Below are 141887 nucleotides of genomic sequence, written 5' to 3'. Positions count from 1 at the left end.
AGTCCACATGCCGCATTCTGGATTTTAACAGCCCAGATGCCGCATTCTGGATTTTAACAGTACAATGTTTACACTTTGCATAAACAATCCTTTTTCCATCAACATCATTTGTATCCTGGTTGAAGTACTTCCAAATGGGCCCTTTTGGTCAAACCGTCTTGATAGAAGCTTTGTTGACAATTTCAAACTGAAATATTTTAAAAAAAACTTTAAAATAACTAAAAAATTGATTTTTTTCTCAGAGCTTAGACGTTCACATATATTAAAATTTAAAAAGTCAAAGAGTACCAAGTTACCAACTCTTTCTCAAAAAATTGAAATCTTTTAAAAGATTCGTATTAAAGTACAAATATCGTTGGAAATACAAAAATATTCGTAAATTACTTTTTGCAATTCCAATTTTATAAATGTCAAATACAACCCCTAGAACATTACTTTATAATTTTAACTTACTTTTCATTGTATTATCCTAAACATTTTTATTCACTTATAAGATGCAATCTGTAATTGGCTTCTACAAACATGTCCTGAAATTCATTTGGGATTATTTGTAAACGGTCCGTCCACAATGTTAATTGAAGAAACTCATTATCATTCCACAAATAATCTATTAGATTACTGATAATAAGTTCTATTAACACAGCTTCACTAGGGTAAAGTGTCAACAAATGCAATCGATATTCTGACAAAATTAATACAGCCTCTCCACGCAATTGTCCCCTATTTTGTGGAGTTATTATAATATCACTAAAACGACTGTTTGACATTTTAATCTTTTAATTTTTAAACTATTAAAAAAAACCACTTTTTTCAAAGATCTTAACACAACAAAATTTTTAAAAAAACTGAGACCCTTGCAAATTGCAACTTACTGCACATTTACCCCCTCCCCCTCTCCCCCAAATCAATTCATATACTTAAGTCTACCAAATAATTCCCATTAAATTAATCTTTTTTCGACAAATAAGCAACAAATTTTTTTGAAAACTTAAGTACATATCATTAAACAAACACATGAAATTCATAAATCATTGTTTTCCCATTATATTATCGTTATCTCTCGATTTGTCTCGAAACGTATCGAAGTCAATCGATTACTCGATTGATTTCGAGAATATAACTCAGCATGTCTCAAATCTGCTTTTCGATACTGAGAACATAATCCGCCATAAATCGAATCTTTCGATTCGATTAAATACTCGATTGAATCGAGATAATCGATACAGTTTCGATAAAATCATCTTTGAGAAGCAGACCTTTAGCACGGTCGTTTGTAAGAGGAAAGTTATTATACGCATGCGCAGTAGAGTCAAAAATAATTTAAAATTTTAAAAATGGCTACGGATGCAACGTTTTTTAAAAAATTTATCATTGACAACGAGTAACTTGTTTAATTTTAGATAAATAAAAAGGCTTTTAATAACTATCGCCTGTACTAAGAAATATTTTAAATAAAATACAAAATCTCTGAATGTGAATAAAATCTATTTTCAGGTAAAGCTACTTTTACTGTTTTTGTTTATAACCTTTAAACCTTTTTTAAAAAAAATTTGAGCGTTGAAATTTTTAAAGTTTTATTTATTCAACAAGATGAACCTTTTACTTTTTTTGCACTTTTTGCTTATATGAGGATTCAATTTCTTTTGAAGGGTTAAAATAAAATCTTAATTGTTAACTTTTGGTAACGAGTTGCTACGGTACTCCTTTCCGATGTACATAAATAAATATATATATATATATATATATATATATATATATATATATATATATAAGATATCATATTATAAATGTATATATGTATATGTAAATACGATATATTATATTATATATATAATATATTATATTATATATATATAATATATTATATATATATCATACATATATAATATATATATATATATATATATATATATATATATATATATATATATATATATATATATATATATATATATATAAAGAAAAATAGAGAAAGAGATTTCGAAAAGACTTTAAATATATAGGAATTGGTTGATAAATATGAATGAATTACTAGGATTTGTAAAAAAAAAAAATTATATAATTGTATTTATATACCATTTTTTAAATAGTCTAATATTAGATAAATTGGAACTTCACAACAAAAATGTTAAACTCCTTTGCAGAGTTTGTGGACAGTTTCTTGGTAAAAAGCATTATTTTATAGAAGAAATTCTTAAAGTAAAATTAGAGAAGCTGTTTCTTGTTGAAATGACAGATTTGGAATTTGTCCATCCTCCAAAAATGTGTAAAAAATGTTATTGTACAATAAACAATGAGCTTTCAAGAAAAACATCAACTGCCGTTTGTCTCTGTACTAAATGGAAACCTATTCTAACACGCTTTCTACTTCCATCATTTAGTTTCTAGGCATAAATAAATAAAAATTCAATTTTATACTAATTTAATACATCAACATTTATGCGGATATTGCAAAATCTTATTTTCTATCATTAGAACAATCAAACTACCCTATAACTTTCAGATATTTACAGTTGTCATTTGCATTACACTGGGTGACATTAACCAGGGTGAAGTCGTCATATAGTGGGCTAAAAACATTTTTTGAGCGTCACTCAAAAAAGGTTTGAACGTTTAAGGTTCCGAAACAAGAAAGAATCCAAAAATGATAATTTAAAATCAGTGGATGTTTAGGTAAAATACCTTAACCAATATACTGCTATGCAAACGGTTACAGAATTTAAAAAAATAAGGATTTTACCTGCTCCTAACTACTATAAAATGCGGGTTCTGGCTTATTTTCATTTTCCATCTCCGTTATGATTTTTTTTGATAATCGCGGGGTGAAAATTTTCTGGTTTAAAATAAAAAAAATCGGTCAACAAAAAACATTTTTTTCATGACGTGATAAACACGCGTAATGAAAAAATTTAATTTTTGCAAAGGTGTTTAAATCTTGAGAATTAGGCGTAATAATAGGCTTGCCCGAGAAGAAGGTTAAAGCTTCCGGATTGACCGACTTGCGCGTCGCCGGAGTTAAGAGTGACGAGGAGCCTTCTTCCGGCTGCGACGCTGGGCATGGAGTCTGCATTTGCAAAATTTCTGTAAAAGGAGATGGTTGTGGTGGATCCGATGGTGGAGCTGGATTGTAACAGCAGTCCAGTCGATGTGTTGTTGAACGAGGATACGTTTGATCCGTTCCAAGAAGACAAATAAAAATCTTCCAATCCAGACGAGGAAAAGATGCATTTGCTGTTACCGTCATATCTAGAAAGCTGAGAGAGATTTTGTTGATTTCTTCCGTGTAAACGTCGTGCAAATGGGATCGGATAACGTTCATTTTGTTTACTTTTTCTTTTTTGGTTTCGAGGCATTTTTTGTAATCGTCGTGGGTAATTTATTTTTTGACGACCTTTGTTGTCACACCTTTGCATTTTTTGCATTTTTTCTCTTGGTTTTCTTGATGTATTTTGTAAGAGTACAATTTTGACCGAAGACCGACAAACTCTTCAATCTGTTTTCCTCCGGTTTCGTCTTTGAACATCCCAATGACCTTTTCGTTTAAGCCAACTTTGAACCCAACGCTTTGAATGGCTGGATGGCTTTTGCTAAAATCGCTCGTGTCGAATTTTTTTTCCACATCGTCTGCATTGTCTTTGTAAAAATCGTCCGTTTTTATTTCGTAAACCAGCGAATCCGTGTCTGTCATCAACAGCTTTTCTTTGCTTGGATATTTTTTTCCGATGTAATCGTAGTGGAACTCGAACATTAAGGTTTCGCTCAAATCCAAAATGGACATGCCCAAATAAATTGGTTTGTTGTAAAAAATTTTTGTCCTTTTCATGTGAACGGCAATCAAGTTTTCATCGAAAATCGTGTGCCTGTCGTAATTTGGTTTTGCTGATAATTTTGTTGCCTTTTCCTTTTCTGTCACCAGTCTCACGTCCACTCTTTTTTCAATGTTCTCCATTGTTTTTCCAAACACCGAGTTGTTCATCAGCTTGAAAAATTCTTTCTCAAATTCGCTAGTGGCTTTTGTTCTCAATTCTGTGTTGAGGTCAATGTACGGTTTCATCCAATCACGTTGCTCAAATTTTATTCCTCTGTGCACCTTTGAAATTTTCATTCCCAATCGTTCGTACAATTTCAGGTTTTCGCAGTGAAGGACATAATTTTTTTTGTCGTTTAAATTTGGAGCGAGCTTATCCACTTTTCCAATTTTCATTCTCTCGGGGGCCAACGGATAATCGTTGTGTTCATCGTGAAGGCTTTCAGGATAATCCAAATCAACCTCCAAAATGCAAGGAACAGATCTCCAATCGGACAGTTCGTCTTCTGTCATCTATTCGAAACCGTGAGTGGGAAGGGGTTCGCACATGGCCCATCCGTACAGGTTGTTGGCGTCCAAGTATTGAATGAATTTTGATGGTTGGCTTGGATCGTATGAGTCGCCCATGTATTTGTTGTTTGATTTTCCATGCCGGTTGGAGATCATGCTGATCCCTCCACGAGCTCCTTTTTGGATCATTCGAAGCATGTCGGGGTCGCTCAACAATTCCAATTTTATTTTTGTCAGTTTCAAACAAGCGTCCCATGCCAACCCGGGAGATGTGTAATACCAAGCGGGATCGAGCTTGTAATTTTTAATGCAAACGTCCCTTTTTTTTCGGACTTGGAGTTTTTTTTCTGTTTTCGAGTTTTTCTGAACCTAAAATGTCAATCCTTATTCCATTTTCCACTTTTCCATCTCGACGCTCCAAATATCTCCAGCCATGCCCCGTCTTTTTTATCGCTTTGTAAAGGGATCCGTATTCAACCACCTCCCCTGTTTCAACGTTGGTCGTTTTCACAGACACAGGTTTTTTTCGAATCGAACCAAGCCTCTCGTATTTTGGGTCGATCGGTTTTTTCGCATTTTCCGTTTGCGTTTTTATTTCTTTTTTTGGTCGACCCACCGACTTGCATTCTTTTGCACCTTCCAAAAGCGAATCTTTGCTTACGAGATTGTTCTCAACCGCAATCATCATCAAGGTCAACAAATTGTTTGATGTTTTTGTGACACCATTTTCTCTCAGCAAATTTTTCAGATAATTTTTTGTTAGTCTCATGTTTTATTTTTAAAATGAAAAAAATTTTTTAAATCAATTTTTGTCAAGAATCTCATGACACTTAATAAACAGCGTTCATGTTGGTTCCGTCTGAAACATATTGGATCAATTTGTCGGAAATGATCACTGCGAAAATAACGGTGCTTTCGGGTACTGCCGTTCGGAACTTTTGGTTGACAACCAATTCGGAGCTTTTGGTTGACAACCAATTCGGAACTTTTGGTTGACAACCAACTCAAAAACGATTGATCCTGAAGAATTTAAATCGAGATTCGTTGGAAGGTATTTGGAAAAATCAACTTTTTCAATGCCGGTGTCGTAGACAGGCTTTTCGTCAATTATTAATCTGTCGGTGTTTATCATTTTTTAAAATGAGAAAATAATTTTTTATGTCATTTTTGATTCGTCAAAAAAAATCACTCAATCAAAAGCCCGCTCCCCATTTTGACCAGATCTTGGATTCTGGAAGCGTTCTTTTTTGTCATTTTCTTTTTTACTTGAATGGACGAGCCAAACATTTTTTTATGCAGTTCTTCCATCGGATTAATAGATTCATATTGCTTTGCCGCTTCGTTCAAAATCGTGCTGGCCGATTGGTTTGGATTCACCGTCCCCGTCTTGGGGTAAACTTTTTCAATCGCTTTTTTCCCTTTGTCGATGGCAACGTCTCTGGCGGTTGATATGGCAGAAGAGGCCAATTCTTTTCCGGCAGATCTGGCGGCGGTGATCGCTTCTCTTCCAATTTCGCTTGCTGCTGCTTTCCTCAATAAATGAAGAGATGACTTTGATGCGTTTGAAGCTATCATTCTCCTCAAAAAATTTTTAAACGTGTGAACGATCCCTCCTTCTCCGACAACGTTCTTTTTTAAATATCTTCTGTTGTTCACAAAGAGCATTTTAAAAATGAGAAAAAATTTTTTTAAATTCGTGTTTCACGACTCGATGTATTTTTGAATCGATCGGTATTCCTCTTTGTTTATTTCCCCCTGCCTCAAAAGCTCGTCACAAATGGCCACAGCTTCGTTTCTCGATGCAATATTTCCAGCATGACCCGCGGCGATGCTCAAACTAAGCCTTTGAACAAGCGCATTTGGATCGCTCGGGAGAATGATTACTCCGCGACCTTTTGTTCCCTTCGTTTTTGGGTAATTTTTTTCCCAAAATTTTGAAACAATATTCTCCCACTTTTTACTTCTCGAAGCTTTTGGTATGGTTGGTTTCCCTTCTCTCTCAATTGCATGCGTTTCGACCAGTATTTTTTCATAATTTTTCAAGTCCTCGTTTGTTACCTTTGTCATATCAGGTCTGGATCTTGTGATCAGCTCCCAAAAACCTAAAGTACCCTCATACTTTTCTCCATCAATAATGATGTCGTTATTTTCGATAAATATTTCTTTGTCTCCAATAAACATTTTTCCACGTTCTTTTGCGTGGATTCCAAACACTCTGTCTGCAACAGCTGCTTTGGCTGCGTATTTTGACAAATAATCCAAAGCAGTATTTCTAACATTCATTTTTTCAGCACTTTTTAAACTTTCAAAAGACGTCTCGCTTTCTGGGTAAGCCAAAGCCAGTGGAGTGTTTCCATCCTCTTTGTATCACTTTTTCGTTTTTCACTTTTTCGTTGCTCTCGATCAACGGTTGAAAAAACTTTGACAGATCAGTCTGATAATTTGCATTTGAAACGTCCCGGTTAAGGCTCTCATTGTAAAGCTTCTCCCTGTTGGCCATGTAATTTTTCACAATCTCATCTCTCTTTTTTGGGTCATGTATTTTAAAGAACTCCATTTTTTAAAATACGGAGAAAAAAACTTAAACAAAAACGAGTTTGCGTTTGCGTTTGCGCTCATTTTCCTTTTTTGTAAAGGTTGTTAAATGCTTGAATGGCTTCTTCTCTTCCTTTTTGAATCAACGACTCTTTGGTCAATTCGTCAATGCTGTTTTTTGCTTTTGTTCGGATTTTTTCGGTCATGGTTTTAAATTTTTGAAGCTCGCCGAGGATTAGTTCGTATTCGGAATCGCTCACAAATCCGTCCATGAGCGATTTTGAAATTCGACCGCTAACCGTGTTCAATTTTGACTCGGAAAGAACCTTTAATTTTTCGTGCTTTTCAGCCTTTATCATCATTTTTTTGTTTTGATGGTTTCCAAAAATGGACAAAGCACCCATTCCAACCGCAATCCCCTCGTACGCAATAGAAACTGGGGTGGCAACGATGGTTGACAAAAGTGCAATACCTGTAATCCCCAAACCAATGCACACCGTTTGCAACCCATCGTCTACGAAACGAATAATTTTTGACACTCGATGATACTTTTTGCTCAAAGCCATTCTTTTCACTTTTTCATCCTCCATTTCTTTTTGGATCTCTCCTATTTTTTGAAGGCGGTAAACGTGTCCACCATCGGTTGGTGCTGTTGGAAGAACTGGATAAATTTTTCCAGTGTTTTTTATTATCTCCATCTTTTTAACAAAGGCAGATTTTTTATATTCGAATCGATGTGATTTATTTTGCAAAGCATTTCGCCTTTTTTGACAATGACGTCATTAACACTGTTGTTGGTTATATCCAAAACGATGTCTTCCACAGGCTCAGAAAAAATGGCATCGTTTTTGTTAAAGTTTAATTTTTCGCTGATCGATTGCATCAAATTGACGACTGCAATGCCTCTGAATAGATTAAGTCCAACGGACAACGATATTGTTGTATTAGAAAGAGCAGCAAATTTTATGTCTTTTTGAGCAAAAATCTCGTGTTGCGCATTTATGTTAAAACAGTTTGGGTGATCCAATTTTTTTTTGTCACAATAATATTTTGCGATGTCTTTTTTTGCAGGTTTTTGATTGTCTCCACCAAATTTTCCAGCTCTTTGATCCTTTCCACCAAGTTTTCCAAATTTTTGGTTCGATCCGACTCTTTGAATCTCTCCAACTCTTTTATCCTCTCATCCATGTGTCCCAAATACATTTTCGAGATCTCCAAACTCGAATCGACGTGTTTTTTTGCCGATGAAACGTTTTTAAAAAACTTGTGAGGGGCATGCATTTTTTAATATGAAAAGAAAATGTTTTAACTCATTTTATTTTCATTTTTTCGTGTTTTCACATTTCTTCGCCTGATTTAGACTCATTCATAATAGCAAAGTGCAACGGCGTCCAGTTTTTTTCATCTCGCGCGTTTATATCGTCTCCCTTTTCCAACAAAAACCGGACAGTTTTAAGATGACCGTTTTGGGATGCTAAGTGCAGCGGTGTTTGTTTTTTTTCATCTCGCGCGTTGACATCGGCTCCGTTTTGCAACAACAAATAAGCAACTTCACGGTGACCGTTTTGAGATGCCAAGTGTAATGGGGTTTGATTGTCTTTGTCTCGCGCGTCGACATTAGCCCCGTTTTGCAACAACAAAAATCCAACATTTCGGTGACCGTTTTGAGATGCATAGTGAAGAGGTGTCATTTCTTTTTCAACTTTCGCGTTGACATCGGCTCCGTATACAAGTTCCATCTTTTTTATATGAAAAGAAAATTTTTTTAACTCATTTTATTTTTCATTTTTTTCGTGTTTTCACATTTCTTCGTCAGATTCCATTTCCCCAAAATCCAAATCACCACTCATGATGCTTTGAACAGAAGGCGCGTTTTTTGCGATGACCACTTCAGGAATCCTAACCTGAATGGACTGGATCTGCGCTCTAACAAAAACACCTTCAATTTTCAAAGAGGCAACGGCGTAACACTTTTGTCGAACATATCCCAAAGGATCTGTATTTAGCAGCTTTTTGTTCTCCTTTTTGAAAAACAAAGAAGAAACCTCAATGTTTTTTTCGCTTTTTTGATATTTTTTCAGTCACCTCGATAAAATTTTGATATTTTTTCAGTCACCTCGATAAACTTTTTTTCTTTTTCACTCATTCCATTTTTTTCATTGAAACCGAGAAAGGACATGGAATATCCCTCCAGCTTGTTCGTTCCAAAACTGCAGTTCTCAAACACACCCAGAGAAAACAAAACGGGTGTTCTTAAAATAAAAGAGCCTTTTCCAGAGGGGTACTCAAAAAAAAGCGGAATCTTTTGGAACTGAATTGGTTTGGTTGCGGAATAAATCTCTCCAACCGATAATTTGCTCTCGTCAAAATTTTCAATCGTCACGAAATTCATCTTTTTTATATGAAAAGAAAATTTTTTTAACTCATTTTTTCAAACGCATCAATTCATTATTGTCCACCCATGAGTTGAACGAGTTTGAATATCCTTTCCATTTGACCAGTGATTTGCTTTTTGTTCTGCGGACTATTTTTTCAATCCTGAATATGCTCCGATCCGTCTTTTGCATCTCCTGCTCTTAAAAAGTGCCTTGAATGTCTTCACCTTTGGCGTCAGCGATTATATACGTGGGTGGATCCGTTCGCTGAATTTTTGACACGGTAAAAACCTCCTCGGTCCATCTCGGCGTGTACCCTTTTTCAAAATTGGTCTTCTTTTTTGTGATCCTCACTTTGTCACCCATTAAAAATTTTGGTTCTGGTCTTTCTTTTTGCATCTTTCCATTCAGGTTCATTCAGACAATACTTTTATTTTTTTCCTCGCTGGCTTCAATTGGAGTCATTTTTATGGATCAGTGCTTTGTGCTGTTGTAATTTTTCACCATTTCATCCAAAACATCAATGTATTTATTGGTGCTGTTGGCTGAAAAATATTTAAACATTTTTTCTTTCATCGTTCTGTTCCATCGCTCGACAACACAGCTTTTTTCCTCGTTTTCAGTGGAATATAATTGAACACCCAGCGATCTCACGTGCTTGTTGTAAAACTCTTTTCCTTTGTCCACCCACATTTTGGCACACTTTCTTTCACCAAAAATTTTTTTCAACGCTTCAGCCACTTCAAGTCCCGTTTTGTTTTTCAACGGAACGATCCAACCATACTTTGAAAACACGTCGATCACCATGAGCAAATATTTTACACCCTTGTTGAATTTTGAAAACGATTGCATGTCAACCAAATCGACAGCCCATATTTCATCGATGTCGTTCACAAACACTTTTCTTTTTTTAAAATGACGAATGACCGGTTTGTGAAGCTCCTCTGCAAGCTGATCCGTCCATTTTAAACTTGAAAAAAACTTTTTTTTTTTTTTTGCAGAAATACCCAATCCGAATTTGGCTTTGATGATGGGCTCGATAAGCTTTCTTTCGTATATTTCTTTTTGAGTGGGGTTTGGAATGGAGTTCATTTCTTCAAGCATCATTTGATCTGCCAAATTTCTGCTTTGAACGTCGTTTAAATATTTATAGGCCAAATCGTGGTGGTACGCTGCATTGTCCACTCGGTCCACCGGTTTGCTCCACTCTTGGTACATGTCGGTGGATGTGAGCCTTTTGTCCAGGTTTGTGCCAGGCCCTGCAAAATTCATTCCTGGAATATGCATTTCTCCTGGAAATTTTGCCCACGGAAGCTTTATTTTTTTTGAATAATTGTTGATCGATTCGACCAAGTCGCCCCCTTTTGCTATCGAAGAAACAAACGTGCATTTGGTCGTTCCACAAGAGTCGCAAGTCCCTTTTATCATTTTTCTGTTGTTTTTTGAGATTTCGTATCTCAGATGCATCGTTTCTGTTTTCCTTTTGCATTTGACACAGTACATTTTTTTATTTTAAATAATTATTTTTAAATTAAAAAAATGGACGTAACCGATTTGTCATGGAATATTGGAAAAAACAAAAGGAACAACAACGATCTTTTACCAAGAAGCATTCGAGGAATCATCGTTGGAAAGTCCGGTTGCGGAAAAACAACCTTGCTTCTCAATTTACTGCTCAAACCTGGATGGTTGGATTATAACCACTTACAGGTCTTTGTCAAATCTCTTTTTCAACCCGAGTACAAAATACTAGAAAGCTCGTTCAAAAAAAAATTGTCAAAAAAGAAAATCATCAAATTGTTCAATGTACAAAACGAAATTGAAAAATTAAATCTAAACCCTGAATGCGTCATCGACGATCTTTCAAAAAATAAAAAATTTAAAAACGAGGACATTGAGTGTCAATTTTTTGAAACTGCTGACGATGTGCCTGAACCCGAAGATCTCGATTCAACAAAAAACAATTTAATGATCTTTGACGATTTGCAATTAACCAAACAAAACAAGTGCGAAAAATATTACATCCGAGGAAGACACTCCAACGTCGACTGCTTTTACCTCGCTCAAAATTATTTTATGCTACCTCGACAAACCATCCGAGAAAACACCAATTTTATTTGCCTGTTTCCTCAAGACTCAAAAAATATTGACCACATCTATCGAGACCACGTTTCGAGCGACATGAAAAAAGAAGAGTTCAAAAAATTTTGCAGACATTGCTGGTCTGAACCTCACGGATTTGCCGGTATCGATTTGTCGTCAAAAAAATACGATGGAAAATATCGAAGCGGATTAAACAATTTTTATTTTCCAATAGAAGCCATTTAAAAATTTTTTTCACCCATTTAAAAAAATGTCAGGCATAATCATCGATGTGGATGGAACATCAAACATAATAGTAACAGATTTTTTGGACAAAATCGTTTTTGAAAAAGAAAAAAAGTATGAGATGGCTTTTCTCGGTCTTGAGACATACAACAGCTTTCCAAACATCACCAGCAAAAACAATTCTTTCCGGTACAGCATGACCAACGGTACCAATTGGGAAAACGACGTCATTCCAGAAGGAAGCTACGACATTATCGACATAAACAATTATTTGCAAAAAGTCGTCTCAAACACAATCAAAAATTACGCGTCTCAAAGCGCAAGCTATGTCACCGCAAATAAAATCAGCTACTCACCAAAAAACATCAAGATTGGATCCAATTCAAACACTTTAAAATCAACCATCAAGCTTGGATTAAACTATTTGATGGATTTGAACGTGGAAAACAGCATCGCCTCGCTTTTGGGTTTTACAAAAAGACAATTGGACTCCAATTTCGAATACGAGTCCGACGACATTGTCAGAATTACGAACGTCAACACGATCAGAATCGTCAACAACGTTATCGGGTCGGCATACATCAACGGCTCGCAATTAAATTGCATCTACTCCTTTTACCCCTCTGTGGGTCCTGGTATTAAAATCATCGAAAGACCCACCTATTTGGTTTACCTCCCTGTCAAAGTACCAGAAATTTCCACGATGATCACACGCGTTGTCGATCAAAACGGTAATCTAATCGACTTTCGCGGCGAGGACATCACGATCCGTTATCACATTCAAGAAGTGAAATAAATATTTTTTCCCGCATTTTAAAAATGAGCAGTTACATTCCTGTCAAATTAAATGTGTCCCAGGGACAGATCGATAAAATAAAAAAATCAATCATTGAAGGAAAACCCGCGAGCATCCGTATTTCAAAAGATAATCTTCACGGAAACGACGTTTTACTTTTAACAGAAAGCCAACATCGAAAAATTGTGGACGCACTCAATCGAGGAGTTGGAGTCACCATAAAAATGAGCAAAACTCAATTGGAACACAACGCAAAAGTTGAAGGAGGATTTCTTGGTGCTCTTTTACATTTATTGGGAAGGGTTGCAGCTAAAGCCGTCCCAGTTTTTGGTAAGGCCGCTTTAGGCGGGGTTGCCTCTTCTCTTGGATCCAATATGATCGACAAAATTTTAGGAAATGGAATAAAATCAGAAGGAGGGTTTCTTCCTTTTATTTTACCTTTATTGGGAGCTCTTGCACCCACTTTGATCGAAAAAATTGTTGGAAATGGTATTGCTTACCTCAAAAACAATGGAAAAGGAATGAAAATTGCCACATACAAAGGAGACGGACTGTTTTTAACACCTTGGGTCACAGGAAGCTCACTCAAAGATGGATTATACTTCAAAAGAGACAGAAAATATGTCCCCATCCTATCTTGATTGCTTCTCAGACCCATTCTCAAGAATCCTTTTTAAAAAAATTTTTTTGAGTTAAATAATTTTTTCTTGACATAATAAAATGAACGGAAAAACAAGGATCTTGCGAAATGAGGACGAAAAAATTAAAAGCATAAAAACACTTGACCCCATTGAATATTTAAAGAGCAAAGGAGTAGGATGGCGTGAAATTGAAATTTACAAATCAATTCTCGAACAAGAACTTGAACAAAAACAAGAACAAAAACAAGAACAAATAAAAAAAGAAATTTTTCGCGCAAGATTCAAACACCTTTGCAAAAATTAAATTTTTTCATTACGCGTGTTAATCACGTCATGAAAAAAATGTTTTTTGTTGACCGATTTTTTTAATTTTAAACCAGAAAATTTTCACCCCGCGATTATCAAAAAAAATCATAACGGAGATGGAAAATGAAAATGAGCCAGAACCCGCATTTTATAATAGTCTCCTACCGGAGCTCTCTTTCTATATGTTATAAATGTTACAAACATACAAATAAAGCTAGACCTCAGTTTACATTATTATAATCTGAATATAATTTGTTAATTAATATTTTTGTGAAGAATAAGGCCACTGCCTCAAATATATATATATATATATATATATATATATATATATATATATATATATATATATATATATATATATATATATATATATATATATATATATATATATATATATATATATATATATCTATATATATTACATTGTTCACCTCCCCAAGGCCGAGGGGGTTACTACAGTCGAGGAGGCTACTCTTTTTTGTGTTTTTTATTTTTTGTTCTTATTCGTGGTACAACCCCCTCTCAACTCTTTAACTCCGAAACACGAACCTTGACAAGCAAGGCCACTGCGCGGAGAAACTAAGTTGATATATATATTTAACTAATATCTTTTTAACGCATTAAATAAATTTATTCCTTCTAACTTTTAAAGGTCACATTTCTAAATACTACTCGAATTTTCTTTCAAAATGTCAATTTTCATATTATATCTAAATAAAAACACAAACAAGTTTTGAACTTAAAGCATAACTTTGATAAATTATTTAATTTTTCGATATAAAGCTATAAAGTTTGTAATATTAGTAATAATGCAATAGAGACAAACTGAAGAAAAAGCAACATTTGTATAATTTAAAAAATATAAATTTATTTTATGCATCAAATAAATATCAATCAACACGAAATAAAAGATCAAAATACAATTCAAATGAAAATATAAATATCTTTTATGCATTAAATACATTTTTCATTCCTTCAATCTTTTTGTAAAAAGTATTCTAAATATATTCATATTGATTTAAACAGTCTCAAGCAAAAAAGCATTTAAAAAATAAAAAATTTAAACACCAAACACAAAAAATAATTATATCGAGTTCCAAGAAAAAGTCTTTCTGCTTTAGTTTACTTTTCCCTTCTTTACAACAGGTAAGTTTCCTCTTCAAGACGCGAATATGGTTGGAATATTAAAAAAAAGTATACTATAATATTTTTTTGTTTTGAATCAATTTTTATCATAATTTATCAATTTTGAATTAATATGTACAAAACCAGACTGATGATTCAATCGGTAGAATCAAAATTATAGCACTCAATCGATAAAATCAAAAACATAACCAATGAAATTGCTTCGATGCAGGCAATACAGTTGATTTATTAGACGTTATTGACTAAATCGAAAGCCTGGAATAATAACATTCAAAACTTTGATCATACATAAGAGTGTACATAAATATATAATGTATGTATGTGTATGTATATATATTAGGACCTTGCGAATTGCTTCAATTCGATTCGCAAATCAAGTGTCGCCTTGATTCGAGTCGAAAAAAAAAAAATTTAAGTTTTTTTTAATCATATTTTATTTTGCGAATGTTGCTGTTTTTTTAGATTTCTAAAGCTGAAATGTAATTGAAATGGGTTTTTTATCCCGGGTGGAGTAAGAGTAAATGAAAACAGTTCGAATATCACTTTTAAACAAACGTCGAAAATATAATCTGGGCAAAAAGAATTTGTTCAAAGAAATATTTTTATCTTTTTGGAAAAAAAAAGCTTAACAAAACAAAAAATGTCAATGCAGGGCCCTAACATATATATATATATATATATATATATATATATATATATATATATATATATATATATATATATATATATATATATATATATATATATATATATATATATATATATATATATATTAGGGTAATAGCTATTATCATTATTTTTCGTTACGAAACTAAAACCCTTTACATTAGAGGAACAATTGTAGGTAGATGACAGTAGCAACATCAGTTTTTAAAAAAATTGAAAAAAGTTCCCTCATCTTTTTATTTTTTTTTTTTGTGCGCACATCGCAGTTTGACTATCGGTTTCAATTTCACACTGACTTTTTATATGACGTTCTAAACTGCTTTTAAGCACATTCCAGCCAGCTGTTTCCATTTGTTTATAAACTAGACATTTACAGATGGTTGTTAGTTTAGTAGTTTGTTAATAGATGTTGTTTATTATCTTTGTTTTGAATATATTCACTTACACACTTCACACGGTGTTTTGCTATACGGTGTGAAGTGTGAACTCGTTTGAATATTTTTGTTTTCAGTGCAAGATTGTCAATAAAATGTCTTATAGAAATTCCAGCAACAGTGTAAAGTCAAACAGGTATACTTGGATGAAGAATCTGTCCTCTTTTTCTAAACAGAAAAAAGATCCAAGTATTCCATCTGTTGAAAAGCTAACCAATCTCACACAGATGCCGACAAACCGTCAAATTCTTGGAAACTTTATTTTCTGTTCAACAGCAAAAAATGGCGACTGAATCGAATCAAAATTATGATTACGGATATAGAATTGCTCTGGAGGGAAATTCTAGACTTTCCACTATTATCCAGCGCACTCATCAGAAAGAAGCTCAATAGTCTGATTGATCTATATGACAAAAACAAAAAGAAACCGTCTGATAAATTCACTGCAACACTTTCTCAGTTATTTGATGTCACTAACGTTAATTGAGAATGGAAAAGCACGGAGGATAAAGAGCTCTACCAGAGGCAAGTTGAGAGTGGAGGAAAGATTGGTTATTCAATGATCAAACAAGCCCCTTTGGAATCAATCCACCCAAGAAAACGAATCCGACTATCAACAACTCAACCTCAAGCCAGCTCTTCTTAACCCCAACCCACACAAACACATGAAAGTGAGTCAGAATCTTCGGATTCTGAAACCTCTGATTCTTCACCCGAGTCGCCAACCTCTTCTTCCACGTCATCTTCTCCTGAATGCAAACCAAAATACCAAAGATCAAGCACTACAACAGCGGGTTTACTAGTACTGAAAAACAACATTTCTACACATAAAGCACATGACGTTCTTGCAACCATTGCTGAACATGGTCATGATGTGCCGGTTCCAAGTCAGGCGGGTGTCTGTAAACGAGTAATCTCTCACATAAGTTGTTCAAAAACTTCAAAGCAATGATCCCTATTGTCTCCAGTTTGATGGTAAAAGAATGCAAGGGGAAGAGTATCAAGTTGTTTTGCTGAAAAATTTGACAACCGAAATCAAACTCGGTATTCTTAAATGTGAGAGTGGTTCTGCCGCGGCCATTCACAAGGAACTTCATCAGCTAATTGATGAATACGATGCTTGGGAAAATATTCGCATGATAATCTGCGACACGACCGCAGTAAATACTGGTCGTTTGCACGGGATTGTAAAGCTCATACAGGATGATGTCTTGAGCAAGGGGTTTCAGAAGCCACAATATATTGGCTGTCAGCACCATGTGCTCGACCTCCTTCTGAAGCATGTCATGGATTTTCTTATTCAAGAGCCAACACCCAAACCAGAACTCAACCATTCCTTCATTAACAAATTAACAGAAAACTATGTCTCACTTCAGGCTGATTACCACCTCGTTGCTACAGATGATGTTAAAACAGGCGAGAACCCTGGATGGCGAGATGATTTTAAGTTCTTATTTGAACTATGTCAGTCATATCGTCATTACAAAACAACTTCACGTTGGCCTATAATCAGCTGGAAGAAACTCCCAAATTTACACCAGGCAAGGTGGAACTCACGTGCGATATATGCTGTTATAGCATTATTTCTGATACCAGAGTGGCGCAATATCCTCACTCCAGCATGCGACTTCATCTGCTACGAATGGGCAAATGCTTGGTTCCATTTGCAACACTACAATGAAGCGTCCTTCAATGAACTGTTTCCCTCACTCATGAAGATAAAATGCAAGAAAGCAGTTAAGTGTTTGGAGACGCATTGGTCAGTCGAAGAGTCATTAATTGACATTCCCAGATCTAACCAAATTGCTGAACGTGCTGTAAAACTGATGGAGGAACTTCATGCAAAAATAAGAAAAATTGAATTTTTGAACCTGAAGTTCATAACAAAAACTATTTTTTAAACATTTCGGACAAATTGCTTGCTGTTCTGTATCTTATTTGTTAATAAAAGTTGCTTAGTTATTACTAATACTCTTTTGAATAAAGCAAAAAACACATGTCGTTTTTTTTAAAAAAAATTATTTAGTCGCTTTTTTCTTCCGAAGAGGGGGGGGGGGGGGAACTTTTTTAAAAAAAATCAAAAATGCAATTTATATTCTTTAATTACTCATAAACTTTCCTCGATTGCAAGTGGTTTAATAAAAAAAAGGTTTTCTTTTTATCATACTAATATATATATATATATATATATATATATACATATATATATATATATATATATATATATATATATATATATATATATATATATATATATATATATATATATATATATGAAGGGTGCAAGGGAAAAACAGGGAATGTCAATTTTTCGAAATTTTGAGATAGCCCTGCCAGCCCATTTTGCATTTCGATAGCTAGCTTCTGTCAAAGTACTGAAGTGAAAAAACAAGTATAGTCAGGTAAAAATAGCCTATTAAAAATACCCCTGCTACAGAAAAACAGGGAATGTCAGTCCTCTGCAACATAAAAACAAGGATAGTCAAATTGCCGCTTCACTAGAAACCTATGTGTTTGCCGTATTTTTGTCACCTGACGGCAATGTAAACACACATCCTGAGGTCACTAAAAAACCAAGAAAACGGCCAATAAATGGAAGAAAAAAAGAAAAGGCAAAAAAAAAAAAGAACTTTTCAAGCCACTTAATGGGAGAAGCTTGCAACTGTGCAAGGTTACAATGCTTTGAAAACATCAGTCTGCAAGCAAGGCAGACAATTTTGTACAGGTTTAATGGGCTGGGTACAAAAGACGAACAGGACGCCATGATAGCTGCAGCCATAATTCCAAAAACAGTGAGACAAAGACGACCTAGGAAAGAGGAGAATGAGGCCGACCTGCACAGTTACTCATATCATTTGCTGATTCCTGATGGAGATTTATGCTCAAGAATGCAGATTTGCTTCAAGGCACTCTTGTCAATATTTGGAGTGACAAAATCCAGACTTGAGAGAATTCAGAAAACATTGACATCATCAGGTGAGTAAATCTAGATCTTTTAGTTGTATTTTTATGCTTAATCTTCAAAATTAGCTGTAATTTCTTTTTTAGAAGTGTAGAATAACATCTTTATATCTGAAATCTATTTCACAGGTTTACCACCCGCTGACAAGAGAGGCAAGTACAATAACAGACCAAAATCTTTCACGGAGGAGAAAGTAACCTCCATCATAAATCACATACGTTCATTTCGAGGACGACAGTCTCACTATACTTTGAAGGATACAAAAAAACTGCACCTCCCAGAGGAGCTGAATTTGACCAAAATGCATGCTATGTGCCTGACAGCTCATCCAGGGGAAGCATGTTCAAGAGAAAGTTACAGGTATCTGATTTCTATGTAGTACTGCTAGTTAAAAAAAAACTTTCCTCTTCTGGCTTTTTATATAATTTAACTTAAGATTATTATTTTTCAAAAATTTGTTAGAATTTTTTTTTAAGCTATGCTCAGAGTGGATAATTAAGTAAAATAAAGATTTAATGAATTTTTTATATTTTGTCAACTTTTTATTTTGTGGCTCGTTGACTGTTAAAATTTTGTAACCTTATACAAAAAATAATATAAAATTATGTCTCATCCTACTTTAAGCTAGGTTCTCTGCTCTTTCTTTATTGCTCAGCCACCTGTTCTGCCTCAGTTATGACCTTATCGTGTTTAGTGGGTGAGAAACTCTTAACTTAACAAATATAATAAACAACAAAGTTAATAATGTATTTTTTCTGTTACAAACAAGCGCATCTTTTTTGATAAATTCAACATTGGATTTGGGTATCCACGCAAGGATACTTGCTCGACCTGCGACCATTTTAAAATAGAAGTTGCCAAAGATCACTCGGAGGATCAAGAGGAGTTGATGCGACTGACAACAGAAAATGAGCTACATTTGAGGAAGGGTGAAGTTTTTTATGATCGAAAAACTGCTGCATGGCGGAAAGCCCAGATACTTCCAGATTTTGCTGCAGTTGCGTTTGATTTCTGGAAATATCTACCAACGCCTAATATAACAACGAACGATGTTTACTACATGCGGCAATTATCAACGTATACTTTTAATGTACACAATTTAGGGAGTGGTGATGTCAACCTTTTCTCCTACTATGAAACTGTGGGGAGAAAAGGCTCTAATGATGTGGCTTCTATACTACTTTATTTTTTCACAGAGCTGCTACCTGCTAAAGTTACAAAGCTGGAACTGTTCTGTGATTCGTGCCCTGGTCAAAACAAAAACTGGACCATCATATGATTCCTGCATTTCATGGATCACCATAAAAGACGTTTCACCAATGTGAAACTCACCTTTCCTATTCGTGGACATTCCTTCATGGAGTGCGACAGGGACATGGCTGTCATCAATCAAAAACTACCAGTGAACACGCCAGAGGAATGGTACCAGCATTTCAGGGAAACAAGAAAAAACCCATCCCCTTTCAAGGTTGCCAGAGTAACCAACACTATGCTACTGAATGTGGAAAATCACATTTCCAACTTTTATTTAGCATCTTGTCCAGTCAAGACACAACCTCTGCGTGAATTGATCTTCTCACAAGACCACCCTTGTCTGATGCAGTTTCGTGAAAGCTGGAATGGATTATTTACCACAGCTGTCATGTCAAAGAATTTGGTAAAAGAAGAACTTTACAGGCAGCCCTTCAACCATCCAACAGGTTACCTATGCTTATTTCAGCCGCTAAGTTCAAAGACCTGCAAAAATTAAAGCATTTTTGCCCACAGAAGGCACAAAATTTCTATAGCAGTCTTCCACATCATGGACAATCAACCGCCAACAATGATGAGATTGATGCCTCTGACATTGACGATGAAGAGGAAGATTAATTATGAATAGCTGCTGCCCTCTTTCCTTATCCTTGCTGCCCTTTTTCCTTGTATTTTTTCTTTTATAATTGTAGCTCTTAAATGTAGCATACTTGTTATTTCTGACAATGTTGCATGTTTGGTTAAGTTTCTTTGTCATTTATGAGTGTCCACACTAGATGCTTTAGTCTTATTAGAGAAGAAAATTTTGTGCAACGCAAAAACAGGGAATGTCATTTTTGGACATGGGTGAGATAACGCTCTCTAAAATCCAAACAATACATTAAAAACTTTTTATATAAACTTATTTCAAACCTTGTCTGGATACTGATTACGGACAAACAAAAAAAAACTACTGCACGCTTCACTGACAGGTAGCAGAAGTCTTAAAAACTTGATTTTTAGTTTTCTCAGTTTGCGAAAAATTGACATTCCCTGTTTTTCCCTTGCACCCTTCACATATATATATATATATATATATATATATATATATATATATATATATATATATATATATATATATATATATATATATATATTATGTATACAAGTTATGTATATATACATAATATATATGTATTTTATGTATATAAATTATGTATATAAGTTATATACATTTTCCATTGAATGATGTAATATCATGTACAATGTTCATTGTTTATTATAAAAATCTAAACCTCATTTATCTATTTAATCATCAATCATCATCCAGTGCTAGGAACTGCGACTTTTCTTGAGAACAAGATGATAATTTCCGCTGATCTGGAACTTTTTTTCGCGAACTTTCCACTCCTTGGAGTACATCTTGAAACCTTTCTTCGTCCATTGTTATACCCAAGAAATCATGACATAGCTTTACTCCTCTTTCAGCAGCTTCGTTGACTACTTGAAGACTTTGAACAATTGTCTTCAGTTCAAGAAAGTCGTCCAGTTTTGTCCATTCATTGGCGGGTGTTTGAAGAAACTCATAGGGAGCATTCACAATATGGAAAAACCTCATTGATCCAGGGCCAATCAAATCACTCAGTGACTTAATCTCCTCTGAAATTGGTTTAAGGTTAGGCTTTCCAAAGGATGCTCCAACACGGTCTGTATTACTTCTAGCACTTTCAAACTGGAGGAGCCGGAGCCTCATACTCTCTTTGTCTTTGTCAGATACCATTTGTGAGAAAAGAGCCAATGGAACAAGCTCTTCATTCATATACCAACTATGTCTGCTAAGAGCTTTTATTCCCTTGCCAGCAATTATAGAATCATGGTATGCAAACTGTTTCAGTTTCTTGACTAAAATCAAATCGTTGACTGGGGCATCAGCTGCAAGTGGGCAATTTATCCACCATTGCACGTAGACACTTACAGCAAACACACAGAAACGCTCTAATTTCTTGATTTGATTTTTGGTTGCAACTTCTGAATTGGGAAACTGCTCAATTATCTTTCCGGACAATAATACTATTTTCATAGTGTACAGAAGTTTTGCCATCCATCTTGCTTTGTGCAAAGCTCCAGGGTGCTTCATGCTAAACTTCTGAGGTTCGGATCTTTTTGTAACTAATAACAGGCTGAGTTCAATAAGTTCTTGGTAATCCCCTCGAGTGAAATCTAATGCTAGGAATTGACGGAAGCAATTTGTTAAGCTTTCTTGTTCCTTTTCAGTTGCTCTAGAAAGTTCAGGATAGTAAAAATTTGCTTTATTAACTGGTGGAAGTTGTAAGTAGTGGCTCTTGAATCTGCAACAATTTATAATCATTATCACTAATTAAAGCAGGTCTATTTATTCAAATAAAAAAATCTTTTTTTACAATGATGTTGTTAAAGCATTAGGCTTACCTTTTAAAAAGTTGAATGTTTGGACCAGATGAAGCCTCTATATTTAATGAATCCCAACAGTCGCTAAGCATGACTTCTCCTACATGCCTGCGGCATGCAAACCACAACAAAGGGCGGTCTAGTTCTTTCTGCAGGCAGACACATGGTGCAGTATGCTGTCCTGTGATGTAAAGAGTGAATTAATTAATTCTTTAATAAAACTATACCTAATAGCCTTACAGTTAGTCCATTACTAAAACCTCCACAGTATTTGTAATCCTAGAGTTTAACAAAAATGATTTGTTGATTTGAAATTTAATAGATTATTAACATTTCACAAAATTTAATAAATAATTGCTATGTTAAAGCCTAACCTGTATTTGAGGATGTTGTGTCGAAGACCATACCTATTATGTTTTTGTCGCATTTCCAATCTACAAGCAGATTTTTTGTTGCAACAGAGACAACGTTACCATGTTTCAGATCAGCTTTTGTGGTTGAACTTGGAAGGGCTGGCACACCAAGAAGTTTAGTTCCATTTACCTTCGATACTAAAACAGGTAGACGATCATCGGTGTCTTTGTAGTCCAGGGAAGCCATTAGTTTTCCGTCCCAATGTACCACCATTTTTGGAGATGGATTCCATTTGTCTTTTATTTGTTGGCTGATATGGGGCATTACTGATGTTCGATATCAATGGGCTGAACTGGAACTTAGATTTATTTTTGAAACATCTCCTCTGCAGACAGATATCATCAAATGTACGAATGATCTTAGTATTACTAATGTTATTCCTCACACTCCAGGCAATAACTTTTAAATTCTTGAGAATATCATGTGGGACAAATATGTGTTCACCAGATTTGATTTGCCTTTTGTGTCGCCGTTCAATTTCAGAGCAGGCCGAGCTGGGTCCAGCAGTCCCCCCAACCAAATCATCACAAGAACTACTGGTTAATTCAAACTCATCAGTTTCTTTGAACATTATCGAATGGTCTCTTTTGGGAAAAGCTTTATCATAGGTTCTTTTCTGCGTTTTCTCAACAACTTTTGAATGGTCTTTGTCAATTCCTGAATAAGATGCTTTCCTATCAGTTATCATGATTTGCATGAAAGCAATGTGTGCATCGATGGATTCTTTTTCCTTTGTTGTTTTATGCCGTTTTTGAACTTCCATATCTTGGAGAACAGGTTTCTTATAAAATTTCATGGCAGCATCTAATGTTGACATAAATTTCTTGATTCTTGGGTTATCCAAATGTCTTCGATATTCATCGTATTTCATTAACTTCATAAATTCATTATATTCTTCTTTAATTATTTTGCCAATGTTGTTTCTTCCACTTAATGGAGGGATATTTGACTTCAAATAATACTTCAGGACATTATCAGTTGTAAGAGATAATGCATCATTAAAGTTTAAACCCTTAAGGTTTGCAAGCAGGCAAAGAATTACTTGCTTCTTTGTTGGTAGTTTATGTCCCTTGATTTCCTTGTCGTTGATACCAGGAGTGGTCCATAATATCATTTTTATATATCGATCATTATGTCTAGTTTCCATTATGATACATTTATATTATACATTAATCATTAGTAATCTGAAAAATAATCAAAGTTAGTTAAGTAACAATACTAAACAAAGATAAAAAAAACACTCATAAGATATTATTACGAAAAATGTATATTTTTCACAGTATCAAACTTTATGTCGCTTGTGCTAACTCATATGTGATCAGATTGCAGAAAAAAATTAATAGCCATTGTTTTTAGGCCCAAACGCCTTACCAAAAACTTGAACAGCTATCCACGATCAAATATTGAGTTTTGTTGGGTGGCTGGGACGCCCTAATATATATATATATATATATATATATATATATATATATATATATATATATATATATATATATATATATATATATATATATATATATATATATATATATATATATATATATATATATATATATATATAGTCACATCGGAAAAGAGTGCCATAGCAACAGGTTACAAAAGTTTAATGATTAAGATTATTTTTTAACCCTGCAAAAAAAATTGAATCCTCATATAAGCAAAAAATACAAAAAAGATTTAAGGTTCATCTTGCTGAATAAATAAAAATTTAAAATTTTCTATGCTCAAATATATTTTAAAAAAGGCCTAAAAATTGTAAACAAAAACACTAAAGTTGCTTTCGCTGAAAGTAGATATTATTCACATTCAGAGGTCTTGTATTTTATTTGAAAAATTTTTTCGTACAGCTGCAAGTTATTTTCAAAATAATTTCATGAAAAAACTAGTTAAAAACCTATTTAATTATCTAAAATTAAACAAGTTACTCGTTGTCAATGATAAGTTTTTAAAAACGTTGCATCAGTAGCCATTTTTAAAATTTTAAATTATTTTTAGCTCTACTGCGCTTGCGTATAATAACTTTCCATTTATTACTAAAGTCTAAACGACCGTGTTAGAGGATAGACGTTAAAAAAGTAGCCGTAATATGACGCATGCGTAGATAGCTCGCTTGTCTACTTTTTTAACGAGCTACTTATTTAACGTGACACCGGAATTATAAATATAATTCCGGCCGGAATGAGAACTCCTTTTTTACAAATTTTACAGAAGACACAAAAAACTAATAATAAATATAATTCATCCACAAATATGATTTTTTAAAATTGAGTATCATTAATAAGTGTAATTACTAATAACTAATACACAAGTTTTGCATAGAGCTGCGCATTAAGAAAACTAATCAATTTAGTGAAAACCTCAAAAATGAAAAAATCGGACTTAGGAGGTTTAGATAGTAAGCCGACAATATGTTATTTTTTACATCCAAGATTAAAATGGAAGCATGCTTATCTTAGCTATATAATATATATTCAACCTACCAACCTATTTCATAAATTTTATTCTTTCTTTACTTAAATGTTTTTTTTTTTTGTTTTTTTTTTTTATATTGTGTGTTGTAAATTTTTAACTGTATAATTTTTTTAAACTGCATTAGGCCACTATGAATTGCAATGTTGTTTCCCGTCCCCGCCCGCCTCATATTTTAAAATAAAACGATTTTGTCCATTATTTGTTTTTTGCGTATTCTTTTCAATTGTTAAAAAACTTAAAAAGTAAAAGTTGAAATGAGCGGTATGGCAAAATATGAAAATACTCTTGTGAATTGCTGCATACATGACTCCAACTTTGGAAAAATAATTGTGTGCTAGAAAATATTTTGTGTAGACGATGAAGAATTAATTGTTCAAGGGTTGTATGATATAGTTTTAAGCTCTTCCAATGAAACTAATCTTCATTTATCCGACCATTTTCTGGAAAAGTGAAATATCTTCAGAAAACCTCTGTGGATGGTTTCATTAAGTCAATTTTAATAGTGAGAATTTATATATATATATATATATATATATATATATATATATATGAGACCGTCAGCTTCAAAACCGCCCCTTTGACATTTTTTTCGATTTTGAATGAAGCACGCCAAATGCTTTGTAATGGCTCGCACTATATTGAAAAATTAAAAAAATGATGCAAAACCTGTTCAATCCTATAGTTTTTACTATGTAAAATTCAGCAAATGGTGCAAAACCGGCTCTTTTTTTTTGCGCAGCTGCTTCAAAACCAGTTTATTATTTCAGCCAATAGGAAAGCACTTATCATACCACGTGATCACAACAGCTGATATTGAAAATACTTTCGTTTTTAATGCTTTTATCCTCTGGAAATTGCAAATTCTTCGTGATTTGTCTTGTAAGTAATAGAAAAAGTAGAAAATATTTATGAAATATTAACTAAACATTTACAGACTTTTTGCGATGGAAAACGATCGAAAAGTAAAAAAAACAAGCAGACTGCAGTCACGCAAACGCGTGGCAGACCCCGAAAACACAAAACGAGCAAGGGAGAAGAAAGCTAGGTATGCATTACTGATGAAGTATTATTTTTAATTATGTTTATTAACTTTTAACTTCTATTTTTCTGCAGGTATTCAAAGAAGAGTCCAAAAATCCCTTCATGCAAGCACAAATTGGGTGCTTTCCAATGTCACTGCCTGTCACAGAGTGATGTCATCACTTTCAATGAGCGATTTTATCAAACAAGTAAGAAAATGGACCAGGACAACTTCATTTTGAAGCATTGTTCATCCCTACAGCCGAAACGTGTTAAAGGTGAATCAAATAGGAAAAGAAAATTTACTGTAAAATATTTTGTTACAAAGGCTGTCTCTTCCTCTATAAGAGTACCATTTTGTAGGAAAACATTTTTAGAAATATTAGGCATAAAAAACCATAGACTGCTTGGAGTTATCAGTAGATATCACAAATCTGGTACTTCAGCCAAAGAAAGTAGAGGTGGAGACAGGAAAGCAGAGAAGTTTGTTGAGAAAAAAGAGAAAGTAAATAAATTCATAGAATCATTTCAAGTTAGTGAAAAGCACTACTGAAGGTCACACTCAAAATGTAGGCAGTACTTACCAGCTGAACTCTCAACTGCTGCAATGTGGAGGATGTATAACAAAAAGTGTGATAGCCAATTAAAAGTTACCAAATGGTTTTTTACTAATATATTCAATACGGAGTATAATCTAGGTTTTGGGACCCCTAGAGTTGACACCTGCTCTGCATGTTCTGAACTTAAAACTAGAATCAAAAATACAAAAGATCTCCAAACCAGAGAAAAAATAGTTGTAAAATTAAACATCCATTGCCAAAGAGCTGATGCTTATTTTGACAAGCTGAGGGAAGAAAGTGAAGACCTTGTTACCCTCTCATTTGATTGTGAGAAGAACCAAGTCTTACCTAACTATCAGATCAAGCTGCATATTATAGGAGGCAGCTCAACTTTTATAATTTTACATTTGTAAAAGGGAGCTCTCATAATACACTTAACAAAGAAAATATTGATTCTCACTATTGGATAGAGGGCGAGCAATCTAAGGGATCAAATGAAATTGGATCTGCTCTTTATTTTTCTCTGAATAATTTAAGCATGTCTAGCAACATAAAGAGTCAGATTGTACTGTGATGGATGCCCTGGGCAAAATAAGAATACAGTAATGATTGGTATGATCAGTTATTGGCTCCACAATAAAGCTCATCCTCATATTCAAACAGTGGAACTGGATTTCCCAGTGACAGGTCACTCCTTTATCCCACCAGATAGGGTGTTTGGCACCATTGAAAAGGTCATCAATAAGAAGGAGATCATTGTTAGCCCAAAAGAGTATGTGGAGGTCATTGAAAAACATTCTGCAGTTTTCCACTTAGGAGAAGATTATGAAATTTTTGATTGGAAAAGTTATTTGAAAACAGTTCTAAGAAATAATGTTTCTTGGCATTTCAAAATAGCTAGTTGTAAAAGAATCATTGTGTTAAAAAGACCAAGAATTATTGAGGTGAGAGGTGAACCTTTTTATACAGTAGAAGTTAATGCTTTTAAGTCATTGACCAAGAAAGGTAAAAATTTTAATTCAATTAATTTACCAATCATTCATTCACAAATTAAAATTAACCCGAAGAAAATAAAGGATGTAGAAAAGTTATTGAACTCTCATTATGGTGTTGATTGGAGACAAGATCAAAATCTTGAGTTTTACAATAAAATCATACCTAATGAGGAAATAGATGGCATTGACTCTGATCAGGACAGTGAATCAGAAGAAAATAATGAGCTGTGCTGTGGTGAAGAAGGATCATCTGATGTTGATGATGCTGATGTTAGGATTTAGTAATTTAAATTTAGTGAACTTGAAACTATTTTATTGTAAAGAATTTCTTATTATGACATTGACTTGCCTTTTTAATGTGTTTTTTAAGGTGCATATAAAAAAAAGAAAGCTACATAATTTTTGTCTTGCTAATTATTACATATGTAAATTTAATCTTATAAATGTTGTTCACACATGTATTTGTGGCCTATACATGTCCAGCAGAAATTTTATGTACACCATAAATTTATTTAATAACACCATATTGCAAGAACCATTATAAATTTCTCATTAAAAATTTTTTCCGTGTTTTGTTGCTTCTACTATAAAACCCAGGTAGCTAAACTTATATGACATGTGATGCAGGTATTTCTTCAATTTTTATGACCACTAATAATTAGTTACGTTATTGCATTTTAATAGAAATTTAATGCATGGCAAAAATTATTTCGAAATATATTTAACTTTTTAAAAAACATTAGCGGGCTATCCTGCTAAAAAAAGGGGGGAGAGAGTTTTCTAAAATTGTCCATAGATGGCGTAAATATACTGAAAAGCGTGTGAAATCGCGGTGGACTTTAAATAACCATGGGTTCCAACGAAATTAATCACAAAACAATTAAAATTTTATTAAAATATGCAGTGGCTGGATCAAAACCGGCTCTTTTTTGAAAAAAATGCCCTTTAATTAAATATTTCTATTCAATGATTATCACAATTACTGATATTCACATAGAAAACCATTCATTAGTGACTAAACATGAGGTGTATATGTTTTTTTTAATTTTTTTATTTGCACAAAAAAAAAAGTGTATCCTGTAAAATTTGCTTTAGTGCAAAGGGCCGGTTTTGAAGCTGATGGTCTCATATATATATATATATATATATATATATATATATATATATATATATATATATATATATATATATATATATATATATATATATATATATATATATATATATATATACATATATATATATATATATATATATATTATATAAGCGCTACTCGACTTTCGCACCCCTCTTTTTTTATGATTTATTCTGATAGAGAATTTTATGCTGATTAAGAATCGTATAAAACCATAGGTATCAAAATCAACGGAAAGTGCTCTTAACTGAAGTTGAAAGTACAAAAATATACGACAAATCCCTTATATTCGCCATCTTGAATAAACTAACTTAACGGCTTATTTTGTTTTCTAAAGCAAAACTTTGCTAACCTGGTTTTTACTAAAAAAAAGTGTTTTTTTTTGACACGAATGCTCTTTCGAGTGTAATCAGACAGACAGGCGAGCTATAAAACATGTTACTCTTGTGAAACATGATTCCTTCTTGTGAATTTTAATTTTATAACAGAATTTTAAACTACTTTTTCAGTAAAAATTTTTACCTAATATATATCCCGGGGAGCGCCGGATACTAATCAGCCAGTTATTGTTTAAAAAGGTATTTGAAAAGAATTTTCATCAAGTAGTAAAAATGGAATTCCTAAATAATCTTTGCAAAAATGTTTTAAATTAACTTGTGTGGCTATGAAAATAGCCATTTTTGGAATACAAGATCCTTGGCATGAACTATAAATGTATGTTACGTTCGATGCACACAAAAAGCTATAAATGGTAGCAGTCAAACAGGATATGTTGTAACAACCTGATCCCAAAAGTCAAAAAACCGATGTTCGGGAAACCTCTGCATCCACATAAATTCTGATAAATAATCAACTACCGTTTCGCGGTAAGTTGGCTCCATCATTGATTTAAACTTAGATTTGGCTCTACACCACATAGCTTCCACGTGATTTTTTGCCACGCCTGTCTGCGGATTTACAAAATTGAGGGTATGGTTAACGGTTTCATGTAAATATTCAGGAGCTTGCATATCATTATATGCTCTCCATATGTCACTCCAGACAATAGAACCAGGAAGTATCCATTGATGTATGATTTGAATCAATTTTGCAGCATCGCAATTTTGGACAGGAACTAAAGAGCTTTTCTTTGTTGCAGGTTCATACCCACCAAATATTCACTGCTGCGGGATTATTCTACCAACATGATATTTTGTTTGACAGAAAACAGATTCATCTACTTCAGCAATAAACCCTGGATCGCCAATTGGATCAGGGTTATTTAGGAAATATGAGACGCAAATATCTCTGCAAAATTGATTCCAATCAATAATGGTGTCATCGCTTCCAATATTTAGTTCTTGCCTTATATCGCTAATTGATAATCCCCGACTCTAACCGCACTTCTACTCCAAACGTATGTTTAGCCTATAACTTGCCACAAGTGTAGATGGGATTTCTCAAAGAAGCTGCCTTTTTTATACTAAAGGTTCTTTTGCAACGCTTAACTGGACATCTCCAAATGACTTGATCTATTGATCTATTATGTACTTGTTGTGTGCAGGGCACGTTACATACACTACAATTCATACTTTCAGCGAGTAAACCATAAGTTCTGCACCAACGAATTGTAGCTTCTAAATTGTATTTGAATTTTGCTCCTATTTCTGTTAAGGAAAGAGAGTCAAAATCGTTTATTGTTGGTCTTCGAAAGGCCATGATATTAATGTAAAGGAATTTACAAGAAATCTATTTATGAAACATTCCTTTTTATACGACAGGCACGATGAAAATAAATTTTTACGGGGGGTTTAACTAAAAGTATGAGAAAAAAAAGTCAACAGTTTTAAATATAAATATTTTTAATATAAACAATTTAATAATATCAAATTTATTTTAGTATATAAAAAATAAAATATTTTAATAACTTCTTTGATAAAAATTACAAAAGATATTTTAGACAACAAAGTAATGATCCCAGTTAAAGCAAATTTGAGTGATAATTTAAACATGAATGAATTCTCAAAACGCTCCATAATTTGAAATCTTTGTAACAAAATTTAAAAAAAGTTGCTGGTACTTTAAAATGATAGCTTTTAAAACAAAATGTCACTTTAAAAGATGGCGAATATAAGGGATTTGTCGTATATTTTTGTACTTTCAACTTCAGATAAGAGCATTTTCCATTGATTTTGAGACCTATATTTTTATACGATTCTTAATCAGCATAAAGTTCTCTATCAGAATCAATCATAAAAAAAAAAAAAAAAAAAAAGGGGGGGGGGGAAGGTGCGAAAGTCGAATAGCGCCAAAAAAATGTAACTTGCTTAACTTTTTCTCTATAAGAATGAAAGTGAAACAGCTCGTTGCTCATATTGGGTCATTTTGTAAAATTTTACATAAATAAAACAATTTTGAATGAAAGTGAAAGCAATGTTACAAATGCAAATAAAAATGCTTTTGATGTGATGATTGAAGCTCAAAAAAGTCTTTTAAACAAAAACAGTTTCAGAACTCAAAAATCCACACAATAAAAAAGATAAGTTATTTAATTCATTAACAAAATTTATTAAAAAGAGTGAATTTAAATGGACATTTTCAGAAATAAGTTCAAGTATTGGTTTTAACACAATAAATATTTTAACAGATGTATTATGGTATATTGATGGGCATTATGAAAAGTTTGCTGAGCGATATTGTGGAATACCAAAAGTATTTTATTAATTTACTAATTATAATAAACCCGAAAGATATAAACGTAGAAAGAGACAAGTATTATCACTCTCTGTAGATATTTTAAATTCACATTCTCAAAGATTGTTTGGTATCTTCAATCTGGTTTTTGGAATCATCCAAAATGGAAACCTTTTAAGCAAGAAATTGAGATGCTGACTCTAGGGCTTCAAAAATACTGCAATGTTATAAAATCCAAAAGAAGCCAAGTTCTTATAAATCATCATACAAATGAACAAGTCCGTTGTATAAGCAACTCGCTTAATATATTGTACATTCCAGCATGACACACACCATCTGAAGATATCACTGATCTGTCAGATATAATAAACAGTGGAGATCTTCCATCAAATGATCGTTGTTGAAGATATGAGTATATAGAAGAAGTAAAAAAAGGACTAAAAGTACTTACTATATTAGTAACTTATTCTCCAGGAAGTAACTTATGTAACCTATAGTGGATTTGGCATACATCTGCTATAGATATTAATTCTGCTCTTCATTCTAGCCAACCCTTAATTGAAACAATTAAACTACAAATTCCCAAATATAACTTAAGAGTTATGAGAAAGGCTGCTTTTGAAAAATATGGTCTAATTACTCCCTCTGTTAAGAAAAGTATTTTAAGACATATATACAAAGATCTAGCTGGTGATGTTTCAGCTGCTGACACATTATCCCAAGCCGAAATTGATAATCGAGTAGATATATTTTTTGAACTTGAAGATCCTGATCTGATATACAATTTTCGTGAACTTTATGCTGGTAGACATACAAAGTTTGATACTTTTTGGGCTAAAGCAAAAGAATTTCTTGAAGAAGACATCGGGACTGCTGAAGATGATAGGCGACATTCATAAGTTGTGCATTTAGCAAAAGCAGTTTCAGTTAGAGATTTCCGAAATCAAGTTGCAGCCAAACTATCTGATGATACCCCTATTCCAACTAAATCATATATCCAATTGCAGTTTATGCCAGCTAAATAAAAAAAAAAAATTCACTGAGGAACACAAGGATTTCGAATGTGAATTTTGAGCCTTCTTCTCCAATTAGACATGCAGTTGAGTTTGAAAAATTTATATTCGAGACTGCTAAAATAAAGTCGGTTTTGTTTATCTATTCTGATGGTGGTCCTGACCACAGTGTGACCTACATGACTGTTAAATTATCTATGACTTCTCTTTTTTTATATCTTGATCTTGACTATTTGTGTGATGATCGCACTGCTCCTTATCATTCATATAGAAATCCTACTGAATGAGTGATGTCAATCTTGAATATGGGTCTACAATCAGTTGGTGTTGCACGTGATAGAATGGTTGACAGTAGCGAAGAAGCTATAAAAAGCTGTAATAATGTTGCAAAATTGAGAATAATTGGAGAAAAGCAATATCTTCGCGAACATATATTGGACTCAATAGAGCCTGTAAAAGTACTTCTGAGTAAACTAACTGAAAGATTACAGCTAAAAGACAAGAAATTTAATGTTATGCAGTCAGCTTCTGAAGAACTTCAAAATGAAGTGTAGAGTTGTTTGAATAGATTAGATTCTGAGTTTAATCTAAGCTATAGTAAAAAAATTGGTCTGAATTTTTTAACACCAATTTTAAAACAATTTTTAAGTCATTGTTGCTGTCAATGTCACTATTTCTTTGAAGTGAAAAAGTGCGGTAATCCAGAATGTAAAATCTGTGGCAGGTTGAGGCTGTCTACTGAAGAATTCTCTAAGATCAAATTATTTCCAGACCATATGACGAAAGATGATGCTCATTTCAAATCTTTTGAGGATATTCATGGGACAGAAACTTCTGAGAATGATAGACCTTCACTCAAGAAAGGTAAAGGCAGTTCTCTTCCTCTCTATGCCAGTGTACAACATGCCAAGAATAGTGGCATTATGCTGTGTTGTAATGAGTGTGGTATGTGGAGAATAATCTACGCTTCACGAAAACTTAAAACAGATGAGAAGCAACTGCTTGAATATTCTCTAGATGGTCTTTGTTTTTCTTGTGGTTTCTTACTGCAGGATGCTGAATTGCCTGAAAGTTTGCAAGATGTGGTGTTTGTTCGATCACTGAATTGTGGTGAACCAGTTGAACCTTTGTACTACTCAGCTAACAATATTGACATTTGTGTTTATTGTTCAGTAGAACTACCAATAGAAACACACAAAAAAAGACTATTTTCCACAATGTTAAAGTTATAGTCAAAGAAATTATGAAATGAAAGAAATTTTTTGTAAAATATTGAAGAAAACTCATAATTCAAAAGGATGTGGTGTAAGATCAAAGCCTAGGACCTAATTTTTGAAGTTAAGGCAAGGCCAAGGACTAACAACTCTGAAAAAAAATAAGAACAAAAAAAAGTAAAAAAATACGCAGTAATAGTCCGAATGACAAGTCCCGTCACCTCTTCATGGTGCACGTTATAATAAAATAAAAACAACGTTATTGTATACAAATTAGTCTTGCAAATTTTTGCGAAGCATATACGGCCTAGATCAATACGCATTACTTAGTCGACCTAGATTATTCTAGGTCGAGTACGTAACACGATCAAAATATCTATATAGGCTCATCAGGTCTATTTGAATTCTTATTCTTTACTGCTTGTTATACCTGATGAGCTTTACTGCTTGTCACACCTTACTCAACCTAGATTATTCTAGGTCTAGGACGTAACACGATCAAAACATCTATATAGGCTAATCAGGTCTTACCCAGTGGGCATCGACGTCATTCTCACGTCGGTTCGATGTTAGTTTTAGGTTAGCGACGTCGCCAACGTAAAGTCAACATCGCAACAACGTGAGAATGACGTCGAAAACTAACATCGAGTTGAGATGTTAAATCAACGTCAAAACGACGTAAAACTAGTGGTTTTATCCAACGTTGATTTTTAATTTGAATAAGACATCGCACAGACGTCGTCACAGATGCCCACTGGGAAATTTCAGCAATTTTTCTATCAAACATTTAGTGATATATCATTAAAATTGTCACGCGTAGGGTTAGGACTATTGTAATTGTAAGGAAAACAATAACAGTAACAATAATTATTGTTATTGTATTAACTTAATTTCGAAACAATAACAATACTTGTGATTTACAACTATTTTAATTCTGTAATACAATAACAATAAATGTTGTATTGCAATTAATCTTTATAAAACAATAACAATATTTGAAAAAAAAGTGTATTGTAATGACCCACTACAATAACAATAAATATTGTATTGTAATTCGTCTTTGTAATACAATAACAATATATTGTTATTGTAATAAAAAAAATTATTTTATTGTCAAAATTTAATAAATGTTTTAATAGTCCAGTTGCCGACTATATACCCTTGTACCCTTGAAATAGGGTACAACTAATATTTAATGATTGATTCTATTTTACTGAAACATAATGGGAGGGGGAAGGGGTGTCAGAATGGTAAATTGGGCAACTTTAAATAGTAAGGCTATCATCAGACAAGCAATATTTTGCGGCCATTTAGAACTTAGAAATACATAACAAGATAGGTAAATAGATATGCGAAATCTAAATATGATCTGAAGGTGATCAAGATTAATACCGATTGCGTATTATATTATATTTTGAAGATCAACACCGCATTTGCTACTTTTTAATCAACATATATAAAATAATGTTTTTACCCTATTTATACAATTTTAATGGGTTAAAAATAGATAACTTGATTTTTTAATGATCATTATAAATGTGCTATATATGGCACACTCATGGTAATTTGTCAGCACAACCACGCATAATTATAGGATCGGCATGTCCAAGTTACAAAAATAATTTTAACTTAAATTTCTTCTAAACAAAATATGTAAAAAATAAAATTTGCAATATATTTCAAATCCGTAAATAAAAAATAGCAAAAATAATAGCAAGTTCGTCAGAGATGAATATAAATACGTTCAAATACGTTAGCTTTTCTACTTTAATGTAAAGTAATACACTACAATAGTTATTGTAATTATATTTCATTAAAATAATGCAATACAATAGTTCTTGAATTTTATTGTATTGTTAGAAAAAAAACAATACAATACTTATTGCAATTGTTTTTCATCACAGCAATAAAATACCAAAATGAAATTTTTTTATTGTTTCTGTAATATTACAATACCATATTATTGTATTGTAATGTGTAGTTGTACTTAATTTTTACAATTACAATTACAATAGTCCTAACCCTAGTCACGCGTTGATATTCGAGTTAACTCAACTACAGGTAGGTACACCTTAAAAAAACAAACACCTTAAGATGTTTTCTTTTTAAGGTGTTTAAAGGTTTTTTTTAAGGTTTTTAAATATGTAAAAAATGTAGTTTTTAATTAAAAACTACAAAGTCATATTTTATGTTCTTGTCAAGCACTGTGTGAGCTTTAGCGCATAATATTATTTGTTTTGAGACTCCATATAAATACTCTCTCCAAAAAAATATAAGTTCGAAAATTTTAATATTTCAAAAATGCGATAAAAACAATTTAAAGACATTTAAAGAAACAATTTATATAACTATACTGTTGCTTCAAATATATATATATATATATATATATATATATATATATATATATATATATATATATATATATATATATATATATATATATATATATATATATATATATATATATTTAATATCACCCTTCCACACACCAGGTTCAAGTTTTTTTGAGTTTGTTAAAATCACATTTAATAAGTTTTTCAGCCAACGAATCTAAAAGGATTCAAAATGTTTTTGCTAGTACAGTTTTTTTGCCCCCGCCTTTGAATTTGGTTTTCCAACAACAAAAGGTTTTTTTCTCACTTTTATAATAAATTTTGGTTTCCACATTTATAAAATTACTAATATTTTTAACTATTAAATTCATATGGTATAAAACAATTTTGTGCATAATTAAAAATTAGTAATACTCCTACTAAATAAAAATATAATGCCTTATAGTTAGAGTGCCTTATATGTTAAAGTAATTATAAATTTTAATTAATAGTAGTCCCTCTAATTACATTATATTCGAATTTACCATAGAGGTTGTAATTTGTAAGGATTTATTTTGTAGTTTTTAAGGGTTTTTATGGGGTTGTTTATGTCTTTTTTTTAATAATAAGTTTACAATAATGGGTGTACCAATACTATGGCCTGAAAACAAAATGTTTACAAAATTTTGAGTGAATCTGATTAACTGCTCTAAAATTATAAGCAAAAAACCTGGTTGCTGTATTTAAGGGGTAATATCCAAAAAAGGTGACTTTTCTTTAAATCACAAAACTTTACTAAAAAGCATAGATTAAAAGATAAGGCCAAGGAAGACATTCATATTGAGTAGTTTTTAAGTATAGAAAGTTTCAGCACTTCAGAAGTTTCCAATCTTCAGTTATAGGATGCCACTTTTTTTTTGTAGTTTTTAGGGTGTACCTACATGTACTAAAAAATGAACTCTTATTTAAAACGTTGGAGAAAAAATAACAAAGATATTAATAAGTTGCTGATGAAAGAGCTCGATATTGACGACACAGTTAGATTTTTAACAGAAAGCAATGGTAATGGTAAGGTTGAAAAAGAAAACAACGAGTTGAATCTTATAGATGATGGTTATGATGGTAACATTAACTCTGACTATGCATCAGATTCATTTTCAACTTACCAAACTGCAAGTAGAGACGTTTCAGTGCTTGGTAATGCTGTATCAGGCAATGAATCATGTCAAATAACATCATCTTTACTTGTTAATAAATCTGATGTGCTAGTTAGCGATCTAGCAGCATGGGCTACACGTAATAGATGTACAAGGAAGGCTGTCAATGAACTGTTAAGTATTTTGAATAAAAATGGTTTATCTTCTCTCCCAAAAGACTGTAAAACACTTCTAAAAACCCCTAAATATATAAATATAAAAGAGCTGTGTGGTGGTGAATATATTTACTTTGGCATTAAAAAAGGAATAAAGTAAATTTTAAAGGATTCTCAAAAAATTGTTGAAAAAATTGAGATGCTAATAAATGTTGATGGATTGCCTTTATGTAAGAGTACCAGCACACAATTTTGGCCAATTTTAGCAAGGTTTTCAGAGTTACAGCCATTTATTGTATGTCTATTTTGTGGTAAAAAGAAACCAGATAATTTATTTGATTATTTGAATGAATTTTTAACTGAGTTTAGATTGCTTAAATTTAGTGGGATTGAACATAATGGAAAAGTTCTACCTGTTTCAATTAAAGCATTTGTTTGTGATGCGCCTGCACGTTCTTTTTTAAAGAATATTAAAGGTCACGGAGGATATCATTCATGTGAGCGATGTTTAGTTGAAGGAGAATATGATGGAAGGGTTGTTTTTACTGAAGTTGATTGTCAAATGCGAAGTGATGAACAATTTAAAGAATATATTTATTTAAATCATTCATTAGGAACAAATAATGTTTGCTGTGAGCCTCATCAATTAGGAAGGACTCCCTTAGTAGATTATGGAATATTGTGTGTAAAGGAGTTTGTTATTGACTATATGCATTGTGTTTGTCTTGGTGTTATGAAGCGCCTAATAAAATATTGGTTTGAAGGCCCACGTATTTGTCGCCTATCATGTCAGCAAAAAAAGCAAATGTCCGATAAATTGGCTTTTTATCATAACAAAATGCCCAGTGAGTTCGCTCGACAACCACGTTCCCTTGATGAATTTAAGCGTTTTAAAGCAACTGAGTTTCGACAATTCTTGTTGTACACTGGAACAATAATTTTAAAAAATATTTTGTCAAAAGAGGTATACCAGAACTTCTTGTGTTTAAGCATTGCAGCATCCTTAATGAACAACTCAAATGTTTTGAAACGACAACATTACTTGGATTATGCAAAAAAGTTAATGGCTTTTTTTGTATCAAATCTTCAAGGCCTTTATGGGCCACAATTTTATTCTTATAACTTTCATGCTTTGCTTCATTTACATAAAGATGTTTTGTATCAAAACTGTAGCCTTCATGATCTTTCAAGTTTTCCTTTTGAGAATTTTCTTCAAATTGTTAAAAAATTTGTAAAAAGTGAAAATAAACCTCTCATCCAATTAGCAAAACGCCTGAGTGAGTTGAAAAGCAGCAATGTTTGTTATGGCACTAAGACTCTCTCAGATAAAATTGTACCAAATGATCGTGATGGATGGTTCATTTTAAAATCACTTGAAATTGTGCGTATTATTGAAATAGTTTCAGAATCACAGTTTGATTGCAATGTTATTCCTTTTTGTGCCATTGATAACCTTTTTACCATCCCTTGTAACTCATCAGATTTTGGAATATACAAAATTTTCAAAGTTCAATAAAATGTAAAGAAAATACATAACTTTATCTGATATTTGCTACAAATTAGTTTGTCTGGAACAAGATGATGATTTTATATTAATTGAAGTTAATCATGAATTATTATATTAATATTTTTGAATTAGAGTTATTTTTTCCATTGCAAAATTTATTAACTTGTTGATTTCCTATTATTTTATTTAAACTTGTTGTTTCAATGTGATAATGAATTTTTGTATTGTTAAGTTTAACGTTTATAACTCATAAAGGATTAAGGATTTAAAATATAGTGTTATTGACTATTTAAAAAAAAGTATATAATGAATATTAAATTTAAATAATTTAAAAATAGTCAATAGTAGTAAAATATTTTTTTATAATTCATAAAAATTTACCTACTATGACGCATGAGATCCTTTTTGTAGTAGCTAACATATCATAAACATGAATAAAATGTCGGAAGAGCCATTTTGTTGGGCTATTTGGAATGAAGATGAAGATGAAGATACCTCAGGTGTTATCCCATCTAATTGGGTAGTTGCTGGAAGCCATATTTTTTGGCCACCTAACAATTTTCTGCAAGTGAAACATGCATTTTATGGACGAAGGGAGCCTGATCACTCATGGAAAAAATTTCCACTAATTAAAATTAAGGTTTTTGGTAAGCATTTTTAAACAAAATGTCAACTATCATATTTGCAAAACATTTTCTTTATGTTTTTAAATTTTAATTTAGGAACATATGAGTTTTGCAACGAATTATGCAATACGCAAGTTGATTGGTTCTCCACAGATAATGAAAAAGTCTCACCAATAAAGAAAAAAATAATTAAAAAAACAAGTAATAATTGCTTTTAAATATGTTATGATGTTTTATAGAATCAATAAAACAAAACAATATGGAAATTAATTTGTAATTATCCAATATAATTTTTGCTTAGCAAAAAACTAACTCTGTGTTAGATATTTTGTGTTAAATAATTATTAAAAAAAATTGGGTTATAACAAATTAATTTAAATAGTATTTTGCTATAAATTGTAGATAACAGTCAAAATGTTGAAGAGTTTCCTACACCACCATCGCGAATATATGTTCAACAAGGTATATGCAAATTTGTAATCTGTTTAATTTTTATAATTTTAAAAAATTATTTTCCCCTTGAAATTAGAAGGCAGCTTAACTGTTTTTTTTGTAGTCATTAGGGAGTTAATTAATGTATTGAGTCTTTTCTGAAAGTTTGTATGCTTAACTAGATATTTTCCATAATTTTTTTTTTTTTTAAACAACTTTAAAATTTAAAGAAAGTTTTTAAAAGTGAATAATTCTAAACCAAAACCTTTTTTTACGACAAAATCACTCAGAAGATGGCGATGCTCATCTTACCCATAAGTGGAATTTTATATTGAATTTATATATTCTTTTTCTTCTAGATTAACTTTAGAAAAGTTATTGAATTTTGAGAATCAGACATCAAGTGTGAAAAAGAATGAAATGTCATCAAATTTCAATGAAAAAGTATAGCTAGCTATAAGTTATTTTTCTATTTTATTTAAATATTTTTTGATCAATCATCATGAAATAATTATGATTGACAATGATGAATATATAGATGAGTATATCATTGTCTTACTTATCTAGTTAAAAAATTTAAAGAGAGTGTTTTCACCCAGCAATGAAACTGAAAAACAAGTAATGACCTTTTAAAAGTTATTAATTTTGTAAAGTTACACTGTTATATAATTTTTATTTTATGTTAGGTTATGTAATGATCTATTTTTTTGTATTTTTTTTTTTTAATAATATTAATTTTTATAAATTTAATAATAATTTTTACTAGAATTTATGTAAGTTAAAGAAAATCAATGATGAAGAGGTATGTTTCATTGTCAGCTATCATCCAAACTACAAACAATAATCAATAAATATTATTTATTTTACAAGAGAATATCTTAAGGTAAAGCATACAACTTTATTTATTATTTACTTTTGATTTATTTTCTCAGGTTGATTTTCAAGAGACCTCTGGTAGTTCACAAGTTCAAAACAATTCTGAGGTACGGTACATAAACACTGATTATACTAAGTAAGTTATTTTTCTCTCTGTAAGTTTTAAATCCATGTTTCCACACTTGCGTGGTTTGGATGGTTCTCCATAGTGACATATCAATGCCATTATGAAAGAGTTGAAGCAATTTTTTACAACCGGATGCCCTTCCTGATGTTAACATGTGGCAGGTTGTGCTGGATACCAATAGCAGGATAACCTGACCTGACGGAGTCTACATGCAGTCTTCTCCGTTTGAAATTCTACTTTTATATGTTTTTGTATATATAAAATATAATTCACGGTATAATAGTGTTAGTATAATTCATTAATTAATTGATTTAAAAAAATCATTTAGGAAGAGCATTTTACTAAAAGTCAATATAGTAGAAAAGATGCAGCTACATTGCCAGTTAAAGGGTTTCCGTTAACTGACTCAGGTATTTTTGTTCAATTTAAATTTGTTTACTTATTGTATTTTTGAATAATGTCGTGGTTTTGTGATGAATTATTTGCTTATTAAAGCTGGTTTGTTTTTTTTAACATTTTTTTTACATAGTAATCGAACAACGTTTAATAATATTAAAATTATGATTTTTTATGCAGAATTTCAAGCTAAAGTAATGAAATACTTGATCAAACAAGATCAAAGACTTGAAAATATTGAGAAAACTTTATTAAATTTAACATCTTCAGTTGGAGTAGCTAGAGAAATATCCCCAATAAGCAGTTTAGAAGAGTTGCATAATTTAGAGGAAAAAATAGTAAATGAAGAAGAGTTCAACAAACTGGTTAATAAATTTTTATTTCTTTTTTCAATGTCAATTTTATTTATGTCATATTATTTATGTCATATGTCAGTTTATGTCATTTATATACGTAGGTTTTTTCCTCAAAACGATTAAAGTGATTTTAAAAATATTATTGTGTCTATGAAATACTCTGCTGACCAAAACATAATTCCATTAATGATCAGGTCTCAGAATAATTTTGATTCACAGAATCAATTTTTTTTTTTATGTTAATTATAAGCTTTTTTTTGATCAGCATCTATAAATGTTGTATAAATTTTGATTAAAAATTTGGGTTTTGATAGATATATTAATTAATAAGCACTTGAATAGGTTTAAAATAGGATCGATTTGATTAAAACACTTTCTCAATATATTTTACTCAAGTTCTAATTTTCCTTCATGAGCAAAATCAATCTAAAGAAAATGGTGTCTTTTATATATTATATTGAGGTGGTCTGATTCTATCAATTCAAAATAATATGTAGAAATTTTTCTGTATTATATATTGTTTTTTTAATTTTAATGTATATCTTTAAGGTTATGACATAAAAATATTTTATCTTGTGATTAAATTTTATTCCATTTTCTAATTTTATCAGGTTTTATCTCTCGCTTCTGCTGGGGGTAAAGATATTAAAGATGTTGTCAAAAACATAATGGAAAGGTTCTCAATATATTGATGATATATTAGCTATAGCCCTTACCCTGTGGGCATGTGTATTTAAGAAGTTCTAAGAACGATACATGTCCACTGGGTATAGTGAATATTGTGTACTTTATAGCAAATAATCTTCTTAGATAAAATAGCTAAGTTTGAACACTTGTTCTTATCATATCATCCAACATATAAGTTTATATTAAAGTTTTTCACTTGGAGTTTAACACTTCTTCGGAATCGATCTCTTTAAATAAAACAATAGTAATATAAATATTTTGTTTTAGCGTCGCTACGTACGATGTGTTCGCCAAGTTCAATTTTAAAGGATCAAATCGCCTTGAAAATAATAAAGACTCAAGACCAAAAAAACAAGCTTTTAAAAATCTTAATATATGCAAAGTTGTGTGCTGTACGTTTTATAAATTACTTCAGTTTTTAGAAGCTTGACTTTTATTACTATGTATCTTATTACTATGTTTATTTTTCCACTTACTTTTTTTTTACATTTATTTCCATTTTTAAATATAATAATAATATAAAATATGAGTTAGGTTAAAATAGTAGCTTTTAATGCCTTTTTTTGTTGTTGTTATAGAAATAATTATTCAAATTGTTATGAAAGTTATTATTTGAATAGTTGATACGTTTAATTTTTCAGTCATTTTTCATATTTCAGGTGCAGCAATGAAGGATAGAAGATTTAACAGAGAAGACGTTTTAAATTGCGTCAAAGATATTTTGCGATACGCTCCAGACAAGGCCACAGGCGGAAGACGGTCTTCAACATAAAAAATTTGTATAATATAAAGGAAATATATAAAGTAAATAACTTGTAAATTATGTTTTATATTTTAATGCCGTAATTATATTTTGAAATTCTATTTTATTCTTTGTTTTAATGAAGGATGTAGTCTATATTTAAACATTAATAACCGACGATGTACATCGTCTTAGGTTTACACGTGTGAACCTAAGTCGGAGTTTGAGATGCAAGATTAGATTTAGATAAATTTTACTTCCATTTAAAACTCGAAACTTGAAATATAACATGTTATATTTTAAGTTTCGAGTTTTAAATGGTAGTAAAATTTATCTAAATTTTAAATTTATCTAAAACCGACGTAAATTAAGCAATGTTCAATAAAATATTTTATTGAACATCGCTTGATTTACGTCAGCTTAATGTCATATTCAAACGTTAATCCGATTTTCAATTTCCAACATAGAGGCGACATACGAAATTTGTCATTTCTTAAATTAGGACTTTCTTAAAGCATAGGACTTTGCTAGATCACACCACGGTAATTTGTTCCTAGAAAAATTTGGAATAAAACGGACTTTTGCTCCTCCAAAGTTAATCAAAGAATAATGAACTTTATTGCGATGGACGATCAACCTTTTTCTGTAGTTGAAGATCAGGGGTTCATTGAACTGATTGCTCACTTGCAACCACAATTCCTAATTCCAAGTAGAAAGTTTTTTACGGAAAGAATGCTACCAGCATCATACGAAAAAATAAAAACTGTAGTATTTAATGACATTTCTGCAGCTGATCATATTTCAGTTACAATAGATATTTGGACAAATACCATAATGATGCATTTATATCATTGACTGCGCATTGGATCACAGATAACTTTATTAGAAAGGATTGTGTTCTACACTGTAAGCAATTTCTAGGGTCCCACACTGGAATAAATATTTCAAATTTATTTGATGTGATGCTTGTTGATTGGGATATTTCCAAAAATAAATACATATAGTCCTTCAATGCAGTGGTTATAACATGCAACTTGGAGTTGACATGACAGAGTCATCAGGAATAGTACATATTTAATTTTGGATTGAATTGAGACTCTCAAAAGATCTATACAACTTTACACAGCAGACCATCCTCATTCAATAAATTTAACTTTAATTTCAAGTGAATGGGAGTTAATTGAAAATGTATTGGGACTTTTACAACCATTTTTTATGATTACTGATACAGTCAGTAAATCAAAATCAATGTTGTCATCAGTAATTAGCCATATTTGTGTACTACATAATTTTCTTGGAAGCCTTGCAGATGGATTTAAGAGTCCAATCAATGAAGATGCTAAAAGAGTCTATTGAAAAAAGATTTATGAGTAATGTTTCATTAAAAGATCACTTCAATGTACTAATGAGTAAAGTACATGTTTTGTCCACAACTGTTGATCCAAGGTATAAACTGTCACTTTTCCCTGAGGAGTGAAAAAATTTGGCTAAAATTTGGCTTTTGTCCGAGATAACGGATCAAATAAATTCACAAAAAGAGACTAATATGGATAATATGTCAGAAACAGATTTATCTTCGTCCGATAGTTCTAATTCCTCAACAACCAATAAAGGTTGTCAGCCATATAAATCAGCTTTATATGGATCAAATTTAAGAATGACTATCGTAAATAGTTTCCTTAATTGCTATGAGCTATAAGAAGAAAGAAAAAGTAATCCTAAAAGAAAAAAGCAAAGAAAAAGTATAGGAATAACAGATAAAGAGATAGATTATTTTATGTCTGGAAAAGGAGTAGGTAAATTAGAAAATGAAGAAGCAATTTAAAAATTGTGGAGCAATAATAAGGATTACTATCCTCATATATGCTGTATAGCAAGAAAACTTTTATCAGCCCCTGCTTCATATATCTATTCAGCGAGACTACTCTCAGAGGCAGGTAACATTTATGAGGAAAAAAGAGCTAGTTTGTTGCCGAAAACTGGAGAGCAGCTCTTATTTTGGCACCACAATATTACTAAATTTCCAGAAATCCTTACTTGATTATTTTTAATTCTTCATTAATGATTACAAATAAAATTTCATTGTGTTCATTTATAAATTTGTAATATTTACCCAGGTTTAACTATTGTTATTTATTTCCCTGATAAAAATGGTTTGTTTGTACCTAGTATTGCCCCAAATTTTCTTTTATTGAATTAAACAAAAATTGGTTTGTAGGCAAAAGAACTCCGTCAAAAACAGCTGATATTTTATACCGAAAAAATTATTAGTCATTAGCATTTTAATACTCCCTCTGTCCGGAAAAATGGTAAACATTTTAGCGATTTTTGTTGTCAGGAAATATGGTATACATTTGCGAAAAAAATAAAATAAATCAAAAAATGTACATGATAAGTATATTATATTAACTTTATTTAACTAAAATGTTTCAAATTGCTATAATATATTTTATAGCAATTTCCTCCACCTTCAAATTGCTATAATATATTTTATAGCAATTTTCCTCCACCTTCAAATTGCTATAATATATTTTATAGCAGTTTCCTCCACCTTTTCTTTACTTAAATGAGGTATTTTATAGCATTTTCCTCTCACCATTGCAAGCATGTATGGAGTTAACATAATTAACTCCATACATGCTTGCAATGTTGTAAAAACGTTATCGAGAGTATTTGCTTCTAATTGATGAAATTCATCTTGAAGACAATTTATTAATTCATCAATTGTGTTTGGCGAAGCTTCATGTTGCAGCGACTGTATGGAGTTGAAAAAACCTAAATCGAGAACATTTAAATCAGGGCTTTTGCTGGTTGCGCCTTAAACTTGATATTCCAGTCATCAGCAGAACCAAAAGCGACAATATCTGCATCATTATCAGAAAAATGGGGTGTCGCATTGTCTTGTTGTACGTATGTTGTTTTCTTTTTGTGTGCTGGTGGAAATTTAGATTTAATTGCGGGAATTACATTCTCCGTGATCATATTTTTGCAATGTGCTGCTGTAACAGATTCCAAATTTTTTGTTATTATTGTCCCTTTAACCCTGTTCTTAGAATTCCTTTGAGCTGGTTCCTGATAAACAAATGGTCATATTCCAATTTTTCCATCAAAATAATGCTTACGATGTGCATCAAAGCGTGGTCCAGCTACTGCAGCCATGAACATTACTTTCGTAATAAATCTTTTACTTTTGCAGTTTCTCTCCGGTTCTTCTTCGTTTAACATTAAGTAATAAGAGCGCTTAACTTTAGTTAGATAAAACCACTTTTCATCAATGTGAACGTAATCGTACAAACCATCAAAAAGCAAATCTCCATTATTAGCAAGACTTACTTCAGACAAGCAAAACTCCAATCTGTCCATTTTATTTTTATCTGTTAAAGTTGGTTTAACTGTAGAAGATATTCTCTTGATATACTTTCCCGACTTGAATATATTAAACAAAGTTGATTTTGGAATACCAATTGCGAAGGAAAGACTGCGAAGCGTTCCTCGGCGATTTAATGGTGTATTCTTTATTTGCGCTAAATTGTTGGAATAGTCTTTAGGTTATCTTCCGCATCTTTCTTTCTTTTTTGAAGAAACATCGGCACATATTTTACCTTCTCTGTATTGAGTTTGTGCTGCATGCCAAATTCTACTAACGGTTAGCCTGGAAACTCGAAACGCAGTAGCAACTTCATTGATTGCACCGTGTTTTAGCTTATTCTCCTTAATCTATTGTAATAATTTTTCTAATATACCTTGACGTTGTTCTTTGGTTAATTTTTATATATTGAATCCCTTCTTTCTAAGTTTAACAAATTTCCTTCAGAATTTTCCATACTCGTCTTGCAGCGGTATTTATTTTATTTGTCTCAAGAAACACTAATGTTTGAGCGTTAAGTTTTGAATTAAGAATGATATTGCTTACGTCAAATATTTCAGGTTACACTGTCATGAGTATTTACTATAACAATGTAATGACAGTTGCCAATATATTTTTATAATCACGATAATCTACGATTTTTGTTGAAATGTATACCATATTTCCGGACGGAGCCCAGTGGGCAAAACGACGTCCGTGGGACGTCCGCAAGAGGTCCATTTCGGTCCTTGGGACGTCTCACGGGATGACTTAAGGACGTCCTCCAGACGTACCAAATCAAGCGCTTTTCGTCCGTCCAACGGGGATCTAAAGAGACGTCCGTAGGACAACCTTGAAAGACGTCTATAGCACGTCCTACGGACGTTTTCTACAAGTCCTTGAACCCTATTCAGGCAGTTAAAAATACGTCTTCGGCACGTCTTAAAATCATTTTAAACATTAGTTGATTCCGAACATTTAATTTACTCTTAAGATTAAGACTTGCAACTATAGCCCTCATAACCCATGCAAGTGCTACTTTTATAAAAACATACATTATCTAGTGCTAAATACTATAATTATATATAACCTTACAAGACAAAATAATAGTATAACTATGCATTTATACAAAACATTTATTCTTATAAAGAAGAGCTGTTTTGAAATCTGTTGGTTGTGTATACATGCGCTAGAATAAGAAAAATTAAAAAACGGTTTACGATTTTAAAAAATGTATTTACAAAATGAAAAATTATGTAACTACAGGATTTCTCATTGCTTTATTTCGAATCGCTCGTTTTAAAATATCATCAATGTGATAATCTAATCGATCTTTATGATAGTCTTCCTTGCTGCTGTTAAGTAGTGAACCTACAACACAAAACAATAAAAATAAATAGTCACAAGAAAGCCACTAAATCACAAATTTTAATACTAACATTTATTTGTGTTTTACATAAATGAAAATATAATTAGCCTTCAAAATGTGCAAAAAAATGATTTTAAATAGATTTTAAATTGATTAAACACGCCTTTTGATATATCGCTGATATTGCGCTATGATGAATATAACATTTTTAAAAATAGAAGCATAATGGAAAAATTGGCCTTAAATCAAAATGCTTGTTACAAAACTATTTAAAAAATTTAATTTAAACAACTTTCACACAATAAATTTATTACATTCATATATCTGTCAAACACGAATAGTTAAGTGTCTTTGAAAAAAACTGCTTGTTCTTTAAACCATACAGACTAAAGCCATTCTGTATTTCCCGTGACATCATTCCATCTAGAGCAAGCCTTACTGCCGCTCTTGCATCTTTTCCTCCAATTTCTTTTATATGTTTTTTCTAAAGAAATTAGCCAAATCAGAAATATAAAAAACTTGATTAAAAACATTAAATGTAAAAATAACGAAGAAAGAAATTAAATCAAAAATTTTAATAAATTTTTTTGTTTTTAAGCTATTCATGCAAAATAAAAAATTTTTTTTTTGAAAATAATTCATTTAATTTTAATACTTTGAAACGAAATTCTTAATTTATTATAATCTTAAACTATTAATTGAACAAATATAAAAATTTGTAAATCTGCAAGTGTTTAAAATAATTGTAACTGTTGGTAAGAATTGAAAACAACCTTCTTTTGAAAATATGCATTGTCTTTTAGTTTACTCTCTTCTGCCTCAAATTCTGCAATGCTTTGGAGCACTTCTAGACTGCCTGAATCATTATTTACTGTTATATCATTATCTCAAAGCAATCCTAGTGTTTCAGATATGTTTTTTTAATTTTCTTCTAATTTTGCTAGCCGCATAAGCACAGTGTATTGAAATTCTATAAGGAAATAGCCTTGGATTACCAAAATAATTTAATACTTAAGTTATAAGCTATGAGGCATCATGATAGGGTAGAAAAAATCCAGAGGGCTATTGAATCTATAATTGGTTTGGGGACCGACTGGATGTGGCTGCAAGACATTGATATATAAATCAATTGAATTTAATTTCTCAGTATTTATTATATTTTTCCATGCCATCTAAACCCCAACCCCAGACAATATCTTATTCTACATCATGTCTAATATCCACCTGAGGGTAAATAAATATTACATAGAACAATAGAAAAAAATACTTTAAAGTGCTTACGTTTGGCAGACATCTCCTTAAAAGAGGTTCCACCATCAGTATATGTTTTAAATTTCCCACATGTATTTTTTGTTGATATTATTGGACTTACCGAAAAAGATACTCTTGTCGGTGATGGACATATTGCAAAAAACTTTTTAGAATCAGTTCCTAAAAAAAATGTTAAAATGTTTATATATTGGAACAAGTTAAGGAAATAAAACTTTATATCAAAAACAAAATTTTAAAAAGTTCATTAAAAATAAAGTTAATACTAAGTGACATTCACCCGAACAAAGAAATCTGGTTGGGTTAGAGGAAAAAAAATTTTAACATAACACGTGCCTCTGTTGGTTACTATTAACAAAAAATTAATTTCTCAAATGGTGGGAGATATCTTTACAAGCAGCTAAAGATAGCAAATAGTTTGCTTAATGTAATTAAGACATTCACTAAAATAATTTTTCACCTTTTGAGCTACTTGTTGGTGTATGGAAGTTGGAAGTTTCCAGTTGTGGAAATTGAGATAAGGTATCTTCTTCTGAAATTAGGGCCATTGACCGCTTGCGTTTTTTAACTGGACTTGCAACACATTTATCTATTTAAAAATATTAAGTGTTTTTTTATAAAAAAAAAAAAAAAAACTCAAAAAAAGCATTATAAAAGTAAACTAAATAAATTCAATAATTTTTTGCATTATATTTTATTATTATAACAAAATTAAAAACAAAACCCTCTGGAAACAAAATTATTAACACTTGGTCTTATGCAGCGGCCATGTTCATTCGGGTTTAAGAGTTAAAATGTTTAGAAACGGTTGTAACCACAATTATAAAAAGTTTAACAAAATGCCTATTTGACGGTAGTAACCTCCTCAGCCTTAAGGTTACAAATTTCATAAAAATAAACAAACAATAATAGTTTCTACATGTCCGATAGAGTAGGGCAGTAATTATGTTTTTGCCAACATTTCAGAAAAATTATAATGAAATATTGATAATAATTTATCAGCATATTTGGATAACACGAAAATTATTATGAACTTTTAATTAATAAAACAAATTAACAAACCATTTTTTTCTTCCACTTCTGAATCACTTTTTTCAGAGTCAACTTCTGTATCATTCTCTGGAGTTGACAAAAAACTTATCATATCTTGCGCTACTAATTTGAACCCAGATTCCAATTAAACTTTCACTATCACCAAATTTGTCCAGTCGCTCTCAGGAGTAGACCATCGAGAAATATAGAAACTTAACAATTTGTGTTTTGGTGGCCAGTAGATAATCATATTTTCTATATCCACCCAAGGACATGGTGCAACAGTTTTCACTTCTTGGTTGTTTTCAATAATAACTACAGCTGACCATAGTTGACTGAAAGATATTTTGGTAAAAAAATAAAACAAAAATATTCATATTTTGCTAAGAACATGTTTATCATTGTTTCATATAATACACAGAGAAAAATATTCTATTATAAAATATTCCATGAAGCTTATGAACAAAATAAAAAGGAATTGCATGAACTCAGCCTTACTTTTGAAAGTCTTAAAACCAAAGAAATTGATGGTCGAACACTTGTAGCTGAACTGACTTCAGTATAAACTAAACATACTAATGATAAAAAAGAATAGTCTAATAGGTAATATATTCACATTAATTTTGTTATTATCAAAAACAGAATAACTTCTAAGTAACTTTCTTAAAACTATCAAAAAGTATTTGATATAAGTTATAAATAGTTTAGTCGTATATTTATTTGTCCTAAATTATAATAAATATTAAAAATATTTGCTTAAAACTCTAACTTGCAAGGCAGTTCCTGCATGCAATTTATAACTATTATAAGCAAAATATTTAAATTATTGTTTTAAGTTTGAATAAAACCAATAGAAAAGTAGTCTTATAAATACTGATGTTAGATGCATAATTATTATATAAACAATGATTTCAATATTTTTTAAAAAACTTTGTTTATAACATTATTCAAAAAAAAAGTTTAAAGGCAGCATTCACACTCATACCACAAGTTTGAATTGCAAGCTATGTTGGGGCATTAGGTTGTCAAATAATATTTGGGCATGGGTTAAATAGCACCTATCACTGGAAATGCACTCCATATTTCCTCACCATTCTTTGAAATCATAAACGTTTTATCTAAAATTTGATTATTATAAACACTTTCTTACTCTTCATCTTCATTATCGTCATCATACATCGATATTACTTGAAGATATTTCATTTAAACCAAAAATAATATTATTAGCTTCAAGTGCAGCATTCTTCTTTGGTCAAGTCATTATTATATTGTATAATCTCAACTCATTTTAATATATACAATCTAAAAGTTTTACATTTAATAAGTAAAATTGTGCAATAAATGTAATAAAATGTTAGTAGTAGGAAAATTAGAGTTCTGGCGCATTGATACTTTTTCCATACTTAAACGTGCTAAGTTTTTGATTCGTGCTAATTTTTGATATTCGTGTCACCTTTTAGAGAGTTAGGAGTTCTGACGCATTGATGTACATTTCCCTCTTATTTTAAAGCAACGACTAAGTTTTTCAATAATTAGAAAGTGGGTGTAAAAGTCTATCCAAGTTTTTTAAATAGGTGAGAGCAAATTTCATCATGCAGCTTTTTTTTATCAATCGTTTTTAGAAAAGAAAAGTTTTCAATTTTGCATGGATGATTTCTGTTTCTTAAAAGTTGAAACAAAATATACTGCGCGTTAATGAAGCTTTTTCTTTTAATTCCTTTCGACTTGTCTCTTCCGTAATAAGTGTCATAGAAAGAAGAGAATTCTATATAGTCATTGATGAGCTGTTCTTCCAAGTATTCAACGTCATCTATTCTTTTTCCAGTCAGCACGAAATTAATGTAGTTAGCATTTTCATAGTGATTGTTAAACCCAAGTTGCTTTAAGAAGATGAGTATATGTTCTTTGGTAATTTTGGAATATTTGATGCTTTTTTTATTGGAGTTGACGAGAAGGTTTAAAGCTTGAAATTTGCTTTTTAGTTTCTCAAAGATCTCCTTTTGAACTTTGCATTTTTGTTTTCCGTTGTATTGTTTGATGTATTCTTGGAAGTGGATTATTCTTGACGAGCTTGTTTTGTTTGTGTTGAAGTGATAGCAACCTATTTTAATGACAGGAACATTTTATGCAAATTTTTTACCGCACTCATCCATTTCAAACTTGTTGAGGTCTTCATTTGAGCAGTATTTGCATTTGTACAAGTAGATTGGTTTTTGCTCAATTTTAATATGAGTCCACTTTTTAGAGTCGACAAGTTTTGATGCTGTTTGAAATTATTGTCTTTGAATGTCTTCTTTTTCGACGTTAAATTTTTTAATTTCTTTAAAGGGAAGTTTTGTTTGTAAAATGTCTTCATACCTTTGAACAAGATGAATGGTTTTTGCAATAAAGAAAGCTTTTCAGTTTTTACTTTTTTAAAGTTTTCCGTGTCTTTTGCAGCTTCAATGTCAAACTGCCTTAAAATTTTTTCGTTTAGTGAAGTGATATTCATGTTTATTAATTGCTTTATAATGATCATAAGCTACTATATAAAAGTCTACAGATCAGATGAATCCTTGTCACCCGGACCGAAAAACTTCCAGTAGTTGGTCAAGTTAAATCTGTTTTTGTAATGTCCAATAGCCAGCGTGCTAATACCATCTTCCAAAATTTTTCTTTTATCATCTTCCGTGTAAATATCATGCTTATGAGATGGGATACTGTTCATTTTTGCAAACTTTTCTTTTTTATTCATGAAGCAGTCTTTGTAGTCTTGATGTTCTATCTGTTTATCAACAACGCTTTTCTTTACCCCTTTGGACTTTTTGTGTTCTTTTTCTTCAAGGATCTTGTAAGAGTAGAGCTTAGGTCGAAGTCCAACAAACTCTTCAATTAGCTTTCCTCCTGTTTCATCTTTAAACATGCCAATGACCTTTTCGTTAACGCCAACTTTGAACCCAACGTTTTGAACGGCTGGATGGTTTTTATTAAAGTCGCTTGTGTCAAACCTGCTTTCAACATCTCCAGCAATATCTTTATAAAAATCTTCAGCTTCGATTTCGTAAATGAGCGAGTCCGTGTCAGTCATAAGCAGCTTTGCGCGGTCATTATATTTTGGTTTGATATAGTCGTAATGGTATTCGAACATTAGAGTTTTGCTTAAATCCAAGATGCACATTCCTAAATAAATGAGTTTGTTCTAAACAAGTTTTGTTTTCCTCATGTGCACGGCAATCAGATTTTCATCAAAAATGGTTCGACTTTTGAAATTAGGCTTTTTAGACAATTTATTAGCTTCTTCTTCTTTAGTGACCAGTCTAACGTCTACATGATTTTCAATATTCTCCATGGTTTTTCCAAAGACGGAGTTGTTCATGAGCTTAAAAAAATCTTTTTCAAAGTCGTTTGTGGCATTTGTTCTTAAATCGGTATTACGATCAATGTATTGTTTCATCAAAGGTCTTTCTTCAAATTTAATGCCTCGATTAATTTTTGTAATAACCATTCCTAATCGTTCGTACAGTTTTAAGTTTACATGATGTATGACGTAATTCTTTTTATTGTTTAAATTCGGAACAAGCTTGTCGACTTTGTTGAGAGTCATTCTTTCAGGAGCCAAAGGGTAATTATTGCGTTCGTCGTGAAGATGATCAGGGTAGTCCAAATCGACTTCTAAAATACATGGCATGGATTTCCAATTTAAAAGTTCATCTTCAGTCATCGATTCAAATCCGTGAGTAGGAAGAGGTTTGCTCATCGCCCATCCGTAAAGATTGTTAGCGTCTAAATATTGGGTGAATTTAGGTGGTTTGTTAGGATCATACGAATCCCCCATATGTTTATTGTTTGAAGTTTCATGTCGGTTTGAAATCATGCTGATTCCACCGCGTATTCCTTTTTGAACCATGAGAAGCATATCAGGATCGCTTAGAAGTTCCAACTTTATTTCAGTCATTTTTAAGCAAGCGTCCCAGGCCAAACCTGGAGAGGTATAATACCAATCAGGGTCTAGTCCATAGTTTTTCATGCATACGTCCCTGAAATTTTCAAAGACATCCTCTAGTTTTAAGACGTCAGACACATTGTACAAATCGTGATAATCTTTAAACGTCTTACATCCAAACTCAGTCCAAACGGTTTGAGCATGCGTATAGTCATCGTCTTCTATTTCTTTATCGTTGAGATTCGAGAAAAACTCTTTTTTCGGAGGCAATTGCGTTTCAGAAAACTTTTTAATCGAGTCTACCCAATCGTAAGGGTAAACGCCTTTTTTTCTCAATAATTCAAACTATTTTCCAGACAAATACTTAGCCACGTTTTTGCATTGATCGTTGGTTAGATTTTTAGCTAAACTGTCCAAACTGGAGCCCATGAACCTGAAGCTGTCAATGAACATTAATTCTCTCCATACGTATAGCGTTTTTCCTTCTTTACTAAATTCATCGACTTTGATTTCTTTTGAAAAGCTAATGTATTTTTCTTCGTTGTTGGGGATACATTTTAGTTTTCCAGCTAATTTTTTAATAAACAAGTGGCTGTCGTAACCAGACAAATTATGAAAGACCGGGATGAATATGGGAATTTGATAATCCAAGGTGCATATTTTATGAGCAGCTCCACGGCACTTTCCAGTCAAATGACAGTGGTCTAAGACTTTATCGCCATCGAGATCTTTTTCGCTTTGGGTTGCAGCTTTAAAACGATTCTTATTTTCATAAGTCATGACAGGCTTTCTTTTGTGTTTATCTAACTTGTGTTTATTGTAAATATTTTGGGTGTCTCTATTGAGCCAGTCTATAAATTTTTGAGCCTCGTCGTCATCATCGCTTTCTGCTGTGTATGCAACAGTCTTTTCTTTGTAACCTTCAGGACCTTTGATATAATAACAGAAGGAGCTTGGAGTGTGTTTTTGGTATTGCCTCGTGTAAGACTCACCGTCGGGATATTTATTTTCATCGTTAATGGGTTTGATGAACTTTCAAAGTCAGCATACACCACAAACGGAACTCTCATGGACCTGTTTTTGTTTTGAAACTGAATGGTGGTTCCTTTTTCAGGGAGTTCAATTCTTACCGAACTATGATAAATGCAGTAGTCCCAATGTTTAAGAAGCGATTCTTTGGAGTTGAAACCTTGCAAGCAATTTCTGCAATAATGTTTTTTACCATGATGTGCTGATGTGGAAGAAGATAACAATGGACTTAAATTTTTGATGAGACAATAATGATTAGTTTCATCGTTTGAAATGAGTAACAAATCAATAGCATGCTTTCGATCAAAATATTTGGATATTCGTAAAGTGTAAGGTTTTTTGTTTTCATACCCAAAAACGTTGACGCTAATGTCTGGATTGTTTTTCTCAACTTTGTTGATTTGATTAAGCTTGACAGGAAAATCAATTCTTTCCCATTTTAATTCTTCCGATTTTAGAATCAAGTCTTCGTTAATTCTTTCATTATGTCTATTCTTTAGACTCAACGCCCTAGTGACACACCATTTAAAGCATTTATTTTCTTTGTTTTCCATATTAACAACAGCCTTTTTGTTTTTTACGTCAATGGGCTCGATGTAGGAAGAAGCGGTGAGAGGAGTGTAGTTAATCATGTTAACATCTATTTTTAAAATTTTGGAAACTTTCCAATTGGATCCCTCCTTGCTGTAATTGACCACGTTTTCAAGAATGCTTTCTTCTCATGTTTTATAGCTTTCTCTTTTATCTGTCGATTCAATAACAACTTCGTATTTAGACGGGAAGGACACAGTGCGAAGAGTTTCTTGTCCAGTGACAATGTTCACACGCGTCATTTTGCATGTTAAAACAAGGTTCGTTTTTGTGTTTATTTCTATGATTTTGATCACAGCATCTTTAACCATGTTTAAAAAGGCGGAAGGGTCTTGATGATTTCCAGAAGGGCTGCAAGAAAATTGTTTGGTGATATAATTTAGTGCATGATCAGTCAATTCAAACTTTATTTGTGGTTTGCTGAATAAGATCGATTTGAGAGACTTTATTCTTTTTTCGATTCCATTTCTTACATCACTTACTGTTTTCTTCACCGCCTCTGGAACGTAAGGATCAATGGACGCAAGCACGTGGTTGAAACTGTTAGTAACCACATTTCCGATAGCTGTTGTAAACCTTGAAAACAAACCAGGAGTAGTCACAGGAGTTGAATTGACAATAGGCTCGTTAAGGATGTGATTTAAAGCGATGACAGGTCTTTGAATATTAGGATTTTGTAAGTGAGCTGGTTTTGGAGCAATAGGAGGCTTTAACATATCAGACCTCACAACAACAGGCCTTGGTGGAATAATGGATGGTTTCGGAGTAATTGCAGGCTTAGTATCAGGTCCAACAACAAACCTTACAGAAGACCTTGGTGTAGGAGTTGGTTTAACAGAAATTTTTATGGACGGTCTCGGAGCTGGCACTACTCTCACAACAGTAGGTCTTGCATCAGTCTTTCGACGAGGAGCAGGTTCAAACCCAATGATGGGTCTTGTATTTTTTATAGCTTCAATAAGCTCAGCTTTTCGCATTCTTGAGAAACCTTTGATGCCACGGTCTTTAGCGGATTCCCGCAATTCTCTAACTTTCATTTTGTTCATTTTTAATAAAGGAAATATTTTTCTTAACCTAAATTCAATTTTCAATTCTTTTAACGGTAAAAATTAAAAATTCAACGCATGTACGTATTTTAAGTGCTATAACATGTTCAGTGACTTCTCTTATTACTTTACGTTCTCTTGAACTTTTATGATTATTAATTGAATGATGAAAAGAAATAATTAGTTTTATTATTTCTACTACTTCTTCAAATGGAGCAACTTCAACCATTTCTTTGAAAATGGTTCGATATTGTTTTAAAGTTTTCTAACGTTGTTTAGTAATTTAATCAAGCTTTTAGATTTTACTGTAGTTGAATCAGGTTTACCATCAAGAGCAATCAAAAGATCATCTTTTTGCATCGTGTAATAATATTCCACTTTTTATTCTATAGACTCATTTGGATACATTTTTAACAGATGACTACTGATTGAAAATGTTACAATTTGCTCGTTTTCCATCTTTTTAATACTGAAATATTTTATTTATCTCAAATTCAATTTTTTTCAATTCATCGAAAAGATGTTAACCACCATGATGATTTACAAGATTTCAAAAGACTTTTCAATTTTCCGAAAAGAATTGAAAAATTTTTCAAGCAGCAGGAGCGCAAACTCTCTTTTTTTCCGATTTAAAAATTTTAAGCAATGTTTCAACCTTTAATCTATGTCTTTGTTCCTCATACTCTTCCAACTCGCTTTCCAATCTTCTTTCTTCTTCCAACTCTCTTAATCTTTCTTTCAAATCTTCACAATACACAATTTCTTCTCTCACTCTTTCTTCCAAATCACTTTCTTCTCTTAATTTTTCTTCCAAATCTTTAAGTCTCTCACTTTCTTCTCTCACTATTTCCTCCCAATTACCATTCCTTAATTTTATCAACATTTCTTCACAACCTTCAAATTTACCTTTTTTTTTCTTATAAATAAAAGAGGACTGTACCGTCCGTGGTCGGTACAAATTTAATCAGGAATGGCTTAAAAAATTCGTGGGAATCTAACTAATGCCATAGACTGTTTTAGCTTTTAAAACGGACTAATAACAACAGAATCTTTAAAAGATTTTTCTTTTTTTTCCAACGTCACCTTTAAATGCAAAAATCTCTAGAACAGTTAGTCTATTAAAAAACCTTAGAAAGTTAAAAGCGTAGAACTCTAAATTCTGAGCAATTTGATTTTTTTAAGCTTTTTGATTGGACAAACGGTTCTTGAGTTATTAATTTTTTTAAAGAAATGTTCACGGAGATTTTTCAAAATGGCTCCCTCCCAGGCATCAGCTGAATTTCGCCGGCCAAGTCCAATTCGAGTCCTCGGCAACCGGACAACTAATTTTAAAATGGCTGAAGAGTTTATTGTCGAAATAAAAATTAAAATGTCTTTTCTTTCTTCTTTCTTTGGAATAGTTATGCATTGAACAAAAGGCAGTTGGATTGTCCCTGCTTTAAACAAATCAGCCCACGAGAGGCTGTATAAACTTTGCAAAAATAAACAAGTAAAACTAGCCTAATCCGGACCAGTAAATACGACGATCCAGGGGCAGTCAGCTGCAATGAGGAAGCATTTAAATTAAGTTGTTTGTCCAGTGGTGTGTTTGGCGAGTGGACAATAAAACTATTCTGTTCAAATACCAAAGAAGTTTTTTATTTCAGGAGTTTTTTTTCAGGATAAGCAATCATGGAGTTGTTTGAGGAAGGTAAATTTTTTCTTTCTTTTTTTTTCTTTTGAGTTCGGCCGCGTCCTAATGTTTTAAAAAATCCAGGGGCTAATTGTAGCTAACCTCTTGCCGGTTATGTAAAATCTAATAGGCTCTCTGGCTCACTTCCCTAATCTTCTTGAACCTAATGAATGTTTAGCTCACCCTTGCTCATCAGATTTGAAAGGCTAACTTGAACCTGTGACTTATTTTCAGCCAACATAAAGTGTGAAAATATGTGAAACTGCAAAATCAAATAGATTTTTTGGGCTCACTATTTGGTAACTAAACTTTGAATCTATTACTTTGTATAAAAGGGATTTTCCCTGGGATTTTTGTGCCTTGGTGTTGTTTTCTTGCAGCGAATGCAACGTTTCAGTTCTACATTTTCTCTTCTCCTAAAATAACTCTCTCTTTACAAACAGTTTTCTTTCAATTTATACTATACAAAGAACCTCAAATACGCTCATAAAACGAACCGCTTAAACTATATTTACAACATATCAAAGAAACTACGTCAATCAAATCCGCCGTAAATACTTTCTTCACGCAATTCAATTACAATTGGTTGAGTATAAGATCTTGAATTTATCTATTTTTCTTTTGCTCTTTTCAAGCCTTCATGGATCTGCTTGCTGGAATAAAGTTAATGCTTTAACTTGGTCTTGCATGATTTGAACAGGCTTTGTTTGATTTTGTACATTATCTGCCCCATGCAGAGAAACTATTATTTGGTCATATTTTTATTTCAGCCAGTTGGAGTGGATAGTTATCAATTTAATTTTAAATCATAGCTTAACATTTTGAGAATAAGTGGTTGACCCATGATGTTTGAGCACAATATTTTCTATAACTATGTCCCTTTCACTGAAAGTCCTTGGATTGCAACAGCCTATGTTAGCACATTGTTTGACCTATAAAGTTGAAATGATTTCTTAAGTCAGCTTATCAATCTGACATGACAAAATTAGGCAAGGTGAAAAAATAAACGGCAATAATTTGGTTTGTTTTTCTCTTTTGCTTCAGTTTTTTAGTAATTATTGACTGAAAAGGATTATGAAGCCATAGAATAACTTTAAAACTTACTTATACTTATTTATTAAAAAAGGATGGCCCAAGAAGAGGAAAGGGAATCGATTCAAGGAAAGGAAGGCGAGAAACTCCTGGTCAGCGCAATGAAAGGCTGTTGAGAGAAAGGGAACAGCGAGCGCAACAGAGAAAACTTCAAACTGCGGCTGCAAGAAAGGCATTACTTGCACAGCGCAGGGCAAGAGAGCTTGAGGTAAGATTGTCTCAGACTGAAATTGAAAGAGAGGCTTCAAATAATGTGCGCAGAGAAAGACGTCTTCAATTAACTCAATCCCAAACTGAGAAAGAAAGATTATCCTCCAAAGCACAGCGCAGAGCAAGAGAGCTTGAAATTTGAGTGTTCAGACTGAAATTGAAAGAGAGGCCTCAAATAATGTGCGTAGAGAAAGAGAGATAGAGATGAGACAATTGCAGACTCTTGATGAAAGAGAAACTTTTCTCGCTGAACAGAGGCAAAGAATAGAGCAGTTCAGATCATCAACCAGGGCCAGACGGTCTGTTGAAATTGATGGCTTTATGTATGATCCTACAATTGATTATAGCACATTTTCTTTGATCGGTAAAATGGATAAGATTTGTAAGTTCTGTAGAGCAAGAACGTTTAAGGGTGAGCGCCCTGGACTATGTTGCAACAGTGGGAAGGTGAAATTAGCTCCTTTGGCACCACCACCTCCTGAACGTTTACGTCTCACCCATGGTGAAACTCCCCAGTCGAGGAATTTTTCGAAAAACATGAGAAAATATAATTCTTGCTTTCAAATGACCTCATTTGGTGCGACAAAAAGTGCTGATCACTCTGGATTTCAGTCCACCTTTACAGTCCAGGGCCAAGTGTACCATCTGGCAGGGTCGCTTTTACCAATAGAGGGAAAGGCACCGCAATTCTTACAATTGTACTTTGTAGGAGATGCTGCCTGTCAGAGGTGTTCATATTTGTCAGGTACAAATCGTGAAATTGTTAAAAATCTGCAACGAATGCTTCACGAGTGCAATTCATTGGTGCATACTTTTGAGGTAGCTCTTTCTAGAATGCCTTCTGATGAGTATAAGGTTGTTATCAAGGCTGATAGGCGGCCCCCCGGTGAGCATGAGAGACGTTACAATGCTCCACAAGTTGATGAGGTTGCAGTTGTGATTTCTGGCCAAGAGACTGGAACACGTGACATTGTTATTCACAAAAGAAATGCGGGAGTCCAGCGTATCATTGAAACACATCGCTGGTATGATGCTTTGCAGTATCCTCTTCTATTTCCCTACGAAAAAGATGGATACAATTTTGCTCTCAGACAGGTAAATCCAATTAGTGGTGAAGCAACTTCTAAGAAAGTGTCTGCCATAGACTTCTATGCATATCGTTTGATGGTTCGAGATGAAGAGCAGAACTACCTGCTTAATTGTCGCAACCTGCTCCAGCAATTTGTGGTTGATATGTGTGCAAAAATACAGAGTGAGAGACTGTTATATATATGCATAAATCAAAAACAATTGAGGGCTGAAGACTATATACACCTTAGGGATGCTATTGCTTCGGATGGTAGTGTGACAAATGTGGGCTCTTTGGTCATTCTGCCATCTTCATTTACTGGCAGTCCTCGCCACATGCATGAGTACTCTCAGGATGCATTGACCTATGTGCGTGATTTTGGAAGGCCAGACTTATTTGTTACTTTCACGTGTAACCCAGCGTGGTTAGAAATTCGCGAGCTCTTGGCAAATGGTCAAGAGGCTAGCCACCGTCATGATTTGATTGCCAGAGTGTTTGAGCAGAAGCAAATAAAGTTTAGAGAGGCTTTTGAAAGACTGTGTTTGTTTGGAGAGGTTCAAGGATGGGTGAACACAATTGAGTGGCAAAAGCGTGGTCTCCCCCACTCTCACAATTTAGTTTGGCTAAAATCAAAAATTAACCCTTCTCAGATTGACAGTGTGATATCTGCAAAACTGCCTAACCCTGAAGTGGACCCAAATTTGTTTGCAATTATAACTAAGAATATGATTCATAGGCCCTGTTGCCGCCACAATCTCCAAGCCCCATGTATGCAGGATGGCAAGTGCACAAAAAAGTATCCACGTAACTTATTATGTGAGACTCAAATTGGTACAGATGGCTATCCATTGTATAGATGTCGTGCTCCATTAGATGGTGGCTTTACAGCCAAAGTAAGATTGCGGGGAAGCGTGGAAATGGAAGTTGACAACAGTTGGGTTGTTCCCTACTCCCCTGTGCTTTCTAAAATGTTTAATGCACACGTTAATGTTGAGTTTTGTAGTAGTGTAAAGTCTATCAAATATATCTGCAAGTATGTGAATAAAGGAAGTGACATGGCTGTTTTTGGCGTTGTTGGCTCAAGAGCCAATGACGAGGTGAGTAACTACGAATTTGGGAGATATTTGAGTAGCAATGAATCATTCTGGAGGATATTTGGTTACTCCATACATCATCGTTCTGTTACTGTGATGCACCTTCAAGTGCACCTGGAAAATGGCCAAAGGGTGTACTTCACGGAGCAGAATGCTGCCGAAATATCAGCTAATCCACGTGACACAACTCTGACGGCATTTTTCAAGCTTTGTACAGTTAATGAACTTGCAAGGAACTTGCTTTATGTGCAAGTTCCCAAGTATTTTACCTGGAATGCAAATAAAAAATGTTGGTCAAGGAGAAAAGCAGGCAAGAGTGTATGTGATGAACCCCAAAAACAGGTAATGGTATTTCTTGCGATTACTGCTACACAAGGTGCGAGGCCCAAGGTCTTTTGATGAGGTGAAAACTGTTGAAAATCGCGTGTGTGAAACCTTTTGTGAGGCATGTCAAATGTTGGGACTCCTGGAGGGGGACAACCATTGGGATGAGTGCTTGAATGAGGCTAAACAAATATCTTTACCCTCACAAATGCGAGACTTATTTGTAATTATAATTAGCACATGTGACCCTTCAAATCCGGTAGAATTGTGGAACAATTACAATGAAGCATTGAGTGAGGATATTCCTGCAAGGGTTAGGCGAGAAAATCCAAACCTTGAAAATGAATATTCTGAAGATGTATTTAATAAGGCCTTGATTTTGATCGAAGATAAATGTGAGTCCATGAATAACAGCACATTGCAGCAATTAGGCTTACCTTCTCCAGCCTGCAACCAAGGTGCTGTGCTTCACAGTGACTACCTTAGGGAAATTAATTACAATGCAGAAGATTTGCAAGCATATGTTGCTGAAAAAAGGCTTCTACTCAATCATGATCGAAGACACGCTTATGCATCAATAATGGATGCATTAGGAAATGAGGATGATCCATAATATTTCTACAGGCTCCAGGAGGTACAGGCAAGACATTCCTGACCAACCTAACATTGGCTGAAGTAAGATCTAGGGGAGAGATAGCTGTCGCTGTAGCTTCTTCTGGTATTGCTGCAACCTTGATGGATGGCGGAAGGACAGCACATTCTGCATTTAAACTTCCACTAGACAATCCTACTTGCAGTATATCAAGGAATAGCGGTAGGGGTCAAACCCTTTGAGATTGTAAGTTGATTGTTTGGGATGAGTGCACCATGGCACACCATAAATCTATCGAAGCCCTAAATACCACTCTAAAAGATCTCAGAAAAAATGACATACTTATGGGGGGCACTTTACTTCTACTCTGTGGGGATTTCCGGCAAACCTTACCAGTCATCCCAATGTCCACACCTGCAGATGAAGTCAATGCATCTCTGAAAATGTCACATTTGTGGAAACACGCAAGGACATTGACCCTGACTCAAAACATGCGAGTGAGCTTGGGAAGTGACAGTAATCTTGACAATTTTCTAAATGTTCTTTTGGAAATTGGTGATGGCAGGTTTCCTCAAAATGTCAACAATGAAATTCAATTGATTCATGAGCTGTGCAATTTGGTACAGTCAGTTGAGGGCCTTATCAATATTGTGTATCCAAGTGTGGAAATGAACTATCAAAACTTAAGTTGGTTGACATAAAGAGCAATTCTTGCTGCCAAAAATGATGATGTTCATGATATAAATACTAAGATTTTATCGATGTTGCCAGGTGAACCCAACTTATATGAGTCAATTGATGCTGTTGTTGAGGAATCTGATGCAGTTCATTTTCCTGTTGAGGTGTTAAATGCCCAAAATCCTCTTGGTATGCCACCTCACTCACATTATTTAAAGGTAGGATCACCTATTATACTGTTGAGAAATTTGAACCCTCCCAAACTGTTCAATGGAACTAGACTGTGTGTGAAAAGAATGCTACTCAGCACCATTGAGGCAACAATTCTGACTGGAAAGGACGCTGGTGAAAGCGTTATTCCCAGGATTCCCTGAGTAGCTTCCAATTTTGAATTCCCATTCAAAAGACTTCAGTTCCCTCTTAGACTAGCATTTTCCATAACAGTCAACAAGTCTCAGGGACAATCCATCAAATACTGTGGTGTTGATTTAAGGTATCCATGTTTTTCATATGGTCAATTTTATGTTGCCTGCTGTAGAGTTGGCTCTTCTAGGAATCTTTTTATTTTGGCCCCTGAAGGATTTTCAAAAAATATTGTTTACAGACAAGTTCTGGATTAAATCTCATTTCATAATTTTTAAATGAACACTGATATTTCCATGTCTATGTAAGTTTCTCTAGCTAGGTTTCTCAACAGCCTTTCATTTCAAAGACCAGGAGTTTTGCAAGACAGGTATGTAAAAACTAACAGGAAATTTTTCATTTCTTTTTAGGTTTCTCTTTCTGTGTCTAAGTCCTTGACTGTAAGTCTTGAGACAAAAAGACTGGTCTGTATGTGGAAGTGCCTCCACGTGGAACAGACTGGAAACCACTTATGTGGGCTAAACTTCCACACTTTGAATTATTCCCCCCTTTATCTGATTTGGTCAATGGTATTCTGCACAACATAGTTGACTCAGGATCAGAAAAAAAAACTGCAGAATACTGCTTCAAAATCATCAATGAAGCTATAGTTAGTATAAAAAATGATTATAATAAGTTTTTATTTGCTGTCTGCACTGACAAAGAAGGTAAGATGAAGAAAATTAAAGAGCTGAGCAAACAAGAGTATCCTGATATGTTGTAATGCACACTATATGAATTTGTTACAGAAAGACATTTGCAATTCTTTTTCAACAATTCTAAAACAGGTTGTGGAAGTTCAGAAATATTTTAGAAATGTGCATATGGCCCATGGTTTGTTAAAGGAAAAAGGTGGATGCATGCCTAAGCTGCCAAATGAAACATGCTGGAACTCTTAAGTTGCCTGCATTGAGACATACCAGAAAAATTATAACTTCTACGTGGAGATCTATGGAGAGAAGATGGAAGATTTTCCAGCCAATATTGGAAGAATAATTGAGAATATAGCCATCAAACGTGAGGCAAGTAGTCTTCTTAGTGAAATGAAAAAATTGGGGTTCGCCTTATACAAGATGCAGAGTGATTCTTGTCATCTCCCTGACGCAGTTCATATCTGGTATTCATTGATAATAGATGAAGAGCTATCCATATACAATAATGCAATAAAGAAGAGATTTGAAGATGCTGTACAACCCTTCATATTTTGGCCTATATAACTGACCATCGCTATGTAGATGATTACAAAAGCTTCATTGATAATGATAATGAAAACATTGCAGAACAATATTTAGAGGACAGGAACCCTGATTTCTTGGGTTTACTATACAAGTTTAACTTGAAGGATAAAGAGCTGTTCCCCAAGCAAATGTTCTCAGAATCACTGAAGGTTATCTCTCCATCAGAATGATGGAACATCATGAAAGGAAAGGTTACTAGATCTCAAATCATGGATAAAGAGGTTTCTGCCAATTTCTGCAGCTTTCTAGCTTCTCTACACTCCTGTCCTGCTAGCTCAGCCTCAATTGAGAGATGGTTTTAAACCTTTGGATTTGTCTGGTCGAAGATCATGAATCGTCTTAGTGCAGATAAGGCAATGAAACTTGTGAAGATTTGCAAATAATTTTACAATAGCTCAGCAGCTGACGGCAGTTCCTGTGATGATATCGAATCTGATCAGTAAGTAGGTAAGTTGTAGGAAAAATCGTTTTTAACTTCAGAATAACCATCTAAATTCTGAAAAAAATTCTATTTCTATTATTTAAGTGTAATTTATATTTGTTTTAGTTTATTCTTGATGTTCCCAGAGGAAGTGTTTAACTGGAAATCTGTCAAAAACATCTAAAAAGCTGACAAGAATTGAAAAATATTGTAATAATCAATTAAAGTAAAATTATGTAAAGAGAATTTTATTTACAGTTCTTCAATTTATTAAATTTTCCTTGTAAAACCTCTTTTCCATAAATAAATATAACTATTACCATGTGTTTTTAATTATTATTTTGAAAAAATTAAATCTATAAAAATAGTTTGAAGGTATTATGTCTTTCATTTTCTAAGCAAAAAAAGCTATTTTTTAAAAAACCCAAAAAAAACCAAAAAAACCCAATAAAACCCAAAAAAACCCAGTAGGCTGGGTTTTTTTAAAAAAACCCGGGTTTTTTTTTAACCCTGTATGGAACCCATATTTTAGCCTTATTCTTTTGTCTAAATAATGACTTGCTTGCGCGAGTTAAAAGTACCACTTTGTTTGTAAAGTGCTTATGAGAAGTTTGTTAAAAGTTATGAATTTTTTTTAGGCATTCTTTAATTTTAGGCTCGTAGCTATCTTTTGGTAATAATAAAATATTATTTAAGTTCAAAATGTGCAAAAATAGCGTTTTAAGTACTTCATTTTTATGTAATTTTTTTAAACAATGCACTTATTGTGTAGGTATTCACCTAGATACACCTTAGATTTTTTTTTTTATGGAATGGATCATGATTATAGATAGTTAAACTTTTTTTTTTTTTGCACATTTTGAGCGTTTTTTTGTGTAATAGAGGCAAATGTGTCAATTACATCAATATAAACCACGTAACGAAACCAGGGGCCTATCCTATAAAGCCGAAAAATGCGTAAATTACGCAAAAAAAGCAGCTTTTTTCTTACGCAAAAAAAGTTTCCGTGAGCTGCAATCCTAAAAACAAAATTACGCAGAATTTTTGAGTAAATTACTTAAAATTTCTCACGCAAATAAATCTGCTGCAAATTCTAACTTTGGTGTAATAATGCAAAATTTTAATCAAAGAATGATTTTTTAAAGTGATGTTTTCAAAGGTTCGTGATTTTTTCTTTAAACCACAGATGTCTACTTTTGTAAACAAGAAGTTTTTGTCTACGAAAAACGTACAGTTACATAATTTCACTGAATATTAAGTGTTTCAACAATATTTTTGACATTTTTCTAAAAGTAAGCATTGGGTGAGAAACATTAACTTTAAAATATTTAAAAATCCATTAACTTGAAGTAGAAACATTTATTAAAATAGTAAGTTAATAGTAGAGCAAACTCACGATTGATTGCAATATAAGACATGAAAGGCCTAACAACAGGCGCCCGTTACTCTACAAAACAAAGGGTTAAAAGCTGTTGTATTTACAAAAATAAATCAAATATTACAAAGACTTTTTTTGTTTTCTGTATGGAAATTTAGATTGTGATGTAATAAGTAGGGAAATAGCATTTACTGGAAAAATAGTTTTATTGCTTCATTTTAGATAACTTAAGCAATTTAATAATCTTACTAATATTAGTTACAATCTTTCAAATTTAAAAATAAATTGCATTACTTCCAAATTGGAAAAAAACAGCAAAAATAAAATTGATACTATCATAAGTATAGAATAAACCATGTTTCAACCTGGCATTTAAAAAAATCAAATTTTTAAAGTTTGTCATTTAGCAAAAGCACAGTCTCATCCACTAATGGTGGATATTTGATAAACTAGCAAATTTTAATGCAAACACACTAAATTTTATCTATGTTTATATGTACTTACCTGATTAAATCTTCATCATTGTAACAGATCTGAAATTTCTGTAAAGTTCAATAAATATTTAACATTCTAAAAATGGCAGCTTATTCATCAGATGAAGACTTAGAAATGGGAATGTTTGAGGATTTAGGATTACAAGAGCGACAGCCTCATTAGTTCAATGAAAGAAAATTTGATGAAAATATTGACGACAAGACTTTTCGTGAACGTTACAGAGTTCCTCGACAAGTTGTAAATTTACTGGTGGAAGAACTGAATGATCATTTAAAGCCTAAAACTGGTCGAAACAAGAGCCTGTCAGCCAGAGATCAAATCAAAGTTTTTCTACATTTTTTTGGGACCAATGCATTCTATCATGTTGTCCGAGATTGTCACAAGATTAGTACTGACACTGTATTTAGGTAAAATGTATTTTACAGTTATTTTTATATACTAAAATTTATGTAATAAAATTATGTTTAAAAATTCAATTTTTAAAAAGACATTTTGGTTTGATATTATTGATTTTGTATAATAACTTTTATAGAGTGGTAAGACTTACTGGCAGCCATCATGATGGCTTGATAAGATAATAACTCATTAACAAGCCAATATTTACTTGGTAAAATCTGTGCAGACAATTTTTTTATCAACTTATAATTGAACCATGTATCAAGTGTAATTTTTGATAAACTTTTTCTGATATACAAATAATTTCATCTTTTCCAGGATTGTGCACAAGGTTAGTGATGCAATCTTTAACTTGAGAGAAAAATACATTAATTGGCCTGAAAATTTTTCTGGACTTGCACAGAAATTTTTTGAGATTGCAAGGATGCCAAGTGTGTGTGTTTGTGTTGATGGCACTCATGTGCTGGTAAATCCTACAAGTGCTGATGAAGCCTCTTTTGTGAACATGCACCATACGCACAGCCTAAATGTCATGGCAGTTTGTAGACCAGAACTTCAGTTCTTTTTTGTTTCATCCAAGGCACCAGAACGTTGGCATGATTCAAGAGTAAGTATGGGTCTATTTACATGGATGTAGCGTTGCCTACTTGCTTTAAGTTGTAATATCCTGCATTTTGAAAGTCAAAAAATTTCTTTAATTTGTTAAATCAGAATAAATTTGTTTTGGCAAAAAATGACACATAAACTTAATCTAATCTTACCTTGTAGCAAAGTATGTTTTTATAAGTTATAAAATAATTTTGAATGCTCATATCTCTGACGATTTTGCAGCTACAGAGGTCCAACTTACCATTTTGGAAAGTTTAAAGCTTGCTGATTCCAAATGTCTGGCATGATATAGGTTCTGCCTTCCTTTTGGAGTGATGGCGCCAAATGTATCTCCAAAATATAGGCCCAATTTAAACCATGTCTGACATATTTGAAGGCTTTAAGTTTTCCAAAATGGTATGTTGGACCGCAAAATTCGCAAAGCTATGAGCTTTGAAGTTGACAAGATCTTTTTTGATTTGACATTTAGACAAATTTTATTAATCTGTATTTCATTTGTTCAGTTTCATTTATTTTGTTCCGCTTCATTTAAAGGAAGAAACAAAATATAAAAAATAGAAAATGTTAGTTTTTGTTGACTTTGTTGAAAATATTAAAACATTTTTAAATGAAATGATTTTAATTCAAAATTTGAAATAGTTCAGCTCCAATAGGCATCCATCTTTCTACAAAAGATTGGGTTGAAAACTAGAGTGTAATAACTTTTTTTATTCATCTTTAAAAATACGTCAGCTTTCAATCCCTTTGTTTTGTAGAGTGACTGATACTTATTAAAGTACATAGATATATGAAATCCGAAACTCTTCAGTAAACCTATATTTTGAGAAATTGGGTATCCAGTTGTTTTATAACTCTGTTTTACTCCAATACAGCCATTAAAAGTGTTTTACAATTTTTACACCATTTAGCATAATGAAAGTGGTTGTTACTAAGGATCCCAATACAAACTTGGTGAGGTTTTAGTCAAGGTTTCACTTTAGGGTTGACATAAATTTAATTTTTTTTTTCAAATAATAATATAAGTTGTTCCAATTTTCTACAGAGTAATTTACAGGAATATTTGAAGTAATGTTAATGTTTTAGGTACTTCGAGAATCCACACTTTGGAAGGTCTTTGAATCTGGTGAGTGGCCTTTCCCAGATTGTGTGATTTTAGGGGACAGTGCCTATCCTAATACTGATTGGCTAGTTTCTCCTTTATCTGGTGCAGTAAATGGACCTCAATCAAGATATAACCAAGCTCACATTTCCACAAGAAATTGTATTGAACGAGCATTTGGAGTTGTTAAGCAACGTTTCTATGCATTGAGCACTGGATTTCGTGTTAAAAATATGGACTTTGCTGCAAAACTTGTTCAGTGTGCATTTGTTGCAGTTAATGATTGAGAAAAACAAGAATTAAAAGAGGAATAAAATAAGTATTCAATGACAATTATTTGAACTTCAATGAGATCATAATTGAACAAAATTAACTTGAACAAAATTACATTCAAACTTATAGTGTAAAAATTCTCAAAATGAAGCGAACCGTTAGCATACTGCCCCCTCCTCCTCCTCCTCCTCCTCCTCCTCCTCCTCCTTGAGGCAAAAATTTGTAAATGATCAAGATTGTAAGAACCCTTAAACGTTTTTTTAGGATGTTTAACATGAGGTGCATTCATATAAACAAAATGGTCAGAAAAGGTAAGTGCCATTTTACTTCTGTTCAAAAAAAAAATTTTATTTTATCTCATTACGATAAAAAAAACTAATGAGCAAATTTGTCATCGATCGAAATTTGTTTGTCATCTTCATGGATAAAATTTAGTTTTAATCAATAAAAATTGAGCATTATAAATCACTGAGTACACGAACTTTTCTAGCTCTAAATGTAAGAAATGCAGACCCATTTTTTGGTACACAACGTTAGCAAAGAATATAATATATATATAATATAAACATAAAACCTCTGCTTTCGTACGAAAATCTCTAAAACAATGATATGAAATTTGTTTACAAAACAGATTAAAAAAACACTTTTCTCCGAGGTATATTTCTTCACTGTGAGCCATAGAGATCGCCAGGTTTTATGTCGTGTCACTCAGCCAAAGCCTATTTTTTTAGTTTAGTATTAGTTTATATTGATCATTAAAAATGTTTTTTAAATCAAAATCGCGTGTTAACATGGTAAAAATGATAATTAAAAGCCTTGAATAAATGCTTAAAAAAGTTACTAAAAAATTTAAAAAAAGTTTACAATAACTTTTTCTATAGATTGCATTTTAAGTTACATTTTTCTCAAAATTACATATTTTTTATAAAACCATGTCATTTGAAACAAGACACCCGTGTTATATTTTGGATTTAATTAATGTTTTTAATCATTAGCTTGCAGCAGCCATTTTCATTTATTTAATTTTATTTAATAAACAAAAATGGCTGTTGCTAGCTCATCGACTGCTGTCTTTGAACGAAATGACTTTTGCTGCTGTAAATTCAACAATAGAAGATCTGATGAAGCTGTATATATATCCTTGGTATTCCCTTGAAATTTGTAATTACCCAACTGTAGTTTGCTCTAGTTGTAGAAGAAACCTTTACTAGATGAAGTCGGGAAATACACCCAGAGGCTTGTGGAGAGAGAGAGTATCAAAGATAATTCTCATATTTAAAAAATAAAAATATTTTTTAAACTCATTAATTTTTTAAAATGTTATTATAAAGTAAGCCTATTAATCTCTAAAAAGTTTCATGTTTTATTTAAAAAACCATACTACTATTTATATTAAATCATTCATTGTAATGAAGCATTTATCTTTATATAACTATGTATTTAAATACCACTTTTAAAGGTTGAGTGGAAAATGCTGACCAGGAATTCAGCTTCAATGCTCCAAAGTAGTGAAACAGAACCAATCATATCTTCTTCACCAGATAACTTAAAGCTCTGTGGAAAATGTTTCTCAATGTTATCACCTGGACACACCTTCAACTGTTCTTCTTCAGTTGCTGTAACAAACTTGATCTCTCTTGCCAAGAGTTTGGGAAGCATTCAAGCTGAACAAGTTGCTTCAGGCTTATTAAAAGTTAAGATGAAAGCTGACTGCATTCCAAAAGGAGCAACTTTTTCTTTATCAACTCGTGGAAACCCATTGGTTGTAACTGTTGGATGTCCTGCCAACAAGGCAAATCGAAGAATAGTAAAACAAGTATCTTTACAGGTTATAAAAGAACTTCAAGTAATATTGGAACTTTCTATTAACGACACCGAACAGTTAATATCTTCTCTTCGGAAAGGATTAGGGAATAAGACTGCTGTAGAACCTAATATTTTTGGCAAATTGAATGATCTTGAGAAATCCATATCACATCTTTTTAATGTAGAAAAGGTAATTTATTAGTGTTAATCACAAAAGTGCACTTTCAGAATGTTCTAACATTTTGTATGAATATGTTTTATATGTAAAGAGAAAGAGATCCTCCACCATGAACTTGTGATGGCTACACATACAAATATTGTAACTATATAATGTGTAACCATTATAAGTTAAATAATTTTTTTTGTAAAGTTAAGTGCAGCTAACATTAAATTGACTTATATATAAATTAGAAATTATTGTTATCTTTTTTGTGTTTTATACATTTAATTCTTTTGTGTTAAAGCTTTAATCCCTAAATTTTCCCAATCTGGAGATGCTTCAACGATTCGTTGAATGTGAAGGCTTATTTTTTAGTGTATAAATAAATAATAACATTATTTAAATATTTTTACAGATAGGTTTCCAAGACAGTGAAGATGAAAATGTTTTAAAGGATCTTGTGTATGTTCAACAGACATCTTTCATACTGGATTTGATAAATCAACGTGCTCTAGACCTTCATTCAGCATTTGTACGAATTTCTATGGATGGTGGAGGATCTTTTTTGAAAGTTATAATTAATGTCTTTGATGCAAATGAAAGAACAAAGTATGCAATTTACATAAATAGTGGTGTTCAGCGATGTCTAATTCTTGCAATAGTTGAAGATATTTCTGATACAAACCATAACTTAAGAATAAAATTAGAAAAACTCAACTTGCAAGATGTCAAGTTTTTTTGCAGCATTTGATTTAAAGTGTGCCAATGCTGTGTTTGGTCTGTCAGGCCATGCAGGAAAAAGAGCTTGCCTGAGGTGTGAAGGGTTGAGAAATGAAGAATGTGGAAAGCTAAGAACTCTTGGGAGTCTAGATTATTGGTTTGAAAAATATGTTGTCGAAAATAACTCCAAGAAATCTAACATGCAACATTATATGAATGTCATATATCCAAGGATTCTCTACAAAGAGCAGAATCCAGATACTCTAATCCAGCATTTAGTACCACCTCCTGAATTGCATCTTTTGATTGGAGTTGTATCTACTTTAGGATGTCTGCTTACGGGTACCTGGCATGAATTTAATGACTGGCTGAAAACTAAAAATGTTCTTCAGAGAGGGTACCAAGGTAGAGGTTGGGATGGAAATAATTCCAACAAGATCTTGAAAAACCTGGATGAACTTGATAAAGTTGTTACATCTCAGGTTCCTCAACTTAGATTTATAGTTCAGTGCATGAAAGACTTTCAAAAAGTAAAGGATTCTTGTTTTGGTCGAACTCTTGAGTCAGATTATAAGTTAGCATTTGCTCATTTAAAAAACTTCTTCCTATCTACCCAAGATCTTCCACACGTTCTACGGAAAAAAGTTTCAGTAAGTTGGAAATTTTACATTTTGCTGTGTCATGTTCAGCCCTTTGTTGAATACCATAACTGTGGCCTATCCAAGTTTGCTGAACAGTGTGGAGAAGCTATTCATTCTAAATTTAAGCCTACATGGAGTAAATTTAAACGTAAAGAAGAGCATACTCGACATGGAGAGCAACTACTATCCTCTGTAGTTGATTTTAATGGAAGAAGAATTTAACATTAACTTTGATATGCAGCCCTAGAAACAAAAAAAAGTCAGCAAGTCCAGGATAGTGACTATAATCCTGTCAAAACGGCTATTTTCATAGCCACAAAATTTGTTTGAATATATTACAAATGGCTTGTTTTGTAATATCTCAAGAGCTCTAATTCACAAGAACAACTTTCATTTAATGCATGTATGTTTTTATAGTGTGCCACAAGATTCAGCGAAAAGTTAGGGGAGCGGAGAAAAAAAAAAAATCAATTTGCTCCAATTACATGTTTGTAAAGCTTTTTCAAATCCAATTGAAAAGGTTGCTAATAGTAATACCTACAATAGAATCTTGAAATAGTTTAGGAATCAACAAATGATTTTGATGGAAGAAGTGTTTAATTTGGTTATAATAGTTATACGTGATAAATATATGTAGAAACTTAAAAATTGATTTTTCCAACCTTAACACGTAAACCAGATTTTAAAAATATTTTTAATTAACCATATACGTTAATACTAAACTAATAAAAAAGGTTTTGGTTTAGTGACACGACATAAAACCTGGCGGTCTCTCTGGCTCACAGTGTCTTGTTTACTTTTTGTGTGCCGAAAAAGCTAAAATTTCTCTTTTTACACAAAAGTTACTCATTTCGCGGCGAATTAGAAAAATCCGCAAATATGCATTTTTTATAGGATTTTAGTTTTGAAAATTGCGTAATTACGCAAAATATTAACTTAAGCAAAAATTGTTCGTATTTACTAATTTTTTTGCGTTCTGCGTAACAAGCTTTATAGGATAGGCATCAAATTAATCAAATTGACGTTTTATTCCATTGCATTTTTGAGCATGCTTTGGTAATTGTTTTTTAAGTTAATCGTAAAACTTTTTTATATGATTTCGGTTTAGAGTAATAACATTATATTTTTAAAAAAAAGAAAACTTGTAGCTGTTAGAATATGCATATTCTAAAAATTAGTCCGCATTTTTTTTCATTTACCAAAAAGTTGAATTAGGCCAAACCAGGCTGCACCTCTATTTCGGAGCTAAATGAAATGAAATTTTGTATTTAATTAAAAAAAAGAATAAACCTACAATTTGATTTCTTTTATGGTTGTTTTTGTAAATAAAATGTAGGGTAATTTTACATTTTAAATCTTTGATATTTTTCTATGAATCACTGCTCCTAAAATAAGCAAGGGTCCTTCTTTGATTCAAAGGTTCTTTTAAAATATTTGTTAAACGACCTATCCTCAAAATTTGAAATAAATTTGATGTGCGCATATTAAATATAGGTTTCCTCAAGCACCCAAGCCATTTTTGTGAATTTGAAAATTTGAAGCGTTGTTACCCTGAGTTCGCATATATAAAATTTCCGGATCACATGGTAGATTTATTAAATTCCGATTGAAGCAACACTTATTTTCTTATTTCGCTTTAAAACGTTGTACAGATTATTAAATTTTGTTTTATTAAATATACAAGGTCAACTGTTTAGCCTATTATTTTGATTTTAGTATACTTTTTATTAGATTTTTCATATTGAATATATTTGCTCTAAGTTGTTAAAAGAAAATTAAAAGGTAAAGAAATAATTTTTACATTTTAGGCTAAAACCATTTTTAAAAAATTTTAAATTTATTAGTTTTAATATTAAAGATTTTTTTATATTCTTTAGTGATTCACAAATCTCAAAATCCCAAAAAAAAAATTATTATTTTTGATCATCTTCAGTCTTTGTATGGTGATGTAACTTTTAATTTACTGACAACATGCCTCAAAGGACATGTTATTTTTGTATATTACAAAAATAAGTTAACTATTGTTAGTGAAACATTTAGTTGTGAAACAAAAAAAATCAATTTAACATTTAATAAACAACAGTGTTATTAAATTCAAAAAGAACATCTTAAGGGATATGTCAATGTTTGAAAAAATTTGCTCAGAGGTTTTCTTTAGGACGATAGTTCCCGAAGCTATTAATGACTTTTTATTAGCATCTGTTCCAGCATTTGTTGAACTTTGTCAACCAACTAAATATCTAGTAAATAAAAATTTGATAAATCTTTGTTTCAGAGGTTGTGCCAATCGAAGTTCAAGTTGAAGATCCAAGAGGAGCCTTTGTGACACCACAAAAAGCTAAATTAAAACGTCGTCTTACTTTATTATCACAATCACGTACTGATGAAAGAAAAAAATATAGGGAAGTAATTTTTAACACAAAGAGCAAACTTAAACAAATGCCTATTGAAACAAGACTTTTGAAGAAAAAAATATCATTATTTGTAATCTTAGAAAAAAATTAAAATCTATTAAAGTTGAAGCAGTTCAACAAAACTGCAAAAGGCTGTTGTTATTATTAAAAAGACAGAAACAAAAATATCAGCGACTTAAAAAGCAAAACTTTGTAATTCTGCAACTTAAAGAAAAACTTGTTATAAATTCCCAAGTAATTAAATCACTTGAACATCAAAATTTTCTTCTTGAAGAGAAGATTCATAGTTTAGAATGCAATTTAATGGTTTCAAAGAAAAACAAAAAAGGATATAATACAGAACTACGAACACTTGTTTTTGATGCTGTGACTAACCAAGTATCTCCAAATTGCATTTCTTCTTTAATTTAAAGTTTTACCGAACTAGGTGATATCACTGACCTCCAAACAGCAGTAATTGCTATATCTGAAAAGAATTTAACACATGGATTTGATGGTACAACTAAGGAAGGTGTACATGCCAGCTGTATCCACCTTACTACTAAAACCGGTCGTCAAGTTGTAGTACTAGATGAGTTAATTGGTGGCACATCAGAGGACTATGAGCAGCATATATGTCAATCCATTGACAACTTAGCCAAAACTTATGCCTCTTTTCATTTAAAAGATTTTCAAGAATGTCGTCAAACTATAATTGGCAGCATCTCTAATACAATTTCCGATCAGGCTGTTACAAAACATGCTACAATAAAAAGTTAAATCTGGCATGGAATAAAACCTTCAATGAGTTAAATTGTCATCTTCATCCTCTAGAAACATTTTCCAGTAGCTGTAGATCTGCACTAAAAGTAATAGAAACAGAAAAAGGAAAACTGTTTGGTAGCGACTGCATGGCCGGAAATATTGTTGTGCAACTAAATAAACTTCTACATGGATGGAAAAGGCGATCCTAAAGGATTTGTTTTATTTTTAATAAAAGAAGAACTTCTTAAAGTTTTACTTCCTAGATACAGAGGAAATCGTTTGAATATTTTTTTCATATTTGTGGAATATTAATTCAACATTACGACATTTTTAAAACATTTTTGACATCAGGTACTATTTCATGTGTTCGATTACAAGCCAGTTTATCTGTTGGCTTTGCAAACAGTATTGCTAAACGAGAACTTTGTGCTGCTGGATTATTAGGAAAATTTATAACTACCCAGTTAACCATCCCAACTGAGTCCCAGCTGGGATTGACGGGGATTGAGCTGGGATTACTGGGATTGGGTTCCGGCGGGGGTTTGTTCTGGGTGCCAGATGGGTCCCATACGGTGTGAAAATAACGCCGTAAATAAAATCTGGGTTTTTACTGGGACTGGCATGGGACTTCGTAAATGATTTACGGCTGGTTTGAAGTTAGGACGCGTGGTTTAATGGTAGCGTGTATTTTCTAATCAAAGCATATTTTTTGGCATCGTTTTTATTAAAAAATTTTATTGAAATAAAACTGCAAAATTCTTTTAAAATGTAACGCGGCTTGATTTAGATTGAATATAAACTTGCATTTGGAGTAAATATACACAGGAACTTCATTTGGTTTTTTTTTATTGTATTTTTGTAAAAAATATTTACATATCAGTTTTAATTCTATATAAAAAATTCTATAAAAGTATGAATATGTTAAAATCAATATTTAGTCATCCATTTAAAAAATGATTTCACAATTAAAAAAAAAAAAAAATTTGACATGCTCTCAAATTTCTTAGATGCCCTGCATATAAGAAATTTTAGATAAAGATTTTAGACTGAAATTCAGACAGAATTTCATAGCCATTAATAAGTTTGAGAGTATGTCAACGTTTACTTTTTTACAGATTTGTAAAATGTTTTATCAAACTGAAGTCATGTTTTTTATTTTTAATGCTATAGACAAATGTGGAAATTTTTTCAAATTAGTTTATATGGTTTGGTGTGCTTACAGTTATGGCTTAGTCACTAAGTCATTACACATTAACTCACTAAGTTAGTGTGTTTTGTTTTAAGTTATCTTTTTCAAGCAAATCTCAATGTTACTGTGCAAAACATCGTAAGGTTTTACTAATTAAACTGCCATGTATAAACTTTAAATATTATCTATAAATACATAAATGTTTTACATTTTCTATAAGTTATATAGTTGATAATATATTACTTATATTATAAATACTGTAACTGATATTATAAGTTATAATATCAGTTACAGTATTTATAATATAAGTAATATATTCTATATAAGGTTTTTTATGAAAAAATGTTTAAATTATTTATATTGTGAATTATTTGTAAATAATAGTAAGTAATAGCAAAAATTATTAGGTGTTTTAACCTTTTACTTTATTTGCCTATAATAATAAAAAATTATTACAATTTGTTTAGATATATTTATTTTTTAATACATTTTTACAAACTTTTAAAATAAGATATAAATTTAGAATATAAATTCATATAATGGATAGTTTATTGCCTTTTTCATATAATTATCGCACTAAGCGTAGAAAAATAAACACTGCTGTATCTAAACTGCTATGATCATGAATATAGCTGCAATGTATCAGTAAGTATTTGTAACTCAATGATCATGAATATAGCTGCAATGTATCAGTAAGTATTTGTAACACACATGAAATTATTACAACAACTACAGATTTTACAAACCATCAAAACAATTTTATGCATGAATTTGCACCATTGAATAAAAGCATGAATGTAATGACTCAGTTCCATGCAAGTGCAATAAACACAGTAAATAGCTGTTGTTCAGACAAAAATGAATGTTGTGCTTGTGTATCAGATACAACTGATGAAGATTATAGTGATAGTGATTTAACTTTTTTTTCTGAAAGTAATGACTCCAATTTAACTAGTTTCAATGAAAACTTAGCAAGTTGGGCAGTTTCTTTTAATATTTCACAAAATGCTACTACACATTTACTGCAGATTTTGAAACCACTTGTTTCAAGCGTACCAAAAAATGCCAGGAGTCTTCATCATGCTCAAAGAAAAATTGATATAAAAAATGTTGCAGGAGGTGAATACTTTTATTTTTGGTATTAAATATTGGTTATCAAAGTTTTTTAAATCCAGAATTAAAGGAACTTAAGTTGCATATTAACATTCATGGCATACCAATTTTTAAAAGTTCTAATTCATGTATTTGGCCAATTCTTGGAATGTTTAAAGAAATTTCAGATAATGTTTTCCCAATTGCCATATTTTGCAGTAATAGTAAACCTAATCCAGTAACTGATTATTTGAAAGAATTTGTTGCAGAAATGAAATATCTAGAAAAGTCACCATTTGAGGATAGCAAAGGTCATAAATTTATTATAAAACTAGATGCAGTAATATGTGATGCCCCTGCAAGAGCATTTTTAAAGTGTATTAAATCTCATACTGCATATCATAGCTTTGAGCGATGTTTACAAAAAGGTCAATGGTTTGGAAAGATTTTTCTTCCTAACTTATCAGCTCCACTTAGAACTGATGAAAGTTTTCATATGCAAGCAGATAAAAAGCATCACATTGATAACATGATATCTCCATTTTTAGATTTATCATTTGGAATGGTTTCATCTTTTCCACTTGATTATATGCATTTAGTATGCTTAGGAGTAGTTAGGAGATTGATTAATCAATGGGTGCATGGGAGTAAAAAAAATCAAAGTTTAACAAAAACATCATTAACAACATTATCAGAAAAACTAGTTTTATTTAAACAGCATGTACCAAAAGAATTTTCACGCAAACCTCGCTCATTATGGGAATTTAAACACTGGAAAGCTACTGAATTACGTCAGTTTTTGTTATACACTGGTCCGGTAGTTTTAAAAGGTACATTGCCAAATGATGTTTATTTAAACTTCTTGGATTTATCTGTTGCTGTACGTATTCTTTTAAGTTCATCGCTTTGTGAAAATTATCTTGACTACGTTAAAAAGTTGCTAACATATTTTGTTGCTACATTTTGTAAATTGTATGGTAAAGATCATTGCGTTTATAATATTCACTCTTTAATTCATTTGCCCGATGATGTTAATCGTTATGGTGCTCTGGATAAATTCTCTTCTTTTCCATATGAAAGTTATCTTGGAAGATTTAAAAAACTTGTGCGGCGACCTCAGTTTTTGTGTTTTCAAATTGTGAGAAATATTTTTGAAGGACATTTGAATTCCACAAATTAAGTTTGTAATAATAAAAAAAGTGTTTTTAAAGAGCTTCACACTAAAGGTCCAGTTCCTATATCATATCGTCACTGTTTGCAATTTAAACAGTATAAATATGCTAAGTTTTTTGCTTCAATTAAGGATTGTTTTAAAGTAAACGGTCAAGTTGGTGTTATAAGAAATTTTTTACAAGTTCCAAATAGCAAATGCAATGAAGTTTATATTGTTTTTCAAAAGTATGAACTTTTACAACCATTTTTTAAAAATCCAATGAACTCTGACTTACTTTCAATTTTTTTTGTAGAGAAGGTATCATGTTTTAATAAAATATTCTCGATTGTAGATTTAGATTGTAAATATGTAAAGTTACCATTTAAAAATGGATTTGTAATTATGCCTCAGATGTATCTGTACTAACTCTTTACTTGCCTTTTTTTATATATTATTATTGCATTCTACTGTATCTTTTTTTTTTGTTAAATATTTTAAATTTACTACATTCCTTGTATAACATACTTTAATATAAAGGCATATGTTAGGGTAAATACTGTAGTAAAAATTATTTGAGTCGTAATTACTCAAATAATTTTTACTACAGTATTTACCCTAATAATAATTACATACTTATTAAAAATATGCCATCGTATTGTTGGTTGAGTGTGATGCCTATTTTATTAGATTAAAATGTCTTATGCAATAGTTTCATTTGATGAGAGTAATGAAACAGATTTTCTTCCATTAAACTGGATTGCTGATGGTACCTTACTGAGTGATATTCCTATGCGAATTAAAAAGCATCATTTAGTCAAGTTTTACTGGCCTCCTCTAAAAAATCCAGAAAGTGTTTCTAAGGCAAAAAGTCGATATTTAGAGGCAGAGTTAAATTGGCCAACTTATACCGCACGAACTTTGGCTGCTGCTGGTAACTTTTTTTTATAATTATATAAACTTTTATTTTGCATGACTTATACATATGATTAAAAAATGTATTGTGATATAAATTATTTTTCAAGTTATTTGTATTTAAATTCTAATCATGTCATTTCACATTTAAACTGATGAAACAAATCTATGAAAGTCATTCCTAGTCATAGACAAACATTAATATTAAAAAATAATGTTGTATTAGATTCACTTCAGAAGACTTGTCAGAAAGCAATATTGGCTGAAGACACTTCGAACCTCGAAGTTAAAAATAACAGAAAGCAAAGAAGGTGAGTTCCATAATATTTTGTGAGTCTAGAAAAACTGTATGAAATGATTTTGAAGAATATAGCAATTATAAATCTTTATATATACAGAATATATGTTTTATATATACAATATATTTATATATATGCTATTTTTTATACTTTATATATATATGACTATATGTTTATATATCCAGCAGTGTCTATGTACACTTTGCTTTTCTACTCAAAGAATTTATTAATTTCTTTAAATAATTTATAAAATATTTAGAATAAATATTATACAAGCTGATAAAAGCGATACAAGCGAAGTTGACTCTGATTGCAGTGAAGAGTTTATTGAACAGTAATCTTTTGTATTAGCGATGTTATTGTTAGTATTAATATATAAATATATATATTAATACTAACAATATATATATATATATATATATATATATATATATATATATATATATATATATATATATATATATATATATATATATATATATATATATATATATATATATATATATATATATATATATATATCTTTCTTTTTTTTTTTTAATAGGAACAAGAAAGTTATTCCAGTGCACTAAAAATTTAAACATGTAGAAAAACCTACTTTTTTACCCAAACCAGAATGTTCATCTCCAATTCATATTATACCAAAGCCAGCTCCTCCTTCATTTTTATCAGTAAAACATTCTGATATATTGTGGGTTAGCATTGGTTTTTTCAAACCAACAGGTCATGAATTATTTATTTTTTTGTTATCTAAATTTATTTAGTAATTAAACTTATATCTATTAAGTGTACTTCAAGCTATTGTCTAAAATTTAAAAAAAAAAATTTTCTAGGTAGTGTGAAAGTCAAGGCAACTACTCAAGATGCAAATAAAAAGCAAGTTGAGGCAGAACTTTCAAAGTGGTTTTCTAATTTACGGGACCGTGGTAGTGATTGTCGAAAAAAGGGAAATAATAGATTAAAAGATGTCACCGGATAGTTCTTTGCCGAATATTTTGGAAAATAAAATTTTTATTTAAAATTATTTTGATTTTTAAATTTGTTGTTTATTTTTAGTTTATAAAATTAGTGTAAAAGTGGAAGAAAGCACTAAAGAAGCGAAGCGATAAACTTTATAGCAGAATTTTTGTCATGCGACTATGGTGGCGATATGAGAGAACTACTGTGGCAGAATATTACTATAGTAGAACAGTTTTACTTCAAATCATTGTGTAATAACAGTTTTTTGTTGCATAAAAATATCATGAAATTCAAATCTGTTTTTTCAATTGATTCGTAAAGATTAAGTTAGACCTAATACATTTTATTGCCCTGACAGCGAATTTAATATAAATAACCTTTACTTTTTAATTTTATATAAAAAATGCGTCACTTTTTAATCAAAATATTGTCACATTTCGCAGATTCGAGATACAGAAAATCTGCGAAAAACAAACTATAAAAAAACGAGAAAACCCGCGGTAAATGAAAAAGTGTCTGGGTTCGATATGGGATTTCCCGTCAAAAATCCAGACTAATCCCAGATGGGACCCAGTCGGATCCCACTGACAGAATCAATATGGGACCCATGTGGGATACCCAGATGGGTCCCAGTATTTTCCCCAGTTGGTTCCCATCTGGGACCCAGTTGAAATGGTTAACTGGGTAGTCCTTGGATCAAAAAATTTTATGTTTCAGCCGAAAAACAATTCTCTCATTTGGTATTGTAATTCTCATTCTGGTATTGTTATTATTAAAAGAGTCCTTGATACGGTTGACCAATGTCAACCGCATCAAGGACTCTTTTAATAATAACAATACCAGAATGAGAATTAAAAAATCCGTTAAAAATCTTATCAAGATCACAAAATTTTTTTGATGAAGAGTTTGATAAAAAAGATCTTATCTGGGAGGCTCTAATTGAATTCTGCCCTATTAGGGATTGTAATCACGCACACTTTTCAATCCCGCGGGATCCGCGCGAAATTTTTTAATTTTTGTGCGGATCCCGCGGGATCCCGCGCGGGATTAGTAGGTTTCTTATGCACTTTACAAAAGGCAAAATGACAATTTTATTTTTCTTTCAAGTATTTCAGAAAAAATATACTCAACTTATTAAATTGATAAGATAAGGTAAATAAAGCCAAAAAACGCAATTCATTTGTAAATCAATATAATTCTATAGGACATCTATAAGCTTTACGCAGAACGTCTATTAGCTTTATTTTTTTTTTAAATATCAAAATGAGAAAATCATTGTAAGAAATGCGCTTTTAAGAAACAGACCCTGCTTAAGGTATCATCACTTAATCTATTCCTCAAAGGACTGCATATGTAACCAGCACCTGAAAAAGCTCGCTCGGCCTCTACGTTTGTTGGTGGTATGGTCATCAAGTAACTATGCGCTATATCTAGAAACTTGCCTCTTACTCCATTACTTTCATAGGCAGGCATATCCGGCTTCAATAATTTATCAAAGTCTAAAGAATCTAAATTTGGTCTTTCCTTTACATTTTCTGTCCAGCTGTTCTTGTCTTTCTGTGTTTGATTTTCCAATTCTTTTTTCAGCGATAGAATTGTAGGAGTAAGTATTTCGCAATTGTTAATAAAATCTACAGCTTCTTTTTCTTCGAGTTCATTTTCTTCGTCGGATTTTGTAAGTAAACTAGTAGTTCATTTAAATTCTTATTAAGACGTTGTGTAAACCTCTCACAAAGTGCCGCGGCTAAATCTATGCTCAAAATTGATGATTGCTTTTACAATTTATCTAGCATAAATTGAATTGTTGTTTCCGCCGTGACAAGGTTCGATTCTCTCCTGCATAAAAGTTCGAGACCAAGTTTTAGTGGTGCCAGGCAAATAATTAAGCAATTGATTTGGGACCCAACATCAAATAAGGTTTTTTCAATACACACTTTTAGTCTATGAAATCTTTCTAACATATCGAACATACTGTCCCACCTGGTTTTACAATCAAGAATCAACTGAAGCTTTTTCCCGTGTTCTTGTAGGATATACTTCTGTAAATATGTATCCTTTTTGACAGGAGAGTTTTTAAATATTTTTACAACCTTTGTCACTTTTTTCATGAGATCTTTGTAATTACTAACCAATTCAGCAGATGGTCGGTCCAAAATCATTGTCAAACCATATTCTTTATTTATAACTTCATCATCCTCAGTTTTACCATATTCATCTGCTTCTTCACAATTTTCATATGTAATAAACGATACTTCGACTTCTCCGCTGTTTTTCTTGTATAAGATATCAATAACTGCAAGTTGTATTCCATGAGCATAACATAGCTGTTGATAGCAAGACATCATTTTACCGACTTTTACCATCACACTTGCTCCATCACTGGCCATGGCAATAATGTCTTTTTGGAGAACAACATCGAAGCTATTTAGCCTTTCTGAAACTAACTTGACGCAATATTCTGCATTACACGATCCATGGATTCGAATCAATCCAAGATTAAAGTGTTTCGCCTCCATATGTAAATTTAAGTTTAAGTATCTCAGACTATTTTGTGATGTCCATTCGTCAAACGTTATTGAAAACTTTTGATTTTGCTTTCTTAGTGATGTGAATTTTTGGATTAAAGCGGCTTTTACAGAATCTGAGAATTTAACTACCATCAATCTTATAGTATTAGGTGAAGTAGGGAGCCGGAAACCACTCTTTGAAAACAAGTACCGTAAATCTGAAGATGTGCAAAAACTATTAAATGTAAAGCCATCTTTTGCAACCATGCGCGATACCATTTTTTTCCATAGAAATTTCCTTTAAGAAATACGTGTCAATTGTTCTGACTTTTTTCGATGGAATTACTTCTTCGTCTTCGCAGTCGATGTATATTTTAGGCTCTAGTTCAACTGATTCATGCTGTTTTGAAGTTGAAGCTCCGTCTTGTTGTAAAATGTTTGATTTTAAGTCGGTGCCATGTTTAGTTTTTAAATGGATTAATAACCCTTTAGTTGACCTTTGATTAATTTTTAAAATAGCCGAACATAACACGCATTTTCTTCATTATCACTTTTTTTAAAATAATTCCATATAGTTTTAATTTGCGATATGCTTAGTAATTTTGTTTTAAAATCTTGATGTAAATATTTTTTAAAGACTTTTTAAAAAGTTGTTTTTAAAAGTATATTTTTTATAATTATGCACGCACGTTTTCAATTTCACGTTTTCAACATACTCATTAACAAAAATTTCTACATACTCATTAGCGAAAATTTCAACATAATCATTAATTAAACAAAAAAAAGTTTGAAAGAGTTTGACTAATGTTTTGCTAAATAATTGCTAATTTTTGAAAGATTTTTTTATATTTATAGCTAAGAAAAATATTTTAATTGCTGAAGATAAATTTTTAAGGTGGTCCACCCCAATTCAAATGAATTTCTTTAATATTGAGTTTATATTTTTTAATTTAGTCTATTTATGTTGTTTTTTACTAAAAAAGAGTATTAAAAAAAAAAAAAAAAAAAAAAAAATCTTACAATTTGCCTCATTTATTCAACATTTTCCCTGTTTTGGTGTGTTTATTAAAAAAAACATTTCTCAGGAAGTAAATGACCCTTTTTAATGCCCTTTGGTATTTCAGCTACTAACATGTTTACTCAGGTACCCTAGCAGTTTTATCTATTTAACTGGAAAATTTCAAAAGTTATAGGCATTGCCATAATGGTTCCTTGTTTTATCGTGAAGGTCTCACTGTTTGATGACAAAAACACAAACTTAAAAAAAAGCAAAAATAAATATTCTTCTACCATTCCTCTTCCAATATATTTTAAACAAACTGGGAAAATTTCAAAGAAAAAGAATAAGCCAATTAGGAAATATCTTTTTTTAACTTTATTTGATTCGCTAAAAAGCTAATGTGGAGAAAATCACAAAACAAAAGTAAAATCTTATTTAAAAAGCTCCAGATTCATAAAATGATACAGGTTCTTCTTCTGCTTCTTCTGCTTCTTTATCTAAGAACCCTTTTTTAATTCCTCTTAATTTTTGCCTTCTAACTTTGCATTTATTGGTGGATTTATAATTTCCTTTTGATATACGTAATGCATCATGTAATTTAGAAGCATCAATCATAAACCTCCCAGTGTTAACACCTAAAATTTTAAACACTTCTAAAACTCCTTGAAAACCATCATTAAACGAAATAATAGCTGAATTTAAATATAGTTCTAAAGAACTTTTACTAACATATATATCTTTTGGGCATCTTTTCCATATAACACTATTCAAGCTTTCGTTATTATTCTGTGTTTGATCATGAAGACACTTTTTTAGTAAATCTTGATTAGATAGATCTTTAAATATAGGAATTAAAACTTTGTGAATAGCTAATGGAGGGCTCAATTTCTTTTGATATTTAGATAAGTTAGTTAGTTTATCAGACCGCCACAAGCACCAGCTTGTTTTTGTCCTTGGGCAAAATTGATGGCGGACGTTTTCATCCTCAATGTCAGAGTTATGAAAAAGCACAGCCCATACGGATTTCTGCATATTGTAGAGATTGTCAACATTTTGTCGTATGGCCATGCCATAATAGTTTTGAAACAAATTTATTGCTTTGTCTGTGAGGTTACCTTTGCCACTTAGACCAATTTGACCAAGTTTAATATCAATAAGTTTTTTCCCTTTTTGACTTTGGCGCAAGTTACGAAGACGAGTTCCCATTCGTTTTTGAACGTGACCAACACATTCTAGTTTCTCAATACTTATATTGCCATAGGGTTTTGAGGAAACAACATCAGTAAATGAAGAGGTATCACCATCCCCAATATATGAAGTGTACCTTAAATTATTCTTCATTATCGATCGAGAAAATAATATCACCGCCCCACATGATTCCATTGCTCCAGATGATTTTTCATGATTAGCATCACATACATGATTTAAACTCCAATGAAGATATCCAGGACTTAATTAAATAAACCTAATTATAGTTATCCAATTATAGGCATTCATATTTTTGTCGTAGATGGACATGTGACACATGTCATCTATCGGGTCGTAGTTAATTGTATCAAAAACAATATCTTGTTAATTTGCTTACCAGCTCATTTGTCACACATTCTGCAGCCACTAGATGTCGGTGTTTATTGTCATGTCAAAAGAGTTTGGCGCAAATTACTTCAACAGTTTTATGCAGAGACAAAGTTCAGTAACTTATCAAAAGAATGTTTTAGCCAACTGCAATCAAAACTTTTTAGCTCTGGCGAAGTTTCTACACGCACCCAAATATTTAGTGGATTTCAGAATACTGGCTTGTTTCCACTCGACATCGGTAAAATCGATCAGTCAAAATTTCAAATTGCTAATACGTTTGAAACACCGTCATCTCAACCCGAGCCTTCATCATCAACCACCAGAATCTATGAAAGTACCACAACCACTACTAGCACCAGGAACTACACCATCTCAGCCACCGCTATCTGAATCTATATCAACAACATCTAGCATCAGCATGTGTTGCATAGCATCAGCTTCAAAGTCACTTCCAAAGCCAACTCGCCTGCAAACAACCTTCAATAGTCTAGTAACTCCGGCTATTCAAAAAGAAATTCAAAGAGGTTAACAAACAGAGGTTAAAAAAAAAAGAGGTTAAAAAACAATTGCAATCGGCCCAGTCGCTTGCAGAAGCTTTGCAACAAATGTTTCGTATCCAACACGTTGACACAAAAAAACGAAAAAATGTAGATGTACCAAGGTTCGATGGGGAGTGTCTTAGTAAACCTGAAATACTCGAAAGATTGAAAGATGCTGAGAGCAAAAAAGCAGCAAAGCAAGCTAAAAAACAACGTAAGCTAAGCTTTAATGACGAGCTGCAAATAAATCAAGCAACAACAGCAACTCCAACAACAATAACAGCTGCAAACCAAGTGAAATGTAAAAAGTGCCGTAAAGTTTTAGGCGAAGCTTCAACAAGTCAATACATGGAATGGTATCAATTTGAAAATTCAAAATGCAAGGCTTGGCTTTGTCAAACATGCATACCAAAGCGATATGTAAAAGGCGCTGAGTTTTATTGCACCAAAAAGTGCCACACAAGTGACAACTCAACTCAACCTCTAGTACCACTCAACGACTCAACATCATCACAAGAATAAAGTTCTTTTTTTATTTGGTTGTTTTTTAAATTGCTATTATTGGTTGCTTTTTGTTTTTTTTAGTTAAGTGTTGTTTTAATTACACATAGATTTGCGTATTTCAATTTCCCCGAATGTGAGGGTATAATAAAATATCTTTTCTTTTCAATTAAATAAAGTATCTTAAAAAACTAAAAACTTTTTTTACTTGAAATGTATATATTTAAATACAGCTCAAATTTCTCTACAACTTTAAAAAAAAAAAAAAATTAAAAACCTTTTTCCCTTAAAAAAAAACTAATTAAAATTCTTAACTATTTCATTTGACCCCATTTTACTCTATATTTTTTTGCAAAAAAAAATTAAAAACTTGGGTCCAACTTTTCATAGCCTCTCTATATGTAAAAAATCACAACTTAAAAATCTCTTAACTTTATAAATACTTGACCTAAAGAGATAATTTTAATATTTTTAAAAAATTCAAAATTAGAGGCATATATTTACGTAAATGATATTGTTTTGTTTTAAAATTTCAAAATTTTCTCACATCTCTATATTATGAGAGATTCTGGGTTTATAAAAATGAACGAACAATTTCATTTTTTGAAGGAAAAAATTTAAAAATCATGCAAAATGTGAAGAAAAACATTTAAATGCGTTAAGCTAGTCATTGACTTTATTTATTTCACAGTATAAATCTCGCTAGATGAAATCACACAGGATAAATGAAGTTTTTCAAAAAAAAACAATAAGTTTCAGTTAAACAATAGATATCAAATAAAAAACAATAAAATAAACATAGCATCATTATAAATTTATAAAGCGTTGGATTGAAATAAAGATTAGCAAACGTTAATTACCTCTAAGAAAAATTCGGAAAATTTGTAAGTACAGCATCAAAAACTCAATACAGAGAAGGTAAAATATGTGCCGATGTTTCTTCAAAAAAGAAAGAAAGATGCGGAAGATAACCTAAAGACTATTCCAACAATTTAGCGCAAATAAAGAATACACCATTAAATCGCCGAGGAACGCTTCGCAGTCTTTCCTTCGCAATTGGTATTCCAAAATCAACTTTGTTTAATATATTCAAGTCGGGAAAGTATATCAAGAGAATATCTTCTACAGTTAAACCAACTTTAACAGATAAAAATAAAATGGACAGATTGGAGTTTTGCTTGTCTGAAGTAAGTCTTGCTAATAATGGAGATTTGCTTTTTGATGGTTTGTACGATTACGTTCACATTGATGAAAAGTGGTTTTATCTAACTAAAGTTAAGCGCTCTTATTACTTAATGTTAAACGAAGAAGAACCGGAGAGAAACTGCAAAAGTAAAAGATTTATTACGAAAGTAATGTTCATGGCTGCAGTAGCTGGACCACGCTTTGATGCACATCGTAAGCATTATTTTGATGGAAAAATTGGAATATGACCATTTGTTTATCAGGAACCAGCTCAAAGGAATTCTAAGAACAGGGTTAAAGGGACAATAATAACAAAAAATTTGGAATCTGTTACAGCAGCACATTGCAAAAATATGATCACGGAGAATGTAATTCCCGCAATTAAATCTAAATTTCCACCAGCACACAAAAAGAAAACAACATACGTACAACAAGACAATGCGACACCCCATTTTTCTGATAATGATGCAGATATTGTCGCTTTTGGTTCTGCTGATGACTGGAATATCAAGTTTAAGGCGCAACCAGCAAAAGCCCTGATTTAAATGTTCTCGATTTAGGTTTTTTCAACTCCATACAGTCGCTGCAACATGAAGCTTCGCCAAACACAATTGATGAATTAATAAATTGTCTTCAAGATGAATTTCATCAATTAGAAGCAAATACTCTCGATAACGTTTTTACAACATTGCAAGCATGTATGGAGTTAATTATGTTAACTCCATACATGCTTGCAATGGTGAGAGGAAAATGCTATAAAATACCTCATTTAAGTAAAGAAAAGGTGGAGGAAACTGCTATAAAATATATTATAGCAATTTGAAGGTGGAGGAAAATTGCTATAAAATATATTATAGCAATTTGAAGGTGGAGGAAATTGCTATAAAATATATTATAGCAATTTGAAACATTTTAGTTAAATAAAGTTAATATAATATACTTATCATGTACATTTTTTGATTTATTTTATTTTTTTCGCAAATGTATACCATATTTCCGGACCACAAAAATCGCTAAAATGTATACCATATTACCGGACGGAGGGAGTACTTGATAACAAAAATGTAAAATTTGAAATTATCTGAAGAAGTCTTTGAAAGAAAATCCGATTTGAAATTTTATTCTGTTTGAAAATAATTTAAGATGATAGCATTACATCTTATTTGCATTTTTACAACATTTATGATTAAAAATGTCGCTAAAGTTTTCCATGAACACTAACTTAGGAAACTTTCAATCAATGTGCTCTCCTGGAATTTATGATATTTTAACATTAACAGGGAATTTTTTCCGTAAATAACAAATATCCTGTTACTTTTCTTTTAGAATTAGTCCTGTGTAGAACAAAATTTTAGGAACAGCTCTTAAAAACGCAAAACATAAAGTGAACTCATAAAGACTGTAGAAAAATAGTTTGCATCCTTTGCATGAAAAGGTGTACAAAAGAGTTTTATCCAATTGATTAATACACTGAAAACTAAGCCTTAACATCAACTTAAATTTTTCAATCTCACGAGTTCCAAAAGGTATTTGTGGTACATGTAGGATTGTTCTTGAAAAGAAAAAAAACTGTGAGAAAGTTGCACTCCCTCTAATACATAAATTTAGCACCATAAAAGTTCGATATTTAAAACGTGAACAGGACTGTCACTGTCTGATTTGTTAAACAGGGCGTTTAAAGTTCTGGAGTCTTCCTCTGAACAGCCTCAACCATCCAAACATCAAATCAAAGAAAGTGTTCTTGTTTAGCAAAAAATTACTATCGTGGTGTGGACTTTGTGCGTCAGCAATAAGCAGTTATTATGGTTAAAAGTGCACTGCAGTGAAATAAAATTAAAGACAATGATATCAATAGTGAATAATGCTGCATTATAATAGATTTTGTAATACTAGCAATCGTTATCAATTGAGCAGAGAAAATGCTGCAAAACCAAACAATTCCTTTTTTTGGTGCAAATACAGACTTATCCCAAATTTTACTCCTTCATAAAAACTTATGGCAACGTTTTTCTAAGGAAATTTTTTATGTTCTATGAGCCATAATTCTTGTCAATGCATGGTTTGTTAGTGACATTAGAATGTTGCTAACTTAAATCAAGGAATTAAATATATCAAAATTGTAAAAGAAAATTCAAATATGAATTAGCCTGGTTTTGCGCGGGAGCTCTTTAATTATTGATAAAATTAATTAAATTATATTGTTAATATCCTTATAGAATAAGAATTTAGTAGAATATACAGAATAGGTTGGTCGAAACGAAGCTGTGTTAATTATAATTAATGTAAGGTTATTTTTACTTATAAATTAACTAGTACCGTATCCTGAGTCGTACTCATACGAGATTTTTAAATCGTAACAGAACGTCTCCATTATTTTTGATAATATTTTATAATTTTTTTTTTTAAATCATTAAGAAAAAAATGGGTGCGGTGTCGGGTTAAATCTCACAACACATTTTTTTAACAGAAATGGTTTGGTTATCAAAATGCCAGTGCGGAAAAAAAGATAAAACAGTCCGAGATGCAAACTGCAAAGTGGAACGAAGTTGCAAAAAAACGTCGGAGACAGGCGGCTTACTGCACAGAACAAATCTTTACCGGTTTTACAGGTTAATCTATCCAGTTCTTTACCGGTTTTACAAGTTAATCCTTCCAGACCAATCAAATAGGACGTCATCTGAAAACTTTGTTGATCAACAGAAGTCAAAAAAATATTGAAAAATAATCAACTTTAATCAGTTTTGAAGATAAGAAATGTTAAATTTTGTTTTATTTTCTTTTATCTATTTTTACTTTATTATCAAACATTTTAAGTGAAATATGGTTTAACTGAGATAACAAAAACTATTATTGTTACAGGATATTCAAAGTACTAAAAGAAAAGAGAAAATTTAAAAATATTATGTTGATTGCTTGATATAGTTATAATATTTGAAATAGATATGTAATAGTAAAAAATTTTGTCATTTTTTGGGAAAAAGCTAGTTTTTGAGAAGGAGTCAAAGTGATTAGCTGGAAATAACTATTGTGCAGATTAGTTTTTTTTTTGTAAAGTAAATGATTGTTTAGTTTAGAAGTTTGATCTTACTAGTCAGTTGCCAGCATCATGCCGCGTTCACGAACGGAAATCTGGAACTTCTTTGAAGAAGAGATGACTCAAAGTGCAACAGGCAGGCCCGGATTAAGGCGTAAGCAGTGTAGGCTTCAGCCTACACAACCACGGATTTAGGGGCACGGGCACTACATACTATTCTTTTTTTTTTTTTTTTAAACTAGAAAAATTGTACAATCTGTAAAATAATTATTGACAATAAGCACAATACTATCCTGATGTTATTTTTATTTAAATAATACTGGAAACTTGAAATAGTAATAATCAATGCGTTTTGCCGTGCGGTCTTCTAAACCTCGTTTTATTTTTAGATTGTTATTTTTCCGTAGAACCGGTCGCACACCGATAACGTATGTGGAGCCGCAGACGGCAGACAATGCCAGTGCGTTTACTTATCTATATTTGTCGTAGCTCGCCGCCGATGGTCATACATTGGGTAAAATAGTATTTATACTATTTTACCCAATTATAAATTATAATGGTTTTACTTTAGTGCGAGTAGTGCGTTTTATATATAGTTTAGTGTTCGATATTTATGTAAAAATGGATCAGAAACGACATATTAGTGGAGCCCAAGCGAGAAAGCGTGTAATTTTTAAAAAAGAAAAAGAAGTGACTTTACTTAGTAAAATACCTTGGTTAAATAATTTTTTCAAAAAAAAAAAATAACATTACCCCTAGTTGTGTTGAAGATAATAAACTAGAATCTTCAAATGATATAACTATTACTAATAATTGTTCTACTACTTCTACTTCTATTCAATGTACTGCGTCTTCTTCAGATCAATCAGTTGTTGATGTAAATGAGAAATCAGAAAAATCTGAGCTAAATGTCATTCCTAATCCTCTTACGCAGAATAATACAAATAATTTTAAAGATCCAGCATATTGGACAAATAGTAATATATGTCGTAATTATATTGCAAAATTTGGATATGATCAGAACATTGATGCAGATTTTACCTCATCAAAACGATCTTATTCTGATTATGATCGTTATTGTAGTAAATCAATCTTTACGAAAAATCGAAAAAACGTAGAAAATGTTTCACGGAAATGGCTTGTTTATTCAATTTCAAAATTTGTATTATTTTGTGCTCCATGCAAATTATTTGGATGCAGTACTCAACTGGGAGATGCTGGATTTAATGATTGGAAAAATGGACATTTACTTATTTCCAGGCACGAAAATTCTTTGGCACAGAAAAATAATACATTAAGTTTTATTACATTACAAAGTGATGTAGGTAGAATTGACACTCAATTGGCAACACAAGTGACTGATGAAATGAATTACTGGTAAGCTGTTCTTCATCGAATTGTTGAAGTAATTAAATTTCTCGGTGCAAAAGATTTATCATTCAGAGGTGATAATGAACAATTTAACAAAATTAACAATGGGAACTTTTTTGGAACGTTAGAGTTACTTGCTAAATTTGACCCTTTTATTGCTCAACATATAGAAAAATATGGGAATAGAGGGAAAGGAACTCCGTCTTATTTATCATCCACAATCTATGAAGAACTTTTACTTTTGATGAAGAATGATATAATTAAAATTATATTAAAAGAATTAAAAGCAGCCAAATATTATTCTTTAATTGTTGATTCTACACCTGATATAGCAAACGTCGATCAACTTGTTATTGCATTAAGATATGTTTTACCTAGTGGTGTACCTGCAGAAAGATTTTTAATATTCATTCCAAACAGTGGTCATAAATCTGAAGAAATGAGCAATGTTGTAATGGATTTTCTTAATTCACACAATATACCAATTGAAAATTGTCGTGGCCAGAGCTACGACAATGCAAGAAATATGTCAGGTCAGTATTCTGGATTGCAGTCAAGAATTAAAAGTTTTAATTCATTTGCAGAGTATGTACCATGTTCTGCACATTCTCTTAACTTGGTCGGAACATGTGCAGCAGAAAGTTGTAATTCTGCTATTTCATTTTTTACGCTTCTCCAGGAACTATACAACTTTTTTTCTAGTTCTACTGCACGTTGGGACATTTTAAAAACATATTTGAAGAAAAATCTTTGTGTAAAAAATTTATCAGTAACTCGCTGGAGTGCTCGTTTTGATGCTTGCCATGCTTTATTTAATTCTTATGCATTTATAATTGAAGCTTTGCATAGTATAGTTGATAATCAGAAAGAAAAAGCTGTATATAAAGTAGAAGCTAATGGGTTGCTTGCAAGATTAAAAACTTTAGAAACTGGTTTAATGATATGCATATGGAATTCAATATTAAACAGGTATTTTTTACTCTATAAATTAATTATTTTTAAATAATAAATTATGCTTTAATTTAATTTATTTTATTAGGGTCAGCTTAATAGATAAATAAATTAATATAAAGTTTAATATGATTTTAGTTTTAATGCTACAAATAAAAAATTACTATCAACTGACATTGATCTTCATACAGTATTAGACCTATATAATGGCCTTGAAAAATACTTGGTACAGATCAGAGATGATTTTGATGTTTTTATAAATAAGGCTGTAGAAATTCCTGATTGTTCGGAGTATGCCAAAGATTCCAAGAGAAAAAAAAAGAGAAAGGTATGTTTAACTTATTAATTTTAAAATACACATAAAATAATTTGAAAAAAGTCATAAACATTAACAACATTAAAAACTATTTTTTTTTTAGGCTATGGCTGATGAATAAAGATCTCAACCTCTCACAGAAATCACAGGGAAAATAGATTTTGTTAGAAATGTATATTATGTGATCATTGATACTCTTAAATGTCAACTTAGTTCAATAAGACAAGCTTATGAAAAAATATCAGATATTTATGGGTGTATATCCACATTGTATAAAACACCGAGATCTATTGTTATAAGGAACACATGTGAAACTTTGGCAAAATATTTAATTGATGATGTTGAAAACTCAAGCCTACTTATAGATGAGTGTATTCTTTTTTCAAAATTAATTTCCACGAATAAAAATGTAAAATTTGTTCTCTCTATGTATAAGTACATCAAGAACAAGGAATTAGAGTGTATGTTTCCAAATTTAGAAGTAGTTATGCGTATGTACCTTCGTACAGCAGTTTCAAACTGCTTAGGCAAAAGAGCTTTTTCTGTACTTAAAAGAGTAAAATCCTACTTGAGGTCAACCATGAAGGAGGAAAGACTGAATGCATTAGCAATATTTAGCATTGAAGCAGAATTGGTTGAAAAATTAGATTTTAATGATACTATTAACACATTTGCCCATCAAAAAGCAAGAAAAAGAAAAGTATAAAATAATGGTTTGTTACTTTTTGTAATATGATTATTTTATATTTTTATATATCTAAAATATATTTTGTTTAATTTTAATTTTATGTTTTTATTTGTTTTCACATAGGTATTATATACATGTACACACTGTGTCACGAAATGACTATTAATTCGAACCTCTTGTCCCGAGAAAAACCTTTGGAGGTTTGAGACTACACATGTGTAGAATTACACTAGAGTTGGTTTTGAAATCTTTCATTATTGTCCGAGAAAGAAAAATCAGTTTAAAGTTTCTAATTTTATGCTTATTTAATAAGGTCAATAAACTAAGAGTTTTTGTTTCTTTCTCAAAAAAACTGTCTATTTTGGTTATTTGTTTTACAAATAGTACATACAAAATATTTTAGCAAAAAAATAATTAACTAAAAAATTCCGGGAAAAACCTGCAAACAGTTTAGAAACCGTTTTAAAAGAACAAGGTGTGCGTCATTTTTCAAAATGCCTAACCAAGCAAAAACTCATGAAGACAACAGGAAAACTGTCTGTTTTCTCTGTATGAATAAAGCTAACAGGCAGCTGACTGATTTTATGATTAAACGCAGTCAAGAAATTTTGGGCCAAAGAATCAACTTTGAAGACCAAAGAGTACCAATTGGAATCTGTGAAAACTGTCGAGTAAGTCTCAGAAGAAAACGTGAAGGGAGAGATGTCCAACTTCGTTCCTTGCCAGACTATCAAAACATAAACATCCGTCCTGCAACAAGAGAATCAGCATGTGATTGCTTGATTTGTAGTGTGGTAAAAGCAAAATTCAGAAGCCCTCAGATAAGTGGAGCAACAAACACTGCCAGTCAGCTTATAGAACAGCCAATTGTTGAGAAAAGATGTTCAGCATGCTTTTCATTGATAGGAAGAGGCATCCCTCATGTCTGTACTAAAGCAATGTTACAGAACTTACTCGAAGTTGCAGAAAAGGACAAAAAAGCAGCAGAAAGAGTGGCTGTTTCTGTAATTGCCAACAAAGTTCCTTCCCCCCATGGCACTGTCCGTCTCAATCAAGGAGTAGGAAGACCCTTTCCAGTAACTCCGGGTAAAAACTGTACTTTTTAAACAAAAAAAACTTTTGTCAAAGGCATAGCAATAAAATATACACTATGAATTTCGGAAATGATACAATGGTAACTTTCTGTGATTTTTTGCAGGTCCATTGCGACAAAGAGAATTATTTCCTTCATCTACACCAACCTTGACTGCACAACATCTAGTACAAGTTCAAAACCAGATTGGTCTTTCAAATAGAGGAATGAATATGCTTGCTTCAACTCTAAACAAAGTAGTTCCACAGCGTGTTGTGGAGAAAAATTTCAGAGAAAAGTTTGAATCTCTTGGAAAGCAACTTTCTGACCTCTTTGTCACCTCAGAAATTACTGATACATCCAAAAGCACTAGCCAAGAGTCTAAACATTTATTGGTGTACTGCAATGAAATGGAGTCATTAAGAAACACTGTTGCTGAAGTCAGAGGCCCTCAGTCAGACCAGCTTATTAAGGTGGGGATAGATGGTGGAGGCGGGTTCGTGAAAGTTTCTTTTGGTATTATGAGCTTAGAAACACCAGATACTTCTCCTCTATCAAAGAAACCTCTCTTTAAAAATTTCAAAGACTCAGGAGTGAAGCGTCAACTTTTGGTGGCCATTGCAGAAAATGTCTCTGAAAACTATGACAATGTCAAACAAATCCTGGATAAACTGTGTTTAGAGAGAATGTCTTTTGTGTTGTCATGCGACATGAAGCTTGCTAACATAATTTGTGGCTTGCAATCTCACTCTAGTGCACACCCTTGCACCTGGTGTGACATTGAGTCAAAGAATCTTCATCACAGTGGTGAGCTTCGAACATTTGGCTCCATTCGTTCTGATTTTGAAGGCTTCCAAGCAGCCGGTGCCCAAACAAAAAAGGCAAGGGACTTTCAAAATGTTGTTCACCAGCCAATGATAAGACTTTCTGATGATACTCTTGTCCTAGATTTTATTCCTCCTATGGAACTTCACCTTTTTATTGGTGTTGTGAACCACCTCTTTAAGAACCTCTGTCAGGTTTGGCAAAATACAGATGAGTGGCCAAAGATGATCAACATTCAACAACAACCTTTTCATGGAGAACAATTTGCTGGCAATGAATATAAAAAGCTTTTGAGAAATGTTGACTCACTTCAACAACTTGCAGAGAAGCATGCTTGCTTGTTGGCATTTCCATTTATTGAAACCCTCAGAAAATTTGATGCTGTTTTTCATACCTACTTTGGGAATACACTCCAACAGAACTACTGTGAGCTTATTTAAGAGTTTAAAGCTTCCTATCTCAACCTTCCAAACACAAGTGTTACCCCCAAAGCACATGCTGTTTTCTTCCATGTGACACAGTTTATTGATCGCCACAACCACTCTCTGGGCATCTTTTCTGAGCAAGCCACAGAGTCACTTCACCACAACTTCAGTCTTCATTGGCAACGTTTCAAGAGGCCAGCCATCCATCGGGATTATCCCAGGAATCTTCGAAACTGTTTGATCGAGTATAACAGTAAACATTTATTTTGATTTCTATTTGTGGAAGAGACATTTACAGTTATTAATTACATATGCTATGTAAGAGTTTAATAAAGGCCTGCTTCTTAATCAATTGAGTAGAATAATTTTGTATAAGTATCTAGAATCATTAATGTTTTTCACAGCTTGAATTTCAAAGCTGAAAGTAGAAAACTGTTTGTCTTTCAAGAATAGTTTGTATGTATTTTTTTGGTTTTGCTTTGTTTAGAGTTGCAAACACATTATATGTTGAAGAAATTTATATGTTATAATAGAGAACAAGATTTTTTTAAAGAAATTATTTTTTTGTAAAATTTTTATTCTGAGCAATAAAATTAAAAACTTTAAACTGATTTTTCTTTCTCGGACGATGATGAAAGATTTCAAAACCAACTCTAGTGTTATTCTACACATGTGTACTCTCAAACCTCCAAAGGGTTTTCTCGGGACAAGAGGTTCAAATTAAAAGTCATTTCGTGACACAATGGCCTACTTGCTTGTGGGTTGGCATGCAAAAACTGGGTAATTCACGACCTTCTCCAAAAAGTATATGACGATTCTTTGAAGCTTTAGATCTTGAAATCATTATTGTTTACAATTTTATAACATATCAGAATTTCAGTTAATTTCTAAAAATACAAGATGAGACGGATAAATTCTGCAATCAGTTGATAAAAGCAGAAATTATTAAACAATCATATAAAAATAGAATAATATAATAATAATAATATAATAATATAAAGTTATAATAGCGTTGGAGTTAATCATATCATTAGGGTTAATTTAGTTAGGTAGGTATAGGTTTGGTTCAATTTCATAACCTTGGGATTATATCTAGTATTAGGGTTAAATGCATGTTTCAGTTAATGCATGTTCTAAAGTAAATATGCATAGCATATAAAACCTTAAAACTTAAAAATGCAAAGTATAATCAATTCTTTAGAAATATTTTTTTTGTAAATATTAAACAACACTATATCACGCCACTTTTCACAAATTCTAAAAAAAATTAAATTTTATGATCCGGCCTAATATACATGTATATATCTTTGAACCCAATAAAATACGTAAGAATTATGAATATAAAGCAATAGATCTTTTATTGTTTTAATTTTACATAATTATGTAAAATTAAAACATTAAAAGATCTATTGCTCTATTTAATATATAATTTTATATTTATTATATATTTTAAGAGAGTATTATATTTATTATATATTTTATATATGTAGTTGTAAAATTGACAGTTTTTATGTATATAATTATTTAAAAACAATTAACTGTGTTAACTTATTTTACTCACTGGGCCATCCTAGGTTTTTATCTCTAATATATTTTCCAAACATTTCCTCCAATAATTCTTCTTGTTCTGTTGACCACTGAGTATATTCACTTTCTGAATAAAACATATAGTTAAAAATAATTAACTTCACAAAAAAATTGTTTTAAAAATTATTGAATTTTATTATTTAATAATCAAAATAACTATTTTTAAATAACGTTTAAAAAAATTAAATCTCACTCGATATTTTGACATATCAACACATTAATTGAGATTTCAATACAAAAATTGACAAATCCAATAATGAATCTAAACGATTCTTCAATAAATTCCTGTTTAATTTACAAAGTAGTATAGTTATAAGTAGATCAAACTGTGTTATTGGTTTGGAAAGAAAGTTCTTTTGCGTTTGCGAGTAGAGGTAATTCACTTGATATAAAATGTAAGATCAGAAATTCCATATTCAACACTGCATCTTGTATGAGTTCCAGGTCGTTCATTCTGCTGGTGAGGCCAAACATAACATATGCCAAATTCTAGACCAAGATAGCATTATCAAATGCACATATCAAATTTAGTTTCAACGTTTTTAGTCAATTGACTTCGAACTCGAAGATCGTTCAGAGTTTTGTCGTCCAACTGAAGTTGATTCTAAAGCGTTGCGCAAATTGGTGAATGAGGATCCAAGACTCAGTAGTGGTGTATAGCCTCCATACTTTGATGTTCTTACACATCAGTGCTGTACTGTCTTCATTGATTGGGAAAGAATCTGAAGTTGGGGATTAGGGTTCCCCACAGTCTGACACTTCATGACAATGACATGCGCTTGGAGATCTGCACATTCTTGCTATCCATAAAGCAACGCTTTGACCGGTTAGATCATTTATTCACTAGGGATGAGAAGTGGGTGCTTTATGTAAACCACACATGAAGGTAGATTGACACAAAAACAGATCCCAAAAAAAGAAGGTCATGTGTTAGTGTTATGGGATGTACATGGATTTACTAAGCCAACATTTCTAAATTTTTCGAGGCGCAGCCAGGCAGCTTCAAGAAGGATGGGATCCATTTTTTTCTCACTTTCATTCTAATCAAATAAATACTGAATATTTTAAAAGCTTAAACGAACTGTTGAAATCAAGGTAAAAGGAAGCGGGGAAGGGGAGAGATTTGTGAAGTCACAAAAGGGACATGTTTCCTCTCCCTTCTATATTTTATAAAAAAATCTAGTGTCTAATCTTTTAACCAACAATATTCTTCAAACACGTTTTAACTATTTGTTTAGTAAAACATAAACAAGTTTTATTTACATATTTAAATTTAAGCAGTTATCAGATTTGATATACTTTAAATTATAAGATTCAAAAAGAAATGAAATAAAGGTTTCGTTAGTAAATGAAAAATATGTAAACGTACCTTCTAATTTTTGAGCGGAAGAACTAGCCAGTTCCTCACTTGAGTTGTAAAATTCTTTAAAGATATGTTGCCTTTTTAACGGTTTTTCTAGATGCAAAGGCTATTAAATATAACTATTATATTTTATATAATCAAATGATAAGAAGGTTAAGAAACGTAATTATTAAAATAGCAATAAGCAACCCGTAATACGGGTTATGGTCGGTCTGTTAGTTTGTAGTGGCTGTTTTCCACAATTTAAAGTTGCGAAACCTTTTAGAAAAACCCCTTCAAATTAAAAAAATGGAACCATCTGTAAAAATAAAATAAAAAGTATGCGGAGGTAAAATAATTTACCAATTATTTAACATTGAGTAATTTACAACTGGCATAGATCATATTAGTGTAAGGCAGAACCATTTTCCTCGACATTACTAAGTTCAAAACAATATGTTTTTGGTTACTACCACAAAATAATAACACTTTATCATGCTTTAAATTGACGAAAAAGTAAGGCTATATTCTTGTTATATTTTTTTATAACATGAACTTTAATTAATAGAATTAATATTAAGCGAACGTAAATTATACATGAGTTATTAATTTTTTGGTATCCCCTTGATGCATTTTTCTTTAAAACAGGAAATTGTCTTTAAAACGTTAAATGCACACAACCAAATAAATTTATTAAAAATAACTGACCATTACTATATATGGCACTAATCTGACCATTTTTATATATATGTCTTCTGTTTCAATAGCTTTTAGTAAACGGTAATTTACTACCATTTAATAAAAATTCTTTTGTTACTCGAAATTTAATTCTCTTAAATATTTTGACACTAATAAAGGACCCCCTTCCCCGTTTTTGCCTTAATGGTGGTCAGGAGAATAGTTATTTTTATTAAGAGTAGTCAAGTTTTTGATGAAGACCTTTTACCAGAATAATGAAATGTAAAACAATGATTTACGTGTATAAGAATTTTTTCTTTTTAATATTTATAAGAACTTAACATATATAAAAATTTTTTCTTTCCTCAAAAGTGTTGCAAATGCAAACTAAGCTAATTAATTAGTTAAAAATCTTATAAAATTTAAGTAACTCGATATTTGAAAAATGCGCTAAACTACCATATTAACCACCCATTTAAAAAGATTCCCTAAATTACGTACAGCAAATTATTAGGCTTAAAATAGAGAAAACTTTAAAAAAATTGAACTAATTGCATACATTTATATCATTTTAACTGACCAAAATTTACAATAAAAGGTAATCAGGTTTCTTTTTATAAATCGTATAAATGCGTCAATCGTAAATCCTAAAGAAAAAAAAAAAGGAATTATGATACTATAATTACAACAACAACAACAACAACAAAAATAAAACACCACATAAAAACTGAAAATCGATTTACCTATTTATAGTAACCCATTTTGACATGGCAGTTAATATAAACATTTATCGAAAATGTAACAATAAAATCTGTTTCAAAGTAAAAAAGGATTAACAATACTATATATATATATATATATATATATATATATATATATATATATATATATATATATATATATATATATATATATATATATATATATATATATATATATATATATATATATGTATGTATATATATATATATATATATATATATATATATATATATATATATATATAATATATATAAAAAACCAATTTAAGATATAAATTGCATTTTTAGCATAATGTTGTCTTGGCTTTCAGTAAATAAATAAAAGCAGTAAGTACCAATAATGAAACAACCTATTATTCATTTTTTACAATAGTCACCAACATGAAGGTGTGTATTGTTAAAAATGAATACCAACACAAAACATCACAACAATAACACATTACAATAGAATATTTACATCCTTGATCCTAAAATCCAGTGAAGATAACAAACCAAATTAAAATATGAAAGGCAAAATTAAAAAACCAAATTAAAGTTAACTATTTACTAAACATTTTACTAAACATATAAATACATAAAAGTATATTTGTTTTTATGTTCAATATTAGTTATTCAATTACTTCAAATTTAGGACATGAAAACATCCTAGATTTAAAGATCAAGGTTGCATACTCTCATACACATTACGCTAAACATTAACAGACATTATTATATTTATTTTTTTGAGAATAATTAAAAAAGGCTAGACAACACAACCTAGCTCCAAAGCAGTAACTCCCCCTGGCACTAAATGCTGCCGAGTCACAACTTTGCTATAAGTACATCGCTTGGCTGGCAGGGTTATCAATCTTGCTCAACATAATGCCAAATCACACCACTTTGAAAACATGGAAACAACTTAATTTAAACATATATACAACTATAAACAAATATGGTTTTATATAACACATTTGATTAATAATCTTTTCAATTTGATGAAGAGTAGCTAGTTCAGCTATTAGAAGTGGGACTGAGTGGTGAATTAAACCTTCCATCATAAAAAATTTGTATGTATTCCAGATATGTAAAGGATTGTCAGGTTCACAAAAGGTCAAAATAATTGAAAACAACTGTCTAATTTACTTTGGCATATGTGTTAAAACCGCTTTAGAAAGAGTATTCTGCCATTTAGTGTCATCTTGCAAAAGACCTTTCAAAACACATGCTTCACAAAACGTTTCAAGGACAATACCATTAACAGTATGCAAATCCTCCCAAGATGTTGCTCCTTTTGCTTGCAAAAGTAACAGTCTAAGAAAAAACAATTCTCCAGTTGGATTAACTTTATACATTCTTATTATCACCTTATTACCACCCCTTTACCTAACCTTCCATTTACAATGTTTATCATCAAATATAAAGTGATAAGGAATGTCTACATAAGAATTGCAATGTGCTCTTTCATTTTCAGTATTTAATTTAAACTATGCCGTTAGGTGCGTATCACGTTGAGCTGCACGATCTAAAGCCATTTGTTCTGCTCCTTCTCTAAAATACAATAATTGATTTTCAGGAAGATGTTTACCAAGTCACAGCACTTTAAAAACACGGAAAGAACATAATATAAACATATGTACAAACTATAAGCACAATAAATGTGTTTAAATTTGTATATAAGGTTAAATATATACTAAAATAAATAAATACCTTACATAAATATTTAAACCCCTTTTTAAAACAATTATGTAACACATATTAACACATACACAAACAGCAAAAAAACACTTTACATTATTATAAAAACACATTGATAAAACAAATATAAAGCACTTATTACCACACACACATACATATCAAAAAAGCATATATGCAAACAATAAACGTGTGCAAACAAAAATTCTAAAAATGACGCAAGAAAATTTAAAAAGATACAAAATATATATTTACAAACAATTCTCTTTACCTTCTTTTTTTTCTCATAAGAACTGTAATCTTCATAAAAACATTTAACCTTTACATACATGTGACATGCGTTGTCAGTGTTGGCACAAAATTTTAATTTTTTTCTTCTAAATTTTCTAAAAAAGAACAAAAATAGTTAATAGCATCACAGAAATTTCAAAGTAAAAATAACAATTTTATGGAAACAGCATTAGTATAACTTTAAATAACATCTATACCCCTATTTTCCTTCTGATAACTAAAATAATAAAAATAAAACTACTAAAAAAAAAACTAAAACAAACAAAATATAAACGATTTAAAAAATTAAAATCCTTTCTACTTTAAACTCTTTCTACTTTATCTAATAAAAACTTAAATCCTTTCTACTTTATCTAATAAAAATGTATACATAACTATTTCTTATACTTACTTCAATTATAATATGATCTTATGATCTTAACGATGGTTATTTATCTTAATATGATTCTTTATGTAATATATCTAAACTAATAATTAAATTCCAAAAGGAAAAAAGTTTTAACTCGCTCAAAAGATCTTTCTCCAATGGCCGCGTGCATTTGAAGAACGCGCTCTTCCAAGGCCTAGTAACTAATTCAAAGCCTAGGAACTAATGACGAAACGACGTTGAACATTAAACGTTAAGCATTTCTGTAGGAATTATATTATGATTAAATCCTTTTAAAATAAAAATTTTTCATTAATGAAAATCAAAACTTGCCACATAAATGATCAGCAGGGTCACCTAAAAATTAAAGCTAAAATTTTACCTAAAAATTAAAGCTAAAATTTTAAATAATTTTTACTTTTAAAAGAAAAAAAGAAAATCATTCTCCCAACGTTTAAACTTGGAGATAGAACAAAATAATTCTAACATTGCGATATTCTGCAAGAGCGAAACCAAACGCTTGTTCAAAAAACGAAAAAACGAACTTCACCCTTTGAGCACAGGGAGCCACGATCGTGGCTATACCGGCAGAGTACGTAGAGCCACGATCGTGGCTTTAAAAGTTAGGGTTAGGACTATTGTAATTGTAATTGTAAAAATTAAATACAATTACACATTTCAATACAATAATATATTGTAATATTACAGAAATAATAAAATAATTTTGTTGTGGTATTGTATTGCTGTGATGAAAAACAATTACAATAAGTATTGTATTTTTTTTCTTTCTAACAATACAATAAAATTCGAGAACTATTGTATTGTATTGTTTTAATGAAATAAAATTACAATAACTATTGCATTGTTTTGATGAAAACAATTACAATAACTATTGTAGTGTATTACTTTATATTAAAGTAGAAAAGCTAACGCATTTTAAAGTATTTATATTCATCTCTGACGAACTTACTTTTATTTTTGCTATTTTTTATCTACGGATTTGCAATATATTGCAAATTTTATTTTTTACATATTTAGATTTCGCATCACCTATCTTGTTATGTATTTCTAAGCTCTAAATGGCTGCAAAATATTGCCTGTCTGATGATAGCCTCACTATTTTCATTGAAAAATAACTTTCATAAATTATTTTATTCAGCCCTTTTATTTTTTCCTCTTGATTTTAATGCTGAAAAGGAACTTCAAATATATATATGAAAATTAACTTTAGTAACACAAACAGTTAAACATAATAATTCTTCTTAAATAAAAATGTTAATGTCTTGAAAAGTTGAAGAACCAACAAAAAAAATTAATGATGACGAAACGAAGAGCCAAAAGGAGATTTTTCTTGATGCGTTTAAGGCCTGAAAATAAAGCAACATGTTAACCGTACTATTTTTAACAATTTCTTCATTTTTTTCCAAATACTTAAATACCAAATACATACTCAAATACCAAATACATACTTTTCCGTGTCAATTTTTCCGCGGAAGAATTATTTATTACGTAATAAAAAACCATGACTATAAAACAATAAAAAACCTAATTTGTACTAGTCGGCTGGAAAGAATTTGGCTGTCTAAAATTAAAGTTAAAATATAATTTTAGACTAATCAAAGTTTAAAATTTTAGTTTATTAAACGTTTATTGTGTAAATACTAAGTAGATAGCAATTCAACATAAAATGTTTTTTTAATCGAGTAAAATCGGTTGTACCCGAGAATGAACCACAAAATATTTAAGAAGATTTTATTTAATAATATATTATATAAATTACAACTAATATAATTAATGAAATTCTATAGAAGTTTTGGTATACACTTTTTACAATACAAGACTTTACTTATAAATAGTTTTATTAGAAATTTCCCGAATTTTAAATTGCTAATTCAGGATAATTTCGTAGCAATAAAGTTTTTAGTTTCCGCTCATTGCGGTATTTTATTGGCACTATTAAGTAAGGCATACGTTCGCAAATGTTCTTTTGATAATTAATCCGTACCAAATTTTATGTTGAATCGCTGTCTTAGGTCTTCCGAATCCCTTTCATTTGCAGAAAAATGGTGGTTTCCTTTTTTTTGATCCCGTTAACTTTGATTTTCAATATCTAAAGTTGCCAAATTTACCATTCTGGCTACCCTTCCCCCTCCCATTATGTTTCAGTAAAATAGATTCAATCATTAAATATTAGTTGTACCCTATTTCAAGGGTACAAGAGTATATATTCGGCAACTGGACTATTAAAACATTTATTAAATTTTGACAATAAAATTTTTCTTATTACAATAACTATCTTGTTATTGTATTACAAAGACGAATTACAATACAATATTTATTGTTATTGTAGTAGGTCAAAACAATACTTTTTTTTTTTTTTTCAGATATTGTTATTGTTTTATAAAAATGAATTGCAATACAATATTTATTGTTATTGTATAACAGAATTACAATAGTTGTAAATCACAAGTATTGTTATTGTTTCTAAATTATGTTAATACAATAACAATAATTATTGTTACTGTTATTGTTTTCATTACAATAGTCCTTACCCCATTAAAAGTGTTCTTCAGAACTATGACTTTTTCAGCAAAAATACCGCTGTTCATAAATTTAAAATGGTACCATTAATTAGAGCACATTTTTTTCTATCTTTTGGTATATTGTTTGTGTAAATTTTGTATTAAAGATGAGTGGCAGCGAAGAAAGTTTTACAAGCGAAGAATATTTAAGTAGCAGTGATGATAGTTTATTTGATGAAGGCACAATATTTCTTATTGAAAAATTGTATACAATATTATTTAATTTAAATATATCACCAAATCTAAGCACTTGAAGTTTTTATTTTTTATGTAGACTCCAGTTCGGATGATGATGATGCTGGTGTTGATGATGTTTTAGATTTGTGGCTTCCTGTTGTAGGAGATGACAATGGCCCTAATGTTTTTCCTTTTACTGAATTAAAAACAATATTTATAATATTGTTTTTAATTCGGAAAACAAAATCACTTTTTAAGGTAGTTCCACATCGTATCAAAACTTTTCTCTTCCATATACATTTATCGACTTAGTTGTTCAAGATATGAATGTCAAAAATCATATTTAGTAATAATTAATAATAATAATAATAATAATAATAATAATAATAATAATAATAATAATAATAATAATAATAATAATAATAATAATAATAATAATAATAAAAATAATGATAGTAAATAATAATAATAATAATAATAATAATAATAATAATAATAATAATAATAATAATAATAATAATAATAATAATAATAATAATAATAATGATAATAATAATAATAATAATAATAATAATAATAATAATAATAATAATAATAATAATAATAATAATAATAATAATAATAATAATAGAGCTTCGGTATGACTACGGAGATAAAAATAATCAGATATGGAGAGATTCAGTAAGTTTTTTTATATTATAATTTATTTGTAATAATAGTATTCTTTTTATATTTTGTATAAATTCATTTAGGCAGGTACCACTTAAGTTGATTAAAACTGCTTATGAGAATTTTATTTGCATGAAGTTTTTTAAAAAAAAGTTTTTAATTTTATGAAAAACGAGAATATCTAAGTTTTGTTAACAGAAATTGTTTTGGTGTAGTTTTTTGTTTTTACATCCAAACATATTGGGTATTTATTGCAAAGTATATTTCATATAAACTTTTTATTTAATTTAGAAAGACTATTTGAAACCATTTACCGTGGAGGAGGTGATGAACTCACTTCATGGACAGGTCTTTTTCGTATATTGTTCAATGCAAATTTTTTTTTTTAAAAAAAAAATTTCAAGCAAATTTTTTATCTTAATAACTGCCTTAAATTTTAAATTAAATATTCAATATTTGTCTAATACTTTATCAAATTTAGCCTCTAAAGAAAAAGGTTTTCCTAAAAGCATCTGAGGTAAGTGAACTTTAAATAAACATAGTTTGTTAAACATCTTCTTTTTATGAACAAATTTTTTTTTTCTTTTTAAAAGGATTTTGCATCTGTCTTACCTGAAAATTGTGATCTTCTGAGGGTAATGTTTAGTATATATGTTTAATGACAAAAATTCAAAATGAAGGTTGTCATTAAAAATATAATTTATTTTAAATATAGTTATTTGCAATAACTTTTACGTATGTCTCTGGTATTTTTAAAATGATCTTAATTCATCTTTTACTTAATTTGTTATTTTTTCCCGTTTCATTAGAAAACTGATATTTAAGTAAAAGATCTCTAATTTCTCAATTTTTATCTTCAAAGTTATTGAGCTAGTTCAAAATAGAAAATATAGCCATCATATAAATGAGCTTAACTTTCAAAGATGGAACAGCATGGAAGAAATATAAAAAGTAAGATTTTTTTTATATGGAATACTTTAAATATGATTTTGTTTACAAAGTTTTTAAACGGCTATATTTTTAATTAATGTTCAGCTATGTCTTATTCATAGTTTTTACTTTTTTTTTAAAATTGTCTTGATAGGTTAAAGAGACTTAGATGTAGTGATTCACTAGTATTAAAAGCTGACTGGTTACTGCTTAAAAGATTAGTCATGTAGAAAATGAAAAGTTGAATCAAACTCCTTTTTTTTTTTACTTTGTTTTTTCCACAGTAAAAAAAAAAATTAAGAAAACACTACTTTTTATTTAAAAGTATAAATTGGTTAATTTCCAACCATTTTGTTTTAAAAAGATAGTTGTTGTCCCTTTGAAACATTACAAATTCATGGTGAAGTAGAAAGACTAGTTATTATCAAATTAAACAGTAAAGTAACATGACATTTTGATTAATTGTAAGAAAGGTTTATTGTTTTCTAGTATAGTAATAAAACAGACTTTCATTTTTAACACAGAGAAGTATTAAAAAAATATATAATTTCTCAAAAATTGTAAATACCTACATTCTCTTTTTACAACAGAAATATGCATCACAAAACTATTACACTTCTTTACACTTTAAAAAATTAATTTATCTTTTTTAATACTGATATACATTTTTCAATTTTGCTTTTTATTACAACTATTATTACAAGACAAAACATACTCATACTTTTAATCTTTATTCATTAACTCATTCTGCTTATAAAAATCTTACAAAAAAAGTTTCTCAGAAGGTAGGAACATAAATACTATTAAATACTTGACTTTATTATTCTTTTATTTGCTTATTAATTAACATGATTTTAGAGTACAAAACCGAAAACCCTATTTTCATCTGACCTACCTCCTGCAACATCTGTTGAACTTCAATTGTCTTCTTTTCCTCTTCTCTTTCTTGATAAAGGTTTAGAAAAGGTAAATTATAAGAAATCACATGAATGTGACACTGATAATTAATTTTTAATTTCAATATGCTGATAACAGATTTATGAAACAAAGCATTTGAAAGCAGGCAGCAAATTTTCATTTTAATAGATGGTATATTTGGAGTTTACAATGTAAGTTATGTTGTTCTTTTATTCTCATATTATTGAATTTTTTTTAGAAGACCAAACCAAAAAGTCAGTTTTCATCTGGTCAGATTCCATCTGCATTTAATCCATTTCCTGAACCTTCTTGTCCACTTTCTGTAACTTCTTGTGTGCCTCACTTTGTGGGTGCTGGTTTTGAAAAGGTAACTATAAAGATCCCAAACTGAGCTGAACTTTACAACCTAGTTCGACATAGCATAGGCTGATAAAGGAATTTAAATACAATCAGTTTGACTGTGGCTAGCAGGTTTTTGTTATACTAGAAGCTCTATTTGCATTTTATCAAGTGCTTGAGTGTTTTTCTTTCACCTTCTTTATACATAATTTACTTTTAGAGTACCAAACCAAAAAGTCAGTTTCCATCTGGTCAGACTGTTTCTGCATTAAGTGCACTTCCTGTCTCTTCTTGTCTGCCTCACATTGTGGATGCTGGTTTTGAAAAGGTAACTATAAAGATCTCAAACTGAGCTGAACTTTACAACATAGCTTAAAATAGCACAGGCTGATAAAGGAATTTAAATACAATCAGTTTGACTGTGGCTAGCAGGTTTTTGTTATACTAGAAGCTCTATTTGCATTTTATCAAGTGCTTGAGTGTTTTTCTTTCACCTTCTTTATACATAATTTACTTTTAGAGTACCAAACCAAAAAGTCAGTTTCCATCTTGTCTTAATCCTGCTACTTCTGTCTTTTTTTATAAAATTGTATAGAATAGGTTATTTAAACATATATATTATTTTGTTGTTAGGAAATTTTCTCATGTAATTTTTTATTAAATATTTTTTAATTTTATCCAAGAGTGTTATTATCCAAGAGTTTATTTAGAAAACTAAATCTGAAACTCACTTTCTTACTGCACCACTTTCTGTACCCTTCTCTGCGCTCTCTTTTGAAGACATGATTTTTGAAAAAGGTAATGGTTTTGGCGAAATTTTTCAATATCATGTTTCTTTAAAGGCTACTTTACATGTGTCTGTAAATTTCTTGAGTTCATTTACTATTTATTGATCGTTTTTAACTTTAGGATGAAGATGAAATTGATTTTCTTAAGTTCTTAACTACTGATAACCAGGTAAAAAAAGACATTTTACTTAGGTAAAATCTTTAAAGAATGTTTAAAAAGTTTCTCAATTCTTTCATTTTTCTAGGAAAAAAGTGAATTTCCTTAAAAATCTTAATTGTTTTGTTAAATATTAATAAACAATAATTTTCTTAAGTATTTTAATTTTACTAGTTAAATTTACATAATATAATTGGATCATCAAATAAGGAACTTAAGTAATCTTTTATTAATTTATATTTAATAAATTTATTTAGCTTATTATATATTATAAAGACATATATTATAATTTTTTATTGATTATTTTAGATTTTATCTTTAATTTAAAACAGTTTTGAATGCCACTGATTCCTAATCAGATTAGTAATCAGGGCATTCAAAATTTGCTCATTAAACTTTTACATAAGATATCAGCAGTTAATAAGCATCATGAATAGGTTCTGGTTATAACCTGGTTGTAAATATTAACATAGCGAAAGTTAAACTTAAGCTATTGATCAGAAAAACTAACAGGTTAATGTAAACAAATAAAAAAAATCGGAAATGTGAGTTGTTGTTGTTTGTTATTTTTTCAATGAAGTAGTTTTTTTTAGGAACTTGCATCAACATCTCACTTTCCTACTGTCCAGCTTCCTGCAGTTTTCTCTCCACTTTCTTTTACAGATGTGGATTTTGAAAGGGTAATGTTTTACTAAGAAGTAAAAATGCTCAACACTAAGTTTTTTAAAAAACATATTTTTTAGCAAGAAAATGTTTCATGTTTGATGTTTTGTTGTATAGTGAAATCAGAAAATGATATTTAGTATTAGTAAAAAAGTATAAATATATGATTTTTATAAATTTTATACCCTAGTTAGCTTTTTAAATTTTACAGAAAATCTTATGTTGGAAATTTTTTCAGCACTTTTTAATTTACATTTTTTCATCTACTTTATAAACAGAACATTTATATGTACATTTTGATTCATGTTTGGGGTATTTTAGAAAGATTTTTAATTATTAATTATCAACATCCAAAACTTCTATAAACATATTTTTATGTCAGTTTTAAACTGTGTGGTTATGAAGTAAGGAATTGTGTTTAAGTATGATTATGATAATTTTGTTTATTCTTACATCGTGTGCCTTCTTACTGCGAATTTAACGTAATTTTTAGATCTTTAATCACTATTACATCTTTAAGTCATCCAGAACACTTGATGTTTCTGTTTATGTTTTTTTAAACACAAACTTTTTTTAAATAAAATAATTTTTTAAGTTAAAAGATAGTTGTAGATTTTATTTGTAAATCATTAAAAATACTTTAAAATGGCTGTAAAAATTTGAAATGGTTTCATTCTATCTGGATTTTCAGTGTTTGACATACTCAATTAGTGAAGAGTGTTAAACTTTATTTTAGTGAAAAGTTGTAATGCTATATAAAAATTTTATACCAGCATTGTTGGTCATCATTAGCTCTTTAACTTTTTAATTTTATCATTAGGATGGTTCAAAAGCAAAGCTGAAGAAGTATGAACAAATTTTTCTTTTTATCAATTTTTTTTAATCCAGTCTTGAACTTTTTTTCGTTGTTTTTTATATAGCGCATTTTCTACACAAGATCTATTTTCTCAGCATTATTCTTCAATTTATCATACTCTTTGATTGTACGTAGTCTATTTGATGACTTTTGTTACTGGGATTTAAAAAAATTGAAAAGAGTTGTTCTGCAATCAGAAAACCTGTAAAAATCACTGTTTTCTTTTTTTATGTTCTCATGAGTCAACAAAAAGGAACATTTTATCTACATTAAAGTTATCTATCATTATCAACATATTATTTTTCAGTAAAATATCAAGCTGCATTTACATCTTGATATTTAAATATTGGTATTGTGGCTAGATATCAAAATAAAGGCTAAATAAAAGCCTATTACCCATAATCACTTCATATGTATCTATAAGTAATATGTAGTTAAAATTTGCAACTGACGAACTTTAGCGACTAAATAAAATTTATTTAACTTTAATAAAAGTATATTTTTCGGTTTTTGTATTAGTTTGGAAAAGCGCAGAGCAGTAATATGCCCCGTGGAATCGTGTTCAAAAAAAGTTGTTAATCTTTTACGACATTTGCAAGGAAAACAACATCTGTGGTCAAAAGAAAGTGCTCAGAAGGCTTTATCTCTCTTTCATTTACGCAAAAGGTCAACTGAAGTACCTATTTTAATACAATGCCCTTTTCCTTCATGCATGTCTGTGGTGAAAAGGATTGATGACCATCTAAAAAAAGTTCATCTTTTAAAGACTTCCGATAAAGATTATAAAATACTTGTTAAAGCTGGAGTTAAATTTTCAGCAAATGATCTAGATCGAAACAGTTCGTTTTCTCCTAGAAAGTTAAAAAATAATAAAGTAATAGAAAACTCACCTTTGGCTACAAGAAATAGTTGATCAGAATGTGGGTAGTTGTAATAGTCCGGATATTACTGATTCTTGTTCTTCGGATATCAGTGAAGTGTCTAGTATTCCTGAGAGTGAGAATGAAAACGATGATCTCTTTATTCCCGAGGATTGTTTTTCTCTACCTCTCCATAAAAATATACAAATATTACTTCAGAATTTTAAAAAATACTTGGTCGGTCCAGACAATCTTCGAGAAGAAGACTCAGCAAACAGAACTGTCAGTGATGTTAGAAGATTTTTCCAACTAGTTGAATCTTACGAAGATATTTCTAAGATTTTCAATATTGAGAATGTCCGCGAAAGTTATATTGCTAAGCTTCAGGTTAAACAGCTGAAGTTAAAACTTCATACCTGGAGAAAAACCTATAACAGAGCTGACCGTCAAAATTTTTGGCTACGTCAAGAGCGCGACCATGAGTCATTGGTAACCCCAACTCAGGTTTCCATGTATTTTGAATCATTTAACGCTAAAGAAGCTCGTAAATTGTTTGAATTTTTTTAAATAAATCAACGGCCTGTAACTCAAGTTGAATATATAACTATAAGAGACCATTTATTGGTCGAAATTCAAGTCGGAAATGCACATCGTTCGGGCGTTTCGGCGAATATTTCTATAGAAGAATTTAAAAACCATAAAAGAGCTGAAGACGGCTTATATATCATTTCTGTTGAAAAACACAAAACCTTCAGTACTTATGGTCATGCTCACGTAACTTTTGAGGCTAAAACTTTTCAATGGTTAAACATTTTTATAACTAAAGTAAGATCTCAAATTACAAGCAACTTTAAAAACATTTTTTTATCATGGTCAGGACAGCCCTTGAGTTCCGGGGCCATTGGTAAACAACTAGGCTCACTCTGGAAGAAAGCTGGGATTTTTAAAGCTGATTCTGGCAAACGTAATGTCTGCGCAACCCTTTTTCGTAAAGGTGCGTCTACTGGTGTGCGGCAAGTCAAAGTTGGCGACTCGCAAGAAATTGCAGACCTTATGGCGCACTCTCTCTCTACGGCTGAAAAGCATTATTATACACGGCGGAAAATAAACACAGCTGCAAGTGCTAGTAAAGCAGTTAGATCCTATTTTCAAGGGGGAGAAGTTACTTTAACACCTACTAAAAGTATACAAACAAATTTGGTTGAAGATAGCGGTTTGAATCTTAAAAGAAAGAAATGGACGGCATCAGAAGAAGATCTTTTAAGAAATACGTTTGTCAAGGATAACCCCACAATGAGTGATGTTGTCGATAAAATGCCAACACTTGGTATTCAAGCAACACCAAAAAAGGTTTATGACAAATTGAGAACCATCTTACGATCTTCACCTGCTAAGGTCTGTAAACTTTTTAAATTTGTTAAACCAGAACTTTAACAAAATTACACCTGAAATAAATTTTATAACCTTAACTTGTCAAGAGAAGTTCCTTGCTTAAAACTTTCTTAAGATACAGTAACTTTTTTAAACTTTACTATAGACCAACGTTACACCAAAAAGACAAAAAATGTTCAATAAGCAAGACATATTACTCTTGCATTCTACTTGTGAAGATCTAATTAATGGTGGACCGTTAAATCATAGTCATAGTATTTAAATAGTCTGGAAACGCGGGCCGTTTTCTCATAACACTTAAGTTCCTTTCAATACTAGTGCTCAGACTACTTTAGAGTGCATCAAATTGTAAACATAGTACTTAGCTGCTACTTAATTTCATTTACTCTGTGATAAATATTGAAAATGCCAGGAGCCAATTGCGCTATATTTGGTTGTTCAGTATCAAGAAATCATGTTGGATTGTCTATATTTCGTATTCCAACAAAAGATGACGAATATAGTGCAAACTGGAGACAGAAGTTAATAAGTGTAATTACACATGACAGAGTGATTGACAAAGGATTAAAAGCTCAAATCGAAAAAAGAAATCTTTATATTTGTGAACGTCATTACACAAAGGATCAACTTCTTCGTCGTGAGTAAATTGGAGTATTTTATATATTCAATATATCTGCTGCTTCAAGAAATTGGTTTGTATATGCCATATAATTATAATATATGGAAGCATTTCATTGACTGTATAATTAGATGGATGACTTCAGATATAATACGTTATCTTCAAAATATATTTATTTGAAATGTTAGCTAATAGAGCCTAATAAACTTTATATTTTATATAAAGTTTACTTAGCTGGATTAGTTGACAAATATTATATCAGTATTAACATTGTGTTGGTATCTATACTGGAAACAAGAAAATTCAGGTACATTTTTATAATTTTAGATGATTTAAAAACTACACTTATTCCTGGATCAATACCAAAAATAAATTTACCACAAAAAAGTTTTTCTATTTCAAGGTAAAATAAAATTATTTTGAAAAATAATAAAGAATATATATATATATATATATATATATATATATATATATATATATATATATATATATATATATATATATGAAAATAGTTTTTTGTTTATACTGTTGTATAATTGCAAATAAACTACTTGAATTGATAATTTTATTTTAGCACAACTTCTCGTAAATCTGCAGAAATCATAGTTGATAAGAAATCCAATTTAAATACTCAACCAAACTCAATCCAGGAATGTTACAAACCAATGGAAGAATTTACTAAGCGTATAGTACATCTTAATCTTCCTTCTGGTTGGAATATAAATAATAATATTTCTCACGTTCATATTTTTGAAAAAGATGAAATTCATGCAGTTACAAAAACAGACATTTATTGATGCTTCTTTAACATTTATACTTCGCATTTATGCCTGGCGTTTACCATCAACCCATGAAGTTTATAAAAGTTATGACAGTTCAATGAAAAATATCACTTTGTCAAACTTGATCAAAGTTATTTCAAGTTATAGTATTTGTCTAGGAGTCTCACTCGATGAAGCAAAAAAGTCTGCCATCAAACATTGTGTCCCTAAAATATATAATCAAACAGAATTTAACTTTCATGGTACTTATCAAACTGAGTATTTCAGATCAAGTACATGTTCAGTTTTGAGCAAACTGAAATGTTGTGATAACTGTATTATAAATGAAAAAACTTTAATTTCTAAGTCTTCCAAATCATCAAAAAGAAAGCACAGTGTAGCGAAAAAGCCTGCTAAACTTAATGCACCAATATCATTGACTTCTCCAGATCGCCTAAAGTTAACAATTCAAAACTATAGAATTGAAAATAAGGAGTTGAAAGAAAAAATCATTGATTTACAAAATTCAATTTCAAAATCTGCCCTGACTATCAGTTCAAGTTTAAGTGATGATTTAATATCAATTATGTCAAATGCAGATCAAAACAAAATCTCACCTTTTATGAAGCTATTTTGGGAGGAGCAGCAAAAATATTTGAGGTTATCTCCAACTAATGTAAGATATCATCCTATAATAATTCGATACTGTCTTTCACTGGCATCAAAGTCTGCTGCAATGTATGATGATATACGTTACAATGAGAAATCAGGAACAGGTTTTCTTGTCCTTCCAAGTCGTCGTCGCTTACGTGATTATAAAAATTACATTAAACCTAAACGTGGATTCAATAAGGAAATAATTGATGAATTAAAAGAAAAAACCAAAGATTTTTCGGAGCAAGAAAAATTTATTGTCATTCTAATGGATGAAATGAAAATTCAGGAAAACTTAGTTTGGGACAAGCACACTGGGGAGATTGTGGGTTATGTTGATCTTGGTGATGCTGATGTTAACATAGCAACTTTGCCAAAAGTAGATGATTTTGCTACCCATGTTTTAGTATTTCTTGTTCGTAGTATTGTCAATCCTTTTAAATTTAGTTTAGCTAACTTTGCAACAACTGGAGCCACCGCTTGTCAAATTTTTCCATTGCTTTGGAAAGCAATTGGAATTTGTGAATTAAATTCCTTAAAAGTTATTGCTGTAACTTGTGATGGAGCTTCTGCAAATCGCAAGTTGTTTAAAATGCATTTTACCATGACACGTAATGATGATATGAATCCGCATGTTGATGTCACATATAGAACCCTTAACTATTTTAGTTCAGAAAAACGATTTATTTATTTTATATCTGACCCACCACATTTAATTAAGACAGTTCGTAACTGTTTATCTAACTCAAAAAATGCAGAAGGAACAAGATATATGTGGAATGGTGGTATGTTCATATTGTGGAATCATATTGCTGATATATTTTATGAGGACAGAGAATGTGGCTTACATATTTTGCCTAAACTCACTTTTGAACATATAAAATTGACGCCATATTCAATAATGAATGTTAAACTTGCTGCTCAAGTGCTAAGTTCTACTGTATCAAAAGTTTTATTACATTACGGACCACCTGAAGCTGAAGGCACTGCTAAGTTTTGTGCCTTAATGGATAGCTTCTTTGATATAATGAATATAAGAAGTTTAAATGGTCATAAATTTGATCTAAAACCAAATCTAGCTCCATTCTCATCATTAAATGATGATAGGTTTTTTTGGTTACAAAGTGTTTTTTTGCAATACTTTAAAGATTGGTTAAAATCTATTGAAGAGCATCCTGGAGATATTTCAAAAATTTCAAAATCAAAGATGTTCATTGCCCATCAAACATATGAAGGTTTGAAGATTACAGTTCATTCAATTATAGAATCTGTTCAGTTTTTACTGCAGCAAAATGTAAAATATGTTTTAACTGAACGCTTTTGTCAGGATCCAATTGAAAATTATTTTGGACGCCAACGATCACTTGGATCACGAAAAGATAATCCATCTGTTAATGACTTTGGTTACAATGATAACATGATAAGAAATCAGAAAGTATTTCTTCCTGTAACTGGAAATGTAATTAGCTATACAGATAATACGAGTGATAGTATTAAATCGTGTTAAAAAAAAATTTAAACCAAGTAAAAACTGTATTAAACATAAGATAATATTTTTTGATGAGTTCAATTATTAATATTTTTCACTTAAAATTTAACATATATAGATTTCGACTTATTTTCTTTTTTAAAAATGTAGTACACTATTTTTAAAATATTTTTTGGTATAAATGTATTGGTCAAAAATAATCAATTTTAAAGATCTGTCTATATCAAAATTTATCTTACAATTTAAAAAAATGGTAACACTATAAAGTATTAGATGTGTTATTGTTAATTTAAAATTGAAAAAACAATTATATTAATTTTGTTATTGATATTGTATATATCAAAGTTGATTTATACAATATCAATATGAAATATATCATAAACTTATACATCATAAAAGTAAGTCATTAAGTATTCATTTTACTACTTCAGGAGTAGTTAGTAATATGCTATTAATATTTTTAAAAGATATGTGGCTATGAAAATAGCCGTTTTCATAAGTCCAAGTCATGCCAAGTCTTTAATGTCCTTGTTCCAAAGTTGAGACTTTTTTTTTAATTGCTTTTCTTAATGCATTTGATTTTGTTTGACTTTTAGAAATCTTGAAAGCTTGCAACTTATCTTTCACATAGGGAAATGTACGAACACGTATATACAGAGTTAGAAGATCTTCTAATAAATTAAGTGCTATTTCTTTTTGAACTTTTTCAGTTGAACTATGTATAATTTTTGAAAAGTTAACAAGCACAAAAGAGTCTTTAATTAACGTATCAACTATTTCTTTGCAATTGATAGTATGAGATGACTTTTTTGCCATAGAAATAAAATGGTACTCTGCAGTAGTAAAGATACAAATAACCTCTTTACTTACTTTCCATAAACCACCCCTATCATGCAAATTAACATGTTTATGCTCTGGCAAAGAAATTGTTTCTCCTGTACATTTACCAGCAAGCAAAAATGATAAACACTGTTTATGATACAAACTAGACATGTTAGAACTAAATCTAATTCTACGATAAAAGGTACCAAAAACATAACCACTAAGATAAGCGATAATAGATTTTTCTTTTTCAGTAAACTGATAAGATTCATGTTTAAATGTTAAAACATCATTATTAAAGGAGACGCCAGTCAGATGAGCCAAGACAAGATTAGCAACTTCAAAACTTAAAAGAAGAGTGCAGTTTTGGCTAAGATTTTTAAAAGGACTTGGTGCTTCAGAAAATATTTTGTAGAAAGCTGGGTAAAAATTTTCAGCATTTCCATCAAATGATTCAATAATACTTTTTATTAAAGAATAAGCTGTATTGACCTCTATACATGTCAATTTAAAATTTTTAAATTCAGTTCTTATTTTAGTAGGGTAGCATTCATCTATGGCAAGCTTTTCTGCACTCTGAATCAAGTAATTTTGAAAGCAATTAGAATGAAGAATAAGCTCTGCTATTTTTTTCTCTTTACTAAACTGTTTATCAATAAGCTTGTCCTTGTGCTTGGCATTGAGGTGACGAGTTAAACCACCTTGTGATAAACATCTTTTTTCGCAATATAAACACAAAAATACACGCTCTTCATTTGCGTTAGGAATATTTCCAACAGCTAACTCAACAGTTGAACTAAAATTAGGATCAGTCTCCAACAAATCTTCATTAATAGCAGCTAAAACAGCATCAAATTCATCTAAATTATTAGAAACTGCGGCAGAAAAAGTCATTTTAAAATTATTTGATGCACTCTCAGTCCGGTCACCCTTAAATGTTCAAGTTATTGAACGAAATCCATAGAAGACGACCCGCGTTTCCAGACTATTTAAATACTATGACTATGGTTAAATCAAGATCGAATTGAGGATTTCGTAAAAAGTCCCTTTTTATTTACGAAATATAACTGGCAACAATTAAGAACCAGAATAGTTTATGAACGAAAAAAGAGAACTCTCACCATGAAAGTTAGTTTCTTTTGTAATTTTTTTATTTTTTTGTATTAATTAATGTTAACATTAATTTTTTATACATTCTGCATGCCATATTGATTTATAAAATTCTTTCAGAAAGAGTCAAATGAAAATTGTGAATTGAGAAATGTATCTGAGCCTGTGGAACATCAATACAAAAAGCACCTTTTAACTTTTATACTTTGAAAGGTGCAAGCAAAGAAAATATTTGTTGTTTAGTGCATGTTTCGTTAGTTTTTTTTGTTTTTGTTATTCCTGATGTTAATTTTCTAAATACCGTGGTGTGACGTAACAAAGTCTCATGCTATAAGAAAGTCCTTACATAACAAATGATAAGTTTTGTATTTTATAAAATAAGTATTTACTTATGAAAAGCAATTAGCGAACTAAAAACAAAAAGCAATTTTCATTCATTTTCAACTATTTTTTATATCAGTACTCTGTGAAACTTTATTTTCAGAGGAAGCTTGTTTTTATATAGTTATTCTACCAGCATATTTTGTCTTTACATAATTTATTACACAATATATATTTCAACCTGTATTAATATATGTATTATATTCAATATATATAGCAATACATTCAAATATATATAGTAGAATAATATATGTATAGATTTTTATCGCGCTAAATTATATATATTTTACTATGTACACTTTTTAGTTGCTATTTAATACAATATATGTAATAATTATATTAGATTTTTAGCAAATATATATTTTAATCTCCATCACTTTTTATAGCTGATTTATCCTGGTTAAAATGGTCACCGCATTCATCATTTACATATCCTAGATATTGGCGCTCGCACATTGGAGCTAGAATCTCCATTGTGAATGAAAACTGTTTTTTTATTAAAATTTTAAGTATATACACTAAGCACTACAAAAGCGTATTTTTTGAAAAGAAAACTCTTGATTGGTTCTCTATAATGTTACACTAATGAAAGTGTGTTAAGTTTTTATCATATATCCAAAAAAGTTTTTCTAACCAATAAAGCGGAGAAAATAGAATTAGCCTCACCTTCATTTTTTGTTCTAATATAACAAAAATCGCAGTGAAATAATTATTAAATCTTTTTTATTTCTTATCATCTTCTACAACAACTAAAAAGTTTATAAATTGGTATGTTTAGTTAATTACAAATGGAAACAAATTAATAGTATTCCATGTAAAAAGAAAATTGAATTAGCCTCATTAACGTTATATACAAAAAAGTAAAGAAAATATTTTGTTTTTACGCTTATTTAATATTTAGTATTGCTTTCTGAATTTTTTATGACTTCAAATATGCGACTTGACATACTAGTAACAAGATTTTGGATAGTTTCTATAGATATTTCATTCCCAGCTTCTCTGATACGAGTTTTCAGGCCCAAGGTGTATTCAAATTGCTTACCATTTTCATAAAACTTTCTAGAAAGTATTCCCCATAGATTTTCAATTGGGTTAAGATCTGGACTACACCCGAACCATTTCATTACGTGAATATTTTTTTCTCTAAACCAAGCTTTTGTAAGCTTTGAATTATGGATAGCAGCTTTATCTTGTTGAAAAGTGAAATTTTCACCCATCAATTCCTCACCATGTTCAAGGAAACTTATTTCTTATAAGTCAATGTAATCCTGTTAATTCATTTTTGTTGAAATCCATGCCAGTGGAAGTTTTCTAGCAAAGGAAAATGCCCCCAAAACCATAACATTTCCACCACCAAAGTTACGACTCATCAGAGTTTCTTTCTCTTTTCGAAGATCGTGCCAGTAACATTAATAGCCACGAAGACCATTTAGATTGAACTATTTTCATCACTAAGGAGAACTTGGTGCCAATCTTCTTGCCAAGACATGAGTTCTTTTGCAAATTGTAATCAAACTTCTTTATGACGACCAATAAGTTTTGATTATGGTTTACGCTTTTTCCAAACTGTGTTTGGATCTTCATGTAAGATTTGTCTCACACGTTGAACAAATACAAGTAATTGTAAATCAGCACGAATTTGAGATGCAGTCATGTGCTGAGCAGCTGCACGACGTACAATAACTCGTTTAGTACGATTATCAATTTTACGTTTGCCACCACTTCCCTTACAAGCTCCATAATTAACGCCAATCTTGAAGTAATTATTAAGCACTTTTGGAGATCTTTTAGATTTCTTTGCAATTTCCCGATTAGATAAGCCTGTATCTTTGTATGCTTTGATTACTGCTAATTCTTCATTCCTTAAACACTTACCACGTCCTATTTCAAATTAAGGTATCAAAAACCAAATGTTAAAAACATAATGAATACTGATTTCACAGTCTTTCTTTGACTTACAAATAATAGTAAAAATTTAAGTCACGAATGCATATCACCAGATCAAAATATACAAGTAAACTGAAAATAATTATTGATGAGACTAATTCTATTTGTTACTGCAAATATCAAGTATTACACATTTTATAGTTTTATCAAATGTACCGCAATTTAAATATGCTATGTTATAATCTAAAAAGTTGTTGTTTGTAACAACAATTATATGTGTGTAGATACAAAAGATGCACCGCACAAACTTGCTTACATATTTTCATAATATTGGATCAGTACATGGTGAAGCTAATTCTATTTTCTTCACTGTATCTTTACATGTTGTGATAAAGCAAAATATTTTTTTAAAAAATGTCTTAAAAGCAGCTTTGGAGAAAATTTTAAAAAATATATATTTTTTATACTTTTAATAACAGGAACTTGTTTTTCACAGACTTGCCCAGTTTGTACTTTAAAACTCTATGTTCTCCAGGCAATATGTATAATAAATATATATATATAAAGTAAATATATAATAGTAGGTATAAATATATAAAAAATGCAAATAAAAACCTTTTGCTAAAAGCTAAATTAATGATTGAAACAATTTAGAATTTCATTTTTTAACATGTTATATTAAGAGAAATCAAAGTTGAACTATTATTCTTAGTAACTCGCTAAATCTTTGATTAACATGCCAAATCTTTGATTAAAAACAACTAGAATCTCAAAAAGAAAAAAAAAATGTAACAAAAAGCTCATGAAATTTTAACCCAATATGTAAACTGTAGATCATTTTCTTATGTGCAACATACAAATGTTGCGATTCAGTCAAAGATTTCTAATTAACTAAGCAAGCATAACAAAAGCTAAGAAATGAAGCTATCAAAAGACATGATAACTTATACCCTGCACTTCACTTGAAAAAAGTGGCCAACTTCAAAAGCTATTCTAATAATAAAAGATGCTTCAGTTTCTATTTATTCTCTAATATTAGAGTTTTATTATAATATTAATAAGAGCCTTACTACAATATTAATATTAGTCTTATTATAATAAGACGCGCAGAAAATTGTTTGCTAATATATATAAATGACATATATTCAACATTAATGGGAAAAGAAAAATCTTTTAAAACTTAACTATAGGGGAGTTTTGAATGGAGAAACAAGTCAGTCTCTGTAAAAAAAGGAAATAGTTCTAAGTAAATAATTATTAGTTACTATCTGGCACTTTAAATAAGAGGGGTTGCTAATTAATTTTAAGATTTTTTCCATCCCTTTGCACCTTACAAAGACCCTCACTTTATTAATTTTAACAAAAGGTGTCAAAAGTCCAAATTTGTTTTCGTATGCATAAAGATTACTGCTCAGCGTAGTGTAAAAAAACGCATACACGCACACTCTTGAGAGTTAAACCAATTAACAGAAAACAAAGATAACCAGTGAGTTTCCCGAAAGAAGTAAAAGAGCATAAATAAAAAATGGCCATTACAATGGCCCGAACTAATTTGAAAATATTTTTGAATAGAAATTGATATTACTGTATTTTAGTTGTACCTCAAAATAACTTTGACTATAAAACATACATTTCTTCTTGATTTATACAAAATGGGCTAGTTTTATAAAAGTTTCTCACCCATTTGTTAAATAAGACCCCCTCACTGAAAGATTTTTTAAAGAAAGTTTTTACCCTCTCAGTTATTTAGACTCCTTCTTGTATTAAGCACCCGAGAGAGTAGCAATACACAACTGAAATAAAGAATTAACAGTTATATGGAAAAATTCTAAGTCATCTTCTATTGCACGTTACATGCCAGTTTGGTTTTTTCTTTATGAAAGTAATACATGAAAAAGTGTATAATTTTGTAAAACACTTGAAAACCAATAAGATAGAATGTAACCTAATGTATGAACATAAAAGCATGAAAAATTTACAAGATCTCTGTACTGTCGATACCTCAATGGTAGATAGTAAAATATCTATCTGATTTTGTACTATCATCATAAGCTTGCAGAGTAAGTGGAGCAACTCTAAAACTAATGAACAATAATAAAAAAGATTCCAAAACGAGAACTTTTGGATGATTAGAGGGCTATCAAAGAGAAAGAAGCTTATTTTACAAAATATTTTAAAAAATTGGGTCATTTTATATCCCTGAAAGCTCAGGAAACTCAAATAATTAATATAAGGCTAAAAAAGCATTTATGTATTTTATAAAAGTTTTACAAAAAATTTTGTAAAAAGTTTTGTAAGAAAAACCCATAATATATCTCAACAATCATATAAAAATTGCATGTAATTCTTTTTTTAACAAATTACTTATTTAAAGTTAATTCTAATAAATTTCAAAAATATTGTCATGTTGGTTTGGAGCATATATTTTTTTCCTTGAAGAGAACTTTTAAAAACGAGAAAATTTCTAAAATCTTTCCTAGTGATGAGTTAAAATTTTTTGAAGAACCGATTTTAAAAGAATTTGTTTTATAAATAGAAAAAGTTTGTTAATTTGCAGTTGCACATATTTTTTATAATTAAAGTTATTTTATGTTTGTTGATTGGTTTAACATTTTATGATTATAAGGAACAGGTGAATACTTTAAATATGATAAATATATACCACAATAAAAAAAATTAGTCGATAGCTAAAATTTCTGAGGTAAGAACAGTCATAACAAATGGTAACTACGCAAAGTTTACTGTTGCTATGCAGTTCAGGTGAACCTAGCAACCAGTTGCAAGCTTACAAAAATAAATTGATATTAGATCTGCAATAGTAAATTTGATACATTTGGTGGTTTAGTGAAATATGTCATGACTTTTATTAACATTAAAAAGTTGGCTCTCGCAATGCATCTTAGGTGTTCCCAGCAATCCCAAACAATCGAAACCGAAAAACAAAAAATAAGCAATATCACCGTTTGATCTGTATTAAGTTTAGTTAATAAACTTGATAATGATCCATTTAACTCACAAAAAGTTATTATTATTTTACTTATATTACAAATCTAGCTCAATTTTGGCCGATGACAGAATTGAAAAGGGATCAGCACAGTATGTCTCGTAGTTAGTACCATAATTGGTGACAAAATTGCCGAAGAACAAAGATTTCTTTTATGACTCATTGTCAAGATTGAGTATTTTTTCTTAAGACATTCTTTTGATTTCTAAAATTTTTTATGTTTAAGTAATATAAGCAAATTAGTTTGTAATATTAGGAGATGCATAATTTTACGAGATATAAAGCGTTTTTGCAAAACGTCTTTAATTGGTTTTTTTCCAGACGTTTTCATTTTTGTTTAAATAGTTTGAAAAAGTTTTCACAAAACAAAACTGGTAGAGGGCTCAATTTATTTATTTATATCATATCTATTTCTATTTAATTCTATTTCATTTGGGTGACAAAATGATTTGAAGACTCTGACGTCTGCAATAACCGATCACGCTAACTTAATCTTATTTGTAAATTTAAGGAAAATCGGTAATAAAAAATCAACCTTTGGAAACAAAAATAATAAATCCTTCTGTCAAATAAAAAAAAAAATAACAAAGTGTAATTTTTAAAATCTTTTTTAAAAATACTCTTTATACGTGATTATTGTTATGTAAAGCGCTTTCATAAAATTCACTAACAAATTGTTTTTTTACTAACAAATTTAAGTGTCTTTAACTGTTGCGTTTAGTTGCAGTAATCGAATTATTGTTTTGTGAATATCACCTCAGTTCAGTAAAAGTTCTGAAATCTTTATAACAGACCACCATATATAATATTTGCTAACTTAATACTGCATGGGTGAATATTGCAGCTTAATTTTCTATAAACATTTTAAAATGAAGACATTTTTTTTTTAAAAATGGCTTCTTTTGTTTAATGATGTTCAAAATGAAATTAATGTTTGACAAATTGTAAAGTTTAACCAAACTCAAACAATAAAAATATTTTAATCAACGATTCATTTTTAATAAAAATAATTTTCGTGCTAAATTATTTTCTAATCCTTTTTTTCACATTTTAAGTTTCGTTTTTTAAATAACGACTCTGAGTAATGGTTAATTACTCTAATTAGTTTCAATAATATTTAGAACTAAAATTTCTAAATACTATTATTATTGTTGTTGTTATTATTAATTAAAACTTTTATTTATGCTCATAATAGTGGTATATCCATTCCAGAATTGTCCCATATGCATAAAAGGTAGTACAATTATTAAAAAAATATATTGATTGAAAAGTTCTTTTTAAAACATGTCATAAAGAAACTTTACGTGCTAAATTAAATCAAAATAATTTTGATTAGGTGTTATAATAAACATAGAGTGTCGCCAGCTCATTTTAACTTCCACTGTGCTTAAAAGCCACAATGGCTTCGTAACCTTATCTATTACTATCCGCGTCAATCAAAGTGAACAATCCGTTTATTCTAATTTTAAAGCTAATGAGTTTATTTAGTTGGTTTTCTTAGTCCAGCGCATAAATTGTTGAACTAATCTTATAATTATCATTTAACTGTATTTGCTTGTAACACTATTCAGTAATATCATTGATAAACTGAACTTGGAAGGATTGGTTTAGGGTAAAATGAACCTTTGTCAAAGTCATGAACTTTTCATATTATTTTAGTTTGATGATATAAAAATGATTGGTCACTATACAAAAAAGGTTTTCTAAGAAGATACATTTTAAAGATAGCATCAGCTGTCCTGTTACTTTCTGCACTCTTCCACCCAGTCATTAGCTGTTACAACCATAAACAAACATATTAGCCGTCTTTCTTCATTATATATCGCTAATTTTCTGCAAGTAATTCTACTCTTAACATTTTTAAAATTAGATTTAGTAAAAATGGATCTATTTGAAAAAAACTATCATTTTGAAAAAGATTTAGGAAACCATGCATCAGACGTTTGGTTTCCATTCGTATAGGTTTTTTACGTAATAAAACACATTGTTATGTGACCTCATATTCTTTTTTTTACGACATTCGAATTTAACTTGAGTAACGAAATCGACGCGAAGAAACCGTAAAAGAAAATAATAAGTGGAAATGATAAGAAAAAAGTGAAAAACTAAAAAAATATTTCATGGAATACCACAATCTTTTAATTTTTTAAAAGGGTTTTATAAAAGGAAGCCATATGCTAAGTTTGAAGCGAAAATAATTAGTGGAAGTAACTACTTTAATAATCTTTAAAAATACAAAACTTACATATATATGACCTGAAATATGGTAAATAACACCTTATTCCTTATATTCCATACAAAAATATATGTAATTGATGATATACTAAACTTGTGTTAACACAAATTCTGCTTTAGTGACAGATCCATCAACTTACGGGATTTCCACTTATTATCAAGATACTTTTCCTAATTTAATAATAATAATAATAATAATAATAATAATAATAATAATAATAATAATAATAATAATAATAATAATAATAATAATAATAGTAATAATAATAATAATAATAATAATAATAATAATAATAATAATAATAATAATAATAATAATAATAATAATAATAATAATAATAATAATAATAATAATAATAATAATAATAATAATAATAATAATAATAATAATAATAATAATAATAATAATAATAATAATAATAATAATAATAAGAATGTTGAAGGAACGATTTCTCAAAATGTAGGAACGATTTCCCCAAAGAAATCGTTCCTACTGTTCCGGATAGGAACGATTTCTAAAAAATTCGGAACGATTTCTATAAAACCGGAACGATTTCCCGAAAAAAAGCCGTAGGAACGATTTCTTGGAGAAAAACAGGAACGATTTCCTTAAAACAGGAACGATTTCTTTTGAAACAGGAACGATTTCTTTTGAAACAGGAACGATTTTTTACGGGCGCAACTCAAAAACAAAAAAAATGCTAAACCGCCATTTTTTTTCAAGACTATAATTCAAGTGTAGATTAATACATACTATGATTTATTTGAATTAATAAAGTGTTTAAAAATGGACATCTTAAAAACATACCCCAAGGTAAATGTTTAATAAAGCATACATATTTTCAAAGAAATTCTTTAAAGCTCCAGTCCACCTCTTTATTTTATTGATGTGCCAACTTGTGTTTTTTTTTTAGATGCATCATATGTAACTTTTATAATTATAAAAACATAACTATTTTTAAGAATTAACAACATAATTATTGACAGTTTTGCATGTTGGAAACTCTCTATTAAATAAACTCATATTTTCACTTCGAATAATTTAGTAATTTCATTAAACTTAACTATTTTAAATATAAATATTGATCAATATAAAATAAAATTATTAATAGACATTCGTTTTAAAATGGTTCCAGTACATTAAAACTACACTAATGGTGTTTTGAAATCAAATATCACATTTTTACCCAGCTTTGCTATTTATTTACCTAAATAGTAAACAAAAAGCTAAGCAGATTTAGCTATTTGGCAATATTTGGTAACAGATAAAATCATTCCTGTTACACTCAACTTCCAAATTTAAAAATTGGAACAATTTCTTGGGAAAAAGCCGAAGGAACGATTTCTTCAGGAATTATTTCCTCGAAGCAGGAATTATTTCTCGTAAAATAGGAACGATTTCTTATGGGCACAAATCTTAATTAGAAAATCTTCTTTTTCATCATACCAAACCGCAATCAAGTTAAAGTATAGATTAGTTAATAGTATAGTTTATTATACTTAAATTAAGTTAAGTCTTATTTATTTAATAAAGAAAATGAACCTTCAAAAAACCTACTTTAATGTAAGTGTTTAAATAAAGCACACACATTTATTGTGACATCTGTATATATACTAATATCTGTTATATATATATATATATATATATATATATATATATATATATATATATATATATATATATATATATATATATATGTATGTGTGTGTGTGTGTTTATATATATATATATATATATATATATATATATGTATGTATGTATGTATGTATGTATGTATGTATGTATGTATGTATGTATGTATGTATGTATGTATGTATGTATATATACTACTTTTACTATAGATCTCTTAAATACACAATCAAGTATTTTATGTGTTAATAACATGTTATCAGTATAGTATGTAAAGTATGTAAGTTTAATTATAGTAAAACTAATTGTTATATTTAAGAGAAGAGGTAAAAGTTCACCAGCAGTTCAAGAAAAATTCTATGATGTTAGTCATAAAGACGAGGATTTTCAAAAGATTTTTATAGATAATGTAATTGGTAAGTTTCTTATTTAGATTATAAAGGTTAAGTTAATAAAGTAATTGCTCCCAGCATGTTCAGATATACTCACTGCATGTTCTCCCTAATAATGATTTATTGTACAAACAGAGATATCTATATTATAATTATATATATATATTATATATATATATATATATATATATATATATATATATATATATATATATGTATATATATATATATATATATATATATATATATATATATATATATATATATATATATATATATATATATATATATATATATATATATATATATATATATATATATATATATATATATATATATTTATATATATATATATTACTTTGTAAAACTTTGTGGTTTAATAAATCATATAATTTTTAAAGGATATGGAGTATTTACAAAAAAAGAATTTAAAGTCGGTGATGCTTTACTTGAATATAAAGGCGAAACTATTTCAAGAAATGAAGCTAAACTACGCAGCCAAAGATATGCTATGCAAAATAAAGGATGTTTTATTTTTGATCTTTATTTGAATAATAAAAAAATGAGGTATGAGATTTTCAATTAAATATTTTTTTTTAAATTTTTTACTTAATATACTTAAACTATAAGTTGACTTAGGTAATACTTGATTTTACCATTAGTAAATGAAATACAATTTACTTAAAGGTCAGCTGATTCCGATTCCACAGATTTTGAGAAATCAAAATAATTAGGATTCTTTACTTTTTCAATAAAATAGAATAGTTTTTTATTTTTTTTTTAATTTGACCCAATCAATTCACACTATTCTTTTATCACTATAAAGGATTGGTAAGGAATAAACACAGAAAATAATTTGAGATTAGCAGTTGGAATATGGGTTGTTAAATTTTGGAATTGGATTATCTCTACATTTAATATACAAATTTTTTTGCCAAGCCTTTAACATTATTTTTGTATTCAACTTCTTCTTAAAGATATTACCATAAAAAAAGTTTTAATTTTAAATTTAACTTGATGTGTCAAAACTACTTCAAAATGCTAACACCATTTTTTCCTGGTCAAAGTTGTTAGTTCTTGGTCTTGACCTTGGGCTTGCTTAGGGCCAAAAATTAGGCTTTTGGCCTTGGCTTTGAAACTCTTGGTCTTGGCCTTAAAACTCTTGGCCTTGGTTTTGGCCTTGGCCAGAGTTGTTAGACCCTGGCTTTGCCTTAAGGCCAAAAATTAAGGCCTTAGCCTTAGAACCTTTGGCCTTGCCCTTGGTCTTGGTCTTGGTCTTGAAATTTTTTTCCTTGACCTTGATTGTTTTTCCCTTGGCCATCATAAAAAAATACATAATATTTTAGAATTAAAAGTTTTCACTCTTTATTTTATGTAACTAAATATGTAATTAATTTTTATTTTACATACTTACTTTATTAAAGTAAGTCAAAAATTTAAGTCCTTGGTCTTGAAAGTGTTTCTGTAGGTTTTGGTCTTGAAACTCTTATTCTTGGTCTTGTAACAAGTGGCCTTGTCCTTGGCCTATTAACTTTTGGCCTTGGTTTTGGCCTTGGCCTTGTAACATGTGGCCTTGGCCTTGCTACTTTTGGCCTTGTTAACAACTCTGGCATTGGTGTTAAAATATTAGGTATTTACCTTCCACCATATTTAATGAATTCAGAACTTTTAGGGCTTATTTAATTAATATTATTAGTCCATAATTTATTTATATATACCTGTACTTATACAACAACGAATTTTAAAAATTTATACATATGCATATGAATATTTATTTTAATTACAAACAATAAATCTTTTATTTCTAAATTACTATTTTCTTAGTTACTTTATTACTATTATTACATGTATTAAAAACTTTAATAAAAACTGTATTTAAAACTTGACATTTTTAACTTTTTTTTTAACTTTTTAATTTTAAATTAACTCGAAGTGGATATTGAGCCCAATATGCTTTATGCATATACCACAACTGTAACAATATACTCTAATAACAAAAATAGTTAATTATTAATACAATTAGTAATTAAAAAACATTAATTACTAACTGTATTATGTTCAATAAGAGCTTATATATGTGATTTGTTGCTCAAAACTTTTACATTTCTTAAATGAAATGAAATCTTATGGCTCATTATGATTTACAGCCATGTTTTAGCATTAACAGCACTTATAGGCTATAATAGTTAATGTGCTAGTTAATGTTATTAGTTATGACTTATAGTTAATGGTAACAGCTAATATCAACATCATCCAATTATTTCTTTTTATGTAAGGCAAGGCCTTAGTCAAAAGCAGAACCATAGGAAAGGTGGTTGGGAGTGATGGGGCAGCCTCCCTTCTCCTCTTTGATATTTTAAATTTATTTTTTTTGTAAATCTATATATTAAAAACTAGTAAATTAGGGAGACTGTTTAAATTTGGCATGCAATTTTTAATAAAATTGTGTGGCGCAAATTTTAAATTGTGACCTTGCCTGCTTACAAATCATTAACCTATCAATAAATCATTAAATTGCCCCCTTACTAATCGCCTGGGTCCACCAAATCAAAAAATCTTAAAATCTCCTTTCCCTTAATACAAAGTTTGATCTTGCTCTTGAGACCAAAAATTAAGTCCTTGGCCTTGGTCTTGAAACTCTTGGTCTTGAAACTCTTGGCCTTGAAACATGTTGTCTTGGCCTTGACCTTGTTACAAATGGCCTTGTTAACATCTGTGGTCCTTGCTATATTTTATGATTTTAAAACCAAAGTTGTTCCTAAATTCTAAACTTTTCAACATTTTTTAAGTAGTGAGTTTATTAATATTATTTATTCTTTTTTTTTAAACAGTTAACAAATTAATATTTTAGAAAAAATAAAAAGTATAATAATAAAATTTAAATTATATATAATATCAATGAGTGTTAACCCTTTAACAGTCCCTTCCAAAATATTATGCACAGTGAAAGTGGTTTCCAAATTCCCTTTTTTAATAAAGACATTTAAATGACATTTAATTTAAATTTTCAAAAATGGATTCAGTCTTTCAAATTTGAAACCAGAGTTATTGAAGTTAAGATCTGAGTTGAATATTACACTCAATAACGATTATGGCATCTGTTTGTTAACAAAAATTGTTTATTATAGATAACTTGACCAACATAACAAACTATGCACTTATAACAGGTGTTCTTATGAGTTTTCATCTATGTTGTTGTTAAACTTAAACATTAGAATACTACTAATCACATCCTTGATACAAAAATAGGGTAAACACCTAAAAATTATTCTAGGTCATGACAAAGATGTAAAAGTTGATCTATTACTTTGATATGTTTATAACTTAATTGTATTTAATTTTCTTTTAACAAGTTCATTATCTCTATAAGCATTGATGCTACAGACTCACAAGGTTTGGGGCGTTACATTAATGATGCTCCTGAAAAATTTTCAAATTGTTTGCCAAGGACATGCATCATAGATGGAAAAGAAAGTCTGATGTTATTTGCTAAAAAGTATATCCCAAAAGATACAGAGCTTCGTTATGATTATGGAGATGGCTCTAATCAATCTTGGAGAAAAAATGTAAATTATTTACTTTTTATATTTAAATTGTATTATAAGTATTTATATTGCAAATACATATTCAACAAAGTTCATTAGGCATTAGGTAAAAAAATAACAACAAAAAAACAAAAATTATAAAAATTACCAGGTTTACCACATAAATATTGAAAAATTTAAAACAAACAATGGTTTTGTAAATATTAAATAGATGTTTATTGTTTTCTAAATATAAAAGATGTTTAAGTATTAAAAAAAATAATTGTACTATATATTTAATGGAACTTTTTTTCGTTTTGAAATAAAATTGCAATTAGTTTCCTCACTTCCGCATAAAACAAGTTTTATGGTTCTGGTCACAACAGTAAAATATATTATTCTTTTTTGTTTTTATTTCTAGAAAAAGTATTTGCAACCTTTCACTATTGATGATGTTAAAGCATATTTACACGGAAAGGTTTGTTTCATTAAATTAAATGGTTTACATTATATGTTGTATATTTAAAATTATCAGGTTATATTGCAATATTTGAATTAAAAATACTGTAAACTCCTAATATCTTGCACCATTGATAACTCAAACTTCTAGTAGCTTGAAGTGTTATCACATTTCTGTTAAACTCTCACAAACATTTTTCTATAAAACAACTTGATAACTCAAACCCCTGATAAATCAAACATTTGCCAAGTTCAATTATATGTGTCCCTATAGTTGGAAATTCTGCTTTAAAATTCAAACTTTAGAGCAAAAATAATTAAAAAGTCTTAATGAAAGTGATTAATTTTCATTCATTCAATTTAATTTGGTTAATTTTCTCAATATCAATCGAAAGAAGCATTATTTCAAAACTGAGACAAAGTGACTTTAGGACATTTTAATTTATTAGACATTTTAATAACCCTACAGATCAAATTATTATTTTTATTTTTACTTATCTGTAAAAGTTAGACTCAAAAAAAATGTCGGGATAACTCAAACATTTGCTGTCTAACTAATTTCTTGGTCCCTTGGAGGTTTGAGTTATCAGCAGTTTACTGTACTTAATATTATTATAAAAATTGGATAAAATTATTATATAACCTATATAATATAGCTTTTTTGTTGAAAAAAAGGATTTGCAAAGAAAAGTTTTTATCACTCCATCAATGGTAAGATTTAAATAGTATATTTATATTACTAGCATATTTTAAAAGTATTTTAGTAAAATTTTAAATTTGCAGAAGTATTGGTATAATTTTGATTTTGGATTTTTCAGGTATTTGCTTCACAAGGGTGTGAATTTAAAAAGGTTTTGGATTTTTTTTTATTTCTTGTTTATTTTTGTTTTTTATTCCTATTATACATATATTTAAATATCTAAATTACTTTTTGTGGTTGTTTAAAAGTTAAAAATTTTTTTTTGATGTTTTATCAATTTTTTTTTACTTTAATAATAATTTATAATAGTTTTGGTGAGAGATTATATACTGCCAAAAAATTTTGATAGCTAAATTTTATGAATCACCCTTTTTTTATATTAGTTGCACTCTATAAAATGTTTTACCAGTTGTTTTTTTCTTGTTGTAAAATCTAAAATGATCCATTTTTCGTGTTTGCATGGCATTTAGCAAAAATAATAAAATAGTAAAATGTAATAAAACAACACAAAAATTGGTGTTAAATTTTCATGTCTACATTATTTCTGAACATAGAAAAATAGAAGTCACATTGGCTATGCTAATTTGATGAGTCTTTTGTAAAATCGACATATTTAAATTGCCCTGGACCAACACAAGACAAAACTAATAAGAGAAAGAATTATTATTGTTTAGAATATTTTAGTACATAAAAATATATTATGAGTACTCCTGGATCCAAAAAATAAAAAAGTTGACCCACCTTACTGTGCATTGTGAATGAAATAATAAAACAGGACCAATAGAAACAGTCATTGAAACTTGTCTTTTACCTCAATTGAGTGATTGATTTCCAAATAACATAAGGATTATATTTATATCAAATACAGCCCTATGCCACACCGCAAAATCCTTTAAAAAACTATTGACTTCTTGAACAATCAGGAATAATCTCAGATTTATATAGGACCATTATATAGGCTATTTAAAAGTTAAATTGCATTTATATTATGCGGAAATGTCTTTGTGTAATTAATCTCTAAATGTAGTAAAAAGTACCTTTGAGTAGTAAGAGGGGATCAACAAAATATTAAATTTTATGCTATAAACATATTTTTTAACTATTTTGTGTATCTCATGTTGCAAAATTATTATATTTTATTTAAATATAAAGTTTATATTTGTATTGTTTGTATTTCAAATAAAGTTTGAAATAAAACAAGTTTTACTTGAAGAAAGACAAAAAATATTAATTTGGGTTTATAATTTGATCAGGATTGAATATATTATCTTGAGTATTTATAGGTGTCAAAAAAGAAGGAGTTTTCATCAAGGTAGGATGTATTTGTAATTTTTATAAACTTTTAAGTTCTATTAAACATTTTGATGATCGTTTATTGAACAAGTTAGATGATTCTTTTTATTTCAACACAAACTTATATGCAAAACACCAAAGCTGAACAGGACTTAAGCTATATCTCATTTCAGAAGCTTTTTTGCTATAATCTTTCAAAAGTTGTTTCTCGTGATACTTTAAAATTGCATACAATAATTTGTATTTTGTTCTACTCATACTTACATACTTACTAAATGAAAGTTATTCACAAATAAATATATATATATATATATATATATATATATATATATATATATATATATATATATATATATATATATATATATATATATATATATATATATATATATATTATAATGTTTGTATATATTTAAAATATATATATATTTAATTTTTGTCATTAAATTTTTATCTTTAAATGTGACATTATGGAAGAGTTGGAGCAATATTTTACATTTTTTATTATTTATTACAACCTAGTATACAAAGTAAGTCTACTATTATGAAACTATAAAAATTCCAGCTTTTTTAGAAGTTATTACTATATTATGTATAACTATGAACAAATCTTAAAAATTGTATTTTTAAAAAAATCTAGATATATTACTGTTTTGAAATATGGCTGAAAAGAAAATAGTTAGAGTTAGTTTAAAAAAATTTTCAGCATTAAGTTTAAGTTAATTCTTTCCTAAAAGTGCAAAACAGTATTTAATTTAGTCTTTTATTGATAAAATTTTTTGTAACAAAATTGCATTTTTCGTAACAAAATTGCAATTCGCAACAAAACTCTTGCATTACTTCATGTAAACAAAAATGAATTATTTGTACTAAAAAGAGTTTTGAAAGTTATTATTTCTAACACTACCAGTCAAATTATGTTTATATAATTTTTTTTAATTAGTTCGCTTTCGATTGAAGTAACAAAGAAGAGATAGATTTTTGGGTTTAATAATCTTGCTTAATTTTGTTTTAGTCTAACATCCAGTAAAGAATGCAAAGAAACTTTTGAAGATTGCGTTGCAAGTTCTGCTGCTTCACAAGTTATTAGCTCTGAAGCTCAAATTTTAAAGTATGTTTACATAAATTTTTTTAATTAGTTTTCCACTTGCAATTAGAGTAATGAAGAAGTAATAGACCTTTGTATATAATAATCTTCTATGATTTTTTTTTAGCTTAACATCTAGTAATGAGTTCAAAGAAACTTTTGAAGATTTGGTTACAAGTTCTGCTACTTCACATGTCATTAGCTCTGAAGCTCAAATATTAAAGTATGTTTACATAAACCTTTTTAATTAGTTGTCCATTTTCAATTAGAGTAATGAAGAAGTATTGGACTTTTGTATTTAATAACCTTCTATGATTATGTTTTAGCTTAACATCTTGTAATGAATTACAAGAAACTTTTGGAGATTCGGCTGCAGGTTCTGCTGCTTCACAAGTTATTATCTCTGAAGCTCAAATATTAAAGTATGTTTATAAACTTTTTTTAATTAGTTGTCTATTTTCAATTAGAGTAATGAAGAAGTATTAGATTTTTGTATTTAATAATTTTCTAATATTGATGTTTTAGCTTAACATCTTGTAATGAATTACAAGAAACTTTTGGAGATTTGGTTGCAGGTTCTGCTGCTTCACAAGTTATTATCTCTGAAGCTCAAGTATTGAAGTATGTTTACATAAACTTTTTAAATTAGTTGTCCACTTTTAATTAGAGTAATGAAGAAGTAATAGACTTATGTATTTAATAATCTTCTATGATTTTGTGTTAGCTTAACATCTAATAATGAGTTCAAAGAAGCCTTTGAAGATTTGGTTGCAACTCCTGCTGCTTCACATGTCATTAGCTCTGAAGTCCAAATATTAAAGTATGTTTACATAAACTTTTTTAATTAGTTGCCCACTTTTAGTTTGAGTAATGAAAAAGTATTAGATTTTTGTACAAGTTATTAGCTCTGAAGCTCAAATTTTAAAGAATGTTTACATACAAATTTTGAATTAGTAGTCCGCTTTTAATTAGATTAATGAAGACGTATTTGATTTTTGGATTGAATAATCTGTTTTGATTTTGTTTTAGCTTAACATCTAGTAATGAATTCAAAGAAACTTTGGAACATTTGGTTCCAAGTCCAGCTTCTTTACATGTTATCAGCTCTGAAGCTCAAATGTTAAAGTATGTTTGCATAAACATTTTTAATTAGCCGGTTACTTTCAATTGAATTAATAAAGAAGTAATAAATTTTTGGATTCAATAATCTTGTATGGTTTCGTTTTAGCTTAGCATCTAGTAATGAATACATAGAAAGTTTTGATGATGTTATTGCAAGTCCTGCTGCTTCACAAGTTATTACTTCTAAAGGTCAAATTTTGAAGTATGTTTACATAAACATTCTTAATTAGTTGTCCAATTTCAACTGAAGTTAAGAAGAAGTAATAGATTTCTGTAATTAATAATTTTTTATGATTTTGTTTTAGCTTAACATCTAATGTAGAAAGTAGTTTTCAATAATTTATAACACTTCCTGAAGTGCCAAAAAATTTTTTTTAAAGTTACAGTTTTGAAGGAAGGTTGATTTAAATAAAGAATAAATAATATTTACAGTTTAAATTGATTTTAGTATTTGTTTTTTGTGTTTATAGTTTAGATTATTACTTGTTTGATTTAACTAGCTTGTAAAGATTTTTTATATTAAAATATTTAGTTTCTTTTTGTTGTTAGAGATCAGTATATGAAAAACTGCATAATATGCAGTGTATCTACTTTGGATCTTCCTAGTCATATGGCACTGGAACATAATTGGTCTATAGCAAGTAGCAAGAGTGTTGTTGGGGTTTTTAACTTGAGAAAACCTTATAAAAAAAAATCTTCTCCATTAAAATTTAAAAACTATCATAAAAAAAAAACATGTCCAGTACCCAACTGTTACAAAGTTACAAAAAATATTGGCGAACATCTGAAAAGTAAGGCTCATAATATTCATCCTGGAAAAGAATATTATGCACTTTTAAAAAGTGCAAAAATATACAAAGGAATAGAGATAAGTAATGAATCTCCCAGTAAAGCTCTTGAGATCTATAAACCCAGAGTTTCATCAAACAGTTCTGAAAATGCATCTTCAAATAATGACAATTTTTTAAATAATCCAACATCTTTAATTACAGAAAAACCTCAGCATTTTAATATGGAAAATCTAACTATTCCAGTTTCTGTATTGCCTCAACTAAGACCTAGTGTATCTAAGGTCCCAAATACATATTGTTTAGATGAAGATTATGAAGATGTTGGCACTGATAATGATGACAATAATAATGACTCTGATTATGTTTTTTCTGATACAGAGGAAATTTCAAATCAGTCATTAAAAGTTAAATTAAGCTCATCGGTTGAAACTTTGCTAAATGATTTTTACTATTTTTACACAGGTCCAGATAGAGGTCGTAGTTCTAGATCTCTTGAAAGGGTTAGAGAGGATGTCAAGAGAATTTTACTAGCTGTTAATGCAACATCATCTGTTAATGTACTTTTTGAAAATGACACTGATATCATTAGAAATCATTATCTTCAAAAATATTGTGTTGAGCGAAAATTAGAAGCAGGCTCAATAAAAACCTACTTAAATTCATTAAAAGATTTTTGTTTATTTCTTTCAGCATCAAAAAACAGGCCGTCTAATCTCTCTGTTGAAGATATATATAAAACAATTATGAACATAGAAAATTGGAAAAAAAAATATAAAGCTAAAGCTAATCTACAAAAATATAAAAAAGCAGAGGATGACTATGAAATGCTTGTTACACCAGATCAAATTAAAAAATATGAAAACAGCAAAAATGCATTATTTGCCAAGGAATTGCAAGACAGTTTAAAAACTGATAATGCTAAACCAATATCTCAATTTGAGTATTGTTCATATAGGGATCATATGATTTATATTGTTCATTTTTGTGGTGCCCACAGATCTGGTGTTACTGCTCATATGAGCATGAAAGAGTATGCAAGACACAAAGTTTTAGATAATGGCATTCGAGTGGTTAGTGTTTGGGATCACAAAACCGTTGCAAAGTATGGTCCAGCTCGAGTAACACTAAATCCATTAGAGTTCGAATGGTTTGAAATATTTGTTAAATTTATTAGACCAAAGTTGCCAATTATTAAGTCAGATAAGGTTTTTTTATCTTGGTCTGGAAACGAAATGTCTCCCGGAGATATTAGTGGCAGATTAAATTCCTTATGGGTAAAAGCTGGTATTTTTGATGGGCGTTGTATTCCTAAAAAATTATCAGCTAACATAGTTCGGAAAACAACATCAACTATGGTAAATGATGAAAGTAGTCTGTTTTATAACCAGAGAGGTATTGTGGCAGCTTCCATGGCCCATAGCAAAAAAACTGCAGCTGTCCATTAAGAAACCAAAAATCAGTTGGACCATGCTGTTAAAGGAAGCAATATAATCAGAAAAAGTTTTCAAACATCACCATCAAAACTAAACATTGATTTTACTCCTCATTCTCCGATCAATATTAATCAAGTAAGTTTTAATACTCCTAAAAAAATATGGAGTAATGAAGAGACCTCATTATTAAGTTCACTATTCCCAGAAAATCAAAATATAACATATAGCCAAGTTAGATCTTCGCTTGCTAATTCACCATCCAATAGTTTTAATTGTTCTCCAAGACAAGTGTACGATAAATTAAAAAGCATCAAGAGAAAATGCACTGTCACAGAAGTAGACACAAAGGTTACTTTGTTAAATTTTAGTTTAGTTAATTTTTTTAATTTAGATAATATATATATATATATATATATATATATATATATATATATATATATATATATATATATATATATATATATATATATATATATATATGAATATATAGATATATAGTATTTAATTTAGACAAAAAGGCATTTGAGTTATGATAGGAAAAGCTGGTCAGCAGAGCAACTAAATGATTTAAAAATCCATGGGAAAGATCTAATTTTGGGAGGACCTCTTTCTCGAACTCGAATAGTAGATGTTCTTCAAAACACTAGTTTATTAGAAAATTTTACAGTTACCCAGATTAGAACACGTATTAACCATGAAAGAAGTTAAAGTAGCGCAACGTTTTTAAAGCAGTTATGATTAGAATATATTTTTATCAGTTTATATTTATAAATAAACTTTTTTCAAAAGTTTGAATAAAATGGAACCAACTATTTGGTAAGGTTTAAAAATATAAATCAACTGAGGTTTTGGGAATTATTAAAGAGTTACATTAATCATAAAAATTAAATTTTTAAAATACATAAAGTTTCTTGTTTCAATAAATATTCAATAAAGTTAAATTTTTTGTCTCATTTTTTTGTTGGTTCTTTTTTATTTAAAGCTGCATTGCCCAATGCTGTTCGAAATACTCTTTTTAGTTCTTGAGAATATTTTGGTTTTAATATTTAAGTAAATAAAATATTTAATTTGGCATAAATTTATACTTCCACAATTAAAGTTTTTTCTTTATTTGTTATAGTTATTTGTTATAATTATTTTTATTGTATATATATATATATATATATATATATATATATATACACACACACACACACAGACACACAGACACACAAAATTATCGTGCTAGTTTATTAAGTATTTTAGTAAATTAAGTTTGTATTATATTTTTAAAGTTAAAGTATAAAAGATGAGAGATATTTGTTTGAGTTATTATAGTTGTTAAAAATGTGTGGTAAAAATACATAAATAATTTAATTGTATAAATACAGTATTACTGTGACCTAATCTGGCAAAATGGAATTTTTTTAAGATATTCTAGTCATTAGCATGTTAATAAGTTTCTACATGGATAGTTTTTACAGACCATTTACAACTGTATGTATTGAGGAATTCTATTATCACTGAATGAGGAAAAAAATATTGCAGACTAGCATTTTGGAATTTTGAGCCCAATTCTAAGGGCTACAATTTGTTAATAACTACAAAAAAAAAATAATAATAATAATTTTCATCTAAGAGTCTGGTTCCAGATTAGGTCACATATTTAAATATCTTTAGTAGTACTTCAGTAAGTATCAGTTGTATTTTCCCCAGTTTTTGAATA

At 30.3% G+C, this 141887-nt stretch overlaps 7 protein-coding genes, 2 long non-coding RNA genes and 8 pseudogenes across 13 annotated transcripts; 13 read left to right on the top strand and 4 right to left on the bottom strand.

Annotated features, from left to right (window-relative positions):
- Positions 1-25313: 25313 nt before the first annotated feature.
- On the top strand, positions 25314-33670 carry LOC145185909 (uncharacterized; annotated as a pseudogene).
- Positions 33671-39206: 5536 nt separating this feature from the next.
- On the top strand, positions 39207-39980 carry LOC149885117 (uncharacterized). Its single transcript, XM_090094630.1, has 3 exons — positions 39207-39438; positions 39514-39618; positions 39820-39980. Exons 1-3 carry the CDS (start codon positions 39222-39224, stop codon positions 39978-39980), a joined length of 483 nt encoding a protein of 160 aa, XP_089950756.1. The 5' UTR covers positions 39207-39221.
- A 166-nt stretch (positions 39981-40146) lies between these two features.
- On the top strand, positions 40147-43087 carry LOC145189111 (uncharacterized). Of its 2 annotated transcripts, XM_090096200.1 has the most exons (8): positions 40154-40293; positions 40417-40467; positions 40782-40832; positions 41181-41262; positions 41429-41613; positions 42216-42280; positions 42559-42683; positions 42951-43087. In XM_090096200.1, the coding sequence occupies exons 1-8, from the start codon at positions 40270-40272 to the stop codon at positions 43061-43063; spliced, it is 696 nt and encodes a 231-aa protein (XP_089952326.1). In that variant the 5' UTR covers positions 40154-40269; the 3' UTR covers positions 43064-43087. The 2 variants fall into 2 exon arrangements, with proteins under 2 accessions (XP_089952327.1, XP_089952326.1); XM_090096201.1 differs by lacking the exons at positions 42216-42280; positions 42951-43087 and having other exon boundaries at positions 40147-40293; positions 42559-42668.
- A 4544-nt stretch (positions 43088-47631) lies between these two features.
- LOC145188331 (uncharacterized) lies at positions 47632-53983 on the bottom strand (annotated as a pseudogene).
- Positions 53984-59815: 5832 nt separating this feature from the next.
- Positions 59816-62173, top strand: LOC149885116 (uncharacterized). Its single transcript, XM_090094629.1, has one exon. It carries the CDS (start codon positions 59816-59818, stop codon positions 62171-62173), a length of 2358 nt encoding a protein of 785 aa, XP_089950755.1.
- Positions 62174-62965: 792 nt separating this feature from the next.
- On the top strand, positions 62966-63391 carry LOC149885115 (uncharacterized). The gene has a single exon (XM_090094628.1). It carries the CDS (start codon positions 62966-62968, stop codon positions 63389-63391), a length of 426 nt encoding a protein of 141 aa, XP_089950754.1.
- Positions 63392-64443: 1052 nt separating this feature from the next.
- Positions 64444-65451, top strand: LOC149885114 (uncharacterized; annotated as a pseudogene).
- Positions 65452-70721: 5270 nt separating this feature from the next.
- Positions 70722-73245, top strand: LOC149885113 (uncharacterized; annotated as a pseudogene).
- A 4771-nt stretch (positions 73246-78016) lies between these two features.
- On the top strand, positions 78017-79881 carry LOC149885112 (uncharacterized; annotated as a pseudogene).
- Positions 79882-85711: 5830 nt separating this feature from the next.
- LOC149885111 (uncharacterized) lies at positions 85712-86717 on the bottom strand. The gene has a single exon (XM_090094627.1). The coding sequence runs from the start codon at positions 86657-86659 to the stop codon at positions 85712-85714; it is 948 nt and encodes a 315-aa protein (XP_089950753.1). The 5' UTR covers positions 86660-86717.
- Positions 86718-92338: 5621 nt separating this feature from the next.
- Positions 92339-95457, top strand: LOC149885110 (zinc finger MYM-type protein 1-like; annotated as a pseudogene). Its single transcript, XR_016455065.1, has 3 exons — positions 92339-94453; positions 94574-94763; positions 94855-95457. The product of XR_016455065.1 is annotated as a zinc finger MYM-type protein 1-like (transcript).
- A 7257-nt stretch (positions 95458-102714) lies between these two features.
- LOC149885109 (uncharacterized) lies at positions 102715-104718 on the bottom strand. Of its 2 annotated transcripts, XR_016455115.1 has the most exons (4): positions 104483-104712; positions 104289-104308; positions 104072-104186; positions 102715-103656 (listed from the first exon to the last, which is right to left on the bottom strand). It is a non-coding gene; the product is annotated as an uncharacterized LOC149885109 (long non-coding RNA). The 2 variants fall into 2 exon arrangements; XR_016455114.1 differs by having other exon boundaries at positions 104072-104308; positions 104483-104718.
- A 3992-nt stretch (positions 104719-108710) lies between these two features.
- LOC149885108 (uncharacterized) lies at positions 108711-110850 on the top strand. Its single transcript, XR_016454628.1, has 3 exons — positions 108711-108837; positions 110294-110401; positions 110784-110850. It is a non-coding gene; the product is annotated as an uncharacterized LOC149885108 (long non-coding RNA).
- Positions 110851-110855: 5 nt separating this feature from the next.
- On the top strand, positions 110856-114741 carry LOC149885107 (uncharacterized; the record flags this gene model as incomplete). Its single annotated transcript, XM_090094626.1, has 7 exons — positions 110856-110933; positions 110983-111030; positions 111612-111698; positions 112502-112527; positions 113057-113445; positions 113645-113886; positions 113974-114741. Coding segments are annotated over exons 1-7 (1638 nt in total), but the record flags the coding sequence as incomplete, so codon positions are not given.
- Positions 114742-115072: 331 nt separating this feature from the next.
- On the top strand, positions 115073-118437 carry LOC149885106 (uncharacterized; annotated as a pseudogene).
- A 225-nt stretch (positions 118438-118662) lies between these two features.
- Positions 118663-120249, bottom strand: LOC149885105 (uncharacterized). Its single transcript, XM_090094625.1, has 2 exons — positions 118903-120249; positions 118663-118694 (listed from the first exon to the last, which is right to left on the bottom strand). Exons 1-2 carry the CDS (start codon positions 120026-120028, stop codon positions 118663-118665), a joined length of 1158 nt encoding a protein of 385 aa, XP_089950751.1. The 5' UTR covers positions 120029-120249.
- An 8089-nt stretch (positions 120250-128338) lies between these two features.
- Positions 128339-141267, top strand: LOC149885104 (uncharacterized; annotated as a pseudogene). Its single transcript, XR_016454652.1, has 18 exons — positions 128339-128565; positions 129701-129797; positions 130175-130340; positions 133144-133339; positions 133719-133775; positions 134432-134467; positions 134575-134607; positions 135740-135768; positions 136765-136860; positions 136964-137059; positions 137163-137258; positions 137362-137457; positions 137561-137656; positions 137866-137961; positions 138065-138160; positions 138264-138276; positions 138491-140530; positions 140693-141267. The product of XR_016454652.1 is annotated as an uncharacterized LOC149885104 (transcript).
- The last annotated feature ends 620 nt before the right edge of the window (positions 141268-141887 follow it).

The sequence above is a fragment of the Hydra viridissima genome, unplaced genomic scaffold, assembly GCF_058129835.1.
Source record: "Hydra viridissima isolate aposymbiotic clone 2 unplaced genomic scaffold, HvirCarnegie_v1 scaffold_8, whole genome shotgun sequence".
Taxonomy (NCBI): Eukaryota; Metazoa; Cnidaria; class Hydrozoa; order Anthoathecata; family Hydridae; genus Hydra; species Hydra viridissima.
This window is presented reverse-complemented; position numbering and strand designations above follow the sequence as displayed.

Excerpts from the sequence above, each read along its gene's own strand:
- LOC149885111 (XM_090094627.1), bottom strand. The coding sequence starts at position 86,659 with ATGGAATCATGTGGGGCGGTGATATTATTTTCTCGATCGATAATGAAG.
- LOC149885115 (XM_090094628.1), top strand. The coding sequence starts at position 62,966 with ATGGCACACCATAAATCTATCGAAGCCCTAAATACCACTCTAAAAGAT.
- LOC149885116 (XM_090094629.1), top strand. The coding sequence starts at position 59,816 with ATGAGACAATTGCAGACTCTTGATGAAAGAGAAACTTTTCTCGCTGAA.
- LOC145189111 (XM_090096200.1), top strand. The coding sequence starts at position 40,270 with ATGTCATCAAATTTCAATGAAAAA. Across the intron at positions 40,468-40,781 it reads GCAATGAAACTGAAAAACAA|GTTGATTTTCAAGAGACCTC; the intron begins GTAATGACCTTT and ends TTATTTTCTCAG. Across the intron at positions 41,614-42,215 it reads AAGAAGAGTTCAACAAACTG|GTTTTATCTCTCGCTTCTGC; the intron begins GTTAATAAATTT and ends TAATTTTATCAG.
- LOC149885117 (XM_090094630.1), top strand. The coding sequence starts at position 39,222 with ATGAATAAAATGTCGGAAGAGCCATTTTGTTGGGCTATTTGGAATGAA. Across the intron at positions 39,439-39,513 it reads AATTAAAATTAAGGTTTTTG|GAACATATGAGTTTTGCAAC; the intron begins GTAAGCATTTTT and ends ATTTTAATTTAG. Across the intron at positions 39,619-39,819 it reads AAAAATAATTAAAAAAACAA|ATAACAGTCAAAATGTTGAA; the intron begins GTAATAATTGCT and ends TATAAATTGTAG.
- LOC149885105 (XM_090094625.1), bottom strand. The coding sequence starts at position 120,028 with ATGACTTTTTCTGCCGCAGTTTCTAATAATTTAGATGAATTTGATGCT. Across the intron at positions 118,695-118,902 it reads AGCTTTCAAGATTTCTAAAA|TTTATGATATATTTCATATT; the intron begins GTCAAACAAAAT and ends ATGATGTATAAG.